The 144,179-nt window shown below is 39.5% G+C and overlaps 5 protein-coding genes across 6 annotated transcripts in view; 4 read left to right on the forward strand and 1 right to left on the reverse strand.

Annotated features, from left to right (window-relative positions):
- Positions 1-5,734: 5,734 nt before the first annotated feature.
- On the reverse strand, positions 5,735-29,347 carry SEPSECS (Sep (O-phosphoserine) tRNA:Sec (selenocysteine) tRNA synthase). Its single transcript, XM_082482667.1, has 11 exons — positions 29,231-29,347; positions 27,718-27,872; positions 25,384-25,502; positions 25,141-25,299; positions 22,348-22,501; positions 18,894-18,996; positions 16,453-16,582; positions 16,234-16,325; positions 8,847-8,940; positions 8,114-8,204; positions 5,735-6,108 (listed from the first exon to the last, which is right to left on the reverse strand). Exons 1-11 carry the CDS (start codon positions 29,342-29,344, stop codon positions 5,844-5,846), a joined length of 1,476 nt encoding a protein of 491 aa, XP_082338793.1. The 5' UTR covers positions 29,345-29,347; the 3' UTR covers positions 5,735-5,843.
- Positions 29,348-32,515: 3,168 nt separating this feature from the next.
- On the forward strand, positions 32,516-55,316 carry PI4K2B (phosphatidylinositol 4-kinase type 2 beta). Of its 2 annotated transcripts, XM_082481984.1 has the most exons (11): positions 32,516-32,923; positions 37,444-37,601; positions 42,815-43,015; positions 43,527-43,658; positions 45,039-45,192; positions 46,458-46,525; positions 47,025-47,124; positions 50,043-50,176; positions 51,238-51,297; positions 53,883-54,069; positions 54,302-55,316. In XM_082481984.1, exons 1-10 carry the CDS (start codon positions 32,635-32,637, stop codon positions 54,054-54,056), a joined length of 1,470 nt encoding a protein of 489 aa, XP_082338110.1. In that variant the 5' UTR covers positions 32,516-32,634; the 3' UTR covers positions 54,057-54,069; positions 54,302-55,316. The 2 variants fall into 2 exon arrangements, with proteins under 2 accessions (XP_082338110.1, XP_082338109.1); XM_082481983.1 differs by having other exon boundaries at positions 53,883-55,316.
- A 486-nt stretch (positions 55,317-55,802) lies between these two features.
- On the forward strand, positions 55,803-69,977 carry ZCCHC4 (zinc finger CCHC-type containing 4). The gene is made up of 13 exons (XM_082481985.1): positions 55,803-55,911; positions 56,223-56,341; positions 59,261-59,343; positions 60,015-60,290; positions 60,796-60,876; positions 61,187-61,259; positions 62,527-62,677; positions 63,177-63,277; positions 64,535-64,656; positions 65,286-65,361; positions 65,858-65,909; positions 66,652-66,796; positions 69,689-69,977. Exons 1-13 carry the CDS (start codon positions 55,809-55,811, stop codon positions 69,831-69,833), a joined length of 1,527 nt encoding a protein of 508 aa, XP_082338111.1. The 5' UTR covers positions 55,803-55,808; the 3' UTR covers positions 69,834-69,977.
- A 477-nt stretch (positions 69,978-70,454) lies between these two features.
- ANAPC4 (anaphase promoting complex subunit 4) lies at positions 70,455-92,088 on the forward strand (the record flags this gene model as incomplete). The annotated part of the gene is made up of 28 exons (XM_082482044.1): positions 70,455-70,562; positions 71,282-71,387; positions 73,610-73,742; positions 74,987-75,061; positions 75,203-75,229; positions 75,336-75,380; positions 77,839-77,923; positions 78,316-78,426; positions 78,991-79,074; positions 79,335-79,421; positions 80,116-80,180; positions 80,274-80,316; positions 80,427-80,503; positions 80,949-81,049; positions 81,129-81,180; positions 81,486-81,541; positions 82,587-82,636; positions 83,540-83,596; positions 83,760-83,816; positions 84,368-84,461; positions 86,149-86,246; positions 86,743-86,804; positions 86,888-86,926; positions 87,014-87,115; positions 88,382-88,459; positions 89,224-89,394; positions 90,678-90,801; positions 91,196-92,088. 28 exons carry the CDS (start codon positions 70,455-70,457, stop codon positions 91,409-91,411), a joined length of 2,403 nt encoding a protein of 800 aa, XP_082338170.1. The 3' UTR covers positions 91,412-92,088.
- Positions 92,089-142,215: 50,127 nt separating this feature from the next.
- SLC34A2 (solute carrier family 34 member 2) overlaps positions 142,216-144,179 on the forward strand; it is a gene marked incomplete at both ends in the record, with an annotated part of 12,798 nt that continues 10,834 nt past the window's right edge. The window contains 3 exons of the mRNA XM_082482309.1: positions 142,216-142,321; positions 142,424-142,561; positions 143,140-143,268. Of these exons, the coding sequence (XP_082338435.1) occupies positions 142,216-142,321; positions 142,424-142,561; positions 143,140-143,268 (373 nt within the window). The remainder of the gene's footprint in view (positions 142,322-142,423; positions 142,562-143,139; positions 143,269-144,179) is intronic.

Here is a 144,179-nt window from a genome sequence, read left to right on the forward strand (position 1 = left end):
CCACCCACTAAGCTATTTGCAATTCCTCTACCACTAGTGAAACAGACGCTGTATAAAATCAGAAGCCAGAATCTGCATTATAGCTTCCTTACAGAGAACCAGAACAATGAGAGTAGTAAGACAACTTGGATTTAATCGAGTTTATACAATACATTGCATGTTTTTTCTCTTTAGTGCCATTTGACAGAGTCGTCTTCCCTCAACAGCTACGTTCTTCGTTTGATGTATTACAGACTAAGCGCTCTTTCCATCTGCAGTTCTTCAGGCTCCAAAAAGACTAGTTATAGGATTAACTAACAGCTCAACAGTGTTTGTGTCTGCAAACTAGCGCCTGCAGAGGCGTCACTGCATCGAGTTCAGTTCAGAAACAGCTTAGGTAAGGGATAAGAATGGCTGCAAACATTTTTTTCAAGAGTTTATATAGCAATATGAGCTTTACACATAGTAAAAGCCAAACACATATAATCAAATGTTATAACCATTTAACCATATAAGCAACAAAAATGTTGGAGACCTTGTTCCTTTCCCCTGTATTGCTCCTCTGGTACCCTTCGATCACAAGAAGCGTGTCTGAGAAACAGCTTTTGGAGAGAACAGATCTGCAGAAACACTACATGTTTGCCCTGAATTCCCAGTGAAGTGGTGTGTTGCTACTTGCGGTGCCTGGAGAGAGATTAGTAACGCGCACACCTCTGTTGCTGTCATGTTATTTGCAGAAGAGCAACTCCCCCTCCCAACCAGCAGCAAGTGTAAGACAGTACCTAATGTTTGCAGTTCTTTGAAAACAAGTATTAGGAAAGATAGCACCCAGCTGAAACCGCTGTATTCTTTCTATTCACTTTAGGTTAAAATAAAGCAGTTATAATTTCGCTATAGCTGACTCAGCCTGGATTTGAATCCAGCATCTAAAGGCAAATTAAATTTCACCATCCACATTAAGAAAGCAACTCAGCTTCTGAACTGAATCAGCTTTGATACCACGCTAAAGAATTTAGTTGAAATGTGCTATGATGAAAGACTCCTGTTCAGCAGCAGATATACTTATCACACAGATCGTAATTAGATCGTGAACTTGACTTTAGGCTCCCCAGAGGAGTATTGAAAGCTTGGTCCAGTTACACTGAACTTGGTCCAGAACACTGAAGCTCATTCATCAAGATAAATATATTACTAGGTTCTTTGATATGACAGATGCTTGATGAGTGACAGAGCAAATGCCTTTTTAACTGTGATTTTTAAAAAGAATTATTAAGCTGCACTAAAGTGTATGCTGTTATCTTTGAGGAGAAAAAAGGTATAATACATGAAAAACAATTATTACAAAGCACATAGAGCACAATTTTTCAAGCGCTGTTTTCAGAATTAAAAACATTTGAACAAAGGTTCTCTTTGCGGAGAGTCACTTTGTAACCAATTCAAGCCTTTAAATAGCTATTGTTTAAAAAAAACTGTCAGCTACAGAAATTGTTTTTCCTTCAGATTCCAAATCCTGTCAGGCCAGGTTGATTAAAATGTTGCATTTAAAAACAACAAAAAAAGGCAATCTAATCACCCCTTATAAAAGTGAAAACAGCAACTCAATTTTTAAAGCATCACGAACAAAAGGCTACAGCCCATCTATCATTCACATATGGATTCATGTAATGATTCTTCAATTAGAATTATTATCTATACAGCAGCTGAAGACTGAGAACTGCTGATACACTGCAGATGAGAACATTTGCTAGTCTCCGGGCTCCAGCCTTTCTTAAAAAATGATGATCGCACAATATAGATTGCTCGGTTTATACGTGTATTAAGCTGCAATGCCAGCATTTACATTTGCAACGTTACAGTTTTGCTTTCTTAGGCTCAAGAGAATTTGCTGCATCTGGTAGATTTTATTTGCTTTGTATCTTAGGCAATCGTTAGGAACAAAGTGTGAATAGGCAGTATTATTGCTCAAACAGTCCTTTGTTTTCTTTATTATCTCAGATACTACAAAAGAAGTAAACTGAGAGTGGGCTTGTGAGATGGGTCATTCCGTGTCAGTTTGCATGCACTATACTATCCCAGTGCTATTTTCATAAGGCACATCCATCTGCTCCTCCATTTCTTCCACCTATGTAGATCCAGATAGCATAAGATGTAGTATCAGAGGGAAAGAAAAGCATCTCACAGAACAGTTACAGGCACCATAAGGCAGGAAAGTCACTTTGGTGATTCAGACTGCGGCAATTTGAAGGGTCCCTGCCTACCCACGCATCCTGCCCTGTTGCCAAAGGTTATTGTCTTCAGTAAGCAAGTATCTGTAGAACATACGTTCTGCAGAAGCAGAATGGGACACCTGCTAGCTGCACAGCCACTGCTTCTCATACCTGCAATGCTCAAACACACCCCAGGTTCAGTATTTGTTAGTACACTGTATGAATTGCGGTAGCTGCCAAGCAGACAGATCACTTTGCTACCTCTGCTACAGGACAGGAACTTGGAACAGAAGACTGGGTAGCAAGAATGGTCACCTCCTCAACTTCTCTTCCTGAATCCTCAGCTCTTCTGGAATATTTTAAGTACTTGCCCATTCCTACTTCATGGCTGGTAACCACATGCTGTGACCTAGAAGATGATGGAGATAGGTAGCTAAATAGTAGCTGTGAGATAGCCTTACTAAATAGGCATCTGTTCTTGCTGTTTCTACTAAGGATTCTTGCTGTGTGAACCACAAGCATGTTCTGAAGCCCAGGCAGCCTTCCTAGATGTCTTACTAGTAATATGGATGCTGGAGTTGGCTCTTGCAGATTTCTGAGGTATGTGGAAGCCTTTAGTGACATGTGCCTATGTAGGGGTTAGGAAAAGGACTGCACAGTAAATTAAATTAAGAAAATTCTTATTTCACTAGACAATCTTAGAAAGATGATCATAGAAGTCAAATACTGTTAATATTTTTATTTTTTTTTTACTCTGCATAGTTTGAAAAACCTACGCCCATGCTATTACCATCTTTCGCAGTACTACTTTTCCGTGGGTGAGACCTGCCATAGCCATGAAATCTCTCCATATCTGTTATACAAAGGAAATGAAAACTCTGATCATGGATGTATGTTCCAATATTATTTCACTACTTTATTACAGATATTAGTGAATAGAGAGTAAATGATTTATAATCCTCCTTGAAAAATACTTTTTATCTACTAAATCTCCTAAATAACCAATTCTTCTTGATTTACTTGAAAGTGTATTGCCATTAAAATTACTTAAAATTTCATTATATTTATAATGACATTACATAATTCTTTCATCTCTAAAAAATTAATATTAACTTAAGACATTTGAGGGGACAAAGCAAGCAAGCAAAACTGAAAACTGGTACACCAGCTTACCAAAGTAACATAACACAAATATTTAGTTCAAGAGTTTATACATCATGATGAGGCACTTTTCTCTAAATATTTTAAATTTCCAGACATCAGGTGGCATCACAAAGATTTGTGAAGAGATGTAATGACACACATTTAAAATGTGGGTGGTTGGGTTTGTGGGTTTTGTTCTTTGGTTTTTTTGGGTGGGTTTTGTTTTTTTTTTTTTTTGTTTTTTGGTTTTTTTTTTTTTTTTTTTTCAATTAAAGCCGTGATCTTAAAGTGTTTTGGGTTTTTTTTAAACAAAAAAATGGTTTAAAAGGTCAAAATTAGAACAAACCACTTAATTCTTTCCCTGGATACTTGTTTATAGAGATTTGTTGAAAGTTCCAGCTTTGATTTCAAACGGAAAACATTTCAAAGACAGCAGAAACACTACCTGAGAAAGCAGTTCAATTTGTAGTAGAAGTGAGTGAATTATTCGCACCAGACAATTTATTATGAGGACATAAAAGGTAGAGGTTTCTTCCTCTCAGAGAAGGCAACTGATGCTTTCTTTATTCAGTTTTGGGATATTATTCATCAAATGCTTATTTTAGCTGCTACCATGGACCTCCCTAAACTCTCGTAACAATAGTTCTAATGTTCGCATTCTGTGACTAGTCATCTAAATTAATTATTTATACTCATTCAGACACAGGCACAGCAATAACAAAAACCAGGAAAAAAGGTATCACTAAGGCCTTGTGGTTTCCACTGGCTGCTCCAGTATACTGACTACTGAGGCAGTGAGCCACAAAGCTTTGACTCCCAAGCTTGTCAAAGAGCTTTACTGACTGGAAAAACTAAGGCATAGCACACTCTCAATTAAAAAATGATAAAAAAAAGTGGGGGTGGGAAGAGAGAGAGAAAGAAAAGAAATTTAAGTCTCCTTATAGCCACAAGGACTCAGTGGTCAAGTTATATTACATTTCTCCTAGGATATGTTTGTACAGCAAATAACAACTGTGACTGTAGTCCTGGGAGCCATACCTTTACAAGCTTTAATCAATCTAATCTGTAACTGTGGCAATAACAACGTAGAAGCAGCATGTCAATTTGAGTTTAAGATACAATGGACCTCGCTAAGTGAGAGCACCTTAATGATGATTAGCATACTATTAACTTCCTCATATTAATATCACCTCTTGCATCATGAACACGCTGGATAGACAATCCTTTCAAAAGCACAACTGTTCTTATTAAGCAATTTACAGAGGGCTCTGATGGATACATGTCTCAGATCCCACCAAAGAGAGTAGCTAGAATATTTCCTGACATTTAGAACTCATTAATTGTGCTGTCCCAAGTATTACTACATTACAGACAGACAAAGAAAATGTCTCGGAACATGAAGCTCACTTTGAACAGCAAATGACATAACAACTACATACAGTGTAGTAATTGCATTTTAGAATAATTAACTAAAAGTTTTGCAACCTACAGCACTGTCACTGTGGTGATATGGAACCTCTGTTTCAGGAACAGACTCTGAATCTATTGGTTGCTTAATGAATTCAAATTGGCAACAGCGCCAATGGCAAGAGACACTTCAGAAATGGAAGTCTACAAATTTTAACAATAACGGACTAAAAATGCCAAAATACCCGCAGGTCTCACTGGCTCTTGAAACTGCTACAGTAATCCCACAAGGCATTCCTCCTTTTCAGTGGGTCTCTGACTTGACTGCCCTATCAAAGAAAAGATGAAACAGAAAAAAAGAACTAAAACCAAAAACAACAACAAAGACAGACAACTGTACCTCTCCAGTCCACAATCCCTTGCTTTCATTAAAATTCCTTTGGGTTGCTGAACTATGGAAATGTTTCAAGAGCTGAGTACTGACAGGATATGAGGTAGTCTAAGTTCTTCTTTGCCACTGAGGGCTGTTTTGTTCTAGACAGTGAGAACACCTGAAAACACTACTATTCCAACTCTACCATTTTCTTACGCAGTATTAACACTGTATTTAACAAGGGCTACCCCAACACTTATATAAATCTTCGAAAAGAAATGAAAAGTGGCAAGTATGCTGATGAGAAATGACATATTTTGATAGCAGTGAAACGTTTCTTGCTGGATGGTCTATACATAGGAAGGAAGTCAATCACTGCCACAGAAAATCTTCTTAATCAAGAATATGTGAATAAGCATTCTGTGATTTGTTGAACACCGATTCAAATAGTCACCCACAGACTGAAAGGCCAGCTCAAGGTCCTTATGAATGTAAAGCTTTACTTTGGCAGATATTAACTGCATTTATCTGCTGCAAAATAATTGTGTCTGGCCCTCTGACTTGGAGAGAATATCACCTACTTTCTTTAAAGCTGAATTTCACGCAAGTATTTTTTTGTATTTTCACCCAAGTATTTTTTCAGATCAGGAATAAATTTCCTCCTCTGCAGATTCACAATACTAACCCAATACAAACCTGACATACGTCAAACAAAAGCGCATCTTCCCATGTTACTAAATCTGTATCTTCTGGTCTTCAAGTTGTTCTGTGCCTGTATTAGAATTACTTATTTCATTTGCACTTTTTTCTTTCTTTGATTCTTTTGTAGAAGTCTTCAAACACTTGTCGAGTCTTTTTAGGAATACATCTACATCTTGCTTTTTAATTCCAATTGCTGAGGCAGCATTGAGATAAGCACAGGGATAGTCATTTGAATGTGACATAAAGCCTTTAAAAGTGTAGTTATTCACTGTTTGTACAGACCCGCAGGGAACAACCCTGAAACAAACAAAATTGTGATTCAGTTAAAGATGCCTTGGATATTTTATGTGTTACCTTATGATGAACATGTCTACACAAGTTTCTAGACACTGTAATATCTGCTAACTCTAATCAACGTAAGCAGGCTCAGATCGGGCACTCTCCAAGTTAGTGCACAAGCATCACTATGAGTGCCAGTAGCAGCAGATCCTGAATTAGTTCAAGTCTGTGTGCATATGTATATGTCCCTTCCCGTATTCAGTTGAATTATTAAGGTCTTCATTACTGGTATTTATGAGCTCCTCAGTGTGTGTGGGGGGAAGACATCTGCAGCAAACTGTCCTATTCCATAACAAGCCCTAACCACCTGACCTGCTCTGTCTCTGACCTGGGCCTGTTCACCCCTCCTTAGGGAATGCGGTGATCCTGAGCTCCCCGGGATCACAGTGTTTGACAGCAGCCTTAGTGCAGATATCTGCTTGGCATAGTGTACTGCAGTACAAAATGTCTGGGTTCAAGTGATTCAGAGGGCTCAGGATCCCAAATTCCTCCTACCCATTCCTCTCTATTGCACCTCCCTTTCCCCCCGTCCTATGATGTTAACCTCATATTCATTCCCGCCTTGTAGTGGATAATTTTTTGTCACCGCTTTTACCTTTTCCTAATACTAAACCCCTCTACCTATTACATCCTGTTTCTCAGCACTTTCAGTAGATACCCATTCCCTGATAAATCAAGACCCTAATCCACATCCTTACTTGTTAAAGAAAGAACTCGCCTTGTGGTTATAGTTAAAGCCTACACAAGCAGTTAACACCAATCAATTGATAAGAATTTACTACCTCTATAGAGGCATTCCCTGCAGTTCATAAAAGAAACTGCTTTCAGACAAATGCCACTAGGATTAGCAGATCTTTCCTCCGCCCAAGTGTGCAGACTACAGGTTATGCAAAAGCCTGTACGCTAGTGAAGTAGGGAGTTGCTATTCCTCCTACCGGCATTCAGCACATCCATAACATTTAAAATTTGTTGAAATGCCAGGTCAAACAGTGTATATGCTACAAAATAATTACTTGCTTACGTAAAAACAGGAAAAACCTGAAACCTTTGTGTCAGGCAAAGAATTGGAGAGTTTTAACTTCAAAAATTGAACCTCTTGAACCATTTCAGCCAAAGATGGCTGAAATTGCAGGACAAGCCAAGGTTAGGACAGGCAAATTAAAAAGAGTATCTAACTACAGTACATATAGATTTACTGTCATTCATCTGTGCAGGAAGTGGAATAATCCAAGCTAATGAAGCATATCTTCTGATGTGGAAACATTCAGCTCTGCTACAAAAAAATGACATTAAGTCTATGGCAGAAGTTAGTATGGCAGCAGTAATATTCAGATTAAGCAATCCTGCCAAAACAAATTTTAAATCATTTTTTTCTTCTAAAAGGTTTAAACCAAAACCATTAAAAATTATTTGGCTTGCATTTTCACATACCAGTGTCTCTAAGAATAAATTTAGCTCAGACTGGCTTAGGTTGTAGATCTAAAAGAATTTATTATAATTTTTTTTTTAAACACAATTAGTTCCGGAAAGCAAGATTTTCTTCCATATGACAAAAAGCTATGTAGGGTATTAAAAGCTAATTCCCCTGACATCCAGCACAACCATATTTGTGCTGCAATAAACAAAACAAAGATCTTACCTAAGTAGCTTACAACTTAACCATAAGATCAGGCAACAGCTGGAAACTAAATGAAACCAAGGGGTACTAGAGAATAATGACACTAAATTAAATGGGCATAGATTATCTATTCAGCCTACCCAAGCTAACAAAGAGGGCCTCATTGCTAACTTAGGCAGGTAGACGTTATTAGTAGATAACAGTGATAAAGAAGGCTGTATTACTCTCTGACTCATTATTGTCAGACTGTAATATGCAATCATGAGAAAACTGGTACAAAACAGGGTTTCATGAAATATATGCTAATACAACCCCCCAAATTTTTCAAATTCATAGCATCCGCACCTTGCTCCAGAAACTTGTCTTGTGAAAAGCATAGATCCAAGCTGAGTAACAGCAGCGTCATTATTTTCATCTAGATTCTGCAGTGACATGGCTAAAGTAACAAAAGGTCAGGTTAAAACTACTACAAAGCTGCTTTTTCTCCAAAAAAGAACAACAGAGGACAAGCTGTTGTCCAGCAATAAAAATCTAGCCAAATATTTGTGTTCAGATATAAAGAAAAAAAAAGAAATACGAACACTACATTTCATAATTTGTAATTTTCCCACGATCTGTCATAGATTACTTCTTTGTACGTAAGGCAAATTCTGCCCAGGCAGGCAATATTACTTTCATGTTCAGCAGAATTTTTGGCTAGAACAAATACCTTGAGTAAGAATCCCATGATCTCTTTTACAGCACTATAAGATGATGGGTAAAATAATTATACTCTAATTTATTTTTAAATCTACTTCTTTATAAAGTATTACTACATGCTAACATGCTTCCACCCACCTTGATTACAATAAATGTATGTTGGACAAGAGCAATTTTGTAAAAAAATGAAGGGCCCGTGTCACTACTCTACTTTTATAGTAGGTTAACTTATTGGGTTCAATGGTTTCATATCAGCCCCAGAACAATTTAATGGGATGTGCTGAACAATGTTTAACATATAGGAACTGTATGTGAAAGTGCATTATGACTGCACAGTATATTGGATTTTTTTTTAAAAAAGATAAAAAACAACAATTACCTAAGGAAATGGGATTATGTGGTGTGTCTAACAGTCTCTCATTGTGGTTATCCGCCAGCTTCTTAAGCTCACTTGAAAGATAGGAAAACATCTCCTGGAAAAAAAGCATGCAATATTTTTGTTATTAGCTATCAAACAGAGAAAATGGTACCTATTTCACAAAACTGTTAAGTCTCCATTATATCCTACAGGTGTCCAGCTCTTTTCGTGTGTACCAAGTAAGTGAACCAGACAATTCTCTGAAATCATTCTATAAAGGAACAGCTCCTGAACACTGTTCTTCCCCCTCAAGCTGGTACAAAGCGATCTGGTCTAATCTATATGCTTGGGATGTCGGTCATTCTCTCTGTGGCCCTAAAATGTAGGGAGGTAAAATCTTGAAGAGACTCCCACTGCACAGCAGGCCCTACCCCAGCCCACTCCTGCCAGAGCTTCCCCCCACCCTAGCCCCCTGAGCCACAGAGAAAGAACTGTTTCCATTGCAGATGGCCACGTTATGGCAAATTGCTCCTTACTTTGTTTTCTCTCTATGAATACATTCCAGACTAGAAGTAGTGCATTTTGGTACCATGTATCACACAGTCACAATTACCACTGGTGCACAGAGTTCTTTGTCATGAGAATGGCAATCAGTCTCTTAAGGAGAAGGCTATAAGTACTCATTTGAATGCATTTTGTTTCACACAATATATACCCTCCTGAAAACTCAGCTCTATTGCGTACCCAGTCCTCTTCCTGGGACCGACCCCTCCTGTTCAAGCCTATTAAAAGAATGGAGATATCCAAATTTCTGCTATCACTTAATTAGATTGCACCTTTATTGTGGAAGTCCCATAAAGCTGAGATTCATAAATGTTTTGGCTCAGATACAAGTCACACTGCACATAAGAGTCTGCTTTTCTTACTTCATCCCTATTTTATTTCCTCCCTGTTCCCCAGTAGAAATCTATGATAATTACTCATTGTTGTCCTCAGTTTAATATCTTCCTCTTCACATATCAGCTCAAAACACTTATGGACAGAGTGAGAATAAACACTATTCTTCTTATTGGATCTTTTGGCTTCTTTTCCATCCTTTTTAATCATAGTTTTACGTTGGAAGGGACCTTGAAGATCAAGTTCCAACGCCCCTGCCATGGGCAGGGACACCGCCCACTAGACCAGGTTGCTCAAAGCCCCATCCAACCTGGCCTTGAACACCTCCAGGGTTAAACACCTCCTAATGCTTAGTATCTCATAAAAGCTAGCAAAGAGATACAGATACTGGGTAGTCTTTTTAAAAGATACTAAACACACCAGATTTTTTTATTCTTTCTGGTCATAAAGATTATGCTGCTCATCTGCTTCAATGTGACTGCCTGTTTCAGCATCCTCATCAATTTCTGGACCTGACAAGTGATTTTTCATTCTTTAAATAGAGTTGCCTCTTCTGTTTGTAGACCAGTATCCTGTTCTGACCTGTGCACTCTGACAGATACAAATTATAGCTCGTGATCAAAATTATGTTTTGGAGCAGAATCTCCCAAAGGTCTTATGAAACCAAATGAGCTGTATGGTAGCTAAGTTAGAATGTTACAGCTGCTTTTCTTGAGCCATTGCAGTGAACCCAGTCTCGCTTCATAAGTGACCAAATGAACACAGCTCCTGACCTGTTCGTCCTAAAACCATAGAATGAATTCAGCCAGAGAGGAAAAAGTACCATGTTACTGTCTAAATGAATTAGGCGATTGATTCAACTATCAACAAGAGCATAAAGCTTCTGTAACAGAACAACAACAACAACAATCTTTGGAGGCATCTATTAATTATTGGAACTTGAAATCTGTGGAAAATCACTCTTATTTTTCAGAGGCATTTGTAAATCAAGTGATTCTATCCATCAGTTTATTTACAGCTCACTTGCAGAAGTTGAAAAACATTCCCGTTTAAAATGTTGAGACATTTTTGCCTTCCTTCTGGTCCCTAACTGAACGTAAACACATTACTCATTTATTATTTGCTTTCCACAATAAGCATCACCAACATGTTAGGCATTTTATTAGTATTTTTTTGGAATCCAAATCAAATTAATTTGTGCTCCCTCTGCTGGCTATTTATTTCTACAACTGAAGCAAAATATTACAGAAATATACATAAATTGCATCTACTATGGAGATATTATTGGTAAAATTAGTACTGAGAAAAACCTGTGCTGGAACAGGAACAAATTTCCAAATAATTAATTTTTGTGTGTTGTACCCAGGGAATTCTCTATTTTCTCTCTTCCAGTATTCATTATTGAAAGGACTACAAGTTGGTGTAACCACTTACCCACTATATAAATGTATTAAATTAAATGAAGATTAAATGCCTAGGTTACTAGATGAGTCTTTACATATATCGGAATTTGTTAAAACAAGGGAGAATGTAAAGATGGCAAAAAAAAAAAATCCAAGTATGTATGTTCATCAGTTTGACTGAAGCTACCTGAACACAAATTCAAAACTTCTTATTTTTATGAACGGCATTATTTTGCATCTTTCCATTGGAAGCCCTCTAGATATTTTATAGTTTCAGAAGTTAAGTGGTTTGTTGCAAAATAGTTTAACAGCCTTTCCAAAAAAAGGAAAAAAGCAATATTTTCATGAGGTCAAATCTATAACCAACCTCTATTATAAAATACTTCTATTATGCAAAAAATTTATAAGCACCCTAAGCAATTATATACAAATGAGCTCTTACATAATTGATTTTCTGTGGTAGGCACTCAAGGTTTCTCCAATGAAGCTAACTATTATGCTAAAGTTGCACTGAACAACCCAAGCACTAAATGTCAGTTAAGTTTCATTATTTAATTCACTCTTGCCCCTTAGAGACATATCCCAAACCTCACTAGGCTAGTGAAATGAATGCTAAACTATGTGAAAACATCTACTTCCACATACGTATACAAAAATATTTTCAAGAATTTTTGTAACAATTTAAAAAATATTTGAATCATCTCTATTTATATTATAAACCTATTTTTTAATAGAACCTACACTACTATGGGTGACTTTCATTTGTTGCTCCATTGTCATAGGCACTGTTCTTCCAAATGAAAATAACTAGGGGGAAACAAGTAAGGAAAAAGCCAGTAACTCCAGAGAAAAAGCAGAAGATGGGGGTACTAAATGTGCCATTAGTCCCATACCAGGTGACAGAGAGACAACTGATGAAGGCCAGAAAACTTTTTGTGCATGGCTGAAACTATCCTAGCTGGTTCTAACCACCCATCTTGCTTACGCTCCAAATCTGTAACACTCTGCCTTCCTCCCTGTTTCACTCCCACCTGAAAAGACAAGTTGTCTTTAGAGAACAGCCATATAGCAGTTTATGGCGCTGAAGAAGACACTGTAGAAGAGTAATTTTACAACATTTTTGCACTAGATGCAGACTGCCAACTCTCATACACTGTACCTGAGACTGATCCGGTCCCACCTTCAATTACTTTGCAGCAGCAGCTGTTTATAATGCAACCATCACAGCCTCTGTTCTGCTTTGAGTGTTAGGCTGCCCCGCTGCATCTGATCAGTGATCTGATCAGCCCCCTTGGCACACCACTGCACGCAAAGACAGGCTGCAGTGCTGAGCACAGAGACCTGTTGGTATGTGCCCCAGAGAGCCCCAGTAGAAGGCTTACTTTCTTGAAATGCAGCCAAACACATGACAGAAACTGTACATGTACGATACCTACATATACCACATACCCCCATATACAGATTCTCTTGCATTGCAACATCAAGAATTTTGTTCTGAATTAACGACCTAATGGAAAAATTTAAAAATATTAAATTAATTACAGAACCTTTAAGTCTTTATAGAATATAAAAGTAATCTAACAAACCGCCCAGGAGGTCTTGGCAACTTGACATGGTAACATTAACGCTGACAATCACCACACATTTTTTTTTTAAACGTCTTTGTTAATAACATGGATCAACACATTTTTCTCTTCAGCACTTCCAAGACCTTGAGATGAAGCTTCTTGTGGGCCATACCTCTCCAATACATGCTTTGAGTACACAGGCCTTCCATTCATACTTGGCACTTGTCTAACTACACAACACCATTTAAGATAACAATTACATTCAGTTAAACTACGTTGCCTCCCTCCACTCTAAAATTTGAATAATGGTTCCACATATTTCGCATGAGGAAAATCCTGCAATAGCCCCACCTTTGACAAACTACAGTGTAGGAAACTGACTAGACCAAAAAATAAGTAACATCTGTCTTGTAAGAATACTTGATTTTTTACATTTTCAATATCCAGCATTAAATGGCTTTTCTCTTATTCTTATATTCAATAGTAAGTAGAGCAGCAATATAAACTCACACTGAACTGTACAAATAATTTATTCCTATCAGAATAATTACATCAATGATAAACCATGACATGTAAGCCCAGTATTTTACTGAATTGTAAAAACCAAACTATTTCCTCCCACTCAGTGTGATTTTAAATATTTTAGATACATACTCCATAAGGACATAAAAATTACTCCAGTTAATCACTCTTAGAAAGTATACAAACAGATGGATACAGATATAAAAAGCTCCAGCTCCATCACATCCCAAGTAAATCAGAATTATCTTGAACATTAGATTGTTAAGAAAAGTCTAATGGGTAAATTTGCAACTGCTGAAAACAAAATGAAGCCATCACCTCTTCAATAATATCACTGTAATAATTAGTTAAATGGACCACATTGGAAAATAGTTAACAGGTATTAAACCTGATATGTAGGCTCCTGAATGTAAACCCTGAATGTAAAACTCTCCATCAATTCTGACGTGACAATTGAAATCTACTGTTTATGCTATTATACAGTGTAACCACTATATTTGCTGCACGGGGCCTGGTTCAGACACACAAATACTTACACGAAAATAGAGAGTTTTAAAACCTGGCAATGCAGAATATGGGACACAACATAACCTGTACTGAGGAAATCATAGGAGTTGCTACAAAAGCATAACCTTTACATATTATGAGTTCTTTAAGAGCAAGGATATTAACAAATTTGACTATGGATCAGCTGTCATTACCTGCATTACAAAAAGACCTAGAAGCTCCTACTGATACCAGAAAACCACTGTTCTAAACACCACATAAACATACAAAAAGGAATACTGAAAATTTAGAACAAGTGAGAAAATGTTACTGTTGGTAGTCTTTTTCCATCCTTTCTCTGGAAACATGAAGGCTAAATACGGCTATTGAAAACATTCCTTCTTAAGATTTCACATATGGCCACCTTTATTCAGACACTTGGACAGCACACGTGTGCTACTCCCTTGCTCTTCTGTCCTCAGATCGATTGCACCATTTCACTCCTTCATATCATAACATATAATCTCATGCTTTTGCACAATTGCACACTCCACAACTGCCAGCTTGTCAGAAAATCCCACTCTGTGGACATGCTCCTTTCCCTCATATAATCTCTCCCCTTCCTATATTGAATGGATCATCTGTGTAAAAGAAAAACTGGGCAGACTTTTTCTTTCCTTGGTTGTGTGAGATTAATCTCTTCTCAGTAATATTCTGGTCTTTCTGGCTTGAGCTCAAATAACCTGAAGTAACACCCATGTGAATAAAGAAAAAAGAGAAAGAAAAAAAAATACTTGAAGTTTTTTATAGCTGACTTTTTGTGTGAGTAGGTGTAGCTGCACCAATATAGAAAGGAGTACTCAATGTCAAGCTATAAATAGCTCCTGCTGGGAGCCTAATAGCTCTGCCTCTGCTTTCACAGAGCACAGGCAATAAACTATCACTCTTAAATTTTTACAATTCAGGAACAAACAGATTTAAGCAAAAAAAGGTTTCTATTTCTATTTCTACAGCAAATCCAATAAAAAACATATTTATGCCATATATAAGGCTGCATTTATAGAGTATACTCACATTTGAAATAAAAAGACCTGAATTTGTAAAAATATAATGCTTTATTCACTGTAGAATTCTACTTCCAAGAAAGTGACATGATTCAAGATATACAGCTATTCATTAAGACATTTTATTTATGAAAGAATTATTATTTATGACTTGGAGAATATTTATACTGCCAATTATGTATTTGCTACCAGCGTAAATCTAACATCAGCTTTGCAGAAGACACAATAAATTCACTTGAGGTTCTTTTGGAGATGAGAGTGAAGGGGGAAAAAGTACGATTTGCTTTTAATGAAGACACAAGCTGTACATGGCACTACATACAACAATCCAGAAAAAAATGTTAGAAACTGTATTGCAATAGTGGCAAAAGTGGTAACTGCTTTCAGTGTTTTAAGCGCCTTGTTTTCATTTTAGTCGCACAGATCAGTTCTTAGTTATTGTATAGCCACCAAGCTGGTTTGATTTTCTGTAGTCTAGTTATTCCTATGGGACCTCAATTCCAGTGCAGAATTTCTGGATGCCTCTACAAGCAGCTAGAAACAAGTCACAGCATCCAGCACTATTGCCCTGCCAGGTAATCAGAGGCAGCAGCAAGCTGTCAGCAGGAAACAATTGGAGCGTAGTTTCTAAATACAATAATGGAATAAATCATGCATGATTTAAAACTATTAACTTAACAGTACTTAATTCACAGAATTTCCTTACCTAAAACCCTCTACAAAAAGATTCCTCTGTGTTAATATATTAAGATAGCAAAATCAGGCCTGTATTGTGTCTAGAATCAAGGACAACTCAAGATGTACAGGTTCCAACCTCAGACCACTTCAATGTTTGTGCAATGCAGTTATACCCAACATAAAACATATAGTCTGTGAGAGGCAGAGAAGAAACCTAGCTCTGTATCTAGATGAATACCTTAAATAACAGTATTTTTTTCTTTCGGTGGACACACACAGTATTTATAACCTAACCATAAGCTGTGATTCTCCAGAGAACATGGTACACAAACAATTAAACATTATCCTAGCATGAAGGCACAATAGGGCCAAATGAAGAAGAGCAGAGACCCCTGGGTTACCTCTGAGTATCCAATCGCATGCTTTTGTCCTGGAAGCAGCGTGACCATGATAACACAACAGAGTACGACTCAGATTAAGCTTTTGTGGGCAAAATTCTACTGTATTAGTCACACTTTTACAACAACAAATATGAAACCTGTACAAGATACTGCAGGACCTCATTTTAGCTTTCTGGTTTGGAAAACAACATGGAAATCATGCTTACTCATGAGCACCATTTAGCCAAGAAGCAATTATATCATACTGCCTTTCCAGATTCAGAGCTGTGAGCTCAGAGGTTGTTCAATGGCTTTCTAGACAAAAACTGGATTTACTACACAAAGCAGTTTTGCAACAAGATTTTGTTAACAGCTGACTTCAAGAACGTGCTGCTTGCCAAAAAGCTTACCTTTCTCTCTTTCAGTAACTGTTTGTAGCCACTGGTGCCTAGAGACAGAAGCGTAATGAGGACATCTAAGGAAGGAGACGCAGATGCTCTTCCTGAAAAAAAAAAAATAAAAAATTTACAGATATAATTGGCAAAAATAAATTTTATGTGAAAGAAAGCTGATCATCAATTTTTCTACAGTTATTTGGTATGGATGAAATCAGTCCATGAACTACTTACCTGGATACATTTTGCTGATCTCCTGAATGAAGGACGCATTGAAGCCAGCAATGATAGCACCACCTACTGGAACCATAAAATTTTTGTCCAAGCTCTGAACAAAGGCATCTATTCTGCCTACTCGAGCACCCTTTATCAAAAAGGAACAAACAAAAAACCATACACAGCATACATCAGGAAAAAGGAAACATGTGCTGGCATCATAATTACATAATGTAACTGAAATAAATATAATTCCTGAAACTCTCTCAGATATTGTATTTGTAATGAAAAATTAAAAATTATAATATTACTTTTTTGTAGCATTGCTCACTATTATTACCATTTTCTGCTTGCATAGTACCTTAAAAATTCCTATTTTGCTATGATTTAAAATACTGATTTTAGTTTCTGCAAGTCTAAATGTAGCTTATTTTCAACAACAACCAAAAAGAAAACCCTGGGAAAGTAACGGGAATTATACAGTTAAAACTATCCAGCCCAAAACATTTCACAGATTCTCACAGTAAAGGGCTACAGGTTAATGCTTCATTAGCAAAGAAGATGATTTTTCTTGATACATGTTTTAATGCAAATTTATACAAGTCAGCTGTGACAGCATTCCTCCATTTAAGGCTGCTTGCAAAATCAAGATTCAGGTAACTTCCTATAGCAGATTTCCCCCCTTCCCAGAAAACAAAACATCCTTATATGTAGCCACTCAGATATTTTTAAAGAGAAAAACGTAGATTGTGCAGTACATCTTCAATTTGAGTAATATGCTACCGTGAACTGTACAATTAAAAAGTAAGCAGCACAACAGAACCTGAAAAGTATATTAAAGAACATAGATATTAAAGTATATTCAAATACATACATATTAAAGTACAACATATTTAAACCAAGAAATAGAAACAGAGTTAACAGCTATGGCAAAAATAGTGAAAAAAGCAGATCCAACTAAAACAAAACTATTATTTCTATGTTTTAATAGCTTAGTGCATGGGAGATGGGAAGAACCACTCCAATTTTGTCAGCTTTTTGCTGGGAAGATGAATGCCAGCAGCTATCATTTGATTTAATTGACAGGAGACCACCAGAGGAAAAGCATGACAAATGAAATGGTCTCAAAAGCTCTTTCCTCTGATATTCTTGCAAGTTCTGTTCACACTGTGCTCAGCATGTACATATTCCTAAGTATTCATTAATAACTACTTCTCATAGACAGTACATTTTCTATCACAGGAAATACATTTTTGTAAATAAATGTAAAACAAATCAGAACTCAAATGTATACATTTGCATAACCAAAACCCAAATAAACAGAAAAACCCCAAACAACTTATCAAGAAGCCAAGAAATAACAGAAAGGAACACAGTAACAGTTCTATTTGTAGCTTTGTAGTCTGAAATGATTATCATTAAATACATTTCATGCAGTAAAACTCAGCAATTCCACAGCCCCCTTCATGTCAGAATTTCACTAAACTTGTGCAAGGTAAATACAATAAACATGTAAAAAGTACATCACAAATAAAGCATATGCTATTTTCTGTTTCACATATCACTTCAAGTTTTGTCAGATTCCTTCAGTCTCTCAGAATTTAGAAATGACAACATGAGATTCTTGTCATAATTATATATCAAGTTGGTCTGTGCCCAGTTAATAACATAATGTTATTATGACAATATTAATTTCATATTAATTATGAATATTAATGTCATATTAATATGACAAAAATGGCCAGCGTATTTTAAATGCATAGTAGTTCAGGATCCCCTGGATCCTGTTACAAAAATATCCCCCTATTATTTTCATAAAGGCAACAGAGAGAAAAGAGAAACAGTGAAGAAACAGTGCATGTACACTGCAATAAGCAAAAATGCAGGAATTCTAAGTTTCACGGGTGATCTTAGCTATTAAGCAACCTTCTTTTCAAACTAAACAGGAACAGAAATTAAACTTGTTTGAACACAACATTGAACTCGACCCAGTTTCCTCTGTCATTCTCTGTGGCAACAATACTTTAACAGTGACATCTATCAAGTGTTGCTGTAGAATCTTGTCCCTACAATTGAAAGTCTCTAACTCACATTCTGTTGAAGGCTTAATCCCTATTCGAGTATGATCTATTATTTTATTTTTAGTTAATAAGTTTATGAAACATTTTAAGAGATCTTATTAAGGACATTTTTCCATTATGAAAGACACTTGAACATAAGCAAAATCTGAATAAATTTGGGTTTAATACATAAAATGCACATAATAGAAATAACAGATACTATTTTTAAGTTCTATTTCCCTCAGCTCCACTTTCTCAGAAAATTGTTCAAATATCAGACATGCTCGGGATTAGTCTCAAAGATGTGAAAAACCCAATAAAATCTGCTAGTGTTGTCTACAATCAGAGATTTACATATACTTGTTTAAAAAAATAGTGTTTGAAATTCACAGCTCCTACCTGCTGGATAAGATGCATACATTTTGAAGACTGAACTCCATATGCATTGTTGACAATATGGGGAATGTCATAATTTGCACAAATCACAGCCAGTTCCTCCAGCCTATGAGCATAAAATTGTAATTTAGAGAAGCATTGATAACTGTAACTCATGTTACAAATCAGACCATTAAAAGACTGAAAGTTCTACAAGGAGGTCAGAATGAGAAAAACTTTTTTGACTAGTACCTCAAGACGACACTTGTCACTTTAAGCTATAAAGGTTAAGAAAAAAAATCTGTTAGCTTTTACATATATGTCAAATTGATGACCCGGGCTGAAATTTTTCATGCTTCACAGAATTTCACCTGGAAACCAGTAAATAGATCCCAAATCATTCTGCTTCAGATATAAGCATTTTTTAAATACTACTTTAACGATAACTATCAGAGCTTTAGCTAGTCACAACTTTTTTTTCCTTTTCTTCTAATATTCAACCTGAAAATGGCCTAATGGAAGTTTCAAGATGTGTCTTGTGAATCAAAAGCATCATTTCACAGGAAGTTTTTACATGCTTCTGTTTATTTCAAAGAACTAATATTTCAGCCCTTTGGCTGAAATCTTACTTGCGTATTTCAGATAAACTGATTAACAGAAGAGATACTCTTCAAAGGAATGGAGAGCCCTAAAACATCTGAATGCAGAGATCAACAAATCAAAACTTTGTTCAACTGTTTACTCAGAAATAAAGACAACTCTTCACTTGCCTTTAGAAATCCCTGAAATCACAGTAGGCTCAGCCTGGATTGATTTCTCAATCAAACTAGGATTTATGTGGGTGCATAGTTCATTTTGGCTAAGGATCTTCAGCATTGTAAACACACATGTACTTAGTACACTTTTTTGAAGCACTCCAGTCACGCTCTATTCTTAAAACCTCCTTGATTTTCCCCACATTTGTGAATATATTTTAGAAATAGAATCAATTTGAAAAAAATAAGGTAATATATAATAATTTAAAGTGATTATAAAGGTAACATTATTTAAAAAAAAAATCAGTAAACTCTAAACCTCCGATGCATTTTTACTCTAACTCCTTCTGTACAGCCTCTCACTGTAATTTACTGACATTCATATAAAATGTGACAGAGTATGAAAACATTTTCCAAGAGGTGACATTCCTGTGCATTCTATTTCTATTACATTGCCTAGTGTTGTTTTGTAACACAAAATTCAGCTGCAAACCTCAGATTAAATTTTCAGAACCTGAATCCTTAGGAAAACATCATCATGACTGTATTATTCCTAAAAAAAATAACAAGTATTTCATGATTAGGAAACACCAGTAGTATAATGTACGTGTTGATCTTCTGCAGTCAAGATACTCGTCAGGAGCTGCATGTGCAATAATTTTTCACATTTATCAACATCCTGAATCCTGAACTATGCAACATTAACAGAATACTTCAGGAAACATAACACTACACAGGGCAAAGTTTTTGCCTTCTGATCTGCTGATCTTAATCAGGCTCATTCCTCACCTTCCACAGAGACTCGGAGGAAAACAGTTCCCCTCTCGCACACTTCTGTTCAAGTGCAGGTAGAGAATTTCACCAAACTTGAAACATAGAGGGTGTACTGCTGCATATGTTTGTCTTTCTTACCTCCTGAGACTTAAAGGAGCAATAAGCTAGCTTCTATAAGTACTGAAAACAGAAAAGTCTCTTTACTTTTCATAAAAATATTCTGTTGAACAATTAGATCCATATTACAACACAGGATGAGAATGCTACAGTTTGAAAAGCATATGGGAAGCAAACAATCGCACACAGCACTTGTCTGCTTCCAAGGCTTAAAATGAACTATTAGAAGTGCTGCTAGTCATATCAGAAAAATAAAGCATTAATATAAGTATGGCTACCACTCGAGTTCTTAAAAGTCACAAATAGGACTTAGAGAAATATTTTCCAATTTATTCTTTCTCTCCTGCTTGTGAAAGTTCATAAAAAGAAAACTTTCCTCTTTCTGCTAATATTGAAGTAGTAAGATACAGAGTTCTGCTAAGTACATAAACTAACCAAAAAATACACTTTTTTTTCTTTTAGTTCTCTTCCAAATACAGTAGTTTTAGAGACGAGTCCCAGCAACAGCAGGTAAAAGACCAAGAACTGATGTCTCTCCGAGGAAGGGGATGTATACACTACTGAATTATTCCCATAAAGTTAAATAATACCTCAAAGTTAAGCTATAGGTAACACAGGCATAAAACCCTTACTCTGACCTTTTAACAGTCCTAAGCCACTTAAAATTTTAAAACACCACCACCACAACTAAACAAAGCGTTACAAATGCAAGATATTTAAAACCAGACATTTAGAATGGTACGCTCCAGAAATGCTGTACGGGATTTTCCTTCCTGTAGGAAGATGAATGTTATGGCCTTCAATAAGTGACAGTATCATTTAAATAGAAAGTGCCTTCAAATCCTTCTGTATCTGTGGTATATCATAACACAGTGCCACCACCTAATAATTCATCTCTTAGTTGCAGAGAACAAAACAATCACATGTCAAAAAGAGGAGGCAGATAAGGAAAAGATTCATTTACCCAAGCTATAAAATAGACCATTCAATTTTGATAGCTGTGATTTAAGTTAGCCAATAAATCTGCAAGTCTACTTCAAGCGATGTTCATAGCATTCTGACAGAATTATATAGTTTTAACTTCCCTCTAGCAACTGGGTTAACCTATGATAAATACTGTTTTTTTTTTTAAAGGTAGGAAAACAGAGTGAAACATATCTTTACTTGCCATGTTGCAGGGTCAATAATGTTTCTTTCCTACACTTGCAAATATTCAACTAAATTTTCCAGATAATGTAGTAATTAACAAAAAAGCATGCACTGCAGAGGAACTCTAAACATAAGTCTTTTCAATTTTGTGATAAATTAAAAACAGTTGAAATGGAACAACTGAGACACTACATTTAAAAACATGTAAAAAAAGATATCTTACTAATATCTTGTACTTCAATGTACTACTTACAAGCCCATAAAATATAACTGTTCAATTGTAAAACCTAAGGAATTTGCTCCTTGATACTTATTTTCCTAAGCAAATAGACAAACCAGGTTTTGCAAGTAGCAATGGTGCTCATTTTGGACAAATGACTCAATATACCAAGTACATTAGGCAATTCTACTCCAACATGTCATTTTCAGATTGAGAAGTTTTTCAAGTATTTCATAACCAAGCTACACATTGAAATAATACACTTTTTAAAAATATACTTTTTGGGAAGTGGAACATTGTTTCAGCCTGCCATTTTCCTTCAACAAGGGGATTAAAGTATCTTTACCAATTGTTGGCGGTAATTAAGCAAATTCGGAAGATGGACATCAAAAACATGGAGGGGTTTTTTGTTTGTTTGTTTTTTACAGTAACAAATAACACACTTTTTAAGAAGACTACTTACCTATCAGGCACCCTTGGAGCAAAGCAAGATGTTGTAGAATGCACACAAAGAATATTTTCAGCACCAAGAGTCTTGATTTTAGCCTCTACTGCTTCGATGTCTGTCCGTAGCTCATCGCCTTCTAATACATTTTCTATCACCACAGGCTCAAAACCTGATCAAAAAAAGCAAGACTTGAATGTGTATCATCAAATCTCTGACTAATTGTGGGATTTTAGTTCCAGTATAAATCTGAAAAATCTTCTTGCTTCTGTTGTTTTAACAAATTCTTTCAGATTTGAATTAAGAACACACATATAAATTGGTTTCTTGTACAATGTCCATATCGCTAAAAACTATAATAATATTCTTGTTAAATACTGGACTCAAGACAAAAGCTTACCTTACATTCTTTGCATACAACAGCAACAGGTTTGAAGATTGCTTTAAAAACAGATTAACTTCTTCCCTCCCAATTAAAGTGTTTGAATGGCATTCTTGTAAAACATTAGCATACTAAAACAGCCTCTCTAAAAAGGGATGCCATTATTATATTTATTATATTGCAATGCAATAATGATTATTATGAATTGGCTTTCATCATAAGCCTCTGCCTTAGTTAATCTATCAACTTCCAAACTACTTCTTAAAAGACAAAAACGTCCACATTTGACTTCATTTTGAAAGTGAACTTTCTTATATCAAAATCCAAGCTATTTCCCAAGTCTTTTATTTTATTTTTTTAAGTTTCCACTTTAAGATTGTATTTAAGATGCACAACAGCTGAACCTTGTAAGGTTGTTTCTCAAGGACACGTATGAAAAATGTTTGAAAAAAGGAAGTTATCCCCTTCTTCTAAATGCTGGAATGTTTCCAGTTTTGGAATGGGCTGCTCAGGAGGGAAGTTGAAAAACCAGAGAAGGTCCATCAGAGGGCTACCAAGATGGGCGCAGTATAGCACACACAGCTTAGAAAGAAAGGGTGCAAGAGCTAGCCTTGTCAAGCCTGAAGATGCTAAGAAGAATATCTAGTAGCAGCCCTCAACCATCTGAAAGGGAATTACAAAGACAAGAGAGACGAACTCGTCTTGGTAGGACATAGTAAAGAGGCAACAGCAACAAATTTTGGCTTGAGAGGTTCAAAATAAACAGCAAGAAAAACATTTTTTTTTCATTCAGAGGACAGCACAGCACTGGTACTGCTATCCAGAGAGATTGTCGAATCTCCATCCTCAAAGACTTTCAAGATTCAGCTAGACAAAGGCATGGCTGACCTAACCCAGTGCTTAAAGAATTTTCTTTTTTAAAGAGGAAGCCTGCTGTGGTAGTTGCTCAAATCTCTAGGTTATAAGTAAATCAGAAGGTGGTGGTTTGTTTTTTTTTTTTTTTAAATAAAGCACTGGAAACCATATACGCCCTTCCCCAAACAGGTGTGGCATGGCAGCAACATCATGCTAGCTGAAGTGACTATTATTTTCTTAAAAAAGAGAAATGTTCAGTTTACCGAATGAAAGTAAAGGAGAAGGGGGGGGGTGGGAATTAGGATTGATTTCCCAAGCAGTGTAACATGGCAGCAGCTATGTGAGTGTTTCCCTCATGGCTTAACACTGACATATAAAGCTCAAACTCTACAGAAGAACTTGGACTAGAGTGATGTATTGACACTGTTAGTCCTAGTCTGTTTTCAATTAGTGATCCAGAAAACAGAAATGGCATTTAATAGACAGTTGTTAGATATCTGATACCTGCTTGTCTCGTATTTTTAGTTTATAAACTGGCATGTTTAGTTGATAAACATTACTTAATTTTGTGATAGCTGTCTTAACTATTCAAAAAATTAACAGATCAATTATATTTCCTCACAACTTTCTCCATTATAGACTTAAATTCCTTGGCTTGATGTTCTAAATTGAGCATAATATTCTGAAAACACTCCCACTTTCTTTATATACATGCTCTATTTGTTCTGATCCGATTCCTTTCAAACACCTCTGCACCTTACCTGGACAGAATCCAGTCCCTGGTTCCAATTGTTTAGTCACTTCTATCTAATGATTCTTCTATGCAAAAAATAAATGTGTCCTAAGCACTAGGACCAGAATCTATGCCACCACCCGCTGGTTCCAGCACTGAGCTGGAAAATTATGGTCTCCCTTACTTAGCCTTTCCTTGATCCCATGCAGGGGATCAAGGGGATCCCATCTGCAGGAAGGGACAGCTTCAGTGCAGGGGTAGACTTGAACCCTTAGCTTACTTATAGACTGGTAAACAAGGAATTCCATTTGAAAGAAATTAAGGTTTAGACTAAGAAAGGCTCCAAACTCATCTCCTGAGTGAGCGGAGTAACACTGCAAGATTAAAAACAAATAGGGCAACTAACACTTCCCATGTTCTAAAAGAAAAGAATGGGCAAATCAGACAGCTTGTCACCTCTGATAACAATTCCTAGGACACATATGCTTTTCACATAAATCTAAGAGAGATTTGAACCATGAACCTTGGTTTTACATAATTCTCAGGACAGCGGCATCTCACTCAGAATGAACTGTAACTTCCTTAGTATTGTGTTTGCTATTGACTACTTTATACACCTCTGTACCTCAGTATACGCCTACGTTTTACAAGACATTAGGAAGAAAACTCATATGTGTAATTTCATATTAGAAATCAGGAGTGTACAAATAAAGCACTTAGCACTACTATGCATTAGGCTTTTCCTGGATCTTACTGCAAGCATATGAATTAATCATTCTGCTAGATGAAGTTTTGTATCTGTCAGAAGAACACTCTGTGTAATCAGTCAGCTCCTTCTTACCTGCAGTTATCATTGATTTAAAGCAAGATTTCTGGTCTATACGTGGCCAGATAATGTATTTTGCCTTTGGTCTCTTGTGCCGCAATGTTAAAAAACACAGAGTTAGACTCATGCCAGTTGCCATAGGAACCACAAAGCAATTGGTCACTGTCCGGACACCTGCACATAAAAAGCAAGTCAGAAATGAACATAAAAAAACCCATGACATGCCCCCACAAAGGATATTTTCAGATTTACACCTACCAGCCAGCTTTATAATATCCAGAACTACTGAATTAGTAAGTTTGTTCAGAAGGCTAGATCCTGCAGCTTTAGGCTGGACTGCAGAAATATCACCCGACCTTCCAATTCCATGGATCAACCTAAATAAAAAAAGGTTGAAAACATACACCAAGTTCTTTCACATCCCAAAGCAATAGTTCTTGCTGACTGAAGAGAATTTAATTTGACAATTGTGGAAAATGCTGTACCCGATGCAACATCGGTATCTGCTGTAATGAGTTCCATTATAACAAACTACATATATTTGTATGAAACTGTCATTTTTACTTTTTTTTTTTTTTAATAGTAGATTTAACAATGTTCCAGTATGCAAGTAAAAACTTTGAGAAGACCCATAGTAGCAACACTTTTAGCGTCTGGCAGGCTTCCTTTTAAGTGCACCTCAGCACTTCTTGATGTCTAGTGAATTAGCATTATAAATGCCAACATGTTCAGACCCACAAGTCCAAGGAAAACAAAGATCAGTTGCCTATAGTGTAGCATAACATAGGCATAGTGTTATTATACAGATATTCCCCTGATAAATGCTTCATCTCCATAAGGCAAAGAATAATATATACTGTGACAAAATGTTTTGAAAGAGAGTTAGGTCAATGTATCACTTTGCCATTCTTTTTTAACACATTCACTTCATCTACCTCATTCTACTATTCAATATTATGGATCATGCAATACCATCTCTCTCTGCATTCTGTTTATAAATTGTGCTTATAAACATTCAATATTATTTAGCACCTTTCAGGAGTGGAGGGTCCTGAAACTATGTATAAAATAAAAGCTTACAGAACTTGCTTTACCCATGGCTGAAATGCAGCAGCTGCTCAAGTAAGCTAGTAACAATACATATCTATTTATGGCTTTAATTCTATTTTGTCTTGGGAATAGAGTAAAATGCAGTCTGATGAGTGTATGGAATTCAGAACTTCTTGGAGCACAGTTTTACAGCTTAATTTTTTTCCCCATTTCAAGCTATAAGTTGAAATCAACAACAGCTTGATAATTAATTGAAACTCGTGCATAATCCTCACTCCATCAAAAATATTGTCTTCCCTCGTTCCTGCTGCTACATTCTTAATAGCTTTCTCATACTACTACTTTTTCTTTTCTGCACATACATACTCCTTCCTAAGGAGCAATCCTCCCTAAGACTGGCCCTGAGAATTCATTAAGCTGAAAGACATCTTGAGAGCCATCTCCTGCTACCTCCATCACTCCCAAAGTTACCTGTAAAACTTATTGCAGAAATAAGTGGAGCGGAGGATGCCTCTATGCCTTTCCTTGCTATTGATGACACTCATAGGTAAAGGTGACATGCCAGGTGACAGAGCTGTATCAGACCAACAGCAGCTAAATGCCAGCCCAGGCTCTCTCTGGCCAGAAGCTGGGCGTGCTTTCTCCAGCATTGACAGAAAGCAATACTTCCTTGGATTCTCTCCCCACTGTGACCCTCTACCTCCCTCACCACACATATCCTAGAGAGCAGTACGTAAAACACTTTCTTAATTAATTTCTCATGGTACTGTAGGACTTACGAAAGCCATTAAGCCCAAGTAATTTAACTCCCGTATGGTAAAGCTTACTAAATTTTTGGTCTCTAATATGCTTTTGTGTTAATCTTTCAAGGGGAAACATTCCAGGAAATGTCACTTTGTTTCATTCCTGTTATACAAAACATCACAGCAAGGTATCCCACAGAACTCTACGCAGCAAAAAAAAGGACATCTTTATAAAGAAATTGACGCAGAGCCTCTAGAATTATGGCATCCAGCATACTCATCAAGTGTCAGAAGGGCTGCAATCTATTAAAATGCTCTTCTTGTCTTTATAGATCTGCTTATTTCATATAGAATCTATTACAGACTGACTGGCTTTTCATGTGCATATCAACTAATCACATTATATAAAGACTAATGAATATAACAAAATACAAATAGCTGTTCACTAGGAATGTTTGCTACTTTACAAGCAGCGGTAGTTTTTAATAATATACAGACAAAAAACTGGATGGTGTTAAAAAAGGCAAGTAATGCATGGATCATTTTAAAACAGGAAGATCTCTGCTTCCCTTGCACGCAGTCAACTCAACATCTTAAGCCTCTACCAGTTCAGTATACAGGACATATCCCTGACAAAAGATTTTTGTTTCATTCAAGACTTCCCAATGAGTTATTAATGAAAATTCAACACAGAAAGTTGCATCAATTCAATATTGCATTATATTGTTTTTCTCAAATGCTATCAAGGTCTCATATAAGAAGATACAAACAAATAATTCAAATTGCCAATAATTTGTACCTGTAATGCCTTCGGGCAACGAGTCCTGACGCCACTCTTCCTTCCCTCTCACCCACACCACAGTTGCCCAGAAAGTTATTGCTATCCATTATAGCAAGTTCATGAAGAAACAGTTCAATGGTGCTTTCATCCCATCCATCTTCAGGACATTTTCCCTTAACAATAATAATATAAAGGTAACTACCAAACTTGGAAACTAAAAATGAACATAACTGTATGCAACTTGTTTGATTAACGTTACCCTTCTTTACCATGCTGAACAGTAGTTTGTATTTTGATTATGTTGGTTTATATTATCTAATGCTATGAACCTGTATTCAGAGAAAAGTTAAATGATGATTTTTCCATAGATTAAATGCAATTACATTGGTGTATCCTGATATTAAAATAGTCAGGATGTTTTTCACTTTCAAGTGTTCTTTAAGGTACACATAAAACCACTGCAGCCCATACATGTTAATTACTCCTTAGAATACTATAGATTATTTGATCTATTCTCTAGACAAGAACCTACTACTACAGGAATTCAACAGAGAGAACTGGAAGAAAGTGAGATAATTGGGTATTATAGAACCAAAAATACTAATTATGAGCAGAAGGGAAATACAGTTTCACTTGTAACACATCTTTCTAGCTGCATATTTTCCTTTCTAGTTATTTTCTAATAGGTAAGGAAACCATTTACAGAATATAACGTGTCAAAACTTGCAGCCAGAGACATGCCCTTTCTTGTGCTCTACTGTGTAAAGAACTACACTCATGTTTGCAATTTGCAGAAGAGACCCTCAGAGGAAAGGCACTCATAAACCCATGAAGCATTACTATAGCAGCTCAGCAGTCCAGAGGATCTTTTAATATGTCCCAATAGCAGTAAAACCCACTCACTTCTGAAGTGTGGTAGGAAAATTAAGTTTGAAACAGTGGATAACGTAACTAAGGATATTCAAGAACTGAAACGTTTGAGAATTCATTGCTAATGATTTCTGTATATTGGAGACAGAGAAATATACTGTTTTGGCACCTTGTAAGTATTATTTTTTTACCTCATGTAACCAAACGTTTGTATATTATTGCTTAAAAAAAAAATAAATTCTTTAAGGGTTTGCTGGGCCTTTCTCAGCAAACGCACAACCTAAAGCAATCACTTTTTACTCCCAAACGTGCTCTTTCCTTGTGGGGCTCCGTAAGGGCTCTGCCATTACGGCAAACCGAGCCGAGCTCTCCCGGCCCACCTCGCCCGGGCCGCGCCGCTGCCTACCGGCACGGCGGGTTACACAGGGCCGGAGCGGTTCCCGGGTCTCGGCGGGGCCCGGCAGGCCTGCGCCCCTCACGGGGCTGTGCGGTGGACGCCGCGGCCGTGCTCGGTCCGGGCGAAGAACAGGCGGGGGCAGCTCTCTGGCGGGGCCCACGCCCGCGGGCGGCTCAGCGCTACTGCTCCCCCTTTACCCCGCTCCACGGCGCCGGTGCTGAGCGGGGCCGAGCGGGGCCGGCCCGGCGGAGCGGCCCCGCTTACCTGCTCCAGCAGGGCCCGCAGCCGCAGCTCGTGCGCCCGCCGGCCCTGCGCCCCCTGGCGCACGTAGGCCGCCGTCACCAGCCGCTCGCTAGAGCCGAAGTTTTCCGCGTTCATGGCCGAGGGGCTACCGGCGGCTGCAGCTCCTGCCGCCACTCGCCCTCAGCTCCAACGCGGAGAGACCAACAAACACAGCCACCCGCAAGCCCCTCCGTCGCCGCCGCCAAAGAAGGCGCGGAGGCAGCGCGCATGCGCCGTAGAGAAGAGCCAGCGCCCCTCCCCTCAGGGAGGCCGGGCCGCGCCCTCCCCACCGCCGCCCTGCTGAGGGCAGCCCCCTCTGAAGCCGCCTCCGCCCGGCGCAGACAACGGGAGGCGTGGGCCTCAGGGCGGAGCGCTGAGACTCCCCTGCTCGAGGTGGAGAGGCTGCACGGGGCCGCGGCGGCCTTTGCGCGGTGCTGCCGTGGGCGCGGTGTGTGTACGTATCTCCGTTTTCCGCGCTCGGGGTGAGCCCTCAACAAGCAGTGCGGGCTCCCGCGGCGTCCCTCCGTGAGGAGGTGGGGGAGGAGCTCACCAGAAACCGGATTTCTCGGCTGTGAAGAACCTGTTCGTAGAGTTTAGCGTTATACTGTTGAGAAACGGCCACGTACCTTCCCTTCAGGTTCCTGTCAGGGTGAGGGCCTTCCGCGCTCCTCGCTGCGTTGGTTGTGTGACGGCCGGCAGCACATAACGGCAGCCGGCTGGCTTGGTGCCCGGCCTACCCGTCCTGGCTGTGGAGGCCATGCAAAAACTGGGTTATAGGGAGAGAGGTGCTCTACTAGGAGATGGCTAAGCGGCTTTCTTTTTTTTTTACATTATTTGGGAAAAAGTTACAGTAGTAGGAAATCTGGGGCAGGCATCGCACCTTTACCGGGAACTGCTGGTGGAGCCTCAGCAGGTGGAAGCTTACCTGGAGCACGGGGGCTGACCGGCACACTTGAGAATCCTGCTGCCATCGCTCACCCTTGCACTCCGGCAGCCGTGGGGGCTGGCAGATTACCGGTCGCCTTCCGAAAACAACCAGTAGCCAGTTGTGCAAAAATTGAAGAGGCGTGTTAAGTGGACGGCGTGTTTGTTCGTTGAAATGTTTAGTTTTAACCAGCCTGTACCTGGTCAACTGAATTTGTTTATGAAGGCCTACCCGATTCTTCTGTTTTACAGTTGTAAGTTCAGACGGCTAATTAACATGTGAAAAGTACATAGCGACCGTCCTGCTTCTGTAGGTTTAATTAGCCTGATTAAGATCTTTAGGGCGTTCTGACAGTAATCTTACACACCTGTTTGAATTGTTGGCTCAGACTATAATTAACATAGTTTCTTAGTCCTTTTGAACAGAAAAGAGCTTTGCAAGTTGAATTGTCATGCTCCTTAGTCCCCGTAGTCATGCGGCAGCTGGATTGTTAAAATGTGTTGTGTTGCTATTATTTTAGAAATATTGAGCAGCTATTAATCTTGTTCTTTAAACTATCACAAGAGGGCGCTCACCTAAAGCTAAAAGTGCACGATTGTGCATGTGTTCCCTTTTTTTTTCCTCCTGGTTTTCCCACTCCAATGTTTCGACGTGGTGCTGAGATATGTACTATAAACAGATGACAAAGTATGCTCTATGGATTAGAAGGATAGAGACAAAAGTGTTAGCATGAGGAAAACGATCCAACTTATTTGCATGATTTAATTGTTAGTAATTTTAATCCAGGTGGCTAATTGAGTGTATTAGCTACTCAGAATTAAAATTAATAGTTTGTTAATAACTATGATGGTGATGTGTATTTTGTTTATTTATGAGCTGCCATAGTGTTTGAACTCTGCACTACTGAAGATTGAGGCAATGTAAGGACTCTGTCAGATCAAGACCTGTGAGCAAGTTACAGAATTCTCATTGCAGTAGATGAAAACTAACAGTTAACTGTATTTAGACATACACTAGCACGTGTAGATGAATCCCTAAACCAGAAGAAATAGCTAATGAGTTACTTCTTGGTTAGTTTATTAAAAAGAAAGAATTTTCAAACCTTTTAGAAACCCATGGATGAACTATTTGACAGAACATTATTGAAACAGCCAGAACTCACTCATAACTAATGAAGCTAAAGGGAGATGTAATCTTCCTTAATGGTCTGCTGGGCAAAATTTAGATTTAAAATCTCCCAGTTTAGTCTGATCTTTTTGTTTGCTTCACACAGGAATTAACATTGAATTATATCCAATTGCTGTAGCCTTCATACAGTCGTTTACTGGGTGTAAAATGGCTATTCATCTGGAGTCACAGTTGGCTGAGTTATGTTCACTTTTAATAGAAAGGAATGGAAACAGAAATGCAAGTGTGAACAGATTTTATCCACTGTTACAGATATTAATAGTTACATAAGTAAATGACACTCAACTTAGTTCCAAAGTCCACTGGCTGGCAGGTAACCTGAGACAAAACAAACACAAGCCAAGCATTTCAGTAGGGCTTTATTTTGCCAGTAACCAAGTTTCTGTCCCTGATCCAGGTAATGTACAGAATGAATTCTTATATCATGAGTAATTATGAGAATAATGAGAAATAAATACGTGCAATTACTGTTTTGCTGCCAGTATGATGCAGAATCCCGGTTCTATAGAAGTTCTCCATGCCTGTACTTTTCTCCCATATTTCACCAAAATCTTTGAGTACAGCACTGAGGGAAAGAGGGAAAACCCCTCTTCTCTGGGGAGGTGTGGGGGAAGGCATGCACGGGGGGAAGCCTGATGCAGCCAGTCGGGGTTATAGCTGTACTCTTCTCCTTCTGATTAATTACGGGAGGGGGTGTGTGGAAATAATGAGAATATAGTCAAGTTTGGTTTAGGCTCGCTTTTGGAAATTACGGTGATGGTGTCTTTGAAAGTATGTGGAGGGAGAGCAGCTGGCTTAGCGGAACGCGGTGGCCCACAGACACGCCAGTTTCGGACCCAGAAATAAAGCGACTTCGGGTTGTGTTTTTGTTGAATGACTAGCAGTGAAAGTAAGGCCAGCCTGGAGCCGCGGTTTCCCGGAGGAAGGCTGAGCAGATCGTGCCGCTCTTAGGCTGCCTTAAATCATCTGCGGGCTCACGCCAGCGGACCTCAGTACCCGATGCTGCCCCCGCACTGGCGGGAGCCCGTCCGTCCCCCAGCTGCCGCACTACACAGCCTTCGTTGTCCGATTGACGCGGCCCCTTTAAGGCAGGTGGCGGGGGCGGGGTGGCGGTGCGGCGCGCATGCGCGGGGCCGTGACAGGCGCGGCGGCCGCCGAGCTGGCCCTGGCGGCTCAGCGCACCATGGGCTCCGGCAGAGGGGCCTGAGCCCGCCCGGCGGCGCCGCCTCCTCCCCCACCACCGCGCTCGGCCGCCGCCCTCACCCCCCCCCTCATGGCGGAGCCGAGTGCTGAGGGGTCCGATGAGCGGCTGCTGCTCCTCGCGGAGCCGGCGCCTCAGGGAGGGCCGCCCTGGCGGGGCCCGCCAGGGGTGAAAGCCGCCCCCGGTGGGGCTGTGAGGCTGTGTGGGGAGCTGGGGCTCGAGGAGGAGGAGGAGGAAGAGGAGGGTGAGGAGGACTCGGGGCCCGAGGGGGATGGAGAGGACGAGCCTCTCTTGCGGGCATCGGGCGCCGGCCGCCGCCGAGCGGGCGCCGCCTGGGACAAGGAGCCCCGCGCTGCCGCAGGTACGACCCGGGGCCGCCGCTGCCTCCCACGCCGGGCGCGGAGGGGAGGCGCAGGGGTGCGCCAGGGCGGCTCGGCGCGGGGGGGGTTTGCCCGAGTTAGTCTGTCCGGGCTAGGCTGCCTGGGCGTCTCCCCTGCCCTGTCCTGCCAGCGAGGCTAGAAAAATACCTGTGGGGGCTAAAGTACGGTTGATGTGCCGTGCCCGATGCCTCCCTGAGGTGTCCCGTCTCGTAGGGAGCTTATTACGAGCGTTCATCGGAAAGCAGTGTCGGCGAGGGGCAGAGGTGCATCGCCCGTGCTCGGCATAGGGGCTCGCTGACTAATGGTCTTTGAAGGGAAAGTGCTGTGAATGGCTCGAAATTTCAAATGCTTTGTCTTTATGTGCCGGGCTGCACGAACTCATTTACATCTTCATGAGTGTCTCCACTGTTACTTCTCCTTGTTCTCTGTCTTCTGTTTTGTAGGGCTTTGCTTTGTTTGTTTCTGTCACTTTTTTTTGAAACTTCTGGCTTTGCACGTTTTACAGGTTGTGTTCTGTGGTGGGACTGGCTACTGCTTCCTGAACACTTGGCAAACTCTGTCAAGTTTTCTTTTTGTCTTGCCTATTCCAGCAATTACTTGCTTGCAACCCCCATCTCTTCATCCTTTAAAAAGATTTTACTCTGTTTCTGTTCTTCACTCTAAGTCATCTGTTTGCTTCTTTGTACCGTCACGTGTATGAAGAGTTTTAGATGTGGACTCTTCTGTCATATTTTTGGTTTTCATAAACATTTATTTGCTTTCCATGTTTCAAAATCCAATCTTGAAGAAAGAAAGAAATGTGATGTGAAAATTCAGAAATGCAAGAATTTAGATATGAATTTGAAAAGAAGCATGTGGCCATTATCTAATTCTAAATATACAGGCAAGATTATAAAGTACACAGTATTTATGGCTTACTTTTTTTTCTTTAGACTTCTAAGCTTTCTGATTCTGTGCAACTTTGTAAAGAGGTGTACATCTAGGAAAAGTTTGGTGACAAATCTGTGGACTTCTATCACTTAACAGTGTTTGCTGTTGTAATTATACCGTGGTATTTCTTGCAAGAGACTGGTAAAACTTGTTCCTTTTGCAACAATAGCATATTAAAAAATCCAAGCAAAAACCCCCATCAATTTCAGCAAAATAAGTTATGCTAGTAACTTTTTTTTAGTAGCCACAGAGAGCTTTTTCTAGCGTACTGTGTTTAATCATAAGATAAAAAGTACCTTATCCTTTAACCAACGGTCCCAAGTGTATACCAGACCTGTAATGCGAACATGCTGTTAAAATGTTTGAGTTCTCCTGTCTTGTTCCCACAAGACTTAAGATGTGTTAATGAGACAGTACTTCTAGCAAAACATAATAGTTAAGGCTTTGAGTGGAGACTAGAGCTGTGGGTCTTGCACTACTGGGGCAATTAAGATGGTGAATGCAGAGTACTTATTGGAATCTGCCCTAACAGTATAAAAGAAATCTCAGAACTGTGACTGATCGCATCTCACCTCTTGTTCTCGTTTCCGTGTCCTTAGCTTTTCTGTATGTCTAACACTTGAATGTACAGGATTGTTTCACCTGTCAAATGTGCAACAGATATTATTCATGCATGTTCTTGAGACATAGATTGTTTTCATAATGGAATTATTGTCAGAATATGAAACTGTGTAGAAAAAAAAAAAAGGAATTGGTTGGAGGGACTACCTTTAATTATGTTAATGTTAAAATAGTATAAAGCTAGTTTAGTATTGAAAGAGTTCATACATGTTACTCTTGCAAAGTCTATTAGTTTAGCTTATATTAACTTGATGGAAGAACAGATTGAGGAGTCTACATGCATTCGTGTCTTCTTTGGCTTGTCCTCATTCAAGTATAGCAGCTTCACAGCCTTAGGTCTTGTCCAAATGAATTTGAAAAAAGTTACCGAGCTTGGTAGTTAGAGAGTGTGTGTGTGAGAGCCCTGGTCTCCTGAGTGGGAGTTTAATGAGAAGAGTAGTTTTCAAGAGCGGTTGCACAAAAAAACCTTGATTAGTTATACTTGCAAATTTAGAGACTGCACTGGGATTAAGTTGTGACCGTAATATGCTTTCACAGTGGAAAACTTGATTAAAAATAATTTTTGGAGAAGAAACCAACTCAGAAAACCCCGCCGTATTCAGCAAATACTAGCTTAAATTAAAATGGCTTATTTTCATATGGACAGTGTTGACAAACAGAAAGGAAATTTCTTAAAACTGCCTGTTCCCTTGTTTTCAGCCTATATATTTTTGTATGGCCTTATCACTGTAGTAACAGAAGGCTTTCTAGTAGCACAGTAGTGATAATGAACAAATCATAAGTTTCAAAATTTTTTTTTTCTTCCTTTAGCATACAACATAATGCAGTTTGTTTGGTTTTAACTAGATTTTTGATTGAATATATTTTTCCTGCAGTTATTTTTTATGTTAGAGAAGACATGGTTGAAGAATTTCCTCAAGACAATGAGACTTCTTGTGGTTTTAGATTCTAGAATGAACACACAGAAATTAAAATCTGACCTCTGAGAAAGTTGTCTTCTACATAGACAACTTCAGTCCCTGTGATAGAAAGTTCATCTGTAGGTCTTCTTCATCTGGAAGACTAATGTGCAGAGCAACTTAATATGGATGTTGCATTTTGTTTGGTAACCATATAGTGCACAACACTGATTTTTCTTTCACTGACAAAAATAATAGTAGTTGCAGTAGTTGCAGCTCAGCTCAGGGTAGATGAGCTGCTTAGGGACATAGTTTAGGAGTGGTGGTGTGTTTATCAGGGTAGGTTAATGGTTGGACTTGATGATCTTAAAGGTCCCTTCCAACCTCACTGATTCTATGATTCTATGATTCTATGATTCTATGATTCTATGATTCTATGATTCTATGATTCTATGATTCTATGATTCTATGTGATGTTTCTTGTGTAGAGATAGTTGAGGCTTGAATATGGAATAAGACTCACTGTTTCAAAATGTTTTTTTTCCTTAGAAATCAGTGTATTGTGGGTTTTTAGGTTTATTATCCTAGATTACTTAAGCACTTTGACAAGGGAATCTTAGATCTCTCTTCCTCTCTCTTGGTGGCTGACTCTGTGAAATGCAGTTTATAGATTGTCCCTGACAGTCCTAATAAAAGTCTTAAAATTAAACTGTAGTTCATGTCAGAAATATTGGTTAAGTAGTCTAAGAGTCTGATCCAATGGGTTGTAGTTGTTGATCCTTAAGAATAAACTGTTATTAGTTTTAAGGTTTCTCTTCAGTTGCCAACTTAGACTAAGGTTTTCCTATGTTTTATGCTTTTTAGTTGTTTTTATTTGGAAGCCATGTTATTATTTGTGAGTGGTTCATGAAAGCAAGTGGTAATGTTCTAGAAAGCTTCAAAGAACATACTGTGCTACAAAAAGTTGTTTCAAAACATCAAGAGCGTTTTTTATTTATTTGGCTATCCACAAACTGTTTAAGAGTATCTTTTCTGAATGGATTCTGTGCCGGTTGTTGTTCCAGAAGAATGTATCTGTCATATTTTATCTTGCATCTCTTCAAGTGCTGAAATGGGAACGAGGCAACTTTACCTGTGAATGTTTAATTTAGAATAAGGTTGCTGTTTCTTAATGCAGAAATGAGCCCTAATGCACAGAGTCATTAAAATCCACTCGATAAGATTGTGGAGTAATCCTACCCTTGAAAGTAAGGTACAAAAATCTACAGTTTCAGAACTTGCAAATAAATAGTTTGAAAAGTTTAAAGAGCCACAGAAGTATTAAATCCTGGCAACTTCTCTTCTAGTTATCTTTCTAAATGTTTGCATAGTCATAGAATTTGCATAAATGCCTGCATAGAGCTGATCTTTTGGTTGGTAAGTAAAGAAATTCTACAAGTTGTTCATAGTATTTTAATGTTGGAATGGTGATGGCATGCAATTCTTCACTGGGATATTAGTGCCACTTGGCAGTGCTACATGTAGTGGATTGTTCTGCGAATAACATCATTGTGTCTTAGCAGCTAATGAACATGTTAACCAAGCTGTTAAATGAATGGTATTATACCATTCTAATAGTTAGTGGGTAATGGACAGTTTACTTTCAGGTAGCTTTTTGTAGAGACTACAAAAGGACACAAAAATCTTAATAAAAATAGTATGTAAAATCTCTAGCACTTTTTTTACAGGTATGACTTTGAAGGGATGGGTTTTTTCTTACAGGCTTCCTTAGGTAAATAAAAATTAAAAATATCCTTAAAGTATAAACGCTTTGCAGTGGTAGTCTCAAATTAGTTGTTGGAGATTCGGCTGATCTACTTTAAACAAAAGGTTGATTAGACATGGGTAAATCAGTGGGAAAACTTGCACTGATTTAATGGACCGGATTTTTCAGCCTGCTATTGAATGGACATTAGCAGGGAAGGCTATTAGCTTGTCAATGTGTTTATTTATGTTGTTGTCAATTCCTAGTACAAATTACACTTAGGAGTGCTTGTTTTCTTATTTTTCAGGGCATACAGGACATACTGCTGATATGAATATATTTTTAGATGATCCAGAGTTTGCAGAAATTATTCTGAGAGCAGAACAAGCTATAGAGTGTGGAGTTTTTCCGGAAAGAATCTCTCAAGGATCCAGTGGGAGTTACTTTGCCAAGGATCCAAAAGGGGTGAGCATGTTACTGCAAAGTCAGAGACACTATCAGCAACGACTTTAAAATGGAAATTTTAAAATTCTATTTAAATGGAAATTCATTTAAATAAGTTGTTTAATAATTTATGGTATGACAAAATCTATATTGGAAAAATCAATGCAAGTAATATTTAGACTTCTAATTATATCTTGCAGCATAAGCTAAGACAAAATAATAGTTATTTCTCTGTTGCAGTTTTACCATGTTTTGAATGATCTGCACCAAAGAAATAAGAAGAAAACAAAAGGGTCTCTTTAACATCTGATAGGATTTCAGGGATTCCTTTGTGCAGAATCTAACATTTTGTTCCTTGTATGTTTTAATTGATTTTTGACATAACTAAGCTTCTGATTTGTATACTGTCTAGATTTCTGTAGCCAAGCCTCCTGTATTTTTATGCCTTTTCTCTTCAGATAGTCTTTTATTTAGGTCATGTCTCCTTCCTCCCAAATGATTGGTAGATGGGCAAGTAGAGTGACATGAGCACATCTGCCTTTTTGCTTGTACTTGGCTGCTGAATCTTGGAAGATTTGGTTTCCCCTCCCTTAGTGGTAAATAGTACCTTTGATAGCGATCATCTAAGAGGTGTCCTAAGGTTACTTTGAGACAGAGAAGTGACAGTTACCTGAATATCTTGCTTGAAAAGTAACGTTTGGTTAGCATTATTATGAGAAAATGATGTTTCAGACGTACTTTCACATAGTTTTCTTTAAATCAGAAATAGTTTGTCTGCTTACTGATATGTTCCAAAAAAGAAGACTCCTGACCCCCACACCTTTGTTAACCTGTCATATTTGATATTATTTTAAGCTCAGTCAGCAGTCTTCTGGTCTTAGGTAGATATAGGTGTTCATTAATCTTGAGGATCCCAGTCGTGTTAGACATGGAAGTGTAACACTTTAAGTGTTTTCAGAACATATTCAAGATTGTTGTTCTTCCTTGCATCCCCAAAATGGTCATTTCTCATTTGTTTAGGAAGTCATTTTTTTTGTTGTTCAGCTTTTATTCATATTATTGGTCACTACAGAATGTATTCCTGTTTTGCCACTTGATTTTCATAGGTGTTTGGTTTAATGCCACTTTTCTAGTGATAGTTTTTCCACTTTATTGATGTGTGATTTTTAGAATAGTTACCTGACTTAAATTCACATATTTATTTGTATTATTTTTGAGATGGAAAGTGTCAGAACTACGCCTTAAGAATCTTCAAAGAACTGCACATTGCAGTTCATACTCCTGTATTCCAGGAACTCTTGTTAGTAATGACCCCCTTTGTTCTGGTGGAGGAGAGCCAAAGTAGGTTGGGAAGGATGGCCTCTCTCTTTTTGAAACTGTAATTTTCTGTAATCACTTTGTGGGATTCTTGCTGTTGTGTACAATGGTGTCAATATGAAAGTCTGTTCAAAGTTTCAGCAAACTTTAGGTCACTTCCCTACTTCAGTAGTTTAGTCCTTTATAGGTTGTATATATTCATATTCAAACTTTATACTGTTTTTTAAAGAGGTATTTTAAATTAGGATTATATTTTATTAAATACGCAATAGGAAAAAATCTGAGTAAGTAACCAAATACTGGTTTAAATCAATACTTTTTTCAAAGTCAGTGCATGTTGTGTCTAAAGAGTGTTCTACACTGTTATGCTAAAAATGCTTTACAGCTGGTTACTTGTGGTTTTGGAGTTGTTGTTAATGCTGTGCAATTGAGATCTTTTATTCTTAGAAAGTTAGTAGAGAAATTACTAGAAAAAAATCGTACTTATTCTGGATTTCCATATGTGCAAATCTGTTTTGTCTGAAGCCTCTCCAGACTGATTTTCCAGATTTTTGGCAAACGTTTGAGAGACTAACTGTGCCCTTGGGCTAATGAGAGAATACTTACACGTGATTTTTGTAACCATGGTATTTTGGATGAAGCACCTTACTTTCTTGTTTCTTATGTGGTGATTTTCCTGTTGGTTTTACTTCTGTTTTGCAGTGAAGTGTTCTTTTTGTTCCTAGTTAAGTTCATAGTAGTGACTTGCTTTCCCCCATCATGCAGGTCATTGATTTGAATATGTATTTAGGAGAAATGAAGCCTAAACAACACCTTTTTTTTATGTGAGCCAGAAAAAAATTATTGCAAAATATGAAACTATTTGATATCATGGGACTGTGAGAATAATGATACTGAGATCCTAGCTGACTTTCAATTTTGCTTTTATTCTTTGTACTAAATTTGGACTTTACCTAAATTTGCTATCCATATTAAAGGTCTGATAAAATTTCATTTTGTCAATAATGCAACTCCCATTTGTAGAATGGATTTCGTATCCTGTTTGACAGAGTATTGCATCATTCTGCTTCAGACAAGTTTTGTGACTTGCTTTCTCCTCTTCTTCTTGAGTAATCTCCTATTCCTTATGCTGGGAAAGAGCTTATTAAAGATGTGCTAAGCCTTCTTACTGGTCAGCTTCTGAAGTGTTTATCCACACTAATACCAAGTTACAGGTAAAATAACCTGTTTCCAGTAAGTCATCTTATTCGCTGATTTGGGTCTATCAGAAAGATAAAGCTAAAATTGCCTCATTAAAAATTATTAACTTCCTGCATTTATTGCCATAGTTGTATACTGATATGAAGTAGTGCAGTACTTAAGCAGCTGAAGTGTTGAATATTTCTGCATTTGTTGTTCATTGTGTCTGTTACAAACTGTTCTGCAATATGTTTTTGATGGTTTAGCTATTGGCTATTTGGTAATGCCAATGGAGTCACTCTAGAAATTAATTTTGACTTGCAAAATTAAGGCGGGTCTTGGTTGATTGTCTACATATTGAGCTTTCTGTTTCTGCTCTGGTCATCAACAGCAGTGGCTCTGCAAAATTTAGCAAGGTTCTAACTTCAGTGAAACATTGAAAACCATATCTAGATTTCATAGTATAGCACAGTACGGTCCAGGCAAATAGTGGAATGAGCTAAGCTCCTTTTTAAAATGGGCAGTTTGTAGGAAGTGTTATCCAAAGAACGATTCAGAATCGAGATCATTAATGGCTGGGCATATCATAGAATGGTTTAGGTTGGAAGGGGACCTTAAAGATCATCTAGTGCCAGCCCCCCTGCCCTGCGCAGGGACACCTTCCACTAGACCTGGTTGCTCAAATATACTACCAAATATGGCACTACGTTTCTGGGAAATGGAAAAAAAACCAAAAAAACAACCTTTTGAGCAATTCGAAACCTAACATTAGAATTTTGACTAAACTAGTATACCAAGTAAATTCAGTTTCCAAAGTGTTACGACTTAAAAAATATATATATATAAAAAAATAGTAAAGCGTTCAGAGAACATCCTGGCCTTGCAAGTTGCACAGAGTATTTACTGTAAGTGTAACTTTTTGTGTACGTCTAAATTGAATTGAGTCTGTGCAGTTGCATAGAACTTGCTTATGATTTTAAATGTAACCTTAGAATCGCAGATAACAGAGTACTGAAAACAAGAGAATTTTTGTAAATTTGTTTCCTGTGCCTGATGATAGGAAACTTTTATAAGATGAATGCAAATAGTGATATTTCGTAACTTATTTCTTATGGTAGTTGATGGGAGTGAATCAAAATAAAAGGACAATACAGGTGATGCTACTAATGCCTGGCATCTTGTGTAATCTGTTTACAAACTGAACGAAACAAGTTCTGTGTAGTTAGTTTGTCTTGGTCAAAGCAGGATTGTCTTGAACAATCTTGGATGAGTTAGATTGTCTCGGACAAAGTGGGTGAAAATTCTCTACAAGCTAGAACAACTACTGAGGTCTTCTTCCTAATCTAGTTGAATCAGCTGAAGCAAGATGCTGGTTTATCACTGCCAGCAAACTTGTTCATGACTTAATAGTGTAAATTGGTGAGTGTTGGTGCAACAACAGGCAGTGTTTAGCTTATTGAGATATTCACTTTTTTGATAAGGATTCAGGAAAGTACTAATACATGAAAATGCTTCTAAAACAGTTGTTCTTAAATATGGTCCTGTGAGAAGGAGTGATTTCTACAGCATTTCACTTGAGCTATAGAAGAGTGATTACATGAGCTTCCTGCACTAGGCTAAAGTTTATCACAGACAATTGGAAGGTTATATATTTTAGCATGGTAATAATCTTGTGGTTTGAAGTTAACAAATATAGAGTCACGTGTAGAAGGCACCTTGAGAAATCCTCTATTTAATACCTGTGTTGTGGAGCAGGATCGTCTTAACATGACTAACTAACCTGATGTTAGCAACATCCTGTTTTGGAGACTCCACAACCTGGCAGCCTGTTTCAGTCCTTAGCCACTCTTGAGGTTCAAAAGGGTTTTTTCTTTGCAGCTTATCTGCTGGGATTTAAGCCTATCATTACTTGGCTCGTTAACAGTAAATGCGTTGTTCTTTTTTTCTCTATAGTAACCTGTTACATAGTTCATTGTGCCCCATTTTCTCTTTGGCTAAACAATCCCTGTTCATACAGTCATTATTCACATTTTTTGTGCTTATTGTTTTTCCAACTTTCTTCAGTTTGTTAACAGATTTCTTGAAGCATAGTGTCCAAAATTGGACACAGTACTCAGTAATTTTAAGCTTTGCTACATGTCTCCGATGTAAATGGTGGCTGATACTGTGAACCATTGTCAGCTTTGAGTTGAGGAATCTACAGCAGTGGTAAACGACACCACTCTTTGGAACTGCAAAGTGCAGAACATTTTGATCCATTCTAACTTAAAGCAGTAAATAAAATAGATACAGAACACGAATAATCAAATGTTACCTTTTCTCTATGTTTTTTTACTTTCCTAGAACCATTATGTCTCTGTCTGAAATATGTTGTCAATGTGTTAATCAATGGGCTAAGAATGATTTTTAAAACCACTTTTTAAAAAACTTAGAATATAAAAATTTGTATATTCTACAATGCAGTCCTCTGTTTTTGAAAATCTAGGAAGTGTTAGCTGGTTTTGATTTTTCTCTTATGAAGAGCTTATATTGAATTTGTACTACTTGCAGATAAGCATTTGGTGATAAATGTATTCATAATAGCATTTTGTTTTATTATTTCATCATCTAAAAGGAGTGAGTGTAAAATGCAAAAGTATAGTATCTTAAATGATTTTGAAAATTATTTATTTGAAAGTATTGGTTAATCTGTTGCAACACAAAGCATTCATACTTTGATTTTATATAATTTGTCCTAGAAAATTATTGGAGTGTTCAAACCAAAATCTGAAGAGCCTTATGGACATCTAAATCCAAAATGGACCAAATATTTTCACAAAGTTTGTTGTCCTTGCTGCTTTGGCAGAGGCTGCCTCGTTCCAAATCAGGGATACCTCTCTGAAGCTGGTGCCTATCTTGTGGATGACAAGCTGGGCCTAGGAGTTGTACCTAAAACTAAGGTAAAAGTTAAAATACATAAATTATTGAATGCAAAAAATATATAGTGATAGATTTGTCAGTCTCTAGCTGTAGGTGTGGAGACAGGCTTGTATATCATGCATTATCCCTAAGTCATTTATAAACTATTGCAGGTCCAAAAGCACAGTGGTTTGATGTAGAAATAGTGACTGTAACTTTTGTTTTAAAGGATAAGTTTGCAATCTGAATTGAATCTCTTTTTTGGAACCACTTCAGTTTCTGGCATTTTCTGACATTTTTTTGCATCGTGTTTTGGTCAGATGCATCAGAATTGCAAAAAGCAGCATATAAAGATTCCCACTTATAAATTTTTTACCGCATCTTTGAGATATGTAAAATAGCAAATATTCACCTTTTCATATAAAATTTGTCTGTTGGAAATGCCTGATGCTTTCTTTTTGCTTTTTGACAACCAAGCATAAAATTTACTGTGAATTTATAATTGAAATAATAAGGAATTCTGAGATGTGTTTTTAACTTTCATATTTGAAGGTTGTCTGGCTTGTCAGCGAGACCTTTAATTACAGTGCAATAGATCGTGCAAAGTCAAGAGGAAAAAAATATGCTTTAGAGAAAGTGCCAAAAGTTGCTAAAAAATTTAATCGAATTGGACTACCTCCTAAGGTAAGATGAAAAATAAGTGATTTATACATTTCCTGATTCTTATACAAAACCTTGAATTAAAAAAAAAAAGAATATTTGTAGCTAACTTCAACAGTAGAAGAAAAACACTATTGCTTGTTGAAAACTGTCTCTGAATGAGTGAAGTTTGATAAATATCACTATTTTTATGCAAAATCTATCCACTCTGTTACATCATTCCTTCATTTGAACTACTTTAATAACCTTGCCGCTTCTTGTATCAGTCTGCAGTCTGGCTTTCTGCTGGAGGAGTAACAAGTTGAATTGTTGTATATCTTTCACTGTTGTTTTTTGGTTGGTTTTTTTTTTTTTTTTCCTTGACTGTTTAGTACATTTCATTTCAGTATCATGCTTTTATATTGTCCTCTGCATTTTATCTAGTTCTTTCATTTTTCCTAAATATTTGTTTTTCCTTGTTTGTTTTATTCTTTTAGGTATCCTATTGTTGTGTTCATCCTACCTTCCTTTCGTCTTGTGTGCAGTACTCCGCTGACTAAAAACTCACATCATTCTTACCTAATGAGCCTTATTGTATCCTCAAAATATCACCACAGTGTTCTACTCCTAAACTTTTAAAATACACGCTATGTACAACTTGGGTAATCCTCATGTGTCAGTTCCCAGCAATTTTGATCCATGTGACATATGTTATGCAAGCTTGTATCAGCATGGTTATTCCACATACTATCTGTTCATCCATGTCTCTGACGTGTGCATCTGTCTGCATTTTACTTCTCAAATATAAGTTCTCTTTTGATTTTTTTAATCTTGAGCACCTTTCCTGTTGCCCACACACGTGGAGCCTATGCCACCTGTAGTTTTCTTCGTTGGGCTTTTGGGGGAAATGTATTTCCGCCATTTTCATGCAAAAAGTGTCTGTCTTGAAAAAATGGTTAATGGTGCTGTTCTCATCAATGAAACTTAAAGCTTTTCAGAGGAAGATTTTCTTCCTGTAATTTTTGGTGAGCTTCCTATGAACTACTGAACACAGTGTTTCCAATGAAAAAGAGAATAGATACTACTTCTTCCTCTCTGTGTCAAATATTGTTCATAATATTGAATGTTCACTTATTTGGAGCTGTCTGGCTACATATTATTCCTGGTAAACTCAGTGCTTAAACAAATATTAAAAAAAAAAAAAGCGCCACCAAAAACCTCAGGAAAAAAACCTCATGATGTGAGTCTTACTCTTTTTAGAATTTGGGAATGAAAGAGAAACTACTTAGTAATTTATTTTTTTTAATGTCATATTTCCTGTGTTCTGAACTCTGAAAGTGTATAATGAGGTTTTTTGTTAATGTTAAGATTAGTTGTGTGGCCTACCCAAGTGCATTTTCCAAATGCAGTTTCTTGATGTTACAGGTTGGCTCCTTCCAGCTGTTTGTTGAAGGATATAAGGAAGCTGACTACTGGCTCAGGAAGTTTGAAACTGATCCTTTACCTGAGAACACAAGGAAAGAATTTCAGTCACAGTTTGAAAGATTGGTTATCTTGGATTATGTTATCAGAAATACAGGTATTATTAGGATAATGTATGGTGGGGTTTCAGAAAAGCCATGACTATCGTTCTAAGCTAGAGCTGATAACAGCACAGTTTCCCATCAGTGCAAAATAGTACATGTACTTCAGTGCCTAGTCACAATTAATAATTGTGTTGTCTGTCTCTCAGTTCTCCTTGTTTCTTTCACTGAGAAGCTGGGGTTCTTCTGTTGACTGCGTAGGCGATTTATTTCCTCAAGAATCCAAAGGCAGTTTTATATTTAAAATACTTCCTTTACTGCTTTGCCAGAAGTGGGCATCTTTACTCTTCTTCAGATATACCAGCTCTAGTTCATTTTCCTTTTCTTAAATTCACTTATTGGAAAGGAATTCAGCTGAAAAGAAGTCATTCTAACATACGGCTTTTTAGAAGCAAACTAAAAGAAGAAAGCTTCATAAGAATGTAATAATTTGTAGATGCTGCTGTGATCCGTCAGCTCTATCAAATGGATCTCGGTATTTCCAAACAATTACTGTGTCTTATGACTTTCTTAAAATTGTAAGGAAAATACTCAAAATGCAAAATCTCATTATGTGGATGATTTTACCTTCATCTAATATATGCAATCATCATAGAATCTGAAAATCTTCTGATGGATGTTTAACTAAACTTAAGGGAGCACCTTAAGATGACTGGAGGACCTACAAATCCGTGCAGTCATCCTCTGTCTGAAAAACCTTGTCAAAGCCTTCAATGTCTCAATTTTGTCTGAACGGTGCAGATGTTTTTAGTTTCTGAAAGGCTCTTCAGTTTTTCCCCCCTCCATCTTTGAACAGTATGTTTTCTCCATGTAGTCAAACATCAAACTGTCTATAATTTTGGAGAGCCTCTCCCTTTCCCCATCAGCATTAAACCAAGCTTAAAAATGAAGTCATTGTGGTGGCGGCTACTGCTGCTGACAGTTTTCCTCAGGAAAAGTGCACGCTACAGCCATAAAATGCATAAATGGATGAAAATAGTTGCTCTTAGCTTTCTTGATATTTTACTGTCTATTCAGCCATTTGGAGAAACTAAAGCAGTAATACATACCTAAAAACACTTGGTAAATTTTTGGTCTTTCCAGTAAATCAAACATGTTAGTAAAGCTAAAACCCATATATTGTGATGGAAAAAACTTTTTGAACGGTTTTGCCTGACTCCTTTGGTAAATCCTCAAATTACAATATTAGTCATTATATATCACTTAACATGTTATTTATAAAGAAATAATAATCTAGTGACATGCATTTTCTTGTTTAAAGACAGAGGTAACGATAACTGGTTAGTCAGGTACGAAAAACAAGATGATGGACTTGATCTGTCAGATAAGGTAAGAAAATGGTACTCTAAGAAAATGGTAGCCTGAAACTTATGTTCTTTAAATTGTTTAGTTTTATAACTTGGTCTTTCATCCTAGTGCATGGTCTCAAGAAGTATGATAACTGCAAATTATTCTAGGTAAAAAGATTGAAAAGATATTTTGATTAGACTAGTCTGGATGGAACAGTGCTAGAAATTATTTTTATTGTGCTGTATTTTTTTCTTTATTAGCTTGGGCTATAATAATAATAATAAAACTGCCCACCATTGTTCAAGCACATTTCTTCAGCTATTTATGTGCTCTGCTTATCCTGTATTTGGGGGGAAGAGCTCCCTTTTAATGGTGGTAGAGTAAGAATTATACGTGCTGGAGTTTATTTGGATACTCTTTTATATTGTAGAGGTTGACTTAAAGCAGTGAAGCTACAAAGTATTGAGTATTTTTAATGTATTTCACTATTTTTGTGAGCACTTAGGTATCACTTATTTTTGAAATATTCCTTCCGTAGGATAGTGAATGGACTATAACTAAAGAATCTACTATTAAAATTGCTGCAATTGACAACGGTTTAGCATTTCCTTTTAAGCATCCTGATGAGTGGAGGGCATGTAAGTATTGCATTGTTCAATCATCTTCCTTTTGGGAGGGTAACTTCCAAATAAGAATTTTTTATTTGGGTGGTTGTAGTAAGAAACTAAGAAGTCATCGCTGTAGTTATGTATTGATTTTTTGAATAATGTACTCTCCTTCAGAATCATAGAATCACAAAATGGTTTAGGTTGGAAAGGACCCTGAAGATGGAGTTCCAACCCTCCTGCCATGGGCAGGGACACGTCCCACTAGACCAAGTCGCCCAAGGCCACATCCAGCATGGCCTCAACAACCTCTCTGGGCAACCTGTTCCAGTGCCTCACCACCCTCAAAGTGAAAAATTTCTTCCTAATGTTTAATCTAAACCTGCCCTCTTCCAGTTTAAAGCCATTCCCCCTCGTCCTATCACTATATGCCCTAGTAAAAAGTCAGAAAATTAACAACAAATGCCACTTTTGCAATCGCATATGTGATTTGGTCCTTGTTCATATTTTTTTACCCTTATACCTTTAAACAATGTTAATATGTGGATATTCATAAACATACTGCTGTATGTAAACTGACTGATGGTGGAACTGGAAAAACTTAGTGACTTATTTGTCATGTGTGTTTTCTTGAAAACCATTGTAGGAAATTACTTGAGTTGCAAGAATATGCAAATTGTCTCTCTAATGGCTAGATTTCTATTTCAATACAAAGGGTACTGTTGTAGGTGAACAAGTAGGCAAGTTAAATGTTATTTTTACTTGTTGTCAGCTTTAGCTCGCTTTGTAGAAGTTAATTTTTGAGCAGACTGGAAATTGATATTATTGTTAAAGCTGGGTTGCTTCTTACCATATCTCTGACCGCTTATAGTTTAGAAGGAAATACCCAACAGGGTTTACAATTATTTCTGTTGACTATTAGCCAATTGGGTAATAATGGCAGTTAATTGTGGGCTAGTTTTGCCATCAAAAGTCTTGTTAATTGCCACACTCAGAGCTCTGCGTAGTCTCTGTATATCTTGATACTCAGTAGTTATTGTCCTATGTATCTCTTAGCTACAGCCTCCTCTGCAGCTGTTCTAGAGACATTGCAATTATTGCTTATTTTATACCATCTTTCACATCAGCATCAAAAGTAATAAATTTGGATGGTCCTTTAGAGTTCTTTTGCAGTTGGACAAATGTGTGACAATTCCGTAAAGGTAAACTTGTAGTATAATGCTGTTTAAAATCACAGGATCTTGAGGGGTGGAGCATGTTTTCTTGATGACTAGGGCTGGTTGATTATCAAGGATAACCTCCTCAAAGCCAGAGAATAGCCTATCCAAAAGTCAGGACACTGGTCCAGCGTAGATGAACAGGGAACTCCTGACTAAACTGGGACACAAAAATAAAGTACATGAAAAAACAAACAAACAAACAAAAAAACAAAAAAAACCCACAAACAAAAAAAAACAAACCAACAGGTGTAGAGACTCCCTGGAAAAATAGCGACTTTGCCCAAAAGGGCAAGAATGGAGTCTGGAAAGTCAAAGCTCAGCTGGAGTAAAGCTAGCAGAGGACATGAAGGGCAACAAGAAAGGCTTAAGTAAATTAGAAGTGAGAGTGAGACTGAAGAAAAGTGCAACAAAGACCTAAAGACAAAAGGCATAAGAAAGAGCAAGTTACTTAATGCTGACTTTGTTACAGTTTTCGCTTGTAAGATTTGCTTTCAGGCTCTTAAGTCTCAGAGCTCATAAGCAGAGCCTCTGCGAATGAACCATTACCCAAAGCAGAAGAAAGAGAGCACTTAAGAAAAATGGGCATACAGAAATTCATAGGAGTAGACGGGATGCATTGGAAACATAGTGGGAACTGGCTGATGTTGTTGTGAGGCTGTTTTCTCATCACTGTTGAAAGACTCTAGTGATGCAGGAGGTTGCTGATGCCTAGGAAAAGGTAAGTATCATATCCGTCTTCGAGAAAGGCAAGATGCAGGGTACAAGTAATGACAGGGTAGCCAGCCTAACCTCAGTCCCCATGAAGATTGTGGAGTGAATCCTCCTGGAAGCTGTGTTCGAGCATGTGAAGAACAAGGCAATGGGGAAGCCAGCATGAATTTACCAAGGACAAACTGTGCTTGACTGTCTAGACAGCTTTTAATGATAAGATGAACAGTTCAGTGGATGAGGGGAGGGCAGTGAATACTGATTTTTTTCCTTGACTTTTGCAAGGCCTGTGTGGTGTCTCATAGTAGTATTGTAGTCAAATTTGAGATACGAACTGGACCAGCAGGGTGTGAGGTGGCTGGAAAACTGGCTGGACTGTCAGACTCGAAGAGCTGTGAGCAGAGTTAGGAAGTTTGATGGGTGGCCTGCTACTAGTGATGTTCCTCAGTTCCTGCAACTGATACTGTTTGGTGTCTTGTTTAACACCTGGTAATATTAATTACTCTTACAATATGTCTTGGAAAAGCTGTTTAATAGCAATTATGTGAAAAGTTAAGAATGTTTTTTGCAGCATGCTTAAAAGAAGGCATTTTGATAAACTAAACATTTTATTAAAAAATAGTGGCTACTCTTTTTTTGTTAATTCTTCAGTATGAGTCAAATAAGAATCTTTTAGATGTTTGATTGCAGCTATTATTTTACTCTAAAGGAAACTGCATTACTAAACTAGGAGAAGACCTCTACTGTTGCTTATGCTATTTATTTTATATGCCCTTTTTACTTACTGCTTCAACTAAGTATTTATTACTTAAAATATATTTTCACTGTTTGGGAAAAAAGCTAAGTAGCTGTAAAGCTGCTCTTGTAACTGTAGCCAAAAGAAGTATATATAATAATGTTGGGAAAAACGGTGTGTTACTGCAGATTTCCAGGAGGCGGCAGAGTGCTGTATCAGTGGTAAGCACTTGAGTATTTAATTTTTGCCTGTTGTTAATCAGTAAATGTACTGGTTTTCTGCATTAGATCCTTTTCACTGGGCTTGGCTGCCTCAAGCAAAAGTTCCTTTCTCTCAGGAGACCAGAGACTTAGTTCTTCCTCGCATTTCTGATATGAACTTCGTACAGGATCTTTGTGAAGATCTTTATGAACTATTTAAGGTGAATCGAGTGCTTCTTTGAATAGAGCATTACTGAAATAGCTAATACCTGTAATGGAGCAATTAGATGTTTTTTCTTGTTATGAATTTAACTTCTGTCTGTCATGATACTGTGCTATTTTAGCTTTAACACTGGCGTGGCAGAAAGGGCTTATATAATTAAGAGGAAACTATGTCACTAATGTGGCTAATTGACAATGATCAGCTCATCTGAAGACATAATTACCTTTTATATTTCTGTTTCACATAATCAAATAAAGCTAGTTAACTCTTATAGCACAAATCTGTGTAAAAACTCCATTTAACATACCTGTTTGGTGTGTATACACTTAAGAGAAACTGTAGAAACCTGAGGAAATCATGTATTTAGTGTAACTTAAAGTAACTGCATACCTTTCATATACTTAATTTTACATACATGTGTTGTGTGAAGTTGATGCTGGAATCTTGACCATGTTTAAAGTAAGTCAGACTTACTTTAAGGATACTGAAACTGCTACAATATTCACATGTGAAGGAGCATCCTTCTCTGAAACATTCCTTAAACAATTGTCAGACGTTCAAGTGAAATAACCTAAATGGTCAGTATGGAAAGAAATGGAAATTTTAAACTTTCAATGAAAATGCAGCTGGAATGTCAAAACTAGATCCTGAAACACGTTTGCAGCATTTGTGTCTTTGACACAGTTGTATTCAAAGTGACTCTGGGTTGTCTGTTAAACCCAGTGGCAAATGAAGTATTTAATAAATCTGAAGGAGGAGTACAGGTGAGACAGAGCGGTGTAACGTTATGTAATGGTATTAAGACTACCTACCAATGCCCTAAAGTGGTATTCACTGATGTATTTTATGGTGTGGAACGTCCTTCATTTTCACATATGTAAACCTGCTGCAATAAATAGACCTTTTTGTGGGTTGTACTATGACTATTTGAAGCTTCCAAAAATTATAAGGGTGAATATGACTATATGTATTATTAAATCAATGAATTTGCATGCTAAATATATAGCTAAAAAGAAGTGGGTCATTTCCTATAATAACTGTTCTTTTTGTTTCGTAAAGACTGATAAAGGATTTGACAAGGCTACTTTTGAAAACCAAATGTCTGTTATGAGGGGGCAGGTAAGACCGCTTTTTTACATTTTTATTTATGTATTTAATTTGTCATCGGTTTTCAGCTGTTTTTTAGAGCTACAAAAACTGACTCCTATTGAATTGAAAGACATTTGAAGGTATTTTCATCTGAGAAGACTAAATTTCTTTCTAGCATTTTTTTATTTGCATATAGATGAGACAGAAGAAAGTGTATAGAATAAGATTTTCTTAAATAATGTAATTGTTTTTTATTGCTTTTGTGGGGGATAGGGGAGGACTTAATTACCTATCTATTCTTAGAAGGTATTTTAAAAATGAAACACTGGAGAAGAGACAATCTTGGATGGCGAATTTGGTGGGTAATTCTGTTATGTTATTAAAATAAATGCAACTTTATTTTGGAGTGTCAACTTGATAATTGAAATACTTCTCACAAGAAAGCAATGTTAGGTAATAACATTTCTTAATCCTAGCAAATGTCAGAACCATACTTGGAACCAATCCAGCCATTTTCAGATTAGAAATTTGACAGTAATTGTGTTGTGGGGTTTTTTCTTAATCCTGAAACAAGAGAGGAGAAGGTGTTCTCCATCTTTTTCCTGTTTTAAAATTTAAGACTGGTGTGATATACTGGAAAACATGCTTTAGCTAAGAACAAATTATTCAGTTCATTGTAGGCATAAAACAGCGATTTGTGGAAAATGTAAGGGAATTGGACTAGATAAATTAATAGTCCCATTTGCCCTGAATTTATTGAAACTGACTTCTGTGTTCATAAATTCAGCATGGATAGTTTAAAGCCAGACACTCAGAGTTCCTAGGGGGAGCTTAATCCAACCTTACTCTGTAGAGTTTCCTCTGTCAAGAAGTACCTTGCACAAGGCTGCAGCTCTGCTTAGTCAGACATAATCACAGTGAACATTAGTTACGTGTGGTGGCTAAAAGCCAGCAAACCTTACTTATTAATGAATTACAGAATTTACTTCTGAAATAACTTTTCTGAGAAGTTTGTGCAGTCACTGGAAGGTCACTTCTGAAGTATTTATCCATTTTAAACTGTGTTAAGTAGCTTTTTTGTGATGAGACAATTGGCTACAGGGAATCCATTATTTAACAAAAAGCTTAAGGAAAAAAGCTTGATTTATATAGTTGAGAGACAGAGATCTAGCTAAGATTGTCTACATTAATTTCCCATCATAAAGGCTGCATCTGGACCCTTTCTTTGCACCCTTTCCCTGAGGTGGATTTCAGCAGAGATTTGGGGGTTTTGTTGGTTTGTTTTGTTTTTTTTGTGTTGTGGTTTTTAGTTTTTTTTAATCACTCTCTAGCTATACAAGAATGTGTTTCACTGTGGGAGATGTCAAGTTTTCAGGCATGGATTTAGCAAAAAAAGCAGATAATGAGTTATTCTTGGATGTGATTAGAAATACATCAGCAAATGATGCCTTTTAGCAAGCATTTTAGACTTGCTTTTGGTGTAAAACCAAAGTATTTTACAAGGGCATTATAGAAGAGCTGGATATCTAGATCACATGATAATGGATTCATTCAGTTAAGATGAATTTGCAGGATAGCCACGGCATCTGTAAATACATCCTTAAAAATGAAAACTTTAAGAATTAGAAAATGAAGAATCTAGTTGATAAAGATAAGGAGGCTGAAGAGAAATGTATCTCGCACATAAGGGGCAAGATCTTTAAGGAACCAAAAGTAGTTAGAAGCATATTTTTGTGAAAAGGGGAGGGGTGTGTGGAATATTGGAAAGGGTTTCAAACTCAGGATAAACAGTTCTCTCAAGAATATAGAGACTAAGCAACCAGGTAATGCAGATCTGAAAATGTAAATGTCAGGTGGACTGGCTGAAAAAGCCAAATTGCTGTAAACCATGCAAATGACTTTGCCTGTCAGGGGTCTTCAGCCATGAAAGTGCAGCATGAGCAAAGGATCAGTAAGTCACACAAGGAAGAAAAGGGTGTTGTGGAGAGGGGAAAAAAAGGGTTGATACTAAAGATAATGCAAGTGTGTCACCAGAACAAATTGAATACTTGTCCAAGTTTTCAGCAGGATAACATTGAACGTGGAGTAAATTATCAGGGCAGTTAATGAATACTGAAGTTTTGGAAGGAAGGTAACAGTCTCCTGGGAGCTGAGGGCTGAATTTGGATCTTAGCACTGGGTTTGGTGTGGGTTAATAATATGGCTTCATATCTTCTAATGTCAAAATAACTTGCAGCTGAACTGCTGGCACATCCTGTGTTAAATATATATTGATTGCTTTCTTGTAGGTTTTTTTCATTAAAGGTGCAATGCCCCTAAGAGATGTGCTAAATTTAAATGCTCTTAGATTTTTGTCTCTAACGTTTTCCAAAAATTCAGAGAGGATTGTGTGAAGTATTCAAGAAAAGAATAGAAGGTTCATCAGATAGCAGTAAGATGTCATAATGTTACCAAATAAATAAAATACTCTATTGCAAGTAGAGATATCTCTTAAATAATTCATTTTACAGTGCAGTCCTCTATACAATTGATTTAAGAGTGGCACCTAAATTTATAAGCCTCTTAGCCACAGTTTTATTTGTGTGCCCTCACCTTACCTGCTTTTACTCTTTTAGATACTAAACCTTACTCAGGCATTAAAGGATGAAAAAAGTCCCATTCAGCTTGTTCAGATGCCACGCGTGATTGTGGAGCGAAGCAGCACTGGAAGTCAGGGCCGGATTGTTCATCTGAGTAATGCATTCACACAGACCTTTCACAGCAGGAAGCCTTTCTTTTCCTCCTGGTAGCAACAAAAAATAGGTGGGAACAGTAAGTTTTTCTTAACTTTAGAAAGCTGCTTCTGTGTAAAGGCTCTGCAATAACGTACTTCTGCTGTATACCAAGAGCTCTGACTGCTGACACCTCAGAACTTAAATTCTAAAGACTTAAGAAATGTATTTTGAATGTAATAAAAGTTTACAATTTTTGTCTCAAAATTGTGAATTCTTATGTCAGGGAATGAGAAGAACTTGTCCATATTGTATTTTTATAGGCTAAATTGATGTATTCTGCGTAAGAAGATACACAGTTTGCATATGCTGAGAAACTACTTTTGAGTACAACAGGAATACTTTTTGTTTAATATAAATGTGAGAACATATACACTATCAATTTCTTTTTATATGGTCTTTAAAAAAAAAAAAGTGCAGAATGTTATCTTTTGATTGTGAAAATGCTTTTCCTTGGAATTTCTTCCTGATATTTTAAGCTGTTTATAGATTTTCACAGGCTACTTACTTGAAAAGTCATGCACTAAAAAAAAAAAAAAAAAAAAATTCATCTGTCCTTGACAAACAAGTGAAAGAAAGGGAGAAGGGGAGAAAATGCTCCAAGTGGGTTTTTTGCACGTGGGGACCAAAAATAGTTAAATAGTTGAATTACAGCAAAATTCAACCTGAGTAAGTACATACAATTCCTACTGTGACAAAATAAACTGAATGTATGTTTTGGAGGTTGAAATTCCACCTGTAGCTTTTAGAACTTGTGTATTTAAGCACGCGTATGGAGAGTTGTGGCATTTCTTTATAGAGGCGTCGCAACGAAAGACTTGCACCACTGCATTGTTACAGGTTTGTTTTGCCATACGCGTGTAGCTGTGTTCATCGGTGGTCACCAAAGTGGTTCTGCACTATTAATGACAGAAACACTGCTGTGTTCATCACAAAGCCAGTCTGCCTTCTAAATTTCTATATAAACATACTGTTATTTTTTGACTGGAGGGGGAAAAAAACCCAACAAACTGTAATACGTAGAGCACAGAGACTTATTGTGCCCTCAGCAATGTCACGCTCATCTGCCATTTGCATTTACATTTAAGTTACGTGGTCCGGGACTTGGTGGTCATGTTTCTAGATCTGTGGCTTGTGTAACACGGTAAATATTTTTATTTTGGTAATTTTCTGGACAGCTAAGACTGGGAACAGGGGAAAAAATTGCTGCTTTTTGAAACCTTCAGTATTTCAGATGTTGCTGTATTTTGTAATTCTAAGCAATACTGTTGAAATAAAAAAAATAAAATGCTTGTATTTTATATAATTTTGAGTGGATGTAAATATTAATGTAGCATCTCAGCAATTCACATGGTTAACTGAAACGTTTAAGCCTTAACTGTAAAACTCGCTCTACGGTGGAGTTCAAGGTAAGTTTGAAGTGGCCACCTCCATAAACTTCCTATCCTTGTCTTTATCCCAAGTTTATTAAGAAATTGAAGGTGGCGTTTATGTACCAGCCGTGCCAGCTGAAGACTTGTCATAGCCGAAAGCGCAGGGCTTCGGCGCCTGCATGTCTGATTTGTTCTGCGACAGGCAGACCCCAATTTGGGTTTGTTCCACTCCTGTTACAGCCTGTACTGCTCTCCCGCCATGGGCGCCCCCTCTCTCCCTCCACCCCCGCCGGCGGTGGGTCCGCCGCGCCCCTAGGGGGCGCCGCAGCGCTGGCTGCCCTGAGCCTGCCTCTCCCTGCCGGCGGCTCCCGAGGGCTGCCGGGAAGGAGGCGGTAACATGGCGGACAGCCGGACGGGAGCCCCGGAGGGCTTGTGCGGTGCGGGGGCGGGCGGTCTGTCCCTGCTCGGCCTGGCGCCCGGCGCTCCTAGCTGCCCGCACGGTGAGGTGGGCGGCGAGGAGGCCGCTCGGGCGGGGTGGGGGTGCGAGGCCCCGCCGAGGGGAGGAGAGGGGCGGGCCGGGGGCTCTGACGGGCCTGACTGAGGTGTCGGCAGGTGCTGGGGGGGTTAACAACGCCTTGAGGGTCTCTGAGGCTCTCCTCCAGCTGCTGTCGCGGCTCCCCCTGCGAGGGGTTGTGTTTTACAGCAGCCTTGGTTAACGGTTGCTGCTGGAAGCCTGACGCTTGCAGTGAGGGCATTAACACAGATCTACTGGTGTCCCGTGTGTCGTCGTATAATTACGTTTGTCCTTTAGGTCCTGCTCTTCTGTTTGTAAAGACCAGCCAAGGAAAAGAGGAGGGAAGAAGATTTTATGCTTGTTCAGCTTGTAGAGATAGGAAAGATTGTAACTTTTTCCAGTGGGAAGATGAGAAGGTAAGAGAGCACTGCCTAAGACTGTGGTAAATACTGTTGTTTTGTTTTTTGCATCTATTTAACAGAAAATTTTTTTAAGTATATTTTGTTCTGGAAGTCTTTGGCAATTACTGTTTTATAGACTTTGGCTAATAGTTTGTATTTAGCAGAACATATACTTCTGTGAGGAGAACATGTTTCAAGTATAACTTTTGCAGAAGGCTGTGTACATTTTGAGCAAAAATGGCATTTGTTACTGTACTGCCAAAATACTTAGGTATTCAAGTTATGAAGTTTGCCAATACTATGCAATGTTGAACAAAATAGGATAATTCTCATCCCAAGATGTCCTCATCTTCCGTGATTAAGACAGGGAAAATCTGGTGGATACAGGCAAGCAATGGGATATACAAAATAGTGAGATGGTGGGGATCAGTGTGATGCTCAGTAGTCTCAGAGTATCAGCACCAATTTCTTTTCATCTAAAGAAGTTTGGCCAGGTAATTGTAGGGTAGCAAAATTTGGACTGATGTGTACTCACAGAGAGTTTACTGCTGTGTTTGTCCACTATATTTTTTGTTACTTTTTCTGTTTCCTAAGTGAGTATCTTGTGTTGTGGTCATTGTCCTCAGCAGGTTGGCAGGCTGGAATTTAGTCAGGTTTGTAAGCGTTTCATTGCTGTGCTGATTACTACTGAAAAGTTGTATAAAGAGAAAATGAAATAGTTAATCACTCGGTTGTGTAGGTTTAAATGGTATTCCTAGTGAAATTTCATTTTGAATGTCACTTGTATCGTGACGTCTTTTGTTCTGTTGAATTTTACTGTCTCCCCCTTTAAACAAATTAGTTCCATAACTTTTGCTCAAATGTCTTGAAACTATTATCTGTAAAACCATTAAATATGTTTTGTGGGAACAAAGTAGAAGAATCAGAGAAGAGCTGTCATGCTTTTAAAATAATCACAGACACGAGACTTGGGCAACATTTCTACTGTCCTCAGTTGTGCAGGATCAGATCACAGTTCTTCAGAGGGAACGCAACTGCTGGCATGCATTAATGGAAAGTATACCTGTTTCGATCTTCATCATAATCATGTCTTGACTTTTTCCCTGAGTATTACATGTGGTAGTGACAGTGGATAAGGGAAGATCAACTGATGTCATCTACCTGGACTTGTGCAAAGCATTTGACATTGTCCCACACGATATCCTGGTCTCTAAATGGAAGAGACATGGATTCGACAAATGGACCACTCAGTGGATATATAACTGTCTGGATGGTCGCACTCAAAGAGTTGCAGTCAATGGCTCGATGTCCAGGTGGAGAGCAGTGATGAGTGGCGTGCCTCAGGGGTCGGTACTGGGACCTGTACTGTTCAATATCTTTGTCGGCAACATGGACAGTGGGGTCGAGTGCACCCTCAGCAAGTTTGCCGATGATACCAAGCTGTTTGGCGAGGTAGGCATGCTGGAGTGGAGGGATGCCATCCAGAGGGACCTGGACAGACTGGAGAGGTGGGTCCAAGCCAACCTCATGCAGTTCAACAAGGCCAAGTGCAAGGTCCTAAATCTGGGTCGGGGCAATCCCAAGCACAAATACAGGCTTGGTGGGGAATGGCTGGAGAGCAGCCCTGAGGAGAAGGACCTGGGGGTGCTGATTGACGAGAAGCTCAACATGAGCCAGCAGTGTGCAATCACAGCCCAGAGGGCCAACCGTATCCTGGGCTGCATCAAAAGAAGTGTGGCCAGCAGGTCAAAGGAGGTGATTCTGCCCCTCTACTCCACTCTCGTGAGGCCCCACCTGGAGTACTGCATCCAGCTCTGGAGTCCCCAACATAAGAAGGACATGGACCTGCTGGAGCACGTCCAGAGGAGAGCCACGAGGATGATCCAAGGGCTGGAGCACCTCTCCTATGAGGAGAGGCTAAAAGAGTTGGGGCTGTTCAACCTGGAGAAGAGAAGGCTCCAAGGAGATCTTTTTGCAGCCTTCCGGTCCCTAAAGGGGGCCTACAGGAGAGCTGAGGAAGGACTTTTTACTAGGGCATATATGGATAGGACGAGGGGGAATGGCTTTAAACTGGAAGAGGGCAGGTTTAGATTAAACATTAGGAATACATTTTTCACTTTGAGGGTGGTAAGGCACTGGAACAGGTTGCCCAGAGAGGTTGTTGAGGCCCCATCCCTGGAGGTGTTCAAGGCCAGGCTGGACGTGGCCTTGGGTGACCTGGTCTAGTGGGAGGTGTCCCTGCCCATGGCAGGAGGGTTGGAACTCCATCTTCAGGGTCCTTTCCAACCTAAACCATTTTGTGATTCTATGATTCTGAAGGAGAGTACATTATTTAAAAATTCAATACATAACTACAGCGATGACTTCTTAGTTTCTTACTACAGCCACCCAAATAAAAAGTTCTTATTTGGAAGTTACCCTCCCAAAAGGAAGATGATTGAACAATGCAATACTTACATGCCCTCCACTCATCAGGATGCTTAAAAGGAAATGCTAAACCGTTGTCAATTGCAGCAATTTTAATAGTAGATTCTTTAGTTATAGTCCATTCGCTATCCTACAGAAGGAATATTTCAAAAATAACTGATACCTAAGTGCTCACCTGGTCTAGTGGGAGGTGTCCCTGCCTATGGCAGGGGGGTTGGAACTTGATGATCTTCAAGGTCCCTTCCAACCTAAACCATTCTATGATTCTATGATTTATTTTTTGCACAGTTTAAATTCGTAATGAGGGACTTGTGGTGTTATGCAGCATGCCTCTGTGCTGCAGTCATGCTTGATCTTCTGAAATAATAATCCAAAGAATATGATTCTTTCTATGCAGAGTAACTAAAGCATGAGACCTTTGCACTTTTTTTTAATATTGAGATTTAATGTACAATACAGAGTGATATCTGTTAATTTTGTAACTTTTTATATATATAAATTTTACAGGTGTCAGAAGCTAGGTGTGCAGCACGTGAAGAATATAATAGAAATCATCAGCCTTTTTTTACACACAGACAGAACGTGGAAAGGTATTTTTGTCTGTATTTTCTTCAGTAAAATTCAAGTAATACAAGTTTAGGTACTCTGAATGTAGAGATAATATTTCAGGATTCTTTAAAATATGAAAACATGCCAGAGGGATTTTGAAAAATAAAAACTGGTTGACTGCAATGGGAGGACAGCATGAAACATCTAATTATAGCATGGTATTTTCAACCTATTTTTTGTATATATGTTAGTGCTCATAATACGCTAATAACAGGTTAGTAGCAGTTTCAGTTCAAAAAATTGTTCTTGACTTTAGTGTCCAAAGTTACAGGCTTAACATAGTGAAAAGAAGCAAAGGTAATACAGTAATAAATAATGTCCGAGTTTTGTTTATAAATGTACAGGACTGCTTGCTGGTAGTTGATATGGAGTCTTCACTCTGTAATCCAGTTATTTTATGGGGACTCTCATTTGGCCAGGTTATTTTATGTTTGCTTTCAGGGGAGCCTTTTTCAAAGTGCGCTTTGAATATTTTTTCATAAATATTACTTTGTTCACTTGTAGATGGTGGAGTTTTGCAAGATGAGCTTAAACTACATTGCCTGTTTAAATTGAACTCTTACAAAATGTGAAGGGAAGCTATGAAGGGGGTTTCATGTCTTTTATAGAGACATTTTCAAAGTTTATTCCCTATTGTCTTTTGCATTTAAAGGTACAAGAATTTTGTTCTGTTGCCGTTATCAAAGAGGAGGTTTTGCCAGGAATGCCAGCAATTGCTATTGCCAGCTGAATGGGAAAAACACTCAGATCACCAGTTCCTGTGTGATATCTCCACTGCCCAGTTAAAAAGTCCCAGTCAACTTCTGTATCCACTGGAGAATAAAAAAACAAACGCACAGTATTTATTTGCAGACAGAAGTTGCCAGTTCCTACTGGATCTTATTATTGATTTAGGATTCAGGCGAGTGCTCTCTGTTGGAACACCCAGGTACGTGGGTGAGAATTGTTACACTTTCAAATAATGTTTCTGTCTCAAAGCTGTGCAGCTTACTAATATTTAAATAATCAAGGATTCTCTGATAGTAAGAGGTTCGCTCTGCTTTAATTGGTTGGGATTATCCAAGCATCTAGTGGGGTCTTGCTTTGAGCTCATAAGATACAGGGGAAGACTGTAGCTGCACTGCAAATAACGTGTGCACACACACACACATATATACACTTCAAATGTTTTGCTTTCTTACAGAAGGGACAATGAGTTTCTTTGCTTGTGTTTGGGTTTTTTTTGTTCATGGTGATCCAGTAGGCTCCACTGCCTTTTTATCTTTTACAACTAACATATTTTTCTAACTTTGAATATTAGCCAATCAGATTACTCCATTTTCTCTATCTGTTTGGTTTTAGGTTTAGTAAAGTACGAGGCATTCTTGTCTTGCAAGATAATTTCTGAAGCCAATGATTATGTGTTAAATTTCTTTGCTCCAATTATACTTCAGGCTTCATGAAATCATCCAGTCAAAAGCATCACAAGAAGAAGATTTCAGGGTTAGAAGCCTTCTGCTAGATATTGATTTCAGGTAGGTTTTGATAAACATTTATCTGTCTGAAGATTAGGTACAAAGATTTGTGTTCCTACTGCTTTAAAAGAGAAATTGGTGGTTGTTTTCCCTTTCCTCTCTCTGCATCTGTTCCTGCGCACGTACACAAATGACATCCAGTTTATGAGAAAAGTAATTATACTTAATAATTCCCAGTATTGGTATGTGTTGTCAATAATCAGAACTCAAAGATGTTGTTTTTCGTAAGGCCTTGTTTTCCCTGTAAATGCCCTTTAGGGCAGGCAAGAAGTTGTCTATATTTATATACTACTTAAAACTTATTTTACAGGTATTCACAGTTTTATGCAGAAGATGAATTCTGCCACTACAACATGTTTAACCATTATTTTTTTGGTGGAGAGGTAAGGCCAAGTATTTCTTGAGTGCTTTGTAAAGAAGTACATATTGTTAATGCAGAATTTTTGAAGTCATAACAGTGCCTCTTCAATAATTTTCTCCCCCACTTGATTCAAAGATAACGTTACCTATTAAATTTATGCGAACTAATGCTACTTACACACCTTAACTACTGCTTTTATTAAAACGACCATTTAGTGCGAAATGACGCTTTATGTAAGTATTCATTAGCCCTTTTCTAAGGGCTACAGCAAAATTAATTGTGTTCTTCCCAGCCTTTACAAGCCCAATGGATGGCATAGGACTTATTCACTGGTACTTGAGGTGGGAGGAAAGAGGAGGTTTTCCTGCTTTATTCCAGGCAAGCAAGGTCAAAAGGTTAACCTTCTTGTCATGAAATGAGGTTGAATAAGTGTCATGGTCAGAAAATGCTGAATTTCTTGTTTCTTTTTAAATGTCACATTAAGTGCTTAATTTTGAGTTCATTAGGAAACCGGTGGCTTCAGTAGGACATTTATTGTAGCTTTGTACAAGGAATCACAGTGTAATTCAATTCCAAACATTAATTTCAAACATGTATCCCAATAGTTTACTCACTCACTCTTCGCTCTTCCCCTGCCATTATTAGTAATTCACCACTGATTTGCATAATCATGTCTATTGTTATACCTTTCACACTATGTAGATAGTTTTCAGATTTTTAACATTCTAAAGCCTAATTTTGAATGGGATCTTAAAAATAAAAAGAATAATCTAGAATGAAATGGGAAGCTGGCCTGAAAGCTTTATGTTTGATTTTTTTTATTCATTACTGTATTAAAGTTTTATATTTTTCCATTAAAACAAAAGACTGTTGATCTGCATTAATAACACTGCAGTGTTCTTTTCAAGGTGTGAGAAGGTGACACCTTTTGTGTCAGTAATGGCACTATATTGTAGCCTGAACTTTGCTTTCTTTCTATGAATAACATCATATTTCCAAGTTAAATTTAGTACCCTTAGGAAGACGACTGTCTTAGGAAGTTTGAACTGCATCTGCTGTTGATATGTTATCTCTAACTGAACAGGGCACTTGTTTTCAGTACTTCAACTCTAGTTGGTTTGTGTTTTTTTTTTAAATGCTACACAAGAGGAAATTCACATCCATGAGAGGAAATAACTTCCATGTTCAAAGTTGAAACTTGTAAAATAATCGTTTGTTTTTTTTCCAAATACAATATTTTTACAGTTCTTGAATCTATATATCTGGAAATTAACCTCTGTTTCTTTCAGGCTGCACGTGAAACTTGTCGGAAATTCTTGTATCAAGACAATGGTGAAAGAGTTGTTATGGTAACCGATCCCCCATTTGGAGGTCTAGTGGAAGCACTGGCTTCTAGTTTTAAAAAACTGATGGCAATGTGGAAGGAGACAGAAGAAGAAGGTATGTATTACAACCAGATCTGTGGGTTGAGCTGTAACATCACTGTAAGAAAAAGTACCTGTTTAAAAGTGTGTGATTTTTGCTACTCAGGTGAATATGAACACACTCATGTTATAATTTCTAAAGATGAACTACCTCTATCTAATATACTCTCCTGGTGCTTTTAGTTTAATAATACCCAATTCTCTAAGTCTCTCTTAAAAATTTTTACAAATTATTTAGAAATCTACTTTACACTTAAAATGAACTTCGAAGGTAGAGAACAGTAAGCTATCAAACCAGTACCATTTCTTACCAATGCAGGCAGGTGACAAGAGTTGTTAGGTGGAGCGTACAGTGCCGCCTATATGAAATATACCAAAACTTGCTGTTGCCTGAAGGAACTATTTCTTATGCCCAGCATGACATACATATACATGTTAATATATATGCAGTAAATTTTTCATGCTTCATGTACTTTGTTTTTTTTTAATGTACATCTATGTCTTTTCATTACCAGGTCATAACAGCCAAGAGATGCCCATGTTCTGGATATTTCCATACTTCTTTGAGTCTCGTATTCTGGAATTTTTCCCGAGCTTCAGTATGTTGGATTACCAGGTATAACTGCTAAATGAATCTGCTAAATTTCAATCATGTGCAACGTGAACAGGAATATGAATGAAAGCGGATATAATGGTAGCACTTGTCTGTGGATGGGCCGCCTTCTTGAACTTTTAATTTTGACTGCATTGGAGGCACTGCAAACCCTGTGGTGCTCATCATGTGAATCCCAGGTTCTGTATTTGTATTAGTCATACTTTTAATAACTTTGTCACACTCCTACAGTTCATTACGTACCTTTAACTCGTCTGTCCATTAACTCGTTTCTTCTGCCCGGTTTTCAGTGTGACAAAATTTGCACAAATTTCAACAGGTACATATTGCAGAGGTGAGAGGTAACTTGAAGACGAGTGTTTTCTTTTCCCAAATGTTGAAATGTCAGTAGCTTGGCGGGTAATGCCCATCCCTGATCAACAAAAATAATTAAGGTCTTTCATCACCAGAACTGCTGGGGACCAGAGTAGAATAAAAGCAATGGAAATTTTTGGGATTACCTAATAAATTAAGTTGTTGGTGATAAAGCAGTTATCTGACATCAGCTTCTCCAATATTTTATCAATTCTGTAAATTGTTTAAGAATGCATACGTCAGTGGCTTTTGAGAGACCAATCAAGGGTATTCAAGATGCTAAAGTTTTATTTTCTCATATAACAACTCTGCATAATGTTTGACATGGGTGTTCTTTCCGGACAACATATTTGTATCTTGTAAAATGGAAATTATGTGAAGAAAATTGGAAACTTGTGCTGGGCTAGACTCTGCGTTACTGCTCATGTTCAGAGATGAGAATTTTTATGTCAAGCCTCTGAAGGCAGTGCTGGAAAAAGCAGTGCTGGTTGGATTCGCTACTTTGTAATTATTCTGAGATAGGTTAAGATGCATGTCAACTCTTGCCCTGCCAGATAGGCCAAACAGTGTAGTTCTATTTTTTTTTAATGGGTTGCTCTTTTATAGAACAAACAACTGCAATGTTAGCTCAGATACCCCATGCAAAAGAGCAAAAAGTATAAGCAAAATAGGATTATTGTAGTGTTGGGAACTTATTTTCCTGAGTCTAGCCTGATACTGCACAAATTCAAAAATAAAGGAGACAAAATACTTGCTGTAGAATTTTTAATCTAATTTGGGGTTAGAGTCTTTTACATAAAAAATAAAATTTAATCAGGGACATATAAAGATATTAATTACATAAATAGTTCTGGCTGTGGTTAGCATTCAGTTTAAGACATTTTTTCTATGGTTTTCATTTTCTAGGTAGACTATGATAATCACGCACTTTATAAACATGGCAAGACAGGTCGTAGGCAGTCCCCTGTCCGTATCTTCACGAACCTCACCCCAAGTATGATTGTACTTCCTGTGGAAGAGGGTTACAGGTAAGAAGTGTTAAGGCTCAAGTGACTGAAAGAGCATGCTTGTTCTTAATTAGGGTATGAAGTCTCTAAAGAACTTTGGGATGGTGCTGTTCAGTATTGTCATGCCTGACTTTTGGATGCCAGGCTCTTGAAGAGCACCTTTCTCTGTCTCATTCTAAGGTTGCCTGTTCTATAAATAACATGTAGGAGAGCTGGGCACCTAAAAAGAGGTTTATGTTTTCCAGTGTGCAATGATGAGATTCCTCAGTTGGTCCATAGGAAATGTTGTGTACGCCTATGAGAGACAGAGATTTACAGCTATCCCCGATAATCAGCTTGGTTGAGACAGTAATTAATAAAGTGAACCCTAAGAGAAGCATCAAGGACAAAGGAATGGATTTAGTTTGATTTACTGCTGATAGTGTTGCAAATTTGAATTCAAACACTTGAATTTTACTATTTGGATGTACTGTGTCTAAATGATTATGAGGCTCTGGGCCTAAGTGGTGATTTTATGCATCAAAAACATAATCTTTAATTTATCAAAGTGATTTTGCAATCCTTATAATTATTGTTGAGCTTGTATAAAATTCATTTGTGTTGTTTCTTGAACAAATAGTGGATCAATAGATTTATAAATATTTTTCCAGGTTTTGCACTATATGTCAGCGGTATGTTAGTTCCGGTAACCAGCATTGCGAGATATGCAATTCATGTACGTCAAAAGTAAGTATTTTGAATTCTTTCTGAATAGAAGTTTGAGCAATAGTCAAATAACAACTTCCATATTTTTTTCTCTGGTAAAAGCCTATTCTGGGGTTTCCCAAGGAAATCAGTATCAGACAGTTCTGTTTTGTAGACTTATCATTAACTTCACAGGACTTAATTCATAGCCCACTGGGAATTAATTTCTGTTTCCCCAATCCTTTTTTGCTGGAAAGAGGACAGGAAGAGTTTGCTACTTGGCACTTACACCATACCATATTCATCAGCGGTCTGTTGACATGTTTCTTCTTATGTTTCAGAACTTGCCAGCTTCAAAATGCAGCCATTTTGCTATGGTTGTCACAGATTCTCAGGGCTGTTGTTTTAAATTTATAGTTCTTCCTACAGATGACCTGTTTCTGTAAATAATGAGGAACATACATCAGTAATTTAGTTTTAAGATAGAGTCAGTGTTTTTTAAATATAAACAAAAAATGCATTTATTCATCTTTTGTAGGATGGTAGACGATGGAAACATTGTGTTCTTTGCAAAAAATGTGTAAAACCCTGTAAGTACAGAAAAATACTTTTCTAAATTGGAGTAGACTTACTGTTTAAGCTATAGTCCAAAGAAACTGAGGTGACAAACCAGAACAAAAAATATTCTGTAAAAGAAATAAAATGTAATCATTCAGAAGACACAGAATAAAGGAAAAATCTCAATTTCACACAAGTTGCCGTTGGATAACTTTGCACTGTGTGGAAATTTGATAAATTCTTGTCAAGGAGTACTAAATCCCGTTTATATTTGTTATGGGAAAACTTAAATATTTTGGTTTGTCATGAAAGAGTTTCCTGATTTTGTAAACTTTTTCATTAGAATTTTATAAACAAATAGGCAATTAGAATGTGAGGACATGATCAAGCTATGTTTCATACAAAAATGCAGTTGTATTTATAGCTGTGCTTAAATAGCTGAAGCAATCATTTTTCTTATTGATACAGAAGTTGCAATTTGTAAGTCTATTTTAACATCTGGACTATTTTTCATGTTAAGATCACATACAGGATAATAGTTCTAATGGCAAAATAATTCAGTTATGTTGAAATAGTTACACAGTATTATCTAATGAAGAAGTACCTGGCTGCCTTATGAAATGTGATAAGGGAACAGAAACTGACTACACCCATCTCTGTAAACCTAAAGCAAAATTAAAAACGTGGTAATGTAGCCTGTATGTAAAGCTTTAGTTTCAGAATGATCATTCTAAGCCTTTTCAAGATCATAAATCATGCTACTTAACTTTGCAGCTTGGTTTCACTGTAACAATTGCAACTGCTGCGCTCTTCAAAACCACACTTGTGAGAAGACCGACGCTGGCTGTTTTGTCTGTGGCAAGGCAGGTCACAAGCGCAGTACCTGTCCCAGTCTCTCCCGTACCAGAACAGCTTGCCAGTAAGTGTGATATTCCATTGATACAATAAAAGACAGCATTCAGATAAGATTAGATCTTTTTTCATGGAAAGACATGGACCTGTTGGAGTGTGTTCAGAGGAAGGCTGCAAAAATGATCACATAGGGCTGGAGCACCTTTACTATGAGAGCTGGGGTTGTTCAGCCTGGAGAAGAGAAGGCTCCAGGGAGACCTTATTGCGGCCTTTCAGTACTTAAAAGGGGGCCTACGGGAAAGATGGGGACAAACTTTTTAGCAGGGCATGTTGCGATAGGACAAGGGATAATGGTTTTAAACCAAGAGAAGGAAGATTTAGACTAGATATAGGGAAGAAATTTTTTACCTGAGGGTGGTGAAACAGTGGCACAGGTTGCCCAGAGAGGTGGTAGATGCCCCATCCCTGGAAGTGTTCAAGGTCAGGTTGGATGGGGCTCTGAGCAACCTGATCTAGTTGAAGATGTCCCTGCTTGTTGCAAGGGGGTTGGACTAGATGACCCTTAAAGGCCCCTTCCAGTCCAAACTATTCTATTATTATATGATTTGTATTATATGATTTGTATTATTTGGAGAAACTGGCTGCTCATGGCCTGGACAGGTATACTCTTCGCTGGGTAAAAAACTGGCTGGATGGCCGTGCCCAGAGAGTGGTGGTAAATGGAGTTAAATCCATTTGGTGTCCAGTCACGAGTGGTGTCCCCCAGGGATCGGTGCTGGGGCCCATTCTCTTTAATATCTTTATCAATGATCTGGATGAGGGGATCGAGTGCACCCTCAGTAAGTTCGCAGGCGACACTAAACTAGGGGGGCGTGTTGATCTGCTTGAGGGTAGATTGGCTCTGCAGAGGGATCTGGACAGGCTGGACAGGTGGGCTGAGGCCAATGGTATGAGGTTCAACAAGGCCAAGTGTCGGGTCCTGCACTTGGGTCACAACAACCCCATGCAGCGCTACAGACTGGGGGCGGAGTGGCTCGAAAGCTGCCTGGCAGAAAAGGACCTGGGGGTGTTGGTGGACAGCTGGCTGAGCATGAGCCAGCAGTGTGCCCAGGCAGCCAAGAAGGCCAACACCATCCTGGCCTGCATCAGGAATAGTGTGGTGAGCTGGACTAGGGAAGTAATCATCCCCCTGTACTCGGCACTGGTGAGGCCTCACCTCGAGTACTGTGTTCAGTTTTGGGCCCCTCACTACAAGAAGGACATTGAGGTGTTGGAGCGTGTCCAGAGAAGGGCTGCAAAGCTGGTGAAGGGTCTAGAGCACAAGTCCTATGAGAAGCGGCTGAGGGAACTGGGGCTGTTAAGCCTGGAGAAGAGGAGGCTGAGGGGAGACCTTATTACCCTCTACAACTACCTGAAAGGAGGTTTTAGAGAGATGGGAGCTGACCTCTTCTCCCTGGTGACAAGTGATAGGACAAGAGGAAACGGGTTCAAGTTATGTCAGGGCAGGTTTAGATTGGATATTAGGAAGCATTTTTTCACTGAAAGGGTTATTAAACATTGGAATAAGCTGCCCAGAGAGGTGGTGGATTCACCATCCCTGGAGGTGTTTAAGAAAAGGGTAGATGAGCTGCTTAGGGACATGGTTTAGAAGTGGTGGTGTTTTTATCAGGGTAGGTTAATGGTTGGACTTAATGATCTTAAAGGTCCCTTCCAACCTCACTAATTCTATGATTCTATGATTTAGAAAGAGAATTTTTGGCTTTGGGTGCTGTTGTCAGCATTCACTATTGTCCACTTGCTGTATTGCTGGGGAGTATGTACTGGAGGAAGATATGATAAAAAACAGGCAGGTCACTTACTGTGGCTCCCAGTTCCTTAACTGTGGCTTTTCTTTGAAAACTGAGGAAAGGGGATTTCCTAAGAGATGATCCAGCAGTTGGCTTGGTCTTTCCAGTTTGGGATAATTATAACTTCCTCTCCAGCACGTGTGGGTTGGTTTGTGATTCTTGACTTGAATGGCTGTAGTGGAAATGCAGATCTTCCCTCCTAAAAGATGCACTTCTGCATCTCTTGCAAGAGGTTCAGATAGGTAACCTCTTGCATCAGCATCGAGGGATTCACCAGATGCCTGCTGGATGGGAGAGGACCACAGGTGTATTGCTTCATGGCCTGCTATGACATTAATCTGTGTTTTGGTTATGGAATATTAGAGCTAAAAGGTAGCAATATTGTGTTTTATATATCTCTCTTAAAAATTCCCTCCTTCGATGTTTTTTTCTTTGCTTAAAAAAGTAAAAAAGCTACTAGAAGAGATTTGTGAAACCTCATCTGTTTCTTCTGTCAAGTAAGATATTCTGCCTGTTTTACTGGAACAGTTTAGTCCATTCAGGCCATCAGTTACTTCTTTTGCTGATTTATCGCAGAAGATAACTTAGGTTTCTTTTTCTAGTAAAAATATCTGTATGTTTTATTTATTAAAATTATTCAATGTTTTGTGATATGAAACACATCCTTTATCAGAGACAAAAAACAATCCACTTGCTAGTTATATTTAAGTCCTGTGTTATTTGCAGGAGTCTTTGTAATGTTGTTAAACTTTATGTACTTTCTTCTAAACCTCTCTGTTATACATTCATGCATTATATACTGAGAACAAGTCTGTTAGGTGCTTTTTTTTTGTACTTGGTAAGTGGCATTTCTGAAGTTTTCTCCAGCCGTTTAAAGGTAAATGCTGAATAAGTACACATACATGAAAGGTAATTAATGGCAGTAAAGTGGACAAGCAGTTTTAGGAAGATTAAATATCATAACATTGTAAGGTGGAATGTTCTTTGTGCTTTTTGTGACAGTACTTCTGAGTTCATATACTTACACGGACAGATTATTTAAAATACCAGCAAGTGTAGAAGTACATTCTCCATTTTATTCTAATCTGCACATTCCTTTTTTTGCTTTTTAGACCTGACAAAAAGCAAAGGCAGAAAACTCTGAAGAGGATAAAGATGGGGATGTGTAGAAGATCAGCTATGAAGCATGCTGTATTCTCCAGGAAGAAAGTAAAGAATAAGAAAAAAAAAAATGTGACTTCACTTGCTGATACTTAGTTATTATCTTTTTTATATGGCCAGCCTTTGATTCCATTTTCTAAAAATGTTAGTATTAACATCAAAATAAAACCTGATTGAATCTAAAGTGCCAATTCTTTTATTACACATCATTACTCGCACATTAAAAAAAAAAAAAAGCTATGTAAAGCACACGCTCACCATTTATTTGTGTAACATAACCATTTTTGTGTTTAGGATTAGCTATTTGTCGTGTTTCCCCCTGTCACACGCAGCCGGGCCCGGACGGGGCCGGGCCCCCGCCGCATGCCTCCCCTCGCCGGGCCTCACGGCCGCCGGCCCTTCTCCCCACCCCGTGCCGGCGGAGAGGAGGGAGCCCTCCCCCCCCGCCGGGGACCGCCCTCGCCCCCCGCGCTGAGGGGCACAGGGTGGGCAGCAGCCCCGTCCCAGCCCCGCCGCCCCGCTGCCCGGGCCCGCCGCTGAGGCGAGGGCGGGCGGCGGCCCCGCTACCCGTCAGGCCCAAGCGGCGCCGCGGCGGGAAGCGCCGCCCCCGGAAGCCGGGAGCGGAGGGCGGGAGGCCGGCGGCGTTGTGGGGTCGCCGGGCGGCAAGGAAGGGACCCCGGCAGCAGCTCAGGAGCACGGCCGGAGCACCCCGCCACCATGCCTGCCTTCCGGCAGGTGGGGGAGAAGCAGCTGCCCCAGGAGGTCGTCTTCATGGCCTGGTCACCCAAGAGGGACCTCATCGCCCTGGCCAACAGGGCGGGGGAGGTGAGTGCGGGGCGGGGGCAGCCCGGGGCTGGGTGGGCGGGCGGGAGGGTGAGCTGGATGGCGGGCAGGCCTCTGAGGAGGGAAGGGCGGCGGTGGCTGCTGCTGGCGGGGACTCGCTGCCCCTTCTGAGGTGCCGTCCCTGTTACCTGTGCCATGACGCCTGCGAGCCTGGCCAAGCCTTCAGGGATAGCAGGGGTTTTATCCAGCTTCTCAGTACTCACTGCCCTTTCCCTTTTTTGGCTTTCTGATTTGCAAACGAATTCGCTGGTGATGCTCTCGGTGCCTGCATCTGCGGGATTATAAAGCGCATGAAATTTCCTATTTAAATTAAACTTATTTTCAGGTTTGGTGTTTTTTTTTTTTTTTTTTTTCCCCTGGAGCTGCTGTGTGGGATCGCGTGTGCAGACAGCTTGTTGTGCCTTCAGGCCGGCTGTGCTGGAGAAGCGTGGGGGAACCCCTGTTGGTTACAGCCTTCTAGGCTCATACAACCCACACCCTATTTCTCTGTGTTGCTGTACAGTAAACAGTATGCTGCCCTCTAAAATAACACAGGATTCAATCAAACTAGAAGAGCAGGTGATATTTAAGTTGTAGGTTTCCTAAAGAACGGTAGAAGATGTAGGATGGTTAAAAAAAAATGCATCTTGGACTGATTTACAAACCAGTGTTAACGGGACAAGGTGGTTTATTTTCTGGTCTTCAATGTGTTTGCTTTGTAGGTTTTACTTCATCGGCTTGCAAACTTTCAACGAGTGTGGAGTTTGCCTCCAAATGAAAATACAGGAAAAGAAGTGACTGCTCTTGCTTGGAGACCAGATGGCAAAAGTAATGACAAGTATACGAGGTGATATGGTGCAATAAAAATCCCATTGGAAATCAGTGAAAGTTGCGGTGATGATACCTCTTATCTGTGAAGGAAATTTTCAAGTAAACTGTTTAAAGAGAAGGGTGCCTTAATTTTATATAGCTTTATTCAAAGTAATAGAGTTACACTGTTGAAAGCAATTGCGAGAAAGATTTGCAATGTCGATTTATGTCCAAAATACTGCTTTTCAAGGTATAGCAAAACTTCCAGTTCCTAACTAAGCAGAATATTTTTATATGAATGACAAAACTTATTATGCGAGTAGAGACAGAGAGGCTGTTTGATCAGGGTTGGTTAAAGAGCTTAGCTTATTTAGCATAGACCGAACTTTAGAGGCTAAAATTGCTCTAACAATACACCAGAGAAGAAAAAAAACCTTTTCTTTATAATGAAATAATGTTGAAATTAGTAGCTTAATAAACCTAAGATGGAAACTAGTTAATTTTTTGACTCACTAGAGGCCAGCGAATGGGAACAGTCTTTCTCTGTGACACGTGGGTAAAAAATATTTATTTATGTAGTTTTATGATGGAGTCAGAGGAGTTTAAGAAACTTCTTTTTAAGCTGGTTGCCTGTGATTACAAGGAAGTAAGCATAGAACCTTTGCCTGCCATATGCTTTTAGGGATTAATAAAATTAAGAAGAAGGTGATGCAGGAGTTGCTCAGCAAGTCTTAAAATTGTATTTTGTTGTAATAAAACCCAAACCTTCTTGGTGGGCAGTCTTTATATAGAATTCTGGCCTCAAATTTGCAAAAACTGAAGCCTCTGCTTTATCAGAACTGTTGTTAGAAGTGTTAGGAGCAATTTCAGTTCAACATGTAGATAAAGAATTGTGGGATCGTACCTTTGGCTTAAATTTATCACCTAAAATATGATAGGAGTTTAAACCTTCATTTTAATGAGTAAGTTTCAAATGAGAATTTGGAAGGACTGTTGTCCTGGTTTCAGCTGCAACAGAGTTAATTTTCTTTCTAGGGGTTGCTGTGTTTTGGATTTGGTATGAAGTGAATGTCAATAATGCATATTGTTTTAGTTGTTGCCAGGTGATGTTTCTATTTTTCAAGGACTTTTTTCAGCTTCCCATAGAAGCTGAGAAGAAGCACAGACAGAGCAACAGAATGGCTAATGGAATATTCTGCGCCACAAACATCATGCTCAGTGTATAAATGGGGGTTGGCTGTAGGGCAGGAATCCACGATCACTGCTCGGGACAGTGCCAATTCACTGGGTGGTGAAAGTGACTTGTGTTATTGCTATTATTGTTATTTTCCTTTTCTCTTATTGTTTGTGTTAAACTGTCTTTATCTAAACCCATGAGGTTTTTTTTTCCTTTTCCCCTCCTTTTCTCCCTCTTCTCCTTGCCCTTCTGGGGGAAAGGAGAGAACTGTGCGAGGAGCTGGTCGAGGTTAAGCCACTACAGTCCTTTTTGGTTCCCAAGTTGGGGGGGGGGGGGGGGGGGGGGGGGGCAAAAAAGACTGTTGTGGTTTAACCCCAGCCGGCAGCTAGGACCATGCAGCTGCTTGCTCACTCCACCTACAATGGGATGGGGGAGAGAATCAGAAGAGTAAAAGTGAAAAAACCTGTGGGTTGAGATAAAGAGAGTTTAATAGCTAAAGCAAAAGCTGCACATGCCAGCAAAGCAAAACAAGGAATTCATTCATTACTTCCCATCGGCAGGGAGGTGTTCAGCCATGTCCAGGAAAGCAGGGTTCCATCACACGTAATGGTTACTTGGGAAGACAAACACCATAACTCCAAATGTTCCCCCCACTTCCTTCTTCCCCCAGCTTTATATACAGAGCATGATGTCATATGGCATGGAATATCCCTTTGGTCGGTTGGGGCCAGCTGTCCCAGCCGTGTCTCCTTGCAACTTCTTGTGCACTCCCAGCCTACTTGCTGGTGGGGCAGGGTGACGAGCAGAAATGGCCTTGACTGCTTAGCAAAAACCAAAACCATCAGTGCATTACCAGCACCGCTCTCATCCCAAATCCAAAACAGCACTCTACCAGCTGCTAGTTTAACTCTATCCCAACTGAAACCATGAAAAGTATAAATAGAGAAGTAGAAAATTCTGTCCAATAGTTGGCTTTGAAGACACGTTATTCTCTAATTCAGTATAAAGTAACTACAAAGTTTTGCATGGTTGTTGTTTATACATTTTACTCATCTTCCTCTAGTTTTGGCTTTTGGCCTTACTGATACCCAGCGGATTATTCTGTGTGATGTAGAAAAACCTGAAAGCTTGCACTCCTTCTCCGTGGACTCCTCTATTACTTACATGCATTGGATGGAAGTAACTGAGGAAAGCAGGTGAGTCCGAAAAACTCTAGAAGTAAATTATGGGCTATGTAGTGCCACCTTACTAATAATTTATACGTAGTATGTTACAAGCAGTCGTATAAAATAATACAATGTTAGGTAGCTATGGCTTTTTGTTACCATTTGGCTAAAATTTTCCTTTTGGGTAGAATAAGCACTTTTCATATGCATATTTTTGGTGCTGATACTTTAGTCTTGTGGTTCTTTAGGGTGTACACAAAGATTTCAGCATGATCTTGAGTGGCTGTCTTTTAAGGGCACTTAATCTACTGTTAGCTTGTACAGCCTGTCTTCTGATCCAGTTTACTTCGATGATAATTTATTAAACTAATTATAATCATGTTATTATGTTCATAGGTATTATATTTAAATCTTTCTTCACTTGTGTTTTCAAGATCTTTACTTTGATGCTTACATCTTTCACGATGTGCCTTTGGTGTTACTTCCAACCCCAGTGGCAATTCTGTTGTGCGCTTACTTGCTTCAGGAAGCCAGATTGCCCCTAGTGACCATGAGCTGGGTGGTGTTAGACAACTCTCAGCAGCACTTGTGAGCTGGAGGACATCGAGGTCCCTCTTTCTGTGGTCTTAGAAAAATCTCTAATATGCACCTTATTGCAGTGCCAGACAGTAATTAAATAAAATATTTATTTAAAAGAGGGAGGTGGAGTAAGCCTGACTTGGGGATTTCCTCCCCACCTCCAGAAAACACTAGTCTTAACACTAGCAAGAAAATAACTGCATCTTATATCGCGCTAGCATTCTTCTGATTGGGATAGGCTTATCTCCTTATGGGGAATCTCATCCTTCTGTCTAAGATGTGCTATTAAGTATTGTGCTTTAGTCTTCCTCTCACTGTAATGTGTCTTTAGAGTGAAGCTTTTTTGAGGTGTAGGTAGGTTGTACTGCAAGGTTGTTCACGGTTTAAACAGAAAGCCTCAGTCAGTAACTGCATTACAGATGGTGAGGGATTTAGTGGCAAGCTACTGAGCTAGCAGATGCAAACTTTATATTCTCCTTTGGTGGAAATAAAAAAATAGATTTTCAGACTTTTTATAAATTTGATCATTTGATAAATTATTAAAGGGCCCATAAGGGTTTATGCTCTGATATTTGTAACTCTTTAATATACATGATGTATTGAGTCTATGCTGTAATTTTGGAGTTAAAAAGAAATCTTCTTCCCCCCCCATTTTTACAGCTTGGGTGGTAAAGACAGTCTTATTTCTTTTTCAGTGTTCTCACTTCCTTTTACAATGCTGAGGATGAATCAAATCTCCTTTTACCTAAATTACCAGCACTACCAAAAAAGTAAGCATTATACTAGTAAGCTTCAGAAGATATAATTTGTCCTTTGTTATCATTGTTTTGGTCATTCATCTTTAATGCTCTACAGATGCTTTGGATTACATGTATGCTCATTGTTACTGAGAATAATTCTTTTGTTTTCAGTTACAGTACCAGTGCAAAAATTTTCAGGTAAGAATTTGTCATCTTCTCTCTCTCTCGTTTTTGTTTTGTTTTGTTTTGTTTTCTGGTATTAAGGCAAGCTACATAAACACCAATCATATGTTTTATATTTCAGTGAAGAAAAGTCAGATGAGATTATGAAGCTTCTGGGTGACGTAAGGTAAATTCTGTGTGTGGGTTGCAAGTTGCTTTTTTTTTTTCTTTGGTTGGTTGTTTGGTTTGGCTTGTTTTTCAAGCTGTAAAATAATGGATAAGTGGGTTTACTTTTAAGTTATTCGTGATCTCTTTTTAAGGGTCCTGAAGAAAGGATATGGATTGTCTTTTTTTCATGTACAAAGATAAAGTTCAAATAACATATTAAAAAAAAAAAGTCTCCATCAGTTTACACCTTTTCTCCTCAATTATAGAGGTATTATAAGGCACTTATATCGCACCAACAGCAGTTGCTGATACTTCTTTTCCTTAGAAGATTTCTCGGGGTGCATTTGAAGGCTCCGTTGTATGTGGTACTTAAGCTGGTCTTGGAGACATTTGTGAATGCTTGTTATTAATGGGAAATTCCTGTGGTTTTGCATGAGTGTGACAAAGCTAAACTTAAAATTAGCTCTTGTCATGGTTTAGGCCAAATCGGCTACTGGGGACCTGGGGGACCCCAGATGGGACCAACAGATGCTCCCCTCTACCTCTCTTCAAAGAGAGAGGCAGAGGAGGAAAAAGAGACTTATGAGTTTAGAAGGAACTAAACTACTTTAATGAAATATTAATAATAAAATAAAAGGAAATAATGAAATATATAGAAAACCATATCAAGCTCCTGAGATGACAATCACATCACTGCTGGTACTGGGGCAGTCCCAGGCTGGACTCAGTGACGGACGGGAACTGGATTCCAGATCTGCATTCAGGATTGGGATCACAGGCAGATGAACGGAGTCCTCCTCAGATGTCGGCCATTGAAGGAAGAGAGGTGACCCTTTGATCCCTCAGCTTTTATACTGAGCATGAGGCAGATGGGATGGAATACCCTGTTGGTCAGTTTTGGGTCACCTGTCCTGTCTGCTCCTCCCCGCAGGTGGGACCCCACTATGCTTTTCTGGTTCCGACCCTCCAATGGGGCAAATAACAAAGTTGGTTGGCCTTGGGGGTTATAGCAATAAGTATAAGCAGGAGCCTCTCTGCATACCATGCCTGGGCATCAGCTATAAACATCAGTCTTACCACTCTGAGAGAGTGAACACTGTCTGCACAGTATGCAGTTAATTTCAGTAGTTAGAAGAGGCCCAGCTAAGAAGCGAAGTTACTGAACAAAATTGGTTCTGTTTTGCCTCAAACCAGGACAGCTCTGAAGTCATCTGTATTAGGGTTACTTTAAAATAAAGTAAGCATCTCTTCTTAGGAAACACGAGAGGAGCAGCTGGAGGATGTTCAGCAGACAGACAGGCATTGTGGAGTGCCTGTGGTGCATATTTGAGGAGGGCACTTAACCTCTGTGCTTTGTTTTTCTGTTCGCTTTCTTTCACTTTTCCTTACAATTTCACCACTGAGAATCATCCTCCTTATTTCAAAATGTGCATCTCTATCACCTGTTACTCCTTTATAAGACTTGGTATCTCTTCGTACAGTGGGACTTCCTTGCTAGAAAGAGAGGTGTGGCGGCTGTCAGTGGTGTAGGAACTTTCCGTATTCTATGCGCCTTCATCCATTCATTTTTCAGACACTGTTTTGTTAAGTTCTGTCTTGGTTCTAGTGGAAACATTCTCCTTTAACATTTGTTTAGGTGTGTAACAGGCAGAAGTTGCAGTTAATTTTTTCGTATTTATAAGTGATGTGAAATATTCTCATTTTTTATCTTGTAGAGCATTACTGCTCACTGTAATGTAAGCAAATATGCGTAGTTGAAGATGTATGAATGACAGCAATAGACAACCTCCCTGTCCAAAGTTTAACATTTTAAGCATAAACGAAGGGGTCATAGAGAAGCTTTTTTCCCAAATCATTGTAGCAAGTTAGTTTTAATAAGTGAGCAAAAGAGACCTGTCTGTCCCAGACCCTATTCTTTGAACTGGGTTTCTGTATCTGATGCTGCTGTTACTTGTGGCTGTTCTTTGCTGCTGCATCCATTTCAAATATTTATTGCCTTTGAAGTTCTGTTGAGGAGTGCCACTGAGCGACTGTGACAAACTCACTCTGCACGTTGTTAGGATAAACACAGGGGAATACAAAAGTAGCTTTGTGAGAATGCTTTGAAGCTTGTATTAGTAGGGGGCTGTTGCTTGGAATGGTTACTTTTGTCTTGTGGAAGGCATAAAGTTAGTGAAGAAGGACTTCTGTGTCTAAATTGTGTATTTTTTTTGCCTAGTCTGTCAGTTAATTTAGTAATTATACTCTTTCTGTAATTGCTAGAGGCAGGTCTTAATCAATGAAATCCAAGCTAATTTTTTTTTTTTTTGTTTTTTAATTTCTTGGATTGTAGACAGTAGTACTGGGTTTCTTTCTGTTCAGTGATTCTTTAGAAGATCTTTAGTAAAGGGATGGAGTTTAAATATTAAGAATTATATTTGTTTGCATTAGAATTTGTTTCACTATTCTTGTCAACACATGGTCTTCTATTTTTATAGGCTTAATGCTCTTGTCCTTGGTGGCAGCTCAGGATTTATTGAGATTTATGCTTATGGAATGTTCAAGATTGCTGCAGTAACTGGGGTATGTTTCATGTCTTTCTGTTTTTTCTTCATAATATACCAAACTACAGCTGATTTGAATGAAAAAATATATATTTATGCTTACACATAAGTGAAACCGAGTTCTTGACACTTAAAGGAAGGAATAGTTGTTGCTGTCAATTTGGTTGTGTGGTTATTGTTGGAAAGACATTCTAACTCTGGTGATTTTAACACCTTGTTTCAAGTGAAACAAAGTTCAATGCTAATCCACAGTAGAAGGAGTGCTTTTGTTCCTGAATAGTAGCTGAAAATTCCACTTTGTTTTTGCATGTCATTGAACACAGCCTTCTTTGTACATGAATGTGTTAGAGCAGTAACTACATTTTAGAGGCAATGCAATATTTCATTAACTTTTAAACTGGAATCCTTCAGGTGGCAGGTTCTTGCCGTGGACTATGTTTGTCTAGTGATTTGAAATCACTGTCGGTTATTACAGAGGTACGAGACTCTTCAGACAGCGAAGCAGAGATAACATATTTTCAGGCAAGTAATATAATTTAAAAATATTCTTTAAAAGTAAAACTACTTTTAAAATTACTTTCCGGTGGCTTTATTGCTTTCCCATTACTTGCAGAAACACCACAAACTATTTCCAGCCTTTTTGAAATTCACCCTGATTTTGGTTTTGGATTTATCATGTTAACATGCAGTTTCACTGATGAGACTGATGCTGATGATCTGAGGCATTCTTTTAAAATATTACTTTAAATATGACATTCATTTATTCAATTACAGTTATTCATTATTTTCTTCATTCTGCATACAAAGATGTAGGACCAATGCTGTTGATTATCCAGTCTATCCAGAACAGCCATCCTTAAAACTATTACTGTTAAAACTCCAAAATGAGGAACTTAATCAGGAGTTTTATAGATGTATTACAAATATTTATTGTCTTTGAATTTAATGTATTTCCCTCTTAACTTTAAGGAAGTGGGAAATGAGTTTTTCCTGTGGGTCTTCCCCATCTGTCTTTTCATTTCTGTAATCTAAAATTTCTTAAAAGACAAATCATCTGTTAACTGCTGTTTGTTTCATTTGTTACAGCTGGACACTAGTCTATTATCAAGTTACTTACCTGAGGTAACCCGAATGGCTCGAAAGTTTACTCACATTTCAACTCTGTTGCAGGTACAGTTGCGTTACAACATCCTTTTAATATCACAATTCTTACAGGCTTCAATATTCTTAATGCAAGTAAAATAAATGTTTTCTAGTAGGAAGCTTAAGTTGGTTTTAAGTAAACGTAGAGCTCTGACTTGGAATTGGATCATAAATTTTATATAATATCTGCAGTATATCTTCCCTTGGTATTGTAACATCCAGTTTTTGCATGTGTTTTGAAGGGGGGCGGGAAGGGAATAGCGCTAATGTCTGTATCTGTATTACAGTATATAAAGTTGTCATTGACGTGCATGTGTGAAGCGTGGGAAGAAATATTGATGCAGATGGACTCAAGACTAACAAAGTTTGTACAGGTACTGTAGTATTAACCATTCTTTTGGAAAAGCATTTTTTGCAGTAGTTCTGTTGTTCATGTTAACATACTGAATGTCTTAATGTTGTCTAAGCATAATACCTCCAGGTAGCAATCTGTAAGTTCAGAGGTAACCTGGAAGCGATTATGTGTCAAATGCTCTGACGCTGAAGATAGCCGAGTACAATCAAGCGCGATTGTATTGTGATACTTCTTTATTTTATGTATTCTAAGTTATTCAAAGGTGATAGTTTTCAGCTTGCACAGCTATTTAAGGTTGTGTTCTTTGTACTTTAGTCATTGATAAATTGAATACTGTAAATGTTGAGTAACAGCCCACCAGCACTTACAGCCTAGTTCAGTAGAGCATGTATAACAGCTATGATTAAGATGCTTTTGGATTTGTTTAAATTTTGTGTTTGTTGACCATAGCTAGAAGTTAATTGAATCAAATAATTTAATTATTTTTTTAAAATAGATTCTTTGTGGTGGCAAGCTGCTTGGAATTTTTATGGGTAATACAATTGAAAATAATTTAAAATACTAGAAAATTTCCAGTGATTAGTAGTCTGATTTCAGCATCCAAGGATATGGGTGGGTTTTCTGATATACTCTTAATTGAAGTGTTCATGAGATTGTTTGGTAGCCTGAATTTAATCTGTTCACCAATCTATTTCAATCGTTTTGACTGACAGGAAAAGAATACAACCACTTCTGTTCAGGATGAGTTTATGCAGCTGTTGTTATGGGGCAAAGCAAGGTAGTTACTGTTGTTTTATCTGAGTATGCATTTGCACTTGATATTGAAATACAAAATTAATTCATATTTGGTTCTCTCCCCCACCCCCTTCAGTCTGGAACTTCAGGCGTTACTAATGAACCAACTGACTGTAAAGGTATGTTAATATTTTTTAACGTACTCAAATAATCTATTTCAATATCTTTTAATCACTGTTCTGTTAAGTTAACAGAACGTTATTATATGTTTGTATTTCTTTTTTAACAGGGTTTAAAAAAACTTGGTCAGTCCATAGAATCTTCCTATTCCAGTATACAAAAGTTGGTCATCAGTCATTTGCAGAGGTAAATCACAGAATGTCCAATGAGTTATAGATGAAATAGCATATTATATGATTTGCTAAAAGACAGTATGCTGTATTGGTGGTTCTTTGTATGCAGGTGTGGTGGTGCAGTGACCATAATCATGGCAAAATGTACTATTTTACTTTTGGATAATGGTGAACTGTTGAAGTATTTTGAACAATCTCCATGAGATGTCACCTGTATATCACTGCCTGGTGTGTTTATAGGATATATGCAAAATATTCACACAAACTTTGTGTGGTGGTTAAAATCATTAGGACAATATTTGCTTTTCTGTGAAGTGATACTTTAACTCTTACATGCCAGACCACCTTATAAAGCTCTCCACTTTGGACAATAAATGATAAAAAATATAGCATGCAGTGAAGCAGTGAATTTCCAAAGGGTTACTAAAAGATTATACTACTTTGCTCTGCCTTCCTAGTGGCTCTGAGGCACTGTTATACCACTTGAGTGAATTGAAAGGAATGGCTTTATGGAAACAAAAATATGAGTCTCTGGGATTAGATGCATCTGGAATTGAAGGTACAGTAGTACGGGTGCTACTTACCCACTCTGATTTCTCTTTTGAAAGCTTAATAATGATGGTTATCTTGTTTTGCAGAGGCTATTACTGCTGTTGGTTCTTTCATCCTGAAAGCAAATGAGCTACTTCAGTAAGTATAAAGTCTGGAGAGTTTAAAAAATGTGCATGTTGAGTCTGGTATCTAAGGGGAAGCATGTGTCTGGGAATAGAGGAGGTTGGGGGAGCAAGGCTCTTCTGTTGGTGGTAAGCTTTTATCTTGTTTCACTGCATCTCATAGACTCATACCCCAAGAATAGTTTTACTTGGAAGGTTGCATTGGGCATTTTCACAAAATTTATAGTGCTTGCAGGCCCTTCTTTAGTAAAGATGGGACTTAAGCCTGGAGCAGCTGGTGACATTTAGATTTGGTAATTTCTTTTCTTGTTTCTTGCTCAGAGTTATCGACAGTAGTATGAAAAACTTCAAAGCATTTTTTCGATGGCTGTATGTTGGTAAGCTTGATGACATAGTAAGCATCCAGTATTTGTTTTGTATTGTGAGCATTGTAATGTCAGCAAGTAGTTAAGCTAATCTTAGTTATAAACATGTATTTATTTCTGTCATAGAAAATTTCTGGATATCTAAAAGGTTACAGTTGATGAGCGAAGAATAGTTATAATATTAAACACAGATCATAAATTTTATTAGTTCTCAATTAAACTTACTGTGTGTACGGTGGTTATCATGTATACTTATCCTGTAATGTTTACTTCAAACTGTTGTCTGCTTCATGAGCAATTAGCTGATCTTGACTTGGAGAAACTAAAGGACTTTATTTAGTTTACACCAAATTTGCTCTGTCACTTGCTGTTTCCTCCTTTGGAGACCTAGTTAGCTGTAAGGTAATGCACAGATGTAAAGTCTCTGAATGTCCAGATGCCTCCAATTGTAGCTGGGTAGCTGCAGGTAGAATGTTACACAGAAGTGCAGAACACTGTATTTTAGCCTGCTTGCTTTTATAAAGTGGTTATGAGTAGGTTTATAATTTTTAATTGATCTTTTTAGGACTGATTTACAAAAAACTAAGCAGTCTTGCCAGATACTGTAAAAGCACCAGAAATGCAGTATAACAGAGAACTGTTCATCTAAGCCTCACTGATTTAAAATTACTTCTGTGCAGTTTTCTTAAAACACGTTATTCTGGATATGACAGTATTCATGTATTTTATATATATCCATTTTACTACTCTTAATATGTACATGAATAAATTCTTATGAACCCTTTTTATAATGATCTTATCTCAGTCTTGTACAGGCTACAGTGCAGTTGGAAAAGATTAACATTAAAATTTGCCAAGATATGTATTGTAAGCTAGTGGGACACGTGAGGCTTAATTTCAGTCTCAATTCGTAATCCTTCATTTCAGACTGTTTTGCTTCTGACAAATTATTCTTTCCTATTTTATCAGCAGTGTCTTATTACATAGACATGGAAAATTAAGAATGATAGGAAAACATACTAAGATTAATGCAGTAAGAATATAATTTTTCCCTCAGCCATGTTGAGGATGTCAGAAGATCATGTGCTTCCAGAACTGAACAAGGTAGTAGTAACATTTTCTAATAAGTGGTGGTATACTCTATTCTGCTTGACTTGAGTGCAAGATTAAAGGTTTGGTTTTGTTCCAAAACTTAAAGGAAAGTGTCTGTGTCATTTCTTTGAGAAGGTTGATGCCTGCAGATTCACAGTAATCTACTGTCTGGCATGAATTACTTTTTCTGTTTTCTTTGTTAATGCTACTCTTTTTAGTACACTGTATGTGGATGCGAGACCTCTGGGTATAGAAGCTCTTTATATGTCTTAAATGACTCAGTTAACCAGAATCGGTTTTTAACATCATTACCAATGCCCTGGCAGAAGAGGTGGAATATACCTGTATCAGATTTGCAGACACCATCACGCTGGGGCAACCAGTTAATAAGCTTAAGGGCATAGGTGCTTTCCAGAGGGAAACAGATAGGGACCCCCTGAAGTTCAACAAGTACAAACGCAAGGTTCTATCCTGGGGAAGAGTAACCCCCTGCAATTGCATAGCAGGGCCCCAGCTGGCTGGGGAGCAGCTCTGCTGAGATGGACCTGGGGGTGTCAGTTCAGTGGATGTGAGCTGGGCATGAGCCAGCAGTGCACCCTGGCAGCAAAGGTGGCCAAGAGTAACCAGGGCTGTACTAACAAGAGGACGGCCAAGAGGTCAAGGGAAGTAGTTACCTTATTTAGCACTCTTTGGGTCTCATCTAGAATACTTGCTCCAGTTCGGGGCCCTCCAATACCAGACAGACATGAATAAACGAGTGAGTTCAGCAGAGGGCTCCCAAGGACGTCGGAGGCTGGAGCACTTCCCCTGTGAGGGCAGGCTGAGGGAGCTGCACTTGTTCAGCCTACAGAACACGTATTCATTGAAATGTATTTCTTAACCTTTGCTTTTCTCACCACCATTTTTTTTTACTTTTAGATGACTCAAAAAGATATCACGTTTGTTGCTGATTTTCTTACTGAACACTTCAATGAGGTAATGTATATTGGTTTGCCAAGTGCGGTATCTGACTGTATTTTTGGTGCCAAGGAATGGATCTGAAAAATCTTACAATAATTTAATTTGGTCGTCTTTTTGTACAGTACTTCTCCTTAACTTTGTTTTTAAATAATGGTTTTGTTTGCGTTATTTTTTTCAGGCACCGGAACTTTACAATCGTAAAGGAAAATACTTTAATGTGGAGAGAGTTGGCCAGGTAAAGGATTAGGGAATAGATGGAAAAAGAATAAATGAGAAGATTTAGAATTGAGACGCTTTTAAAGCTTTGCCCACTTTTTTTCTCAGTCCCTTTTGCTCTGTGTTGCACAATCCAGTAATGGTAAAGGAGAGTATTTTAATTATTTTCCGCTCTTATTAGGAGAAGGAGTGTTTTAAAAACATATCTTATAGTTTTACCTTACACATGCTGTATTTTTTAGGAAAAGGGTCAAACTTCCTGCAGCCAGTAAAGCAACGTAAAAGTGAAATGTATTTGTTGTCTTTATGCCATTGCTCGCTGCATTTCAAAACATTTGTGCTCAAACTTGACATAAAGTCAGATTCTTATGGAAATATCACTATATGATCTTAGACAATAGTTGATTTTTCTTATTGGTTCAAGAAGGGGTAGAATATTTAGTTTTAAGAGTAGGGCATGTTAAATTAAGAAGAAATGTTTAACAGACTTGTGAGGGGCGATGTTGGAGGTGAATTCTTATGTCCCTTATTCTTAAAATGCAACCTTACAAATTGCCCTTTCTTTTCTAGTACTTGAAAGATGAAGATGAAGACCTTGTATCACCACCTAATACAGAGGGAAACCAGTGGTTTAACTTTCTTAAAAATAGTACTCATCTTAAAGGTAATGTGTGCTTTAGTAAAAAGTAAGATATGTGTAGCATGTAGCAAACATAGATGATTAATCTGTTTCTTCATGTTTACGAGTTATTTCTGTAGTGTTAGTCATGGGTCTTCATCTGAGTAGAATAAAATAAATGGGCCTTGTTATTTTGCACAGTTTTTGTGTAGCTGCTTACCCGGTCAATTACCATTTCCTGGGTATTAGGAGTTTCCTACTGTTTATGTACCAGTCTCAGAAATGTTGGCTTGGAAGAACATGCCTGTTTTAAGAGATCTTAATTCCAGTTCAAGGAAGTAATAATTACACTTATGTCATACCTGGGAGAAGTGTCCTAACTTGTTCTCTTTGACCGGAGTCAGACTATTTTGTTAATGGTGAAAAAGAAGTAAGAGACTATAACAACCCGATGGTGAAAATTATTCTTGTTTAACTTTAGAAACCATAGACTATAAAACTTCTACAGCATAAGCTGTCTTGTAATAGAATTTGCTACAGCTGCCTTGTTCTGCCTGTTTGATTCAATAAAGAGGAGGAAATCGGTAGCAGTTTTGTTTGGCAAAGTAGTATTTAGAGAATGTGTTTTTAAATATATTTTGAAAATATGTTTGATACTTTAAATGTGTAGACTACTTGACTGGTCATTTCTGTTACTACCCAAGATTTGTGATTGTAGAGATAGTTTGTAAGTGGTTTTGTTGGTATTAATTTGGCAAGTATTAAGATGTTTGTCTCGCTCTGAGAACTGTAAGGTTTATAGGACACATAATGCTTCTGTCATTGGCACTTTCTACCCTGTGGTGTTTTATATTGCTTTGTTGGTTGATGTAATTTTTATAATTTTTCCAGCTAAACAGGGGAAAAGAAACAGGTTATGTACTTAAAATAAGTAGTGACATTTATCTCAAAAGCTAACTGTCTTCTTACAAAGTAGTTAATTTCATAAGAATGAATCAGTCCTATTGAAGCCAAATCATAGCTACTATAAGTATGGAAATTGTTTTGCTTAAACAAGATATTTTATGACAACTGTGTTTCTAGCTCTTGGGTAAATGCAATTCCGTCTTTTTGCAATTTTGAATGGGCTGTGAAGAAAAGCTGAAGGGGCAGGCAGGCCTCTCTTTCTCATTCATTTGTCTTGTTTCATATTGTAATCCAGTTAGTTACTTGAGTTAGAATTTCTAATCGGGCAATAATTTAGGCGATCACCTAATCCAGCCAAAGCAGGGCTAATTTTGAAGCTAGGCTGGGTTGCTCAAGGCTTTGTGCAGTCAAGTCCTCTACATCTGCAAGGATAGAGACGCTGCAGCCTCTCTGGGCTCCCTGCTCCAGTGACTAACCAGTCCTTGTGAAAACTTTTTTCCTTATATCTGATTGGAATTTCCTTTGCTGGAGCTTATGACTGTTACATCTTCTCCTCTCCTTCTGTGCAGCTTTGAAAATGGTGTCTCCTGTATCTCCTCCTTTGGGCAGCTGAAGAGACCAATGCGTTCCTCCTTGTTAGCCCTCACTTTTCTAGGCTGAAGGAACCCAGCCCTCTGAGCTTCTCTTCGTAAAGCATGCGCTCTAGCTCTGCAACCACCTTACTGACTGTCCAGTGGACTCATTCCAATTAGTCACTTTAATAACAGTGTAGTATGTTTTTATAGAGATACAAGCATTTGTTTAAATGAACTTCATCTGTTTACAGAAAGTCCACTCTTGTTTCCCTACTATCCTGAGAAATCACTGCATTTTGTCAAAAGGCAAATGGAAGGGGTCATCGATCAGTGTTTACAAAAGCCAGCAGTAAGTTCAGTTTATATAAATGATAACTTTATTTTAGGGGAAGCAGTCAACTGAAGATAGTAGTCATGTTTAGTAAAGCCTGAAGTTTTAACTTTGTCTTCGAGTGTGTACAACTTAGGTGGTAGCATGTACCCCAGCTTCACCACTGCTGGGATATCTCAAGCCTTTGGCTAGGGAGAACGAAATGGAGGATTTTTTGTTTCGCATCTTCTGTTCCCACATTATTGGGATCTATTTTTAATGTTTATTAGCTTGGTGTATAAGCTATGTACTAGATAACTATGTTAGCTGGCAATACATTAGTCTATGTATCATGAAGAAACATGAAACAAGTGTATCAAGTGACAGTAGTGTTTGCAATAAGGATGTTTATTCCAGCATAAATATTGGTGAATTTTTCTTTTAGATGTACTGAGGTGGTTTTGGTCGGGTTTTTTTGGTCTTAAAAAGGTATATGGTTATGAATAACTACCTGCATTTTCATTGTGTTTGTTAGGATGTAATTGGAAAGTCAGTGCATCAAGCAGTCTGCATGTCTCTCTACAAAACTTCTCAAAGGTATTTCTTTACATTATTTCTCAAACTCAGTTGCACAAAATTACAGTAGTATTTTATAAACTGGTTTGTTTTTCCCTTTTCAGTGAAGATTCCACACCTCAGTTATGTAAACTACCATTTCTGTAAGTATGCTGCTATTCCTTGTTCTATGTCATTTACCAACTATTAAAACTTGACCTAAATTTTAATTTTCTCCCCCCACATTACAGGTGGAATGACAAAACATCCAATATACATTATGTTCTCTTCACCATATTAGAAAATTCTATTTCTAAAATATACATTTTGAGGAGACATACTGATACTTCCAGGTAAGACAAAAAGGGGGGAAAAGTGGTTTGTGAGCTTCAGTGCATGTGTACAGAGACAATTACAATTTGAATCTTTTTGTAAAAAGAAGTAATGGGCAGCGTAGGGAAAATGAGGAGGACATTAGGAAGTGCAGTAGGAAACTGCAACAGGAGTTTGTGTTGTATTAGACTCAGAAAATCTGATCTCAAGACCCATGATTGTGTTAGGCTCAGGAAAAAAGTCAGGCTCCCTTAATTTTGCTCCTCACAGGATTGCTTGCTTGTGCAAACCTGTGAAAAATTGCAGGGAATCATGCTTTCATTGTTGCTTTGTCTAACTGTAAATATTATTCTTTGATTAACCCCTTGCAGCCTGTAATTTAATACTCTAAGGAAGAATGGGAGGTGGACTCATAGGTGCAACAAATAGAATGCATCTCTGGGCTGTAGTTTTGTGTACCTTCAGGAGTTTCTGTGTCCAAGATGCAGTTTGTCACTGCCTAGTTGTGCTGATAAAACTGTTTAAGATGCATTCTGTCAGTGGGATCGCTGAAATGACCTGGGTTTAGAAAACAAAAACTACTCTTCTCTGTAAAGTAATGATTTTTATAATCTGTTATTTAATTTGAGGAGATAACTGTGTTAGGGGTGGGAATTTTTAAAGCAGTTTTACTGCCGAAGAAAACACATGGTGAAACAATCTTTTGTGCTTATAGTTGAGAGCTGATGATAACACAATTATCCTATTTCCTTCCTCATTGATACCTAAATTAATCTAAACTAGTTTTCTGTAGATTTGAGTAACAAGTAACTTAATGGACCTGAGACTAGGACAATTGAGCCAAGAATTCAGCAAAGAAGAATTCACTGGAACAGGTTGCCCAGAGAGGTTGTTGAGGCCCCATCCCTGGAGGTGTTCAAGGCCAGGCTGGATGTGGCCTTGGGTGACCTGGTCTAGTGGGAGGTGTCCCTGCCCATGGCAGGGGGGGTGGAACTCAATGATCTTCAAGGTCCTTTCCAACCTAAACCATTCTATGATTCTAAGAACTATATCCCACAAGCCAGACGCTGTTTCCCGTTTGACTCCATTAGTCGTGTTTTGGTGAGGGGCAGAAGAAGTCAAAAGGTTCCCTTCCACGAGTTACATCATCTTGGAATGTAGCTGTGTATTGTGCTAAGCTTAGACAGGCTTACACCATCTCTTACCACAGCTGCCATTACAGATTTTGGATTTTCTATGAATGGAAAAGAAAATAGTCACTGAGATAACGAACACTGTTCTTCTAGGTCTGTCAGTAATGGAATTCTTGCAGTAGAGTTTGGGAACTTCTTGAACAGCAGTATAAGTGAGAGCTCAGACTCCAGGTCAGTATATTTGATTTTTCTTCCAGAATTGCAGATTGCATGTTTTCTAGTGTTTATTCTACATTAAGTTAACTTTTCGGGTGTTATAGTTTGGCTTTTATTCTACAAGTTATTACTTCAGACACTAGACCAGCTTGCAGTCCCTGAGTGAGTCAGGCTGTAAGAAATGGCACAGGTGCATGAAGCTGCAGGATTGCAGGAATCTTATTTTGCACTTCATCTCAAGGTCAAGTAAATTTTAGTTTTCTAGTTGAAAACTAGAGCTTTGGCACATGTGCAAGAAAACAAGCTAGCTGGAAACATCTGCTTATTTCTGATGTTCTTTAAGTAAGATGGAGTGAGACTTGATATGCCTGAATGAAGGCATCTTCGACGACATGGCAAACTAAGCTCACCCTTTTCATGTAGAAAGGCCAGATGTGATCACCCTCAGTACCTTCAGTTCTGTTTCTAAATTTTCGCTGGTGTTTGCGTTTACTGTTTCTTTCATTTCACCTGAAATGGGAAAAAATAATATTGCTAGTAAGTTTTTTTTTGTGTGTTGTTTTTTGTGTGTAGCATTTTTGCTACATAACACAGGAGCCTGCCATGGTTATGGCTGTCTTTCAGTGTCTTAGCTGCATGACTGACCTTTCTTATTGTTTACAGTAAAGCTCACTGATAACTATTGTATACTTTTTACCATGAATGCTGTGCAGCTTAAAAATATTTTTGTTCTGTATTCACTTTTATTTCATGATGCTTTCTAAATTTTTTTCCTGTAGATGCTACAGTTGTTTAGATGCACACTTCTATGATGATGAAACTGTAACTGTAGTTTTGAAGGAGAGTGTGGAACAAGAGGGCAAGGAGAGAGTCTTGGCTCAGCTGCCTTTATCTTCAGTATACACAGATGAGGATCAAGATAGGGAATTCATCTGGGATTCTACTAAAAGGTACTGAAAAACTTTGACCAAGTCTGAAAATGCAGAACTGGAAAGCAGATTAAGCAGATATTCTAATTGTGTAGTTACTTGTGCTTTGTGTGTGTGTAAATATTTTAAAGACAAAAGCTCTTTTTGTGCCAGGGAGAGTGGGGTGGGGAGATGGAAGCTTCCTAAACAGTTTGTTTTGTGGTTTTTGGCAGGGTTGGTTTGGGGTTGTTTTTGCTTTTTAGAGACTGAATGCTACCTGTGTACATTGCTCTCATGAAATGGCAGGACCAATTCAAGACATCCTGTCGAATCAGGAGTCTTCTTTTATTTAGAAGATGCTAGCTTTGCTGGTCAGAATAATTGAATTTAGGATGTTTTCAGCGTATTTGCTTGTACACCTCTGCTTTGTAATAAAGATTTGTACACCTCTGCTTTGTAATAAAGATTTGTACACCTCTGCTTTGTAATAAAGATAGACAGCTATTTCTTCATCTTTCTTCTGGTAGTAACACTTACAACTATTGTCAGCTTAGCCTTGAAACATCATAATTGGTGCCTCTGTCTGTGATGGCATAGGGGGAGGAGAGCATCTGCGGGAAGTGGACACACACACCCAAAAAAGGCCAATGTAGTTCAAGTGGTGAATCCAGTCTTTTAGTTATTGTGCCTCGCTTGCTTTTTGGTTTTCTCCCTATGCCCTTCTCGTGGATTACTTAAGATATATTTTTATCTCAAAGTAAAGAGCCATACTGAACTGTAAATATTTTTTTTTATGCCACAAAGAAATTATATATTGAAGAAGGAACAGAAAATATTAAAACCAAGTTCAAACTAATCCTGGCTGCTGTAATAGGCAGGGAGTTCCTTCATACAATCCCCTGTGAGCGGGGTGAACTGGAGTGATACACCTTTGAAAGGTCATGGCTGCCAAACTTCTGTGTAAGTGGAGGCATCGCCTCCAGGACTTTGTTCAGAAACTCCTCTTCTTGCAGAGGAGAGGTTTAGAGGAAGGCCATCCTCATCCTCCTGCTGTAGCTGTTACTTGTGGGAAGATCAGGCTTTACACCTCCCTTCTTACCTGCTGTAATCTTATATCTTAGTTGAAAAATGCTCTGTCTCCACAGTTGGATCCCCCACTCTGGAATATTTGTAGCAGAGTTATGATGGTTTCAAATGCTTGTCTGCTTGTTGCATATGATGTAATAAAACTTAGACTTAAAAAACTGGACTGACTGAGGTTTTTCTTAGTACTGGAATTCTTTCTTATGTACTGGTATTGTGCTTTTCTTCTTGGCTATGTGCAGGCTGGATGAGCAAAGTGGTGAGATAGCCACACGTACTGTCTTCTTGGAGAATCAGTGGAGAGTGTTGGAGAATATGAAAGCTCAGTATGTTGCTGTAAATGGCATTAGAAAGGTTTCCTGTGTGGTAAGTAAACTATCTGTGAACAAGCCTGTAAACTATTAAAAAAACATGCTATGACTGGAGAGAGTGATAACCTGTTTCTGCTAATTTAGTGAGATTTATCAAAACTTTTCTTTTTTTTTTTAACAAATAAATTATTCTCTCATAATCTGTTATAAGTGTGTCAGGATACAGTCATACCTCTCTCATAACACAACATAGGAAAACTAACAGAAGTTATAAGATCTACTTGCTTTACTTTTCAGCCTGCAGAGCAATTAAAAAAAAATTGCTAATTTCCTTTCTACCTCCATTTCGAAGATAAAGGCTATTTTCAAAGCTATCTGCTGACATTAAAAATGGTATCGGTGCTTTTATTTATTTATTTGTTAAAAGAAACTTCTTAATGTCTCCATAGCTAAGTTCAAATCTCCGTCATGTGAGGGTGTTTGAGATGGATGTAGAGGATGATGGGGAAGTTGAGGAAGAAGAGGAAGAAGAAACAACTCAGATTGCAGCTGGGGAACCTGATGAGTTAAATCAGCCTGCAGATAACCAGGACAATGTGTGTGATGCATCTGCTGAAGAACTACCTGATGAAACTGAAGAACACGAATCAAGTCTGGATCCTTGACATAGGATTTTATACTGATGAAGGGACAGGACTGTAATCTAACTTCAGGCTGCTGAGATGATGTATCTTGTACTTACTCAAGCAGCTATAGTGGAATGTTGTGTGTCAGAATTCCATACTGCTGCTCAGCTAAGACTGTGTTCTGGAGTACGTTTATTTGACCCTTTTTTGTCTGGCACATCGTTTGGTATGAACTAAATTTCCTTGAGAGCTTTTCCATTTGCAATATTTTATAGGTGAGGAGAAAAAGAAATACCATGTGACTTTTTTGTAGTTAGCCTGTTCAGTCTGGAATACTGTCATTAAGATAAAAGGAACTTGTATGTGAAAACAACAAGACTCGGGGCCAAATTCTTTTCTTCTAAGACCTCATGTTCTAGTAATGGGTACAAAAGTTTCCTGTAGAGCCAAAATTTAAGAGTGTGTATGGCCAACAACAAGCTTGCAGATCAGCATAAGATTAGTTAGACAATAAAATTTAGCAATTATAACTTAAATACATACTTTTAAAAACTCTTCTGATAACATCTGTCCTCAGTAACACAGTATTTCAGTCTGTGCAGTTCTTTCATCCTCAGTGCAACACTTGTGTATGTGCGTGTGTAGGTTTTGTCACGTCCTTGCAATGTCTCAGCCTGCCTAGTTTCTGTGAGATTGTTCCTGAAAGTCTGTCTTCTCCATCTGGTATTTTTGTAATGAAAAGTTACAACAGTATATATTTATTTTTTTCTATTCTGTTGTGGCATTGTATATGTCATGCATAGGCTTCAGCATAGTCAGGTTCCTTGCTAATTTATATATTGCTGTAGGAATGGCGTTGTGCTAAGCAGTAGAAGCTAGAAACAATGTTTAGAAATCTAAAATATTTTCTTCTTCCCTACTTGCTGTTAGAGTCTTAACTGACTTAAAAGTCAGCTCTGATGAACAGTGCTGCTAAACTCATGATATTCCCTCAGAACAGAGAGTGTACCTTTTATTTGTGAAGAGGACCAGGTCTTATTCATGTGCTCCATTCTGTAGCTCAAAGATAAATAAATCTTCAGAAATTGCTATTTGGCACTGCACAAATCAAATACTAGACTTATCCTCTTTCTCTTGTTTTGAAATATGCCATTTTTAAGTAACTTTTTTTTAAGTGGACTTTTGAAGTTTTTGGACTGTTTGAGGGAGACCATTGTAAACAGAGTGGTTCAGTTTTGAGAGAGACTTCTTATTTTTTCCCTTCCTTACCAACCTCCTTGAAAGCTGCTTGCTGTTCAGCGTTCTCATCTAACAGATGCTAATGTTTGAAGGCACAATGAAGCTGTAGGACAGGAGGGGCAGAAATGCCCATTCAAAAGTGCTACGGGTTTCCCGTGTAGAGCAGTTACTCTTGATGAGAAATTGTGGCTACAACAGAACCCACTCAGCTTAAGCCTGGCCTTGTGTTCTTCCAGGAAACTTTGCCTTCTGGTCTAACATAAGAATTGTCACAGTAGAATGCTTGGAAACAATTGTTTTGTGGTGCTTTCTGCTAGGTAGTTTTAGTCTATGGGCATATGGAAATCTGTTCTGTCCTGCCCATAATTGTTTCTAAATTTGTGTTAATAGCAGGTGTGTCCTGTGCCACAGGGGTATGCCCTTCAGAAAGCTCCCTGAGGTTATTCTCTGCATCTTTCTCATCCAGTCTTGAATATACTTGAGTCAATGGGAGTTTTGTTTCTGGCTTGCATAAGCACTTCCTACATTTCACAGTGACATGATATGAATGCACCAGTTTAGGTCAGTGCTTCTGAATGCATTGCTGATTCCTTCTGTCAAACTTGTTTTTATTTTGCTACCGGCTTTTTGTAATAATGAATGTGTCAGTAATGTGCTTATGTACCTGTTTTCAAAAGAGTGATAGGAAATACTTGATTTAGAAGTTTTTCAGGATTTTGGTGGTGTCTGGATGCGATGATCTCGCTTGCCACTTTGATCTATTCTTCATCATCCTTTTTATGCTAACTGAAGGCTCATTCAACCTTTTTCTGCTGTGAGTTCTCATTCTTTCTTTGTAGTTTTGTAGTCAGAAGAACTTCTATATTCTCAGCAAGTGTGCGCACAATCCACTCTGTAATACTAATCTTTATGTCTCTAAGAATCTTTTACTGCTGCCTCTTTTTGTTTAATGTCTACCTGGTTTGTATGTGGCATTTATAGTTTTTTAAAGATCTTGGGCAGCTTTTATTTTCACTGTTCACCTTGTGTAATCCCTTTCCCAGACCTTTTGTCCATGCCTTTCTGCCTGATCTGCATGACTTGAAAACTTGCCACATTGCCAAGTTTCTGCTTCAGTCTCTCACCAGCTGGTGCTGTTTTGCTTCGCAGCCTGGGTATACCATGGTACTGCTGCCTCCCACTTGTGTGGATTTCATTGCACACTCACACCTGCCTTCATAAACAACCACTTCAGCTGCTCAAAAAGACAGAGCAGCAGATGGAGAGAAATAAGTGAACAAAAGTTTGCTTTAATTAGCTGTTTCTTTTTGCAGAGGGGAGAAGGGATGTGTATTTCTGTAACAATACCAGTTGGTCCTAATGTTGCTTGGCTTTCAGAATCCTACTTAAAGAAGCTTTAAGTCTGTATGTGAACCTTGACAGAATGGGAAAGCTAGCTACATTAGTACTTAAGTTCTTTAGTAAGTTTCTGTGACCTGTGTTAGTATCTGTAATCAGAGTTGGCCCTTGTGTTTTGTTATAGACTGCAGTAATATCTGAGAAGACCTCTCTTGCTACTTTAAACTAGCTGTTGCTCTTGGAGTTGTGACTCCAGTCTAATTTCTTGCTTCACAAGCTGGTTTAGCAGAAGAGCTGGCTTAGCTTGAGCCATAGAGCAATGGTAGCAGTCTAAGATGGACATTTTGGAGAGGGAAAAGAAGACTTCAGCACGAGTCACTTCATAATAAGCAGTAAGGAAAATGCAGATGAATGAGGAGAGAGGATGAAAGGAGTTGTCACACGGTGAGTTTCAAGGAGAGAAATACAAAGTGACATAGGAATCTCTATGGAGAATGCCGCTGTGGAGGAATTCTAAGGAAAAAATACCACACCACCTCTGGAAGTGGAAGAGAAGAGATGCCACTTGTGGGTGAATAAAATGCATTTAACTATACCCTTAGGTTAAGTAATAGAGCTGCTAGCAGATCAGTCTGGAGACCATTGGTGCCAACAAAGTCCAGGGTTGAAGTTAGTTATAATGGGATATAAATGTAGTGTGGGTGTTCCAGCATTCTTCCCCCAGGGGGTATTATATGGCTACTGCTCCTGGCTGGCAGTTTTACAGCTCTGCTGGCAGCTCTGTGCAAATCATGTAATCATGCCTGCTCTTGTGAATCAGAAGACCTTGGGTGGTTTTATACAGTTCTCACACTTAACTTAGAGAATAAAGTAAAGAATCCTATCAGGTTTAGTTCTTACAGTTCTCACCAGGAACCTTACCTCCTACAGTGATCCCATTCTTGCTAAGAACCACTTAGGACCTACTATAGGAAATAAATTACTCTATTTTCAAATCCATGCTCTTACTGTAACACAAAAGGAATTCAGTCTCATGTCAGTAGAGCTATTGCATGTTGGGTCTGGTGTTGGAGTTCTCTTAGTGTGTCATTGAATCTGTTCTGCTTTTGAACAAACCAGTTGTTTGTTTGCTTGACTGAGAAATGTTTCTTTCTGCAGCCTGGAGATTAGGGTATGTGCTAACCACCTGAGAAAGTGAGGTTCAAGGCCTTCTTCCAAAGGGACCAGAAAACAGGATTTGGAAAAAAACCTCTTTGTCTCCCCCTAGTGATTATTTTACAGATTTAGATGTGAAATAATTTTTCCCTGTACTTTTTTTTTCTTAAATTAGTTTTTAAAGTATTCGGAGATTCATTTTGCTTCTCGTAATTCTCAAGGGAATGAATATATAAATTGTGTAATGAAGATGAAAACTTGCCCTCAGGTGTACTGAAAATCATCTCTTAAACAGCCACTGCAGATAAGACCCACAGGGGCAAAAGTAAGGAATATGACCATCTGGTCATGTATTTATTTGAGACTGTTGAGGTAACCTACAGTTTCCTGAGGACAGTGCAAAGACAAGTGCTTTCAAATGTTGCAGTCATCTGAAGAACAATGAACTTTTATCTTTCCATATGTTGAATTAACCATATTCCCTTTGTAGTGGAATCAACTCAGCTAGAAGCAAGTGGATGATGCTTTTTCTTTCCCTTTTAGAAATATGTGCTGTTTGTGATGTCCCCTGTCTTGCAGATAATCTATATTAGGCTGAATGCTCCAACTACTTAGCTAATGTTCAGAATATCAAAATGCAGGAGGATGGAAGGTATCTGGGCACTGTGGTTTCCAGATAGTGTATATTAATTTTGAGGTGATGTCATTTTGATCAGTTGCATGAAAAACAACATACTACTCGCCCTAATTTCTAGTTATTTTATTCCTTGAAAAAGTATTGTTGAGGCAGGAAGATGAACTAGTGAGTAAAACAGATGAGAGTTCTGGATGAGAGCTATGGATATCATCTATCTGGACTTCTGTAAGGCCTCTGACACGGTTCCCCACAACATCCTGCTCTCTAAATTGGAGATACATGGTTTTGATGGGTGGACTGTTCAGTGAATGAGGAATTGGTTGGATGGTCACATCCAGAGGGTAGTGGTCAATAGCTCAATGTCCAGATGGAGATCGGTGACAAGTGATGGTCCCTCAGCGGTCCATACTGGGACCAGTACTGTTCAATATCTTCATCGATGACCTAGTCAGTGGGATTGAGTGCACCCTCAGCAAGTTTGCGGACAACACCAAGATAAGTGGTGCGGTTGATGTGACTGGGGGAAGGCATGCCACCTGGGACCTGGTGGGCTCCACCTGGAGGGACCTGGACAGGCTCGAGAAGTGAGCCTCTGTGAACCTCATGAGGTTCAACAAGGCCAAGTACAGGGTCCTGCACCTGGATCAGGGCAACCCCAGTGTCAACACAGGGTGGGGGATGACAGGATTGAGAGCAGCCCTGCTAAGAAGGACTTGGGAATACTGGTGGATGAAAAGCTGGACATGAGCTGGCACTGTGCGCTCTCAGCCCAGAAGTACAACGGTATCCTGGGCTGCATCAAAAGAAGAGTGACCAGCAGGTCAAGGGAGGTGATTCTGCCCCTCTACTCTGCTCTGGTGAGACCCCACCTGGAGTACAGCTCTGGAGCCCTCAGCACAGAAAACAATTGGACCTGTTGGGAGTGGGTTGAGAGGAGGGCCACAAAGATGATCAGAGGGCTGGAGCACCTCTTCTATGAGGACAGACTGAGAGAGTTGGGGTTCTTCAGCCTGAAGAAAAGGTTTTGGGGAGACCTTATTGTGGCCTTTCAGTACTTAAAAGGAGGCTACAGGAAAGGGGGACAAACTTTTTAGCAGGGCCTGTTGCGATACAACAAGGGATAATGGTTTTAAACTAAGAGAAGGAAGATTTAGACTAGATATAAGGAAGAAATTTTTTACCTGAGGGTGGTGAAACAGTGGCACAGGTTGCCCAGAGAGGTGGTAGATGCCCCATCCCTGGAAGTGTTCAAGGTCAGGTTGGATGGGGCTCAGAGCAACCTGATCTAGTTGAAGATGTCCCTGCTTGTTGCAGGGGGGTTGGACTAGATGACCTTTAAAGCCCCTTCCAATCCAAACTATTCTATGATTCAATGATTTTGTTTTGTTTTGTGGTACCTAAAAATAAATCTCTTCTAAACTAGTTTATTTTCTAGAATGTTTTTCAATGTATAGTAATCCCTTGAGAGAGGTAACATGTAATGGATATGGTCTTATTAGAAGACTATTAAAGAAACTAATACTGGAAGACAACTTGTTTATAACCTATGGCCAAATTATGGTTAGTTCACTTCTTGCCTTAAAATACTGTGCAGTTCTGCTCTGCACTGGATCAATTTCTCTGCTTTGGTCTGCAGAGGGTTATAATTTTTGTAGTTCTCTTCCATGGTTGGTAATCACTGAAATTTTAGAGAATTGTAATAGACACGTTAAGACTGGTGTGAATGAGAATGTCTGGGAGCAGAAGTACCAGAAGGAACAGCAGCAGCAGAAGGGCTATTAGGTTGGCGTGCGTTGAAGTCACCTAGATTAGCAGGTCATCAAGATCCAAGCATGTGTCTACATGCAGGTGGTCAGGAGGCGAAGGACCTGAGGAAATGAGCAAGTCCTGATGACTCTTAGAGGCGGGACAAGATGGACAGACTGATTTTTGGCAGTTGCTAGAAGGTACGAAAAGGCCTATCCAAAACCAGCACGTGGTTGTAAGCCTAAGAAGATCCCAAGGTGGTAAGACCTCAATAGTTGGTGTCCCTTTTTCTCTGTATTGTCACAAGGAGTCCTAGACAGACCTCCTGGATTCAGGAGTCTTGGCACCTGAATTTTGCACAGAATACTTGGACGCACACATCCAGGTGCTTGTGAGTGTGTGGATGTGAGGGTGTGAGTGAATGAAATCAGTTTTGTTTTAAAATGAAATCAGCTTCCCTTCTGCTGGCTGGCTTTATGGTTTGCTGTGTTGCGGCTGCAGTGTTGATTACATCAGAAATACTGGCAAAGAGGAGGGATGGATGTGGCCAGATATTTATTAGAGATTGAAAGGATGGACCCAGTCTGAGGAGACCGTGAAGGCAAAGTGGAGAGCAAGAACTGGATGCAAAGATTTTCAGCAATGTATCTGATGAAATCCTTTTGAAAGACTTAAAATACTGGTCCACAGCTTAGGAGTAAGTCGATTTCTCTGTGGTATCTATTAATCATCGCGATGTTTCAATCTTAAAAGCAAATTGCGCTGGGCCCGATTCCACCTTTGATTATCCCTGTAAAAGTTCACTGGAGACTCCAGGACACGATTAAAAGCAGACATTTTTGTTAAATTCTTACGATATTTCTGGCAACGATTAGATCAGACCTACTTTTTGGTCTGGTTTCTCACCAGAATTTATGGCAGAGATTGGATGTCCTGTGGTCATGCAGGGTCAATGATATGACTTACAATAAATGGATAAAAAGAATTCCTCGTATTCGACATCAATGTTCAGACTACAGTAAAAAAAGATATAAACCAGCAGAGCTGAGTGCTTCATATGAATTTAAAATGAGACTGATGGTCCTAAAATGGTGCCCTGCAAGTCACAAGTGACCAGGGCTTTCAGTTTCACTTCCACCTATGTTCTAGGTTGAGGCTCCCTGCTTAGTAGATAAGCGTGAGGGTTGATCCCTGCCTTCTAATAAAAGCAGCCACTAATCTGGAGTCAGAAGTGACTATATGATGGGGCTTTCACTTTTCAGTTACTTCACACCAAGGTGACTTTCTTCCTTACAAATTTTGAGTAGTATTCCAACGGCAGGGATATCGGCAATGCTAGGTGTCCTCTGCTCCCAAATAGGAAACATGGTTTCTACCTGGGACATTCAGGTTCAAAGGCTTTTGCTGGTGATCCATAAATACATGGCTAATGACAATGCATCTTGGTTTTGTCCCTTTTTCTATTAAATTTTAAAATAACTTTTAAAAATAGAATTTATATTTTTTTTAATGTGAAGAAACGCTGTAGTTGGCAGAAGTATTGAAGTGATCATATGTCAAATAACAGATGTGATATCGTCTTATAAAGATGCAGTCCATATTTTGGAGAAGTTTGAAGTTACTGAAGGTTGAGAGAAAGTAGGATCTGATTTAAATCAAGGGATCTGGTGGCTCACTAAGGAAGAATGACACTGAGGATTGGTTTGAGTTGGTTTTCAGGGGGGTGATAGAATGAGGTGATCAAATCCTAAGGGATTTTAAACACATTGCATCTGGAGTAGAGTGAAGAGGCAGCCTGTCCCGTCTCCCCTGTCTCCCCAGTATATTTTATCTTTGTAGATTACGGGTAATTCTTTGACCTGAAGCCTGATCGCTCGGTACTGAGTGAAGGAGCAACCTTATCTGTCATGGTCGAGTATATTGACATTTCACTGGCACGATCTCAGCTCTAGCCAAAGTCCTGTGCCACCGTGTCCTTAACCCAGTGAAGCTGATCCAGGGTCAGCCTTTGGTTCTAAAGTCCTGGTTGAAGGAGATCTCCTGACAAGGGGAGAGTGCTTCCCTCCTCTCCTCCCTCCTAGCTCAATACTGAACAGCTACAGAAGCAAAGATTAGAAGATGTTGGTGAACATCCTCATCTGCTTCACTTCATAACATTAACATGAGCAGAAATCTGCATGTCTTTACAGTAAATAAGAGTAATAAACAAATACAAGAAAAATGTTTACAATTTGTTGAAATAAAGTGCATTAAGAAAAAGCACCAGTTACATATTTTATAGAAGAAAATCTGTCAGGAACTCTGATTGCAAAAGCTGTCTCTTGCCAAAGTGAAGCTGTGCTGAAGTCCCTGTGGGCATGTTGGAATTGGGTTGTGTGGAAGTGAACCAGTGCAAACCAAGTGCATCCCTGCTAGTTATAATTTGGGGAGGGGCCCTCAACAAATGCAGGTGAAATTTTCACCTTCCATTTTCCCCACAATGTTTATTGACTTTCTTTTCTTTTTCTGTGTTACAACTAGAGACTTTCAGATTTAAGGTTCTGTAACAGACCTAAACTTCCCTTTTAGTTTTTCTGCTTGCGTTAGAGATGATATATACTATTTATTCCATGATGTACCACAGACACAGTAACATGCATGTACTTGTGACAGCAGCACACGGGGCTCTGTCAACACTGTGTTAAATTTGTAATCCGAGTTGAACTTGACTTCCCAGAGTGGGGTTGTCCCATCTATAGTGAGCCGCTTTCAGTAAAACACCAGCTGGGTTAGTTCAGTTTGCTGTGGTTGCGTCCCCTTTCTACTATGCAAAGTACATACCAGGGGTATTGTATAGGGGAAGAATTGTTCTCCGTGCAGCCATCTGGCTGGAAGTGGCATTGCTGGCTTGTTAGGCCAGATGATGTTCCAGGTTGTGCAGGGTGAAGCCTATTTTAAATGAAGATCTTGTATCCTTCAGTCGGTGTTTCTCTTGTGTGGTGTGGTCCCTCAGCTCTCGTTCGTGGGTGGGACTTTGCTGTTGCTGCGGCTATACTGCTGTCCTCTGCCCTGCAGCTCCAAAGCTGCTCTAGCAACAGCCTGAACTCACCAGGGAGCTCTTGAATCCTCAGACTATTCCCCAGGGTAATATTTTGATCATCTGAGAAGCTGCAGGTCGCTCTTAGCGAATGAAGTAGCCCACCTGCACAAGTAAATGCTTTAACAGAAACCTGACTTCACTGTTCTTAATTCTCTCTCAGACTAGCATCCTTCCACAACGAGGGACTGGATACGTACTTCTCTCTGCATGCTTTGCGCCTTGGGGAAGTACCCAAAGTTTGTATTCAAGTGATGGTAGAATAAGCCATTGAGTTGAGATGAGAGAAAGGTTTAAACCTGGAAACTACACTTGCCTCCCTTTCCCAGGACTTCAGGGAGAACATGCACATTCAGACCGAAAGAGCGTGACTTTTGCAAAATCAGCGCTTGATGGGTGTTCTGCAAGGTCCGAACTCATGCCTTGATTTATCAGTTGTGACAGTACTTTTTCTTACCTTTAGGTGTCGTGGTTTTGAACATCTCAGTATGCTTGAAGTACAGAATGAGAGCAACTTAAATTTACGGAGCTGTTCTGTGAATGGGGGGGTGGAGGGGGTTGGTGAGATGGGTTTTGGTGTGTGTTTCAGTTTTTTTACACTCAGATCACTTTTTGGTGGCCGCTATAGTTTCATTTGCGATCTAGGTCTACGGATTCATAGCATGTGTGTTTTATCAGGTAATTTCATGACTTCATTTTCAAATCTGATATAAAGGAGGTGAATAAGTTCAAAGCTCTACCAGTCCTTAAAAGGGATTGGAGGGGCATTTTATAGCAAACTGCTGTGACTGTCTCAGAAATTAAGTATGACTGGACTGAGGCAGGAATCAAACAAGAGACTTCTAGGTGCTACACAGAACTCCAGTGGTGTTTTAAAGGGATAGCATTTTTCCCTAAGTCCTCACTAAAGGTTGGGCACGTGTTTGCCTCAGTAACTGTATTATCTTTCCAAGCTTTTCATTATTATCCTCTTGTTTGTTACCGTCACTTCTGGGATGGATGTTGTGACTGTTCCTTAGCTGATCTATTGCAAAGTCAGTGTTGTTTATGCCACTTTCTCTCCAGCATAAGCTGACACAGGTATCTTTGCTCACAAGAAGTTTTCTGCTTGAAGAGCAGTAGTAAGCATGCAGGGAAGACAATCTCTTTGCTCAATTTAGATTCACAAGAGGATACCAGACTTGGCAGTGAAATAAATCTTCATCGTAGTATTATGTCACTAAGGTGTCAGCACTGGGAAGTGATGTCAGATGGAATTGTTTCCTGAAGCTCCCTCTCCTAAGAGAGAGTTTTGGTTTAAATTCAACCTCTTTCCCAAATGCAGTTCGGATTACTACTGTTGTGTGTCAGCGCTTCAGCAATACCTGAAAATACCATCGCTCTGCCACACGTTGAGGTCGGGAAGTATTATCTGGTTTGCAGGATGAGGAACAACTGTGGCAGGACATGGATGGTGCCATGCATTACCTTCCTTGTCTTTGATTTCTCCAACTGCTGCTTTGATATAGCAGACTTCTACAGTGAACGTCTGCTTCTCAACACAACTCCTAATATGAGGCGGGAATTTGCCTGTAGGGAAACTGCAGCAGTGGAAATCCTGTACTGGTTTCTGCAATCAGGGCACTGGGTTGTTGTTTTCTGGTCTGCTTTTTGGAGACTGCTTCCACTCTGTCTACCATAACCTTATTTAATCTTAATGCAAACTTCATAGTTAATTCCAGTAATGATCCTAAATACCACACATCATGGTTAAGGCTTTACATCGTGTCCTGTGATTTTTTTTTTGGTGTGTTTGTTTTCGAGAAGGAAGGCCTTTCATTCATTTAAAATCTCGGTATTCCTCCCACATGTCTAGAAGCCTTCTGAAAATGTGGGGCTGACACAAGGTGCTGTAGCTCCATGACAAGTAGAGGACTGTTTTGGGATGTGCGGGAGTATGTTAGTCACAGGTAGCCAGCACAAATTTCAGGCACTGGCTTTGAAAAAAATATTCACAGTGTTGCAGACAGCTGTGTAAGCTGCATAGGTGACACTTGTTTAAACTAGTTCTGTAGAAGATACAGAAAATGTCATATGGCAAAAATAAGTATAGACAGTATTTTTGTAATCTAATAGGTTTCCTTAGTTAAACTTTTGGTTACAGGTAAAACTTAGTTCAGATTTTTTTCCTGCATAGTCAGTACTCATGTTCTCCAATTTTAACCCATGTAATAGTAAGGACATGCTTATATAACTGTATGCTTGGCAAAACTCTTAATTTAATGCTTAATTTTAAACATTTGCCGTTCTATTACAGATGATTTGGAAGGAGCTGGTCATTAATGTGAGGGAGACTGCATTTGTGTTTTCAAAGGACTTCCTATTCAATCTGAATTGTGGGTTATTTTAAGTATAATTATTTTCAGATTTCCAGGATCTTGTTTTCTCAGTTTATGAAAGTGTTTTAAATAAAATGGGAAATATTTGATAGTGCCAGTTAGACTTAGTGGGGCAGGGGGGCAGGGGGAGAAGTCTTTTTCATTCTAGTAGGCTTTCCAAGTGTTATTTTAAAACATTTTTCTAGAGTTGAGAAATTATCTAAAAATAGTTTTTGTTTAGTCAAAGCGGGAAATAATTTGGAAGCGTTGAGAAGAATAGATAAGTGAGAACACCCATGAGAAAGGAAAGTGAGTACAAAGTCTCTCTTCCTACACAGACTTTATCTATGTTATGGTGAAAGAGTTTTTGTTCCAAATGTTGCGATCCTCCCAGTGTCTTTCATTTCTCATTGCAATACCTGATTATGGGACTGCTTTTAGACATTTACTGAAGTAAATATGTAAGGGAGGCACTATTTCTGTTACTTATTGCTGGAAGTTGCTTCATTGTTTGGATGGAATTTACCTAACATTTGCTCAGTAATGTAAATATTTGGACAAATATTCATAGTTTCAAATAACTCAAGATCATTTAGCTAATAGAAGAAAAACTTTAGCAGAAGAAGTTGATTCTTTCCCAGAAGCTTGCAGCAAGGAGCGTTACAGATCCCCGAAACACAGAACCACGTTATTTGAGTTGCATGATCTTCACTGCACTCTGACATTGCTTGTGCTGCAGAGGTCTTCTGGAGAATGAAATTAGTAAACGAAGGCCTTTGTGTTTCCACACTTTGGGTAATAAGCTGTTTAGTTTTGGTAAATGTGTGTTCTCCTCACATTATGTATTCAAATACGTGTTTCTGAAGTTGTCGTCATTTCAGAAAAAGTAAACCACAGGCCATCTCAAAGACAAGATAAATAGAAAGACTCTTTTTCTAATTAGGAAAATTCTATTTGATTTGATATTGAGGTAGGGAAGGGAAAAGAAAAAACCCATATGTGTGTATCAAATATGTGCCAAATTTTCACCTTTGTTGAAAAACTAAACCCAGCTTTCTCACTTGGGAAAAAAGAAAAGCAAAACAAGAAAACTATTTCTGTGCTTTCCTTTAGCTAAGAACATATTTGTCTATATTGTCTGTATGTTACCAGACATATATAAGAAAAAGGGTCAGACACAAGGTACAGTACCTATCATTTAATGTTTTCCACAAATCCCCGTAATCTTTAACAGTGGAGTGTTTTTTCAGAACAGGAGTTTTCTGGGTGCACTTGATGGAGGGAAAATATTTGGTAGATAGTGGCTGAGAGGTGGTTTCTACTCACATGGGTGGGATATAAGAAGGTCTACAGTTGGGAGTGGATAAAGAATCCAAAAGAGTCAGTCATCAGTAATTTGGGCAGAGCATGGAGAGTGGGAGGTGAGCGTGGGAGGAATTGGGAGAGACAGAGATGGAGACAATATTGGGCAATGATGCAAGACCTTGTGCCGAAAATGGGAGCAAGGACTTATAGAGCTGCCCCAGCTTGACAGATGCAGATGGGCATTTTGTGTCAGAGCAATTTAGTTCCAAGTGTGAAGTGTATCCTGTGAGCTACTTCTTTGTCTGGTTTATTTCCACATAGAAAAACTACAATTAAAAAAAAAAGGGGGCGTGAAGAAAAGAAAGAAAAAAACAAACAAAGAAAAAAAAGCTAAGTAATTTTCTTTAGCAGACTTCCATCAAGCGGGAGGTCCAAACACATTGCTGTTCTTATCAATGCTGATAGAATTTTGTCAGCAATTCTGCAGAATTTATTTATCTAATGGAATGTGTTGGCCCTTGCTAAGGTGCTCCATTTGCTATATAGGAGCGGTAGGCATATTAAAGGAGTATAAATTTGCCCTGCATCTAAAAATAGAAGTTTCTGGCAGAGAGCAAATGGAAATCTGCGTCATACGTTTTTATTTGAAGGAAATTAACTGTAAATCAGATCTGAAATAAGAAAGGATTTGTCTTAAAATTAACAGTGTTTCTATTTGAAGGAGTGTATCTGTAAATCATGTCTGGACATAATGAAAGGTTTGTTTTCAAAGTGTTGTAGGCAAATACTGATAATACTAATGCAATGCCAAATATGTAATGCCTCTTTTTTAAAATCTAACCGAACTTTTTGACCTATCTGGAAAAATGTGAATTAAAATAGAGCACACCTTTTTGGTGTCTCCCAATACCTGCCCGGTACTGTTTCTGCAGGCTAATAAGGCTATCTGTTATTAGCTTAGCTCTGGGTAACTCAAAAGGTTTACACAGGCAGGTGGGGCTGTGCTTTAAAAAGTCCCGTGCTGCATCTCTTAACTGAAAAAGAAAATCTAGACAGTTGTCCTTGTTGTAGTATATGCAGTGGCTTAACATAGTCTTGCTTTGTGCCAATCTGTTAAATGCCTAACGGCTGAGTTAAACGCCTAAGTTCCTTTAAAAATCTGGACCAATGTGTATGGATCCGCAAACAAGGTACGGCATAGTGGTGGAAGCGTTTGGATGTACAAAAATAAGCTGCTGGCCGGTGAGTGCCTACACACAGAACTCTCATTTGGTAGCGCATGCGAGGTGGGTGCCGTGCAGTGGCAGCGGAGTCAGCTCACTGGCGCCGTGTGATAAGGGCATGCTCATGGGCTGGTTTTGTGAAATGCCTGGTGTGCCTGTAAATCCACACCCTACCTTAGCTTACAGCAACTCATTTAGGTAGTAATGTCTTCCTACCTTTCTACCAAGTAGAACTGTTTGCGGTAAAAGAACATCCTGAACCTTCTTTTTAGTATAATTCTAATGAGCACACGGAGAGCATGTGCGGGAAAAAATGCTCAAGTTTTGTTGGATGATGTAAATCTATGTTGGTTCTCGTTGTTCATCTGAGTTCATCAGGACTAACTGGATGTTTCATGTGTCTGTGAGAGGTTCTGCACACCAGGCAGGTACCTCTGAAAATCCGGGCTTCAGTCAGGAACGTCTTCCCGAGGATGGGACTGAAGCATTTGGGCATGTGCTCCTATCGTTACGAGCTCACCTGATGCGTGCTCACAACAAATTGGTGTAGACTTTGGTGAAAGGCATGATTTTTATTTTTACTGCCTCTGGATAAAAAATTGCCAGCCTTCAACCTGCGTGCTGCTGTGACTGTGCACACCTTGTAGGGTTGTCCTGTATATGCAGAGTGGCCATTTATCAGGGATTTCTGGATACTTGATAGCCCCATTGGAGTAACAGTTACCCAATATCCAGAAAATACAGAGAAATGGCCAAATAAAGTACCCAGAGAGGAAGAAGAGGGACTGTGTGGGAAGAAACCCTCAGAAGTTTGGTGGTGCTGCTTCCTGCCTGCTGGATAATTTGCATATTTTAGTGTGGAAGGCACTACAATTATTTTAAAGGTCCAGGTGTTTGTCACATCCATTACTTTCTCAAAGCCAAACTTTAACTTCATACCAGGGAACAGAAACCATGGAAGGCTTTTGAATGTGTCCTTTTTCCTTTATGTCATTTGTCTTTCAGCTGAAGGCTGTATTTGTGACTTCAGATTTCTGATTAAACCCGTACTTTCCCACCTCTGACACTCTGATGTGATTCTAAAGGAATGTTACCGTGCCTTCTTGACTGGCCCTTCAGTCACCAGACCCAGCTAGGAACAGGTCTGGGATGGTTGAGGCTGTGGGAGCCCAACTGGAGAAGACAGACAGAAGCATTTTTCTCTTTGAGTAGATGAGGCTTTCGAAGAAGAAAGTTTGAGTTCAGAAACCTTCTTTGGGTTCACTGTGCTACTGGGGCAACTGGGAGCTGGAGGAGCACATGGCTGGAGTGAATATGGGCCCTAAGAAGCCAGCTCTACGTATTGCTTCTATTACTTACTTATCGTGACTACACGGAATCGCTTTTTCTCCCCGCCCCCCAGCTTGTTTAGGCTACGCTTGTCCAGTCTGCCTTCAGTGTCTATATTTAGCACTGTAAGTTCAAAGCGATCTCTTTGTAGTAATTGCTTGAAAGTCAGTTTCTAAAAATATCCCACCCAGTCAAAGTGTTTGAAATAATAAGAATAGAGAGCAAATGCAGAAAATGAGAACACAGATTAGGTAGATTTGTTTTTAAATTAAATGAGTGGAAAATATTTACAGGATTCATTGTTCTCTAACTGTAAAAGCTGCTATTGAATTCCTCTTTGTCTTCATCTTAAGCAAACGTGTATTTCTGGGAACCTTCAAGCAATGTTTTTCTTTCTATCAGCTACGCACTTCAAATGCCAGTGTCTTGTGCTTAATGACCTGCCGGAGGCCGCGTTACACTTTCTCTGTTGACCTAATCGTCGCGTTGGGGAATCTTCTGACCCGAAGATGTGTAGGTCAGCCAGTGTCGCTAATCTTGTCCCACGCTTTTGACCATTTGGGGGTCATCCTAAATGTGCTTTGAGGAAACGTACTTTGCTTACTAATAACTTCATTTGGCCTATTTAAATCCGTATTGTCTTCATTTGGGCAGTTTGAAATGCTGTGGCTATATTATTGCCCCTTCCGAAATATCGGTTTAATCCTCCTTCACAGTTTGTCCTAAAATGACTCTTTGGTACACAAACCTATCACAATCAGTTGTTGTAGTGGTAGTTTTGACACATCTGTGATGTTCTGAAAGGCAATATTTGTAGGGAGGAACAAGTATATTTTAGCAGACCAGACGTAGCTTGAAAAAAGCAGAGTCACTTTAAGGAAGAGAAGTGCTGTTTCAGTCTCTGAAAGTTTGTCTGTTACAGTGACAGTGAATGATTGGTTGAAAACGCCCCAAAAGATTACTTCTCTCTAAACACTTGTTTGGCCCGCCTTTTGAAAAAACTTAGTGACCATCTTCCGAGGTGATTATAACCTTCTTCACTCAAACAGTTGCTGTAAGTGAAAGTGGGGTTTGTCTGCGCTCCCCAGATCAAGAGGGGAGAATGATTTTACCTCTGTATGCATTCAGATGAAATGGCAGAGTTGCTGTCAATGTTTCATTAGCATCACGTCTCCCAAATTAGTGTCTGATGCAGTTGTTTGGTTGCTGTCTCACGATGCTTTTCAGCAGATGCCTGAAAGAACTGGAGGAAAAGTCGTGTACTAGGTGCTAGCACAGATAAACTAGAGCTGGTGGGCTGTGGGGGTCCTGAGATGAGAATAGAGACCCTGATCCTTCTTCCTTTTCTTGCTCAGGGCTTTGCCTTCCAAGCCACAGCATGAGGTCTGCTCTTTTTTCCCCAGGGCAATTGCTATGTTTCCAGAGTCTGTGTGAGCAGTGCTGCCTTGGAGATAAGCACTGGGCAGGTGCAAAGAAAGAGGGACAAGCCAGTTCCCCTGTTGCAGAAATCCCACCGTGCTGCAGCTCGTTGTTTCTCCTCATCTCATTCACCTTCTGTTGCCGGTGTAGCTGGAAGAATAAAGCACCCTCCAGCTGCATCTCTTTGCTGCCCCCCAAAAGAGAGATGGGAAAAATAACACTGGACTCATTCTGCCATCCCTTCCTGCCAGGATTAGTGGATAGTGTGTACTGAAAGAGAGTTTGGACCAAAGCAAATGGGAAACTGGTAGCTGAATATCGGTTAGACAGCTGACCCATCACTCGGTACTAAAATACCACCGAATTTTGGACTTAATATGTAAACTAATCCAGTACAAATCTCTGGCTGCAGTGAAATGTGATGTTTGGGGTGGATTAATGATTCCCTCTGTTAGAAAGCAGCCTTTCCGTAATCAGGAAATCAGGAAATACAGACCTATTGCTAGAACTGTTTCAAAGGGAAGGAATTGATTGTCCGTCATTCTAATAGCTTTAGCTGTTTTAAATAAGTTTAAAATCTGTCTTAATTGCTTCTAAACTTTTTAGGTTACTGTATTTATTAATTTAGTCATCTTCTATATAAATATATTTCAAAATAAAGGGATTAAAGAAGCTTTTTCTTCCTTTCCTGATAGAAAGCATCGGGGACCTCAGCCTCCTTGTAAGGCTTGTTTTGAAAACATCTGAAAATTATAGGATGAATGAGCGATTTGTATTGCTTATTTATGATGCCTCATCTAGATTTCCCCTTGCCTGTGAAGTTTCATTTGGACCTAAATTAATTAGATGACTCCAATTAAAGGAAGGCCTTTGATTTGAGAGCAGGAAAGCATGTTTGCATGGAGGCTACACCCTCTTCTTTATCTGACAGCATCCTTGAATGTTAGCAGCATGTAATAATTAGGCGTGTCAAGTTAGGAGTTGATTCATCTTCTTTAAATGGTCCCAGAGGAAGAGGTGGAGGATGACAGTTCTCCAGAGGAGGCTGTAGACAGTGAGATGCATAATGCTTCTTGAGTGAGTATACTCAATTCCTGTTCCATATTCCTTAGAATATGTAACTGCTAATATTTAAATTCTTGAGCTCTGCAACATCCCTGAAGTGCAGACAGAAAGGAGGCAAACGCTGCTAAAGTAAAAGGTAGGAGAGTGAGCAGAAACGCAGCATGTCCGTGAAAGTAACGTACCTGTGTAGGGGAAGTAGACCAAAGTTAGTTCAATTTGTAGAGGTGAAAACAAAATCTTAAGCACACCAGTCGGCAAAGCACTTGTGTCCCTTCCACCTGTTTTATATAGTCTACCGTGTGTGTTTCAGCAAGTGCGTACACTTAGTCCCTCCTGTAACCGGTAAAAGTAGTCAGTGTCCTTTTGAATATGGAGCCCCAAACACCGCAAGCCTTATGAATGATTTGTTCTAGGGGGGATTTTCCAGAGTTGCTGAGCGCAGTTGATCCCGTGTTAAATTCATGATTGAAGATAACAATGTTCTTTAGCTCTGATTTTGGATTGCAACCCACCTATTGGTGGAAGGGTGGAAGTGCATCCTGAAAAAAAGTTACTATTAATTCTAAAGCAGATGCAAAATACAAAGTCGTGTCCTTGGTTCCCTAGATTCTGTGACACCACCCAGAAGCAGCTAACCTTTCTTAGGATGTTTTAGCACCTTTCTGGTACATGTCAAACGGACAGCCCAAGCACAAAACTTTGTTCAGATTCCTGTGGCTGGGCCAATGCTCCATGGTCTTCTCCTTACACCTGATATGATTTCAGCAGCTCTGGTACCAGGCAAAGAGTAGAGGCTTCTAGAGCATAGGAAGGATGATGGGAAGGACCTACCTACAGCACAGAAGAGCTTTGTTTCTGAAGAAGAGGGTGCTGCAAATAAGAGGAGAATGAACAAATGAGGGTAATTTTTTTTTCTATGTCTGGCTCTTCTGGGGAGAAGCCACTATGTGTTATCCCATACTTTGAGGTCTCCATCTGAAGGAACTTGACTGGAGTGAGGAATGTCACAGGAAAGAAACTGAATTAGGAATTTTTAATACTAATTTCTATTACTTTATTTGCTGTTAGAAGGAATCTGCTGCTGGAAATACACATCCTAACCCAAACATTTCCCTTGAAGGAAAATTATTTTTTTAATGGTTTATTATGAAAACTTTAACAATAGTGCCACAATTTAATAAATAAATAAATAAACAAAAGCTTGAAAACTTCATCACTGGAAGAGGATTATTAAACATGGAAAAATTCACAGATAATTTTACCGATATAACCTCTAACTGCTGTGAGATGAACAAATGGTGTAGGATGAAGCTATGTATCTAAGATATCAGAATTTTTGCCATTAAATGAGAAGATCAGACTCCAGAACAGAAGCTAAGTCTAATAGTACCTTCTACATGAGGTCAGAGTTCAGTCTCCAGCTAATTCAGTGTGATGATAAGGCATAGGCATGAGTTAACAGTCATAAAGTAGAGATAGGGTGTCATCTAGGGAGTTTCTTCCTGCTCACAAAGCAAAACTAGCAACTTTTCTCTCTTATTTTCTAGATGTTAACCCCAAACACGGTAAGGGAACGCTGAAAGCTGACATAGAATTAATCATCAAGAATCTTTATCAATATTAAGGCCATTTATACTGAGAAGAAGGTACTAAATGAAAATTATGGTTGTAACGATAATTGTAAAATTGATGGAGGGAGGAGCAGATGCCCTAGAAAATTTCAGAACTTAGCCCACACCTGGCTGACACGTTGGTGCTGTAAAACTCGTGTTCCCAGCTCCGGCTGATGGGATACGTCTGGGAACTCTCAGGCAAGGGAGGCAAAAGCACCTTGGAAGGTATCCAGCTAAATATCAGCTGGGTTGTGTTCTATACTTGCGATACTTCTGCTTTCAGTCTCCTAGTCTCACCCGAAATCTTCCTAAATAAGCTTTTGTTTGTTTTGTCTTTAAGATCATTTGGCATCATTGGGGACAAGGACTGTCAGGGTGATATTGACAAACTTTGGAGCCTGAAGATCTCGGGGGGGAGGATGTATTCATACATTCCTGTGAGAAGGCCATGGTCAGGTGAGCATGGGGAATGCAAGACCTGAGGTGGTTTTAGATCATAGCACAAAGGTAGACCAAAAGCAAATGCCTCTCCTGCAAGGGACAGACAGGAGAGTGACTCCCCATTGCTCTGGGGGAAAACTTAAACCACCACCTTGAGGGGCTTTGCCCAAGGAAAGGCATTCTAAATATTGGGCATAAGTAGGGTAAGGACAGGAAAGTCCATGGAGATAAGCTAGGAGGTACAACTTGCAATTTACAGGGCATCCTGAAATAATGAATCACTTCTTTGAGGGCAGTGCATGATCCTCATCTGGTTTTGGCATAAACATATCAGTTCAGGTTAGTGAGTAAATACTTTTTTATGGTTGCTGTAGGTTCAATTTGTCTTTGTCATTCCTGAACGATAACAATCTGGACGTGCAGCTATCAAGCTGTCTTTGCAAAGGATACTTGCACATGTATATGTAAGCATACGCATAGCAAAAAGAATTCAATTCACATCCGAAAAAGTAAATCACTTTGCTGTCAACACTGTTCCTACTGACTGCCAGGTATAAGTTATATATCCCAAGAATAAAAGGAAAGCTGGGTCCTCAAATTGTCATTGTGTGGTCTTAAAAAATGCTATTTTTTTTTTCCTAAATGCAAGTGAAACAGTTTTATGTAATACCCACTCCATCAAGTACAAATAAGAGTTATTGGAATACAGGTCAAAGGGGTCAGCCTTCATTGCTGACGCAAACTGATCTGAGAATAGGTTGTCACCAAGGTGCAGCCCTGTCCTCCTCCCCCCTGCACCGGCTGTATGTTCTTACCCTGTCACTAGATGTTATTAGCTTTTGGTGGCTGGGCCAGAAAGGCAAATCATCAGATTCATCAAGCTAATGTCTAATTGTCCAGTTTCAGATGATTTCTGAGTTGCACTTCATCTTTGTTGATAAACAGTGATTTAGAAGTTCTTTCCTACTTCAATAACAGTATTCATTACTGCACTACTGAAACTAATAAACAGATTTAATTAATTATACTTTTCTGTAATTCTAATATATTTCTAAGATTAAAATAATAATAAAAAAAATGTTCCTTGTAGAAGTCAACTGTCTGGTGTTATCTCTCATGACCAACCAACTCCTGAAATACACTTAATGAGCTTCCTTAACCAGGCTAGATAAATCATTAGATAATGTTGATAGTTCTTGTTTACTGTTTTTCAAGCTCTGATTTCCCTTGCTAAAATAAGCATTAGTGTAATAAACAGCATTATACTTAGGTTAAAAACCACCACTTGAACTCAATGATCATAAAGGGATGTACAAATGACCTCAAGTTTCTTGTAACAGATCCGTAACTGCTTCTGGGCTAGGTGGTGGTTAATAACATGATCTGAACTCCTAATTCCTGCAGGCACTCCCATTCAAAACAAGAGTCCTGCTGCTTAAAATGGAAAGCGGCACTGTAACTTGGACGCAGGGAAAAGCTGAAGAGGCTCCTTAGTGCTGGATTGCATCCTGGAGGGTGAAGAAAGGTGTGTACTTGGTGGCACGGACTCAACTGCTCCTCTCCCCAAGCTGGTCATGTCTGTCCCTGCCTCTCCAATCTCAGCCTGAGCGAGTCCTGTCCCTTGTGCACCCTTGCTGCTTTGTCATCTCCTCTGCTCTCTTTAGATATCTTCTACCAGTCCCCTCCTCCAGCCAGTCCCAGATGTTCCCCTGAGCTTACTATGGAAATCACCACCTAAGCTCTTCGAGCTTCCTACCTGCAAACCTCTCCCCCTTCCCACACACCACTCTCCTTTCTGGGGTGTTCTAGTCCTGTCCCCCATCACTGTCCCATTTTGCACCTAACTGCCCTCCCTTTTTCCTAATCTTTCCCTCCCTCTCAAGCATAACCTTTTTCCCCGGTCTCCCCCTCCATTCAAAGCTTTCCTGTTTCCTGGCTCTGTCTCACACTCTTTACCAGCCTTACCAGTGCCCCTCCTCAGATCTGTCTCCCTTCTTGCTCATCCTAGACAACTCATTAATTTCTAAATCCTAATCTTCTTATCTAGACAACCCTGATGACCAGCTATGACTGCAACTCCTCCCTATTAGATAGTCGATTCTTTTCAGACTCTGTTTCCTCTCCCAGTCTGTTGTTTCTACATGTCTTTGTTCAGGTTAAATGGTACTCCCTTGCCTGGCTTGTGGGCAGTGTCACCAATGCCACCGCAGGTGTAGGAGACCAGGCTTCCCCACTCCAGTGCTGGTTCCACCTTGCATTGTTCCTGCTGATCCATGCTTTGCACTGCTGAGCACAGAGTCTAGAGCTGTGCTGAGACGGAACCAGCTCAGATGACTATGTGTAAAACCCATTACTTCTTTTTATTGTCGGTATTTTTAAGAGCTTTTGTGTTGTTCTGCTCTCTTTGGGAGTGCATATGGTTAGTGTAAGCATAGGAACACTCTCATCTAGTGCAGACTGTACATATTCTATCAAGCTTCAAAAATAGGCTACTTTGGTTTTAAACATGACAATGAAAGGCTGGCTGGAGTTGTCAGCAGAGATTTTGACACCTGTTTCAGAAGGGTCAAGATTTGTCTCACAACGGTCATAGCTTTTTATTCCCATGCTCGTAATGCTCAAAGCATGGCACACTGCAGTTAGCTCTGTTGGGAACCTGTGGGTGCACAGGAATTAAATGAAGACGTGAAAAGCCTGCAGCCTGTGCTCAGAAGTCAAAATACAGCCATGTAAGCATGCGTGTGTAAAATTTATGCTGCTTGTTCACTTGTAAGTCTTTGTTATATAGCATACCACTTCTCGAATAATATGCTATCAGGTCATGTTTTTTTTCCCGATTTTCTGGGGAGTTGGACTTGATGGTCCTTATGGGTCCCTTCCAACTCGAGATGTTCTATGAAATTGAAGTGCATCTTGTAAGACTGAGCACCTTCCACCTGGTCTAGTGGAAGGTGTCCCTGCCCATGGCAGGGGGGTTGGAACTAGATGATCTTTAAGGTCCCTTCCAACATAAACTGTTCTATGATTCTATGAACAAATTCATCTCTGTAGTAGCTCTGTCTTGATTAATTTTTTTTATACTTTATATAAAGCTTTAGGGAAGTTACAAACCAGACCTCAAAACATTGGAGAAGCTCTCGAACACAAGATGCTATTTTTATTTTGCAAATGAGTCTAACTTTAAAAATAAAATAAAATGATAAGATGTTCTCTACCCCTAACACTTCAGCGGCATGAAAATTGTAGCTGTAATTTGTTTGCGCTTGAGATTCCAGGAGGAATTTTCGAAAGAGAAGAAAAAGAAACCAAGGTCAAGGACCTGTAGGACGCTAACAGAAAGTGGAGGGGCATGGCAGAGGGCTCAGAAAGCCAAACACCTTTTATCAGAACCATAAGAGAATGAAAAGGAAAAGCAGAAGGCTGACAGTGAAGCAAAAGGAAGGCAACACACCAAGCAGAAGAGTGCAGGCGCCTCTGTCAAAGGCAGGTGAGGATGCAGCGCTTAGGCCGAGGGCATTGCAAACTTTGGCAGCACAGGTTTCACGAAATTAAATATTGCATTATGGCTGAGTGTCTCCTAGCATGAGATAGGGTGTGGCCCAATACCTTTCGATTAGTAAGTATAGATTTAACAGCAACAAGTTTGAGAAATCCTGCTTCTGGGGGAGCCGACCTTTCCCGAACCCGGGGCTGCAGCACCGGCACTGTGGGACGCCATTTACGAGTCCTTTGCCTGCTCGCCCGTCGCAGGGATTAAAGGGGATGGCTGCTCCCGCAGTGCATGGGGGGGATTTTTTGGTCTCCCCCCACTGCAATGTCTAGAGGTGTCATGTCCCTGGCAGGCGCTGTGCAGGGGAGCCTGATTCCTGGCCTCGGGCCATGCTGGTAGGTGCAGAGCTGTGACACCCATGGGTCTCCAGCCACACCACCCTCCTGCATAGGAGCAGGGGAGGGACCTCTCGCACCCTTTGTCTCTTCTGGGGCATCTGTGCATAACCTGGCACTCGTTATTGCTAAACTCCCTTTTGTTTGTATTTATTAAATACTTTCTGTAAAGAACAAAGAATAAGAAAGTATCGTAACAAAAAAAGGATGCTTGGTTGTCATCTGGGGACTTGCAGAAATCTGTCGCTAGGCAGAGGGACTGCGCTATCACCATGGCCACAATATTGACCTGCTGTCTCTGGCAGGAATAATGTAGTCTTCCAGTGCCTCTCTGATGACATTGTAATTGAGGGATGGGGAACAGAGCTGAATGCGAACAAGGTTTGTGTGATTCGGCTGTTTACTCAGTGGGAAATGAGCCCGTTGACCAACAGGCAGCATCACTGGTGTCAGTTGGTCACAAGTGATGCAGTTTCAAATGTAAATACATGGCAGAGATGAACTGAAATTTTACCATCTATGGGAAAAGTGCGTTAGTACATGTAGTGATTTTCAGCCACTGCTGTCGTAGTCTTCAATGTAAATACATGACCAAGATCAATTAAAATTTTACCTGACGTAGAAAAGGTCTGGTAGTAGTAATGTGCAAGGTAAATAACAGAGGAGAAACCATAGAACAAAAGAAAATAGACATAGAAATTATTCTTTAATTTTTGCAATGGTTTTTCTTCCATATGATAGCATAATTTATATTAATCTTATGTGTGAATGTCTATTTACAATTTTAAACCCATTTAATTTTATCTTCTTATTATATACATGCTAGGATGAATACAGAAAATGGAAAATGGATTTGTGCATGGATTTGCCTATAGCATCCAGTTCTGAAGTAAAAAATTATCTTGGAAAAATTACTTGTTCTGCCCTTAAAATCCTTTTTTGCTAAACTACTATGTGAATTTTCCAGGTTGGCAGACACTATTTTACGTATGCTTAAGCTAGAACTTGAGTAGTACCAGACATTTAATTTGATTGCATCAGGAAAAATATTCAAGATCTTAAGAGAGGGGCTTGGAATACAGTTCAGGTTTTTATCTGTGAGGATCATTTGCCCTGGAAACAGTTAATTCAGGGACGTATTGGCTTTCTCACCATCTGGTCTCTTTAAACCAAGACTAAGTATTTTCTGTGAGCTAGATGCTTCAACTTGATCTAAGTTTGTGGGTTTGATGCAAAGTAATTTGGTTGAATTCAGAAACTGTGGTGGCACAAATCAGAGAAGATAACAAATAATCACCCCCTTTTATATCTAAACAAAATTTTTTTCCTCCATTGTTGCTTTTATAGAACTCTACACTTTCTCGAATGTATTTCAAGGATATAAGGCATGTTCTCAGGTACTGAAACAAGTCAAATTAACATCACAATTAAGAAACAAGGTATGGCAGCTGCAATCTCTGGCTTGGAGGAGAAAGCAGAGTGGATAGCAGTCTCCAACCTGTTAGTAAATTAATGCCAGTGCCATTGCTTCTTTCTCTGCCAGGGACAAGGCACCCAAATATGCTTTGCTTGTTCTCCCTCTCTGAGTTATAAGGGGAGTCTTTCCTCTTGTCTTCCTGGAGCAGGTCCAGGCCTGTAAGTGGAAAATACATCCATTAGATTCTGATGTTTATGTTGAGAAAGCTTTTCTATAGGCCAGGTGATTTAAACAGGCCCACTGCGGTGAGAAAGGTGCTGCTCAGTGAGTGAGGACACGAAAATACAGCCTTTGACTTGCCCCTCTTCCCGGCAATGTGTGCTATGCAAACCAGTGCTCACTGGTATGTACTCTCTCAACTTTCTCAGTTTTCCAAAATAAGACCTATTCTGTAGGTATCCTGAGCACGCAGCGCTAAATTGGTTAGCGTTGCAGATATCTGCCGTTCTGGGTGTTATGCAGCTTTAAAACTCGGCGTTCATTCGTTACTGTGCTGCAAGTCGCCTCTTGCAAAGGCTGTTGTATCCAGAGCCATCTCTCTGGACATTGTTTTCTTTCTGGTTGCAAAGGCGGAAGCTTCAGCTCTTCCCTGAGAAGTCAGTGGGTGGTGAGGCTGCGTTGCTGACCCAGAAACACACCTTTGGTCACCGGCCCAGGAATCGAGATAGTTGGGTCCTACCATGTGGCAGCTTGTGCCTGCACACATCTGGTCAAGGCCTAGTACGGGTGAGCTTCACAGCCCTTGTTATTCATTGACTTGGACTTGCTCTTTCCATAGTGCATAGCCTTCCTAGAACAAGTGCATAGCCTTCCTAGAACAAGGCCGGGGTGCTCTATTGTCTGTTTGACTTTCCTTTCATCGTAGGAATGCGACTCTTCTTGTTTTGTTAATATTCAGAGAAGCGCTGTTGTTGGGGCTAAAAATAGTAATGGATAATCATGACTACAAAGCCAAAGAAAACGAAGAGAGAATCCAGGAACCCTGAGTATGTGAGTCTTCAAACAAACACCGGCCAAACCCGGCCTTTTTATTTGGAATTTTTATTTGTAATCAAATGAAACTTTGATAGATAGGTTTGCAGCTAAGCTGACTTTATCTGAAAGGCTAACAAGCTTTTCAAACAAAACGCTTTTTTTTTTTTAAATTGGATCATAAAGCTGTCTTCTGTGATACTTCGCAGGAATGAAGCATTGTTACATGTTCAAGAGAGGCTTAGCCCACAAAATTTGACATTTCAGAGGCCAGAAAAAATCCAGCCTTCTCAGTTTCTTTGTCTGTCTTATCTGTGGTTCATTGCCACCCCAACTGGAGGCATTTGGTCATTCAGCTACTGCAAAATAGAAGAAAAGCAGTAAAAAAAGATATTCTAGCAGACCTTTTTCCTGTTCTTCTCCCATTCCGTGAAGCGGGGGAAGCCATTAACATAACTTTTCTACTTATTTATTTGCATCTGTATTTCAGCTCCATCTGCTTTGTTGGCTATGAGGCTATTAGCGCAGGTGGTAATGTACAAGAGCAAAACAAGTAGCTCTTAGCAAAACCCTCCAAACGTGAGTGTTATAAACGATGGAGAAAATTTATTATCTGTGTTCGGTGAACAGCTTAACAAGTGAATAGCAGGGCTATAGGGCCACAGAAAAGGGGAGGGACAGTTCTGCAGGGGTTTTGTGCTGAAGTGCAAGCAGATGTATGGAGCCTACATTTAGTGTTTAACACCACCAGTGCCTCAAAGGTTGAACCTCTCATCAGCTAATTGTGAGCATCCTCTGTGCTGCTCTGGAAACTGCACAGCTGCAAAGTGTGACTCTGGAGTCCTGCTGCCCACTCAACAGTGGTGTGGAGAGCTGTACCTCTCAGCCTGCAGTCCCCGCCATGCCTCTCCTCTTACAAGGCTAGTTTCTATTTTTATTCTTTTCTAAAAAAACCTATTTTGATTGTGCTATATGTATATTATTGTTGTTATACCATTTTATTACATGTTTTTAATTATACTGATAGACATGAAGACTGTGATCAACCACAGGGACAACTATGAGAACAAGGGACTCAAGAAGTACCCTGAATTATGGGATGTTGTGGTTCCTCACGTGTGCCTTTAACTTGACTGTTTTGCTCAGAAGAGGAGTGTTTGTCTCAGTAAAATAAAGCCCTTCGTAATGTCAAAACGAGTCTCATCAGATGTCTGTGGAATTTGGGCTTCTAATTCACAGAGGACAGGTCAGTGCCAGCCACTGGAAGATGGCACAAGAAAGACCGGAAGTAATGCCAGTCCAAGCTCATCTATTCATAAACAGCACCTTTGCACAGAACTGCGTGCTTGGATCCAAAATCAAGGTAGTTGCATGAGAGAATGCTGCACCCTATCGCGTACAATCTGATAGATCAGACACTGCTTAGCAGTGATGCGGCGACACCACGTAATCTCTCTGAATTCTGCTCCCTCGGGGGTACCTGTGCTCTGCTTTGGCAGTTTGTGGAGAGCAATGTAAGCAAGCAAGGAGCCTGAGACACGCACCGCTGTCCCACAGGATGTGCTCCTTGGCACTTTCCCTGTAATCTCAAGTAGCAAGTTTTCTTACAGTCTTACTTGCTTTAGATGGAAGGCTAGTTCTATGGACGTCAGGGAGTCCATTTGAAAAGTCTGAGCAGGATGAGGCTTTTAGTGAATAAACTTTTATGAAAAAAAGAAAGGGTCTAGTATTAATTATTATTAATACAGAAAACCACAGATATATAACACTTACCCATTTCCTTCCCACTTTCATGGATGCAAATGAATCTTATGTTTGTATTGAATTCTCTGAAGATTCCATCAAACATTGGCCAGTACTTGCTCATCCAGAAGCTGTCAACGGTCCTTCCCACTGATGTCAATGGAAAGAATTGTATGGTTTGTTTCTGATTTTGGCAATTGCGTATAGTATAAATTCAGTGTAGTTATAAATGTAGCACAAGTCTAACAGAAATCAATAATTAGATTTTTGAATGTGAATTAATAGGCTAAAGACACACATTTGGGGTTGGGTGTTATATACTGCACGACTATACATTTTTATAGGCTTACAGGTGGGGCAACAAATTGTCATATTTAGACCTACATATACTACTATTTCTTAACCAGCACTATGGTGTATAAAGTTGGTAAAAGCATCTATTTAAAGTCTTAATGTTACTTCTGGAATAACTGAAACTGCTTTAGAATACATGTTGAATTTTAACGGTAGTTAAAATAAGTATAAAAGAAATTTGTAACACATACACAGATCCAGAGCAATAGGCATAGCTCCTTAAAGCACAAAGCTGATGCAACCTCTTTCAGGTTCTTTTAGAAATACCAGAAATATACACTACAGAAAATCCAACCAAGAAACTTGAGCTAATGGGAATGCTGAAGCTGGACTACTCTTTATATTGAACAGGAGCCTGTTGTGCTATTAGTCTGTTACACCTTTTTTTTTTAATAAACCTAAAAAGTTCCACTACTGCAGAAAGATTAAAAAAGTGGAGTGAGACAAGACATGCATATTTTAAACCCAGTCTTCCTCTCACTTGTTTGAAGTCAAGCAATGTTGCTTAGGTTTAGCTTGGTTTTGGATCTTAACTGTGCAGAAATGTAATCCCCCAAATACTTAAAAGGGAAAGAAGAGCTTCTTAAGTACTTCTGCACCATGTTTTATGCAGTTAACCATTTTTCTGAGAATGGCATCTCTTCATCAATGGGAAACATCTAATTTATCCTTTCTTTTTATTTTTTTTTTTCGGGGGGCTTGCAATCATAGAGCGTTGGCTTGTAATCTCCTCATACCTTGCATGCTGTTTGTCACCAGAGGCAAAGCCGAGGTTTCTGTAGCATGTACAGTTGAGCAAGGGGGAAGCTTTCCTTTGTTGTGCTTTGCACATCATTAGGTTTGGGACACTGTTACTTGCTTCCTTCTTGTGACTTGGACATAAATTAGAGTTCCTGAGTATTTAGTATGTTTAAATATCCCGTGACATTTCTTTCCTGAACTGTGTAATTCAAAAGTCAACACCCAATCTTTCTTCACCCTGGTGGTAACTGCTGATGGTTGCAAAGCACTGTGCGTTGTCCCAGCTGAAGTCTCCAAGACAGGTGAGTGGGGTACAATGCACAGATGTGATCACAGCGCAAGGGCAGCTGAGGGGTACCTTGCTGCTGTAGGGTGGCACTATCTCCAGACTAATTACAATGTCCTCTCTGCAGCACTGCTTGGGTGATGCTGTTACACTATTTCAGTTCTGGAGCTGGTGTGGCTATCGGTCAACAAACCTAAATACTGACTCCATTTGGCACGTAAATATATCTCAGATCTCTGTAAAGGTCATTAGTAGACAGCAAGCTCAGACTGCGTTCCAGCCTACACCATAACTGGAAACATGGTGGGTTTTTCCCCCACCATTTTCTTCTCCCCCTTGAGGGATCTAATATTCATAGTGCTTTGCTTCTCATGTGTTCTGGCCTCACCCCCACTGCCTTCACTCAGGAAGCTCCATCTTCCCAAGGGAGAAGGCTCACTGCTGCTATGTCTAAAGTCATCAGGTCCTTCAACCTAGTCCAGTGGACAGGAAAGATACTTATCACTGCCTTCTGGGAGCTCAGGATCCCAAGGTTATTCCTCTGACGTAACCCATCAATCATCAGGGGCCACAGTGGACCGATTTAGAAAATTAGTTTAGGGAAAGAATTCAAATGAGCACATGTTTGTAGGCTGCCTCTTCAATTAGCAGAGAAAAAAGCTGTTTTTGCAGGAGTACTGTGGTACGTTGCTACTTTCTGAACACCTTCTGGAATAGCAGGTCTTTCTCCATTGATTGTGATTGACTGGAAACTAGCAAGAGTAAGCTTGTGAAGCTAAAGGTAGCTGTCTCAGTGCCTCTCTTAGTTACCAGTTCTCAGTTTTTTGACCTCATTTGTCTAATAATCATTTTAACACAAGCATGCAGCTGTGTGCTCTTCTGCAATTCCCAGTTGTTTCTCTCTTCTTTCTGGACGACAAATATTCTTGCTGTGCTTTTCTATCATCTGCTGCATCTTCCAAGTTACCTCCAAAACTTTCTGCAGTGCTGTTATGTGTTGTCAGAACAAACCCTACATGATAGGGTAAGGAAGGATGAGGAACCTGTTGGAGTGGGTCCAGAGGAGGGCCACGAAGATGATCAGAGGGCTGGAGCACCTCTCCTATGAGGACAGGCTGGGAGAGTTGGGGTTGTTCAGCTTGGAGAAGAGAAGTCACTGGGGAGACCTTATAGCAGCCTTCCAGTAGCTGAAGGGCACCTACAAGAAAGCTGGAGAGGGACTTTTTACAACGGCATGTAGTGATAGGACGAGGGGTAATGGCTTCAAACTGGAAGAAGGTAGATTTAGAATAGATATTAGGAAAAAAAAATTCACTGTGAGGGTGGCTGGACCAGGTTGCCCAGGGAAGCTGTGGATGCCCAGTCCCTGGAGGTGTTCAAGGCAAGGTTGGATGGGGCTTTGCGCAACCTGGTCTAGTGGGAGGTGTCCCTGCCCATGGCAGGGGGGTTGAGACTAGATGATCTTTAAGGTCCCTTCCAACCTAAACAATTCTATGGTTCTGTGATAAGAAGCCCATAAATCTTTTGGCCTGAGCACAAATCAGTAGCTATATCTTACAGCTAAAATCCTGCTTTTAAACTGGGTATTCAACACCTGTTTCCATGTAACAACAACGTCCTGTATTTCTGTTCTATGGGGTCGAAGCTTATAGGGGGGGACTTCTGGTATTGAAAGGGCTGGCTGAAATCTTGCTGTCTTTCTCTCTTCAGCTCAACATTTTTCAAATATTCAAGAACTGATTTTACTCTGTCTCATTGCCTAGCATTTGAATGAATGCCAGATTTAGAAATAGCTCCTTTTTCTTCTTCTCCACTGGGAATAAGGGATTTATCCAGAGAAGCTGCATTTTTCTAAACAGAGGAAGTTAAGATCAGCTCTAGAAAGGTCATGTGCTTTCTTGTTGGTCTATATCACTAGAAATGCCAGCTTTTAATAATGCTATTAAACTCTACAGATCTCTGAGTTCTTTGATGATACTCATCACATCCATAAGTACTTTTTACCTCTTCTTGGCAATTGCTTGCTATTCTTATAAACAGTCACTGTTAGATCTAATCAGGTTTAAACATCAGAATCATATGAACGTAAAAGCAGTAGTGTTGAGAAAAAGGAATTTTAATGTGAATTATTGTTCAAAGAAAGGTGGAATTATCTTATAGTTTGCTTATGTGTCTGGAATATATGGCAAGCAACAGCATGAAGGAGGTGTTTTCATGGGAGCATCTCTTAAAAGTGTTGCCCTCAAATTACTCCTATGAGTCAGTAGAAGAAACATGTTTAAGGAAATGGTCAAAATTCAAAACTCTGTTTTGTACAGCTGGTTTCTTGTTGTTGTTGTTTTGTTTGATTGTTTGTTTTTAAGCATGTTAAGCTTTGTATTTAACTACATTTTTCACGTGGTACTGTAACTATTGTCTATACCCTTTATCTTTTTCCTCTCCTCCTTCGCTTCTTTGAACTTCTAACTTTTGAACTTTCATTTATTGTAACCTTTATGTTTTGTTTGCCTGTGAATGATCTTTTTTTTTTTAATTTCCTGAGCTTTGCTGTGACTTGCTGTGACTTTGCAAAATTTCTTTCAGACATGGGCCTTCAGTTCTTTTTTCATCCAACAGTGATACATATCCAGTATAGGAAAGAATAAAAAGGCTATTATTTTCTCTGTTTTCTGACCACTAGTTAAATATAAAATACACATTTCTTATCTTACAATGTTTCCTTTGTAGTCTTACCAAATAGTTGGTACTTGCTGTTAAACATACAAAATTTGATATGGTGGTTGCTATTGAAAATTTTGGTCATTTCTCACCGTATGAAGGGCAACTGCGTTAGCTAAATGAGGTTTATCTTCAGGCTCTTGCCAGATGGCTGCCTCTCCTCCAAAGCCAGCTCCGCTGCTGAATTGCTCAGGTTATCGACTCCTAATCTTTTCAAGTGAAAATGAGTGAGTAGCTCCTGAGCCCAGCAATTGCTATTCAAATGACCCTGTCCACAGGTGTTGGAAGAGGGTGTGCAGTCAAGCCTTACTGGAATTTACTCATGAACTAAACTTTCTGGGCTCACATCCCGCAAACCTTTCCTCTTGTTTGAACAACAGTCAAAGAAACCTTTCCTTCAGCAGTTTTATCATTAAAAAATGTATGAATCACAAAGAGTTTTGACAAATCAGCATTTCCAAAAGGTGGAAGGTCCCAAATACCTCCAACTGTAACCTCCTTTCCTGACTCCTTGCAGTTTTAGGCAATGCTTCAGAAAGGCAGCTTGAGTGATCTGCTTCCATTTCTCTTGAAGTACTTAAATGACAAAACCCTGAATATAAAGCCAGTGAGACACTGGAGTATTATGTTGTTCCACCAAGCTGTGATGAGTGGCTTGACATATCTAATTTCCATTCCCAGTTCCTGATTACCTTTATGTACACCATTGTTGAATACAAACCCGTGTTTACTGTGCTGGCCTTCTTGAAAAGATAAGTAATAAGTCATTCATACTGTTTTGAATCAAATGTAAGAACACCAAAGTTAATTGAAAGGGCTTAAAGGTGGAGGGTGGTAGAGTGGCTTCCTTCTTCTCTGGGGTTCCTGAGATCTGTCATGCTGGTTCCCTTACTCAGTGGTTTCTGTATTGGGCAAGGCTCGCATTGCACTAGTCAGCCTGACCAATTTCTCAGGAAAGGCGGGAGGACTTTCCTGTGGGCTTTTCCAGCTTCTGGTTTTGTATTCAAGGGCCATGGAGTGGTTTCCTCCTCCTCAGAGGCTTCCTCTGTCCTGGTCTTTTCATCTCAGGGTGGGCATAGGAGACTTACCACTGCAATTTTAGCAGCCATCCTAGGCTGGCTCTCTTTGCTTGTGTCCCTGGCTGTGAGCAGTAGTCCTGAAGGTACCTTTCGGAGGCACGAGCTGCGTGACTTGGCACCAGATGAAGGTTGCACCAGATGAAGGCTATGCCAGCTGCTCTGCATGACACACTAAATAGAATTTCTCTGCTGTCACGTAGGACGGTATTTACTGTAATGACTGAAAGCGTCCCCCATTTTGTTTCTCAGGCATTTTTGACATACTGGTTTGTTTGCAGCTGCATTTGGTGACTAGGGGTTTCCAGCCAGTTCCCATGCTGCCCATGCAATCCTAGATACAGTGTGCTCTTATATGTTATTATTTGATGTAACAGCAGATGCAGTGATGAGATGCTCTATAAGGCAGTTCTCATCTCCAAGATCTACCAAAAAAAGAGAATTTTAAAAAGTGATGTTGCGTTCAAAAGCCTAATGCCTCAAAAGGCTCACGAGTGTAAAACAACAAATCCTCCGTACAACCCTTTTCTGCCTGTGGAAATGAGAAGTGTGTGTTTTGTCTTTAAAGAGGAGATAGATAATTTGTCTTTGCTTATACACCTAGGACAGGGAGGATCTACTCCATGATAGATTTTAGGTAAGTGGATTTGTTCAATGTTGCTCAAATTATTTCTTCCTTTCTTTACCACAAAAAAAAAATTGGCTACATGGGTATCTGTGTCTCCCATCGATCACCAAGTCAACAGTGTGTCTTAGAGGGGAAGACGACTGCTCTTCCTGGAGAGAAACATAGGGTAGCTATTAGGGTCAGAGGTGTGGGAATATACAGACCCTGTCTGAAATGGCAGCAAGAGCTGCAGTGCGCTGGGGAGGCTGGTGACTTGTGAGCCCAAATTCTGAAATAATGGGCAACGGAAATTGTGGGTCAGATGGCTTAAATATCTTCCAGTCCAAGAGGGAGACAACAGGACTGGAAAAAGCAAGGGTAGCACATTAGCCGTGTAAGAAGGGAGAAAGAAAACAGTGATCAAACCGATACAGGTATGTTGTAGTGTGCAAGGTCTCAGAAGAATTTTTAAGGCAAGAATTATTAGCATATGGAGGCTGATAAAACAGAAAGTGGGGTGCAGGTAGTTTGTGCTAATGCACACATTTTTTGAATAAAAACATTTACTTGCTAGGCCTGCTGAATTCCTTATCTGTGTTCCTGTGAAACTGTGAGTATATTCTCAGAGGGGAAGTAATATCTAAATCCGGAGGAGAAGTATTAGTGTGAGAAGTGTGACATTGGTGAAGGGCTATCTGACAGATGTATATCAGTCAGTATTGATAAGGTTCAGAGTATCATAGTAAAAAAACCTGGACGACTGCAATACTAGAAATCAGTCTAAACAAATATTAAATACAAAATGGATGGATGGCAAGAATATTAGCAGTCAACTGTTGTTTGCATTAGCTGGAGAAGTAAGTCTAGGGGTAGTAGCTTATCTAGCCAATTCTGTCTCCCTGTTCTTCTGTAGCACTGAAGGAGTCACCTTCCAACACTAGAAACTCCTCTGTAGCTCTGATGCCACATTTTAACTTCTTGAATCTCAAGCCGAGGCTAAAAGTCCTTTAGTGAGGCTTGTTCCCACTGCCAGAGGTAAAACTGTGGCAGAAATAGCTGTAGCATTCAGATTGTCCCGGTTCAGGACAGAAAAAATAAAGAAAAGGTGGAGCTGTATCTTGCAAACATTTCTTGCAATCCTGCAATCCAAAGCCCACAAAAAAACATGCCTTTCCTTACCAGTGAACAGTTCTACTGTATCACCAGCATCTGTGGCCTAGTCAAACCATCAGCAGGTTACGCCTGGGACCTCTAGCTCTGTGCACTTTCCTTCTGGCTGGTTGTAAACTCTTGGGGGAGAATGAGATCTGCACATCCCACCCTGTCTGTGTTAGAGCTGGTGAACGTTTCTGCATGGCAACAAATACCGGCACAGCGGGATTTGCTGGTGGCCAAGAGCGAGGACCAGCTCACACATTAGCAAGCGCGACTGTGCAGAGAACACCTCTGCTCTCAGCCCCCTTCCCTCCCTCTGTGCTTGCAAACCACAACCAAGCTCCCAGGCGGGTGGTTTTTGGGACTTAGCAGCACCGCTGTGCCATTCCCCAGCCCCGCCAGCTCTTCCACGCCACTGTGCTGTGAACCCCCCAGTTTGTTCCCAGAGGGTGGTTCATCTTTGCAGGTAACACAGGGACGGCTGTGTGGGGTGAGCAGCCCTGAGGTGCTGGGATGTTCCTGCATCCCAGAGCCACACCTGAAGCAGTGTGAGCCCTGTGGCTGCTCCTGCCTGCAATGAATTCACCTCTCCTGCCAGCATCCGAGAGCTGCGGGCTGCTGCCCTTAGGCTGCCCTGGGACCTGGCGCGCTGTGGCTGCCCACCTGGGCCTAGGAGGAGGAAGGTGTTTGGTGGGGGGATGCTCTGCACTGATCGCGGCCTGGGGGAGTCCAGCACAAAGCAGAGCATCCCAGGAAGGTTTTTCAGCTTTCTCAAATGTTCCTGTGCTTACTGGCACAGATGAAACTGCCACTAGACCACTTCTTTTAAGAAAGCACTTTCAAGTAGAGAAAGTTCTCAGAAAGGGTTGTTCAAAATGAGCTTCTCCCGGTCCTCCCATTCAAAGAACTATTTTAAGCTTGGGACCACCAGATATCTGGAAAGTTTAAAACAAAGATTGCAAAATAGAGACTTGTTGGTATTTCAGGTATGGTATGGTATCCATCCCAGGCAACACTAACTTGTCCTTCACTGGGAATTGCTCTTAACCATTTGTATCTCTTTTAATCTTACATCTTCAACATGCTCTAACAGATTAATTTCCTTGAATGTGTGAATGTGAAATGTGCTATACAAACATCAGATGTTATCGTTATACTATTATCAGACATATTTAGCCTTATGTATTTTGTTTACAGAATACATCGAAGGTGCTGGAAACTGTTATATATGCCTCCTCAACAGATCGTGCTGGCTTTGCATTAATATCATTCATGGTCTGCTTTATCCTTCAAAGTGCAAAACCAGTAGGTGAAGCTGCCCACATAGGAAACACTACACCTATCAGAAAGTGGTGAGACTAATACACCAAGAAGCAGTGACTTTCCAGAGAAAATATCAGTAAGTCAGTAAAAGAGGTGCAATAATGTGCTTGATTACAAATAAATTGGTTGTAGGAGCTGTTTCTTCTCTCTCATACTACCCTTTTGCTGTGATGATCTGTGGTCTTCGTCTGTCTAAGATCCTGCTGATGTCAGAGTGCTTCATCTTTGCAGGCAAGTGCGTGTTGTATCACAGACACAAAAGACAAACTGCAACAGTTCACAGCGTTTATGTGGACTTTTTCTATCACTAAAAGGGGAGGGAGTTGGATTGAGTCTTGTGCGCTTGTTTGGTGTGTGCAATCACATCGTAAACTCCAGGGGAAACCTTGACAGCTCACTGTGTTCCCATTTTCCAGGGCTTGTACTTCCTCACACTGCGTATTCGTTCATGAGAAACAGCCATGTGTGTCCCAAGGCACCACATCCAGAACCTGATGCTCGATTGCCCCCAGGCCTTGGTGCAGCCATCGAGTGCATAGAGCATCCTGGCAGGAGCAGGGGCATGTGGGGGGCTGCAGCAAACACGGGCACATGGCTTCTTCCTCCCCGTGTCCCCAGCACTGTTCATCCCTGTAGGCTGCAGTTCCCAGACAGCGCTTGGGACAGGCTTTCATCCCAGGCACGGTGTGCCCTGTTGTCTTTAATGCACCTGGACTGAAAAAAGTCCTGGTTGTTATTCCTGACAGTAAGTTTCAGTGAAAATAATGACTGCAAGCAAGGAACAGTTAAATCCAATCGAGGGCCTCAGTGTTTTGAAAAAAAAACATATGTAATAGCTAATCTGAAATGTCTGTTTTGAAATACCTCTGAATATCCCAAGCCCTATATTTCATCCTCTTTTATTTTATTCAATTATATTTTGCAAATTAAGCAGCTCTACGTACTTTTTTCAAGCTACCGTAATAACAAAACAAAGTGCTACTGTGGTATATGGCATGTGCCTAACAGGGGCGAAGGCTGGTAAGTCAAATCTTATTTCCTGTAACCAGTAACAGTTTACGAGGCCTGTGGAGACCAAGCAGATAAATAAATAGCAGACCAATCCAAGCATGGTGTGGGGATCAAGGACAGCACGTAATGTATTTGTAAATGTGCTATACATAATTTATGGAAATTAGCATAAAGTTACAGTTTTACAACTCTGTGAGTCTTGAGTTACACATCAGCTGTAACAGAGACACCTCTTTAAATCTTAATATATGCAAAATGACACTTGTTACCTTCAGGTTAAAAAAAAAAAAGTCCTTCCAGTACAATTAAGAAGCAATTCTTGTCTTCTCGCTGCACTAATTTATGCTTGTTACTTAAAGAAACAGTTAATTTTAAAGTAATGGAAGTCTTAGTTTTGTGATACTGTCATTTTATTGATACTGTCACAATTCTGATGAAAGTGCGTTAACTAAGTAATGGGTTATTAAGACTATGTTCCTACAGACTGATAGAAATACTCAGCAAGACTCAAAAGCAACAGCTTAATTAGGTCATATTATGCCAGGAAATTTATGCTCATCAGTAAGTTTGAAGAGGATTTGGAAAGCAGCCAAACTATATATCCAGAGGTTTATCAACTGATCTGTTTTAGAGGGGTAAAATTATATTATCCTATGCAGGGGAATTGTTCATAATCATTTCAGTAGTTAACAACGCCCACCCTTTACAGCAAGAAGATGGTCTCTGCTGTAGTATCACTTCTTTGGACTTGAGTGATCAGCCAAAGTTTGGGACCGTTTGCTTTAGGAAAAAAAGTTAACGATGGAGTCAGGTAACCTTGAAGTATCCCTCTGTATTTCCAAGAAATGTTCAAATTCCTGTTCCATGAATTCAGCTTAAGAACAGGACAGAGGATATTTTGCTGTGATTTGATTTTTAAATCCCTCAGTTACTTCTCCCTGCCTCAGTGCTTGAAGCATCTTTCTGCCAGCACTGAGCCCAAAGGGTCAGAGATTTATTCAATACCTTTGAGTTCTCCTTTGTGCATCCCCATATGAAAGGATGTTATATATTTTCCTTGTAAAGGGACATAACCGCAGTAAAAACACTCGCATCAGTTTATGTTTCTCAATAGAAACAGGCAGGGAAACCCCTGCGTCTTGGCTAAGGCAGGGCTGCGAGGAAATGCTTCCTCTCTTGGATTCTTCTTTAGGTTTATGCTGTATCTATTACAGTCTTCCTTTGGAAAAGCAAATATTGGTCTCATTACTCCCTTAATTACCCCTTATAAAGCCAAAAGTGTTTGTGTAAAAGGATGAACTGTAAACAATTAAAAAGCGGCTACTCCCTGTGTGCCTGAGTCCATATGATGTCTTACATATGGGCATGTAAGTTCTTCTAAGTAACTAGGAACTGTAATTATGTATCTGCGGTAGATTTTAATTTTCAGTAGTTTACAAGAAGCTATGCTGTTAACAGATGGAGACTGTCTTCTTATCCCAGCGCAGTCACTCATTACATGGTTCTTAAAGACAGGCACCTGAAGTCTGTAGAAAGTCCATGAGAATAGAATTATGTTAAAGAAAAAAAGCATTACATATTGCTCCATGTGTAACTGGTTGTGGAGGCTGAGGACCAACATCCCATTTCAACTGCAAGGAGACTGGCAATGGTTCCTGCACCACATACAACGTCGTCTTTCCGAGAAAAAAATCCTCCAAAACCATCCACAGGTTTTTACGGGTGAGAGCAGGACTGGGCCAAGACAGTTTCTGTAGCACAAGCATCATGGGGAGAAGTTGCTGTGACAGGCAGAGAAAATTTTTCTGATGTGTGGTGCAGAGAGGTCTCCTAATTGCAAGGTCTCACAACTATGCAGCAAAACTAGTTGGCCTAATGCAGCCAGAAAATTACTGTAGTGCTCACTCTGGAAAGGGCCATCCTCATACCTGACTTGACCTGAGATCCTTTACTAATCATTCTGGCAGAAATACTAGGCGATAATCATGGGTAATTGCTCATGAACTATATTTTAATGATAGTTACTGTATCTGAGATTTATTAAATACCAAATTGCTTAATTTTGCCATTAATTTTGCAGATTTAGTTTAAAGATATATACAGAATTAGCGTGTTGGATAATTTGTATGTAAAGCAAGTTCAAAGAAAAGAGATTTATTCTCTCACCTTATGGCAACAGATCGCCTTTAGGTAACTCACCCAGAGTTGTCCGAAAGCCGCTTCAGGGAGGAAGGCTCAGAAAGGAGGTACTGCCAGGCATTTAGCAACAATAAGTAACAAATGGTGTAACTGATGAAATAATTTGCACTTTTTAAACTAGAGTTTGAGGTGTTTAATGCTTTGTTTGAAATGTACAATTCTATACAGGAGCAGCCCATATATGGCCTTTGAAACAGTGGGACCTTTGTGGGAGAGTACTTATTTTGGCAAAGAATCCTCATTTGAAGTCACTCTCAAATCCGTCTTTCAGGCAGAAGTCATTTGGGCAGAAGAGAAATAAGGGTGGCTGTCGCACCTGAGGAGCTGCTGCGTGGGCGGCGCGGGGAGGTCAGCCGCCCGCACAGCGCAGGCACGGAACAAGCGGATGGGTTGGAAATGTGAGATGAGTCTTCTCCTCAGTGTAAACACGCTCAGCTGGCTGCTGGCAATTATATTTGCTCATCCTGCTACTGGCAACACCGTGTCCAGTGTCAGCCAAGGGTTAACAAATTGCGTTGGAAGAAAACAATGGATTTCTTAAAAAAAAAAAAAACAAAACCTTTGAACTGTCTGTGAATAATAAAGGAGTCAACAACCCCTAATTTCCCAAAGCACTTTGGGATCTGTAAATTAAGGTTTACATAAGAGCGTAAATATTATTATTTATTTAAGAGCTCTCACATTTCCCTTCACTTCTTCTCTTCTTCCTCTTCCCCGTTACTTGTTTGGTGGGAAGATGCTATTTGCATTCATGAATATGTGTCCAAAGTGGGAGGCAACGCGAGAATGTGGAATATAAGGTTGGTGGAGAGAGTGAAGAGGAGCAAGGCGGAGAGGGGGTGTGGGGTGGGGGAAAGGTGAGGGGAGAGGCTCTAAAAAGAGTAAGGACAGGTTAGCAAGAGGGGAATAATATTGGATTTCTTTTGTGATTAAAAATTTCTTACCCTAAAGCACCAGCAGGTCTCTGTTTGGTGGTTGGTTTATGTTAATGAACATTTCTTAAACCTTTTAGTTAAACGTTTAAGAGAAAGTTTAGAGCAGCTATGATAAGAAAAGTTTTAAAAATTTATCTGGGCTTTAGCTGTCAAAGCGTGTGATATGATTCATATTTTTAGCATTCTGGCCGGAATGAAACTCAGGCTAGGGCTGGTGCTGGTTTTTTTTGGTTGTTTTTTTTTTTTTTTTCCACATGTGCCATGTTTTAGTCTGTGCCTTTTTGCCTGTGGTGGTGCCCCCCTGGGCGAGGGTGGGGAGCACTCCCCGTCCCGCTGTGGGGCCGGGAAGAGCTCCCACGGCTCCCAACCCACCATCCCCACTGCCCGTACTGTGGCCTCTGGCTGAGCAGCCCCTCATGGTTTGGTCAACATTGGGACTGGGTACTGGTATGTGTTAGTGGCAAAACATCGACTGAATAGGAATTTAAAATAAGATACTCCAGGAAGAATAAAAACAATTGTAGTATGTGACTTTAATGGAAAACATAGCTATCACAGAGGATGTGAACAAAAGAACCCCACTAACTTGTATCCCAAGGAAGCATTTGTACTGACAAAAACATTTGGGGCATGGTTGTAATGAGAATGAACTGGTTCTATAGTGAAGGGGCTGCTCAATTATTGTAAAACCAAAACAGAGTCCCTTTTTCCTTTCAAACACATCTATCTGTCTAAAATTGTTGGCCATATTATTCCTTCATAAAAACTGTCTTTCCTGTATTGAAATATTTGTTTTCCTTTTTGCATCTGAAAGCCCTTCTCGTAGTTTTTCTCTCTGTGACTCCTTCACTTCACATTTTGTTTCCCCCTCCTGTTCTGCTCATTGGCTCTGTTGAATGTTGCCTCTCTATGACTTTATTCATTCCTCAGCTCTGGAAGTATGTTAACTACCATAACCCCTTTAATTTTTTTGCATATCATTTAAGTGAGATGAAATGCACAGTCTTGTAGTATAGAACCTTGTGATAAGATCCCAGATCTTTATATATTAAACCAGGTGTTTTCTTCTTGCTGTCAAAGTAGCCTTAGGAATTCTTCTTTACTGTTCTATACTGTACTATAGCAGAAATATCAGACAAAAAATTGTTCTGAGGAGGCATTGCAGCCATACCCACCTCAAGCAGAAGAGTACAGGGTAGCTAAAAGCAGACAATTTCCTGGTAAGCATTGAAGCTTCAAAGACAAATTTATGCTTCTTAAAGGAAAAGAAATTAGTCAACAACAAAGTTGTAGCATTTACATTCTGTTCCAAAATCGAAGCGTCCTATGTAATGCCAGGGTCAGAGTCTTCTGCAAATATTGATCCCTAGTAAATACCCATGTGTACATCAATACAGAATTTATTATTCACAAAACATATCTGACTGGGAATTTTAATTAATGAACTTCATTGCTAAAATGTTTACGTGCAGAATACTTTTCAGATAATAGAGAAAGCCAGGGCTTAAATTCTTCCAGGTAATTGTGCAAAGAAGGAAGGTGTTCTTCAGCTGAGTAAGGGTAAGTCCTTAGCCAAATAACTGTTCTGGCTGTAACTTCTATTGCAATCAGCACCTGTCTCTCTTTTTAATGATCAGGGCTTTGCGTTTTACGTATGTGGAAGAGGGAAGGCTTCTTTACACTAATGCAGTTCCCAAATATAGACAACTAGACTTGTTGAAGGTTTCTGAACAAGTTAAAATAGACAATGTTGTTTCCAAATGATAGAAACAACACCAGTTCTCTTCAGCAAAGAGCCGTGTAGCTGTTTTCTGGAGCCCCAACATCTCGAATGCCGTGTAAGTGTTTAGCTGTGCATTCTTTGGATTTGGGGAACATTGAAAATTAAATTATACTGTAAGAGAGACAGTTTCTCTTCTGAGGTTAGCTGAGAGTCTTGCTCATGCATGCTGTCTTTTGAAGCTGTGTCTACTAAAAAAGCAAACCTCATAATGTGAATATTATTGTTAGTGAATATATACTTTGGGCTGCTCTGATACCTTTACAGGATGGATGACCATTTCTTTTCCTTCCTTTTATTTTATTTTATTTTAATGCACTTGGTTTACTGTACTAGGGCCTGGGTCTTAAAAATGAACAGGTTCGGCAGTTGCACAGCAAGTATCCCTTTTGAGTGGGAGATCTATAAGGGAGCTTGTAGCACAGACCCCTCGTATGTAGACTTGTTTCTTGCCTGTGTTATAACATCTTGCAACATATAACAGTGACCGGACAGAGTTCACCTCTCACAGAATTTGCACATGCCAGGAATTTTTTCTCATTCTGCGTTTGAGATGTTTTCTGTGGTTGCAGCTCCTGCCAAATGCTGGACTATCACGGGTACTATGCCAACCAGCTGCAGAGTAATCCCGCACCTTTGTGACAGGAAATCAGGGCCCTCGAAATTTGCTGGCTTGCTTTGTTTTATTAAATGTTCCCTATCCAAGAACATTTTTTGAATTCAGGTCGGTTGCTTCAAAGTAAACTCTAAAGGGGGAAGAAGGAGCATTGGGGCATTCTTCCTTAGCAGCAGCATCTTTTGAATCCATGCTGGATGCATGAAAAGCACTCTGGACTGTCGCTCTGCCTGCCCTGGTGTCCCGGGAAGAATTTCAGCCTCTTCTCCCATCCTGAATAAGGGACGAATAATAACCACCTTCACCCCTTGTGGCTAGCTCCTTCTGGAGACTCTTCCAGGCTGACTCTCCAAAAGGTCCACCCTGGACTTCCAAAGACGGACTGTAGATCACCTGCCTTTGTGTGAGCTATTGGTTTTTCTTTCCTAAAGGTTGTTTTGGGGAATACGGTGGGTCTGATCTAGGACTCTTCTCTTCCTAAAACATTAACATGGTCAGCGCATAGGATTGTGCTTAGCAAATGGAATGAGCAGTGTTGGGATAAAAATGCAGTGGAAGACGTCACCACGGTCTGGCAGAGCCGTAACTATGTACCTGGAAACGTGCACATCTCGTACCTGCTCACTGTCAGAGCTGAGTTTCACAGTGACTCAGAAGAGAACAAGCCACAGCTCAGAGAAACACAGGGGTTCCCAGTTAAAAACTTCATGTGATTTCCTACACGTAGGGCACCAATGAAAGCCTACTATTTTCAGACGCAATATTAAAGCACGATTCTGTTACGAACACTGAGCCTGTGAACCTCCAAGGTGGACGTTGGGTCCATTTTCCATCACTTCTCTCCGCTTTGCACGGAGGAAAAAATCGGTTGCCTTTCCATAGCCATCTCTGTGCAAACAGCAGCCGGGAAGGGCGAGGCAGAGCTGGAGCGTCCGTCCCGGGGCTCCAACATCAACCGTGCCCAGGGTTAGGGTGGCTTACCCCGGTGGGGTCTACACCAGCAGAGCCACTGCAGCCAGGGGAGGTGCTCGGTGGTTCCACTGCCGTGCTGTGATGCTGCGTACGAGGCTGCGGAGGCTTTTACAATCACCCCTTATTAAACATTTCTGATGGCAGCACAGGTGAAGAGCAAGTTCTGACTCACGGCTCCAAAGGCTGGGCGTCTCTGCGAGACTGAAAGGTGCAAAAAGCAAGAGTTTTATTTTTCTAAGTTACTAAGTCACTAAGCTGCTGGGAGATATGACCACGTTCACGCAGACAAAGCAGATCTGCTGATTAGGCTGCTGGTTTACAGCTTATTTTCTCAGTACATGTTGCCTGTTGAAACAGGAAAAAATTCAAAGATAATAAAGCTACAATGCCTAATGCAGCCCCCCCTCCCCCCGCCCCAATTCCCCATTAAGCTCATCGGGAGAACAGACGGCAGTACTGGTCACTGCTTTGTCTGATCTGCAGTACCATACTGTATTTATTGGATAACATATCTACTTATCATATAGTCGTCTTCTTCGCTAGCGTTTTGAGTGCAATTTTCAAAGGTGTCCTTGCATCTTTAAATTTCATTTAGAAGGAGAGCCGCAGCCAAAATGCTAATGAGCTTGCCTTAATTGTAAACATTGAGCACCGATAAGAATGAAACTCCATCCTCTGTTCTCAAAGAAGTTCTTACGTGTTTCCTACTTACACCGCTTTTTATCTGATTCTCCTTCACTTCTGTTCTTAGGCAGATTAATAGGCACCTGACCAGACAAATAACAGTACTACATCTTCTTCTCACCCTTTTGACAGACTTTTGAGGTTGCAAAATATTTTTGGAAAATTATTATTGGAAAAAAGATTACTGAATGATCAGGCGGATGGCAATTTTTCAGGCTGGAACAAACCGTTCCCTCGCATTCACATGAACACGTTAGTAACTCGTACTTAAATGCTGATGGGACATTTTTTAGAATGTGATAAGTGTGAAATAGCCGGTAGTTTTATCAGTCTTGGTTGCTGCCCGCTCCTGCTAAAAAAAGGTTGATTGTGATCATTAAGCTGCAGGTAGGCAGTGCCTCTGGACTGTAAAATAGGAATGTTAGTGCGCAGTGATGAAAGCAAACTTTGCTCAACACCTGTCTATATATATTGCAGGTTTCAGTGGCTGCCCAGTTGATCCATTTGCCCTGTTGTCTGGGAAGAAAGAAGTGGTAAGTAAAACCAACTAAGACCAAGTTTTCTTTTCTTCTTCTTTTTTTTTTTTTTGAACTTGCTTAGATTGTAAATGCAAAGCTCTGCTTCTGCAGCTCAAGGGACAGCAGCAGAGAGCTAACGTGGGGAACTGGAGCAGCATGTGAAATGTCATCTGCTTGTTAGCATTTTCACCTTGGCTTCTTTCAACTGCATTTCTATTTTAAGGAATTGATCAAAAATCATGGTTTTAAAACCAAACTGGGCTACATTTTGCCTGCAAATAACTAGATTTATTTTTATGGAATATGATAAAGGAAAAAAGCATTGTATTAGTAGCTGTAAGAAAAAAAAAAAAACAGAAAGAAATGCCTGTGGCATAAGAAAGTATTGTTTTAACTACTATTTCGGTTGAAAAGAAGGGAGATTTTAAGTCATAGTAGCCAGTGGTATTGGATACTGGAAAATGTCTAGGATATGATTAATGAAACATTGGAAGGAAATACTGTCAGTTCATGTGTTAGCATAGATCGTGTGTAAAGTCTGTGTGCCGCACTATGGCCGTGTCAGGCTATGCTCGATGGAAACATTTTCTTATGCTAATTTGGTTTGATACACGGAGGTAAGAGGAATACATTAGTCTAATGTAGTTAGCTCAACTAATGTGGCAGTAGGCAGAAATCAACCGGTTTCTCAGTAACTTTTATTAGCAGCTCTTCCATTTGATCAGTAAGTCTTTTTATTGTCATTACTTTTTCCTCTCTCAGTTCTTTACTGCACGTTTTGTGTTCAGGATGGGGTAGATCTGTTGTATTTCCTTGTTGGTGGGATCTTTGTTGTTGTTGTTTTATTCTAAAAAAGTAGTGATTTTCTTTAAATACCTAGCAGGCATTTCAAGTAGTTCACTGATGTTTCCTGGCTCTGGCTCCTCAGTGGCAGTGTCTGGTGCTTTGCTTGGTTGTGAATGCAAAAATTAATGTTTGGGGTTCATTTTCTCTCTGCACTTGCTTAGAAATTAGCTCTCTTTACTAGTTTGTTTTAAATGTTGTTTTTGCTTTAGTTTTGCTATGTGTTAGATTCAAGCTTGTGAGGAAGAAGCCTCAGGGATCCGTAGGAATAAACAGTGAGCACAATGCCCTTTGCGCTTTTTTTTTTTTTATCTTTCACATATCTATTTTTTCCTTTACTACTACACTAGTCTGAAAGTTTCTACCCTGGCTAAGCCTGTTGACTTATTCGGAGAAAAAGCTCCAAGGAAGCGGCTGGTGCCAGAGCAAAGGCACGACTTGCTCCTAGCGAGGCTGAATCACTGCTGGTGTTTATTTGTCATTGCCTGGGCTGTTGCACCCGGGGCTTTGTGGCTGCCATGGAAGAGGTTCTGGGGCAAAATTATCAGCTGATGTAAAGCTACCAAATGCATTTGTGCTGTCTGAGGATCTTTCCTTTCCTGCCTCTACATAATGTGCTTCTATGTCAGAGATGATAAATTTTGAGGGGGGAAAAATCCAATAATTCTTCAAACGGTGTATGAGAAGGACTGCTATGTAGCTTGATGTTTACTCCTATGAAGTATGTGTGGTAAATATTCATATTTACTAAGTCATACAGTTGGATATCAGATTAGCTGATAGATCCCTTTTTAACATAAAAAGCGTAGCACAGTGGCGAATGACATGAAAGCGATGAGAGAGAAGGAGAGCAAGCGAGGGAGGGGAAAGCCTGGCTGAACCCAAACCTTGAATTTGAACTGCTTAAGCAACCTGTAGGCACATGTATGGTCACGTTGGCGGTTGTTGCAGTTATTACTAACTGGTTTTGAAAATACTGGTATTTTCTCCAGTACTTTCATTTCACCTTGGTTTAACTGGGTCTGTTCCCCTGGAGGTGAGATTTCTTTAAGGCTTACTGCTTTGTAGTTTTTTAAGGCACAATGTGGCCTTCCAGTGAGCTGTCACGGGTGGAGAGGTACAAACAATGCCATCCAGGCATGTGCGAGTGGTAGTTCATATTCTCCGTGTCAAGTCCAGCAAAATAAAAAGATTTACAGCTGTTTCTGATTTAAAACTGAAAAGCACCCAGAGTCTAGCCCTGCAACCGGGGCGATGCTGATACAGTCCAATGAGTCACTGAGGAACGCAATACAGGGCAATCGCATGACACCTAGTGTTGCTCAAATTATTCCCCAGAGATTTTAACTCTTTGAAATGCGGCGGCGAGAGAGTGAATATGGCTAGAAAAACCCCGGGAGCCCACTTTGGCTTCGACTTTCTCTCTCTCACCTTTTATTTCAGAATTTGAATGCCATCATTTCCGTCTATCTCCCTCTTAGGAGCGGGAGGTTTCAGTTTCTTTTGGAGTTAGAAAGGATGTCGCACGTAGTTAGCATTTTCCGAAGGTGAGGAAAGACTATACTTACACCAAAAGGAGCACACACAGTGGTGTGAGAGGATTTGCCGCGAGGCTCACCGAAACGGACTGGATTACAGTTTGCGCAGGCATTAGTTTTCAGACCTTTGCAATATGCATAGCGTATTTCGACCTGCTGCTTTCAGGAGGAAATGAGCTCCCATTTCAGCACAGCTCCAACCAGGTGGACATCCAAAGCGCCAATGCTTATCCGGACGCCAGGTCCGCGCCGACGCCCCGGGTGCAGGCATCCTGGCCGACGTCCTGCCAGCTAAGGCAGGAACCAGACGCGTGGTGCTGAGACAGCTGGGCTGGCACGGGGATGGGCAGAGCTCATCACTCTGGGCATCTCATCCAGCAATTGTGGCTATCCTGCCTTTGGTCCTGGACCGGTGGGTCCAGCTGAACGTAGCTCCTTGTTGCGGTGTGCGTCGTCACCGGCCCATCCTCTGCCCGTTCTCTAACATGTTCCTTCGCAGTGTAGTTATGTCGTCGGTGTTCAAAAGTAAACCACTATTAGGGTTTTCATTGTCATTTATATCTTGCGTCAAACGACGTTGGTCTTTTATACCGCGCCTGACGTCACCCTTCCCAAAGGAGCATATGAGCTGCCTGGGAACGATGCAGTTAGCTTTGTCACCCCACTGCGCTGCTCCCCCACAGCACCCAGATTTTCCTCTGAGTATTTTCTCAAGAAGTTAATGTCTGTATTTGGGCCAAGGAAGAATTCTTTGAAGGGAAAACTGTAGAATGTAGATTATCCTTGTAGCACAGCGATTAATTAACAGTAAGTAGCTGTGGCCAGGACTCTAGCGAGCAGAGTATCAGGTAGCTGTAAACTATCTTCTCAGCTCTTCCTCTTAACAAGAGTTGGGATCTGGAGAAAGCTGACAGCTTTGGTAGCGCTTCTAGGACCTAGACGGTTCTGCTTTCATCAGTCCTTGATACCAATCACACAGAATGGACTGTTGTAGTAATGCCTCTGCAAACCCAAATGCACAAGGCAAATACTGTAAAGACCTCCAGCATTCCAGCCTACCTTTCCAAATCAGAGGTTGACTAGGGCTCATATGAATAATTTTATATACATACCTAAAAAAAAAGCTTCCTCCACAGAGGTGGTCAACTCTCATTCTGTGGTATTTAATCGCATAAAACAAAACCAATAATAATACATGACGTACCTGTGGGATCCTGAGCACCTCAGGAACATGAGAGATGCTTATTATGAAAAAATGTCCTGCTGAATTCTTGAATGGGGAGAGTTTATTTAGGAGACATAGAGGCTGTTCATCTGCTGAAGTTTTCAAGGTCCAGTTTCTCCAGTGAATGCATCAGCTCAGTTTCCATACAGTAATCTTGCAGGCTGAATCCTTCATTTCCATACTGAACGTAACAGAAGAGCTGTAGAAGTACTGATGGCATCTCTAGGGCTGGTGGTGTCCAGCATATTCTGTATCTCTCCACAGTGGGAATATGTTTTCGATGCAACTTCACATCTGAATTTCCAATGCATTTTCACAATTGCATTTCACTTAAGAAGCACTTGTGCTGAGCAGTTATTTTTTTTTAGAGCTCTCTAAACGCTGAACATGTGTAAATGAAACTCGTTTAACAAGACGGAGGTGTTCTGGCCTGGGTGGGGCTCGGAGGTTGCTCTGGCATGGGTGAAAATATGAGAATTTGCTCCAAGCAAATGGAAACCCTTGTTGAAACAAGCAAGAGTGATTTTCTTCCATCTGTTCTGCGATCTTTCTTTGTGTATCTTGGGAGCTGCTCTGGATCTTATGCTGCAGATAAAGAATGTGTAAAAGCATATTTTTTGCTAACGGGGTTGCAGAATAATTTTTCCTGCTAATGTGGAAGGGAAGATACTCATTTCTTTGTGGAGTGCCAGAAAACAATACCCTCCTCTGTACAGTAAGACATGAGTGATTTTGTCTGTGACATTTCCTTCCCAGCTAAAGGAGGAGGATATTTGGCTTATTGACATGGGCAGGGACAAAACATTTTTACTATCAGCTGCATAAAGGATTATGATAAAATGAATGGTTAATTATACTCCCTTAGAGTGGCTGCTAAAGGCATGTGGACCTTGTTTACGGGAGCATGATACCAACTCTAACACTGACTTTTGGAGGCTGGGCGCGGATGCCCTGGTTATGAGGGGCATTGCAGGCAAATTCTCTCACCGATATTCCAGCCCCATGAGTGCCAGACGTGGTGGCCGTGGGGAAGCTTTGTCCCCAGCACTGACTGACTCGTTAGGCAAAGGGGTGGAAAAGACAGACTCGAAGGTGAGGCTTTTCTGGGTAGAGTTCACTTCTCCCATCCTTTCCACTGAGTTTTTGGTCACGCTGGCTGAGCTGACCAACAGCCTTACAAGCCTGGAAAAGTAGAAGGTATTATCTATCATATATTGCCTCAGCTCTCCATGGTCACTTTCCCCCTTTTTCCTGTCCCTCCCTCTGCCTTCTGATATTGGTGAAGTAAATAAGTAGGACTCTTCCAGGTTTTGGTTCAAGGAAGAGCTGCCTCCTCCTCTTGCACCTGGTCTAGGTCTGTCATGTGTGCTTGTACCTGTGCCAGCAGGATTCGGCCATGTGATGTCTTATTTTTTTAAGTTATTATTTGTTAATATTACAATGCATGTCAAATGTGTTCAAACAGGGTCAGGAAGGAAGATGTTCAGAGGGAGACCCTACATGAGATGGGTCACCTTGCCACCACTCACTCAGCTCCACTTGCAGCATCAGCTGTGATTTACAGGCAAATAAAGACCTGCAAATGGCCACTGCTGTCTAATTACGCTCTTGTCCAGTCATTCAGCAAGCATCGATCCAGAGCTCAAAACTCTGGGGTCTTCCTCTACTTTGTCCAGGGTCACATTCCCCTCCATGTTTCCACGGGAATGAACCAGTAAAGGCAACGTGTGTTTAGCATACGTGACCCAAACTAGGCAATGCTTTAGGGAAGAACTTTCTTTGCTAAGGTCTGTACATTGAATTACCAGTTTGGTAAAGGCAGTCAGTTAAATCCAGAAGGTGGAATAAAGTAAAACAGTCCTCTGACTTTTTGCTGAAAGGAGAAAAAGTGAATTAGAGAAAAAAAATGCCTAAGGTTTGGAAAGCAGAGGTATCTTTGCTTTTATGACAGTTAAAAGTGAACAAAAATACAGGCATGAGATGGAAATGTTTTTTTTTTTAATTGTGTAAATTGCATGAATAAATCAACTGTGATTTAAAAAATAATTGAGAAACCAATTTCCAAATAAAGGAATAATTCATAAAGATTAGTAAAAAACTGTGTTCAAGGACAAATTGCTTCCATTCTCTTTCCATTTCTTTTGCTCTTAAACTTAATCATATTTCTCACACACCTTGTGTTAGGTTGAATATTTTGACTGCACGTGTATTTTAATCTGCACTACTTTGTTATTCACAGATCATGGCTCCCTGGCCTGAGGTGGAAAAGCCTGAAACCAATAACTATATTGGGGACTCCTCCAAACAAAACCAGAACATGGCTGGGAAAGAAGGAGAAAATCACAAAGGTAATGTGTGCTCACCTGTGAGTTACAGAAATATAAATTTTGGGGCTCCTCGGAGAAGGTGGAAAGTAATGAAACAATTTTTTTGATGTTCTGTTTCATCAGGCAATGTGGCTTCACTTGGAAATAAAGGGGAAATTCAGCCTGCCTTTTCCACAATAGCCTTGATAGATGAGACAAGGCCAGAAGAAGAGGACCCATGGGCTCTGCCGGAACTGCAGGACACTGGGGTCAAGTGGTCAGGTAGCCATTTCTCAGTAAATTAGTTACCTGCATTTATTTTTTCCATCATTGCTGCTCTCTTTGTCTTGGTTATTTTCCTGAAATGATATTTTCTGACAAATAGAATTTAAGATTTGAGGAGTTTTCAGATGTAGGATTTATGCTCTGTTTCACCTTCCCCAACAGTGAATAGGTAATTATATTTAGTCAGTTAAGAAGAATCTGGCAATCAAGCTCCTTACCCTCCTTAAAACACAAGGAGATACATGGAAAACAATCCAAAACTAATATGGTTTTATGTCCAGGCTCCTATTGGTCTTTCTTTACTCTAATATGACTGTAAAACTGAGGGTGAATCTCAGCCTTCATGAGGCTTTTGTCATATACATTTTGCATGGTAAAACTAGGCAAGCAAACTACGTGCTTCTGCAGTTAAAATTTGATTAAAAGAAGAACATTATTTTGGGTTTAATCACACACTGGGGTCACAACACTGTCTTTTACTTTGCAGTCTCTTGTAGCTTGTGCACTGGTCTTTTCCAGAGAGAACACCAGATACATCAAGCAAGTCTTTTATGCACAATGTATTTGTTTTGCAGAACTGGATAGAAAAGGAAAGATCATTCGTGTACTCTACGGGATAGGGAAGTTTATTATGTTACTTGGATTGCTCTACTTGTTCGTGTGTTCTCTGGATGTGCTGAGCTCTGCTTTTCAACTGGTAGGAGGTATGAAAATGTCTAAAATACCAAGAATAAACTATGAATGAGGCAGTAAATTTCATCTGAGTGACTAAATTACAAGCATCACTCTTCACGAACATTCTCCATAGATTTATGTGTTGAGATATAGATTCAGAAGGAAGTAGCTCTGATTGAAGACTGACCTTCATTTGTTTGAAAGGGCCTTTGTTTCTCAAATTGCAAAGGGCTGTTGATGTAGGGATTATTTGCCCTGATTTCTTAGTAGGTTCCTGTTACTTTAGTGACAGTTTACATAAATACATCTGTTCATAAATCTGTCCCATGTGAAAGACATTTCAACAAGGTGAAATATAAAAATTGCATTCTTGATCAAAGCATCCAACACTGAAATGTCGCCCAAATCCTTCAAAGGTGAAAACTATTGAAATGTATTTTTTACATTTACCTGTCTCTGAGAGTTGAATTCTGCTGATGGATTCAGAAGTGGTTATCAGAGAAATATGTGAGCTCCTATGGAAGTATTTTGGATTTTTGGCAACACAAAAGCTACAGGAACAGAATTACTCAGGATTATTAAAATAGTTTTCCTTGATGTAGTAACCAAAAATATCAAGGCAGTAATAGCATTTAAATCTATACGTATGTGGGTTATTTTTTCTGCTACAGTCTTTCCTCTGATGGCTGTGGTTTTATATGGTTCTCTGCAGAGTTCAGTAGAGCTTATTCAGTCACTGAAATGAGAGAATATAAAGTATTCTCTGATAACTGGGAAGCTGAGAGTTCAGGACCTGAATTTGGATCCCTGGGCTACATCATCTTGTACATTTTTTGGCTGGCAAGCATGGCTATATATGTATCAATTAAATGGTTGAATGATCTTTAATTAAACGCTCTGATAATTCCTATGGACTTTACCTTGCACTTCCCTCACTCTG

The sequence above is a fragment of the Vanellus vanellus genome (genome assembly GCF_965231255.1).
Source record: "Vanellus vanellus genome assembly, chromosome: 4".
Classification (NCBI taxonomy): domain Eukaryota; kingdom Metazoa; phylum Chordata; class Aves; order Charadriiformes; family Charadriidae; genus Vanellus; species Vanellus vanellus.

What these genes read in the sequence shown, in the direction of transcription:
- SEPSECS (XM_082482667.1), bottom strand. Translation starts at nt 29,344, where the DNA reads ATGAACGCGGAAAACTTCGGCTCTAGCGAGCGGCTGGTGACGGCGGCC. An exon ending in TAAATCAATGATAACTGCAG is followed by an intron (nt 22,502 to 25,140) that starts GTAAGAAGGAGC and finishes TTTTTTGATCAG; the next exon opens with GTTTTGAGCCTGTGGTGATA. An exon ending in ACATAATCCCATTTCCTTAG is followed by an intron (nt 8,205 to 8,846) that starts GTAATTGTTGTT and finishes TTGTTACTTTAG; the next exon opens with CCATGTCACTGCAGAATCTA.
- PI4K2B (XM_082481983.1), top strand. Translation starts at nt 32,635, where the DNA reads ATGGCGGAGCCGAGTGCTGAGGGGTCCGATGAGCGGCTGCTGCTCCTC. An exon ending in GGAGCCCCGCGCTGCCGCAG is followed by an intron (nt 32,924 to 37,443) that starts GTACGACCCGGG and finishes CTTATTTTTCAG; the next exon opens with GGCATACAGGACATACTGCT. An exon ending in GAGTTGTACCTAAAACTAAG is followed by an intron (nt 43,016 to 43,526) that starts GTAAAAGTTAAA and finishes TCATATTTGAAG; the next exon opens with GTTGTCTGGCTTGTCAGCGA.
- ZCCHC4 (XM_082481985.1), top strand. Translation starts at nt 55,809, where the DNA reads ATGGCGGACAGCCGGACGGGAGCCCCGGAGGGCTTGTGCGGTGCGGGG. An exon ending in TCCAGTGGGAAGATGAGAAG is followed by an intron (nt 56,342 to 59,260) that starts GTAAGAGAGCAC and finishes TAAATTTTACAG; the next exon opens with GTGTCAGAAGCTAGGTGTGC. An exon ending in CGTACCAGAACAGCTTGCCA is followed by an intron (nt 66,797 to 69,688) that starts GTAAGTGTGATA and finishes TTTGCTTTTTAG; the next exon opens with ACCTGACAAAAAGCAAAGGC.